Source organism: Salvia splendens, chromosome 4, assembly GCF_004379255.2.
Source record: "Salvia splendens isolate huo1 chromosome 4, SspV2, whole genome shotgun sequence".
Lineage (NCBI taxonomy): Eukaryota > Viridiplantae > Streptophyta > Magnoliopsida > Lamiales > Lamiaceae > Salvia > Salvia splendens.
This window is the reverse complement of record NC_056035.1, coordinates 29,756,839-29,901,017: the sequence shown is the minus strand read 5'-3', so window position 1 is coordinate 29,901,017 and position 144,179 is coordinate 29,756,839. Positions and strand designations below refer to the sequence as shown.

Sequence of the window (144,179 nt, the reverse complement as noted above, 5' to 3'; positions counted from 1 at the left end):
AACTAGCTAAGATTGGGGAAGAAAGTTGGTAAAGTTGAACAAGTTAGATCTTGGGGATTAAAGTCACTTTAGCCAAAAAGTACCTCACATATCCAAAGAGCCTACATTACAACCTATAGAGAAGACCTTTCGGACCTTTGATCTCCAATCACACCGTAGTAGAGGAGAGTGTAGATTTCGAGAAAGCCTATGGTAAACTATGCATGCCTTGATGATTTGAGAGTGATGTCATGAGCTTATATATACTTTGAGAGTGAGTGAAATTTCAAATGCACATTGCATTTTCTCCTTGTGAGGGCAATTTGGCAAGGTTAACTACATGATAGTAACTTGAACAAACACTTTATATGATGTTTTACTTGTCTACGAGGCCATTTATACTTGTTGATTACTTTATTTCTATTGAGGCAATGATGACACTCCAACATCCTTACATGAGTTTGTTTTCTTATTCCTTTCTTCTTGTTTGAGGACATCTAAGTGTTTAAGTTTGGGGAAGTTGACAAACTCATAGTTTAGGATGGTTTTAGAGGTGATTAACCTATGTTTTTGTTGGATTAAGGTGTTTATTATAGGTTTTCACCTATTTAGTCATCAATTAGATGAAGTAATGAGTTTGTTGGAGTTTGAAGTAAAAACAGGTTAAAACGGGCAAAATGGACAGAACGAGGCTGATTCCAGAGAGTTCGCCCGACCGAGCGTTTTAATCAGACAAAACGCCCGACCAGGGCGAAATAGAGATGAAACCAGAGAGTTCGCCCGTCCGGGCATTTTTCATCCAACAAAACGCCCGGTCGGGCGTTTGAAGCAAAGATCTCATTTTTGGCGGAACGCCCGGCCGGGCGATTGCTTCTGATGCCCATTTTCTCCTTCTTTTCACTAAGAAAAAAGGGAACTTCACACATTTGAACCCTAACTCCTACACGACGATTCTGAGCAAGAAAGCAAGGTTTTGAAGAGGATTTGAAGGCTTAGGAGCTTCCCCTCTCAAGAGATTGAAGGAGAAGACTCCACATCATCATTTCTACCATAGGGAGTTCTAGTTTCTATTTTCTATCCACGTTTTCTTCTATTTGCTTTGTTTTTCTTTTTGTTTTACCTTCGACTATGAGTAGCTAGATTTTCCTTAGGGATGTGGTGATGTTTGTATGGAATCCATGGGTTGATCCTTGATTTATGCTATCTATCTCTTGTGTTGGTTTTTGTTGGTTATTGAGCTTTTATTATTCAATTGTCTAGTTAACAATTTGATATATCTTGTTCTAATTATTGACATTGAGAGATACATGATTAGAATGGTTAGGAAATCAATAACTACGTGCGTTACATGTAATCGAGAGATGCATGAGCTAGAGAGAGGACTAGGGTCCGTTGTTCTATGGAGTTAATATTGAATTGGATGGAGGAGACTCCTACACTAGGGATTAATCCACGAGTTAGATACACTCGAGAGGGGGTCTAACCAATTTACCCGACCTTCCTAGCCACACATGAGAACTAATAGATGAGCATGATCCATAGGTGAAACCCGTGATCCATAATAACGGGTCCATATCCCTACCTTTCCAAATTAGTGTGAAAAACCATCATATGTTTGTCTTGCTTCATTAATTGTCTTTACTTGATTAATTGTTCTTTAATCTTAGTTATAGGATACCAAAAACCCCTTTTAGTAGTCTAAATAGTGTTCAAAGTTGCATCGTAATACTCAAACTGGCTTTTAGTCTTCGAGGATCGATAATTTTAGCTTGCCATATGCTACTTAGCCCGTACACTTGTGGGTGACGCTTTTTAATGCAAAATTAGCATGAGTCAGGGACGAAAGGAGTAGTTAAAGTGGATAAAGTGGATAAAGTGTAAAGTAAAAGAGACAATAAAGTAGAGAAGATCTCTCTTACTTTACTCTCTTTTGACTTAATTATTTAATACTCCCTCAATTCCATAGTAGTGGAGATATTTTTTTTCGGCACAGAGATTAAGGAAAATTGTGTTAAGTCAGTTAAGTAAAGAAAAAATAAAGTAGGAAAGGAAAAGTAGAGAGATGAAGAGAGAATAAAGTAAGAGAGTAAAATAAGTGAGTAGAATTGTCTTAACTTTTATTAAAAAGGGAAATGACTCCACTACTATGGAACGTACCAAAATGGCAAACTGATTCCACTACTATAGAACGAAGGGAGTATCATTTTATTGAAACAAGTGCAAAAAACAAGTGACTCAACTACCTTGGAACATACCAGTGCTCTAAAATTCATAACAAATGGGGGGTTGAATCCGCACATTCCCGTGTAGATGCCCTCTCTTTAACGCATCTAAGTCGCTTCCTTCTCTTTAGTTCCTGATTAATGGCGCCATGGTCGTCGCCTCACAGTATAAAATACTTAAAAAAATACTACAAAATACTATTTTCATCTGGAATTAGGAGTTTTTAGTCACTCATTTTATGAAATTTGAGTTGAAAAGGGTAGTGTATACTCTTTTGGTTACCCTAAATGTGAAGCATTTGCGTGTCGACACAAGATTTTATGTAATGTTATTTTGTGAGTCGAGTGGAATAAGAATAAAGTAAAAGTGGTAGTATTATATTCATTTTAGAAAATATAATGAGACAGTTAAAAGGAAAAATATTCCATATTTAATAAATAAAGGAAATATAATCGTTATGTAATGACATGTGAGAGGAATAACAATATTATTTTGAATAAAAGTGAAATAAAATTGATGGAGTAAAATGGTTAAGAGAATGAACGTCTGAATAAAACAGAGCTCCTCCTCCACTTCTTTATTCCATTATCCTTTCTACAGTCTACCCTTTTTGCTTCAAGGTACGATTTTTCCAGCTGAAATCCACTTCTTCGAAGCTGAATTAATTTCATAATCAGGTTCTGCTTTCAAATTTGAGCTGAAGGCTTCTTCTCATAGTTAATTTTTCAGTAAATGCAAAGAATTAATCAGGGGCCATTGTAGTCCATGGCCTCCCTGAAGCCCTTAATTTCTCCTGATAACAGCTCGTATGAGATCAGGAAGCTAAGTTCTCCTTTTAATTCCTGCAGTTTTGCTTCATATACTGTGTATTCTGGCTTTTTTATTACAAATGGGGCACTTTTTTTAAAGCCATTTTGTAAATTGAAACACAGTAGGGTTTCTAGGTTGGAAAATGAGTTTTTGGATAAATCTGAATCTAAGCTGGACGGTGATTGGACGGATAATGTGAAGAAGTATGTGGCCGGTGATGATAATCTAGTTTTAGAAGGCCAAAATTTTCATGGGGATTCTGATAGAGTGAGGGTGAATGTGTGGAAGAAGTTCAGGGGTGGAAAGGCATTGAGGAATAAGAGCAAAAATAGTTTGGGTGATCAAGGGAATGGCAAAAAGCACAAGTGTGGAGAAAAATTCGGAAATATATTCGATTCTCAAACTGCGTTTGAGTTAGATTTCAATGCTCTTGATCCCGGCTTGAGCCTAGACTGTTGCAATCAAATCTTAGAGCAGCTTGAGGGAAGCAATGATAGCAAAGCTTTGAGGTTTTTTGAGTGGATGAAAGTTAATGGGAAGTTGAAGAAGAATTTGGCTGCTTATAATTTGTTGATGAGGGTTTTGGGTAGAAAAGGGGATTGGGATGGTGCAGAGGTCATGATTAAGGAGATGGTTTCCGAGTCGGGGTGCAAGCTTACTTATCAGATATTTAATACCCTTATATATGCTTGTTATAAGAACGGGCTAGTGGAACTCGGTTCTAGGTGGTTCAGGATGATGTTCAACTATGGGGTTCAGCCGAATGCTGCTACTTTTGGGATGCTGATGGCTCTCTACCGGAAAGGTTGGGTTGTTGAGGAGGCGGAGTGTATGTTTTCACAGATGAGGAAGATGAAGATAGTGTGTCATTCTGCTTATTCAGCTATGGTTACAATTTATACGCGCATGGGATTGTATGAGAAAGCTGAAGCTGTTATTGGCTTCCTAAAAGAAGATGAAGTTGTTTTAAATCAAGATAATTGGTTAGTTCTGCTCAATGCTTACTGCCAGCAGGGAAAGTTGAGCATGGCTAAGCAAGTGTTTTATGCAATGAGAGAATCTGGTTTTTCTCCTAACGTAATAGCATATAACACGATGATCACTGGGCATGGCAAAGTTTCGAAAATGGATGGGGCAGAGCAATTGTTCCGTGATCTAAAAGATGCTGGTGTTATGCCTGATGAGACAACGTATAGGCTGATGATTGAAGGTTGGGGTCGAGCAGGTGACTATAAGCAGGTGAAGCTTTACTATATCGAGCTCAAGAGGTTAGGTTTTAAGCCTAGCACTTCAAACTTGTATACATTGATAAGATTGCAAGCCGAACATGAAGATGAGGAGGGTGCTATTGCAACTGTTGGTGACATGATCGATATTGGTTGTTCAAAGTCCTCCATTCTTGGGATTGTTCTACAGACGTATGAGAAGGCTAATAGAGTGGAAATGATGTCTTTGATTTTGCTAGGACCCATGTATGATCATGTTCTTAAAAACCAGACATCTTGCGCAATTCTTGTAACGGCTTATGTAAAAAATAGCTTGGTTGATGATGCTCTAAAAGTTCTGAGAGAGAAGCAGTGGGACGATCCCATATTTGAGGACAATTTGTACCATCTCTTAATATGTTCGTGCAAAGATTTGGGACGCCTGGAGAGCACCATCAAGATATTTACCCGCATGCCAAAATCTGCCAAGCCAAACTTGAATATCTCCAGTACAATGATAGATATTTACAGCAAAATGAGCATGTTTTCAGAAGCTGAAGGACTTTATATCGAGTTGAAAAGTTCAGATGTCAAACTGGACATGGTAGCCTTCAGCATTGTTATAAGAATGTATGTCAAATCGGGGAATCTGGAAGAGGCCTGCGTGGTTGTTGACTTGATGGCTGAAGAGGAGAATATTGTGCCTGATGTTTATCTTCTTCGTGACATACTTCGCATTTATCAGCTTTGTGGCAAGGCTGGCAAATTGGCAGATCTGTACTATAAAGTGCTGAAAAACGACGAAAGTTGGGATGAGGAAATGTACAACTGTGTGATAAACTGCTGTGCACGCGCATTGCCGGTTGACGAACTGTCAAGGCTATTCGATGAAATGCTACAGAAAGGATTTTCACCAAACACTGTTACCTTCAATGTAATGTTGAATGCTTATGGGAAATCCAAGCTGTTTGAGAAGGCAAGAAAGGTATTTTGGATAGCTAAGAGGCGAGGGTTAGTTGATGTTATATCTTACAACACGATCATAGCTGCTTATGGGAAAAATAAATACTTAAGCAATATGTCAGCTGCTGTGAAGAGAATGCACTTTGATGGCTTTTCAGTTTCTCTTGAAGCCTACAACTGCATGTTGGACGTCTATGGGAAAGAAGGAGAAATGGACAAGTTTAGAGATGTTTTGCAGAGGATGAAGGCGTCCATAGGTTGTGCTGACCTCTACACATACAACATCTTGATCAACATATATGGAGAGCGAGGATGGATTGATGAGGTCGCAGCTGTGCTAATGGAACTCAAAGAACGTGGGATTGGCCCTGATTTGTGCAGCTATAACACATTAATAAAAGCATATGGCGTTGCTGGGATGGTTGAGGAGGCCGTTGGTTTGGTTAAGGAGATGAGAGGAAACGGAATAGAACCTGACAGGATAACGTATACAAACCTTATAACCGCACTGAAAAAGAACGATATGTTTCTGGAGGCTGTGAAGTGGTCATTGTGGATGAAGCAGATGGGACTGTGATTCTTGCAGTAGTAAGTTTCTTCCATGAATTCGTTTTCCAACTCTTGATTGGCTCCCCTCAGAATGCGTTTCTGTTTTCCAGGTGTCGAATTTGGCTGTGGAAATCGAGCATTCAGCATGTGAGACAGATATGCAGATCCGTGGAGCACGAAAAACGGGTAATGTTAAGAGTATTGTGATGATTGTTTTAAATGTATTTTCTGATTAGATGTCCTATATATATATATATATATATATATATATATATATATAGTTTCATAGTAACATGTTTATAATTGTATGATTGTATAGATAGATAGGTAAGTCTCAGGATTTGACAAGAACATTTTATTACTACCACTGGTACAACATTACATCAGAAATAGAACTGAAATTTTTGTTCCAAGTCGAGGTTGCAAGTAAATGCATTATCTCAACAAAAAAAAAGTTACTACAGAATGACTACATAGGGAAATACATAACTAAAGGGAAAAATATGTGAAACTATTTAGAGCAGTGGTTTGTTCAGTTGAATCAACGACCACCAGCACCAGCACCGGCACCAGCATCACCACCAGCACCAGCACCGGCACGTCCACTAACACCACCGCTGATTCCACCCCCAATACCACCAGTCCAGCCGCCACCAGCCCGGGCCCCAGCCCCACCTCCAGCTCCAACCCCTGCCCCACCTCCTCCATTTCCACCTGCACCTGCATTTCCACCAGCACCAGCACCAGCACCAGCACCAGCACCAGCACCGCCACCAGCACCAGCACCAGCACCAGCACCGCCGGTGATTCCACCCCCAATACCACCAGTTACGCCGCCTCCAACTCCTCCACCAGCCCTAGCTCCACCTTTAGCCCCAGCTCCACCACCAGCACCAGCTCCACCACCTACATTTCCACCTCCACCAAATCCACCCTTGATACCACCACTTATGCCTCCCCCAATTCCGGCTCCAGCTCCAGCTCCACCGCCGGCTCCAGCTCCAGCTACACCATTACCTCCAGCTCCACCACCAGCTCCGGCTCCACCACCAGCCCCAGCTCCACCACCTGCACCTGCACCTGCACCTCCACTGATTCCACCACGTATGCCACCCCCGATTCCAGCCCCAGCTCCAGCTCCAGCTCCAGCTCCAGCTCCACCACCATCCCCAGCTCCACCACCATCCCCAATGTCACTGATTTTGCTGTCGAATACTGCAGGACCACCTCTACCTTTTCCCTTACGTTCGCTGCCTGATCCACCACCCATTCCACTCCCAAGATCATGAACTCCGACAGTCCTAAGGCCACCTCGTTTTCCCCCACTTCCATCTTTACTTCTGCGGTTCCCATTGCCTAATCCCTCACCAACACCCGCTCCAGCCCCAACACCACCACCCACTCCAGCTTTGGCTCTGGCTCTGGCTCCGGCTCCAGCACCGGCACCAGCACCAGCACCAACACCAGCACCAACACCAACACCAGCACCAGCACCAGCACCAATACCAGCCCCAACACCACCACCCACGCCAGCTCCAGCTTCGCCTCCCTTTTTCACACCAGCATTTTTATTTCCTCTGACGCCGCTCCCTAATCCTGTACCGGCCCCAATGCCAGCTCCACTATCACTATCTACGCCAACCTCTTCGCTATCTTTCACTTTCCCTCCCTTCTCGCCACCACCAATTTCATCACCGTTTGTTTGAGAAATATCAGGCTGGAATTCAACGGTTTGCCCGAGCTTCCTAGCCTCCACACTTCCCACCACCAAAATCACAAGCACAACCACAAGCGATCCTCTTCCTGCCATTTTGATTAACATTCAATGAAAAATCACTAAAACTAAGACACTATATATAGCCCAACTTCACCCCACATTATAACCATAGATATTGTAGCCAACCATTTTCTCTTTTAAAAGCGCACCCCTTTTTTAGCCAAATTTCCGATTTTCAAGCTTCAATACTTGCATATATGTTATAATACCATGCATGCCACACATAAGTTGGCGGTTGGAAAAATTAAAATAATTTTTAATCCTATATTAAGGCTTTTAAATACTTTTATCTTGATATGGAAAAAATGTCGTTCATCAAGGCAACTGCAAAGAATATAAGATAATCTATCATTAATTTTTGTGATATTATATATTGCATTTATAAATAAATGATAGATAGTAGGATCTTAGTGAATGTGTAATTTTTTTTAATTTAGTTTAAATTGTTTGCCGCTCGAAACATGGCTAAAATTTTTACTGTTTTATATCAATGAGACTAGAGTACTGTTTATTTTTTATTAATCACGGTTTATTATACTAATGCGGTCAAGGATAATATAATTTGGATAATTCGTTTTATTTATTTTTATAGTTATACTCCCCCTTTCCACAAAAAATAGGATACATTATGAACGACACTAGTTTTAATGTGGAATTGGTAAAATAAGAGGGAAGGGAAAAAAGTAAGAGAAAAGTAGTGTTAGTGAAATGTGTGGTCCATATTATCAGTAAGAGAGAATGGAAAAAAAAGTAGAGAGAAGTTGTAACACCCGCCCTTTTTGAACCATAGTCGATCCAATATTGCATTGCATTAGCCGTTATTCTCGTTTGTCCAGGTTTTAGAATGTGTTCGATCTCGATAATCATAACGAAGACGTTTAATAGTTTTGCTAAATGCGGCATAAAAATCTATGAGATCTTTTAACACAAGTTCAGATAGAATTTGCAAAGTCCTATGTTATTACAATTTAAATATCGAGAATATAACAAAAAGAGGAGACGCACCCCGAGTCTCGGCGGGTGTGCACATCCCGGACCTCCACCTTCATTTTGTGCTCCTATCGATCACTACATCGCACACTTCCGGAACGTACAAAAGATAGATAAATATTAGTCACATCATCATCACATCATTCAAATTAAGACGAGACGTTTGACGAAATCACATCAAAGCACGGTTCCCAAACGACAGCACACGTTTTTCAAACGACGGCACACGCTTTTGACCATATTCTTCCAAGCACCCATTTCTTCTATAAATACCACACCCACTCCACTCTTAACTTTTTTATTCCACCATAAACTACCATCAAAATGTTCGTGTGAGGATATGGAAGCTTGAAGAAGAGGAGCCAAGTCCCTACACTAACCTCATTTTCACATCATCAAGGTAACACTTCACAACCTTTTGATTTCTCAAATAGACCAAGCATGTTAAGATTTTATTCTTTAGCATGCCAAATGTAGAGACTTTATCCAACACCATCACAAATCTTTCATGCCTTCAAGAACTTAGAAATATGTACGTAACTAAGCAAATTGTTTAACTAGAAACCACAATCAAGAGCCCTTTAATTTCTATTTGTTGGAATCGTGCTTGGTCTAACGACTTTGACTAATAATAAATGTTACAAGAAATTTAATTTTGTGAAATTAAATGCAATAGCGACGATCTACGTTCCGAGTAGATAACCGTAGTATATTCATTTTCTCAAATCCGATTCCCGGTGAGTGAGAAATAATATATTAAAGTTGGTCACAATAAAACCAAAAATGAGCTATGGAAAAAACTAAGGGATTAATTAACTAAGTGTTAATTATCCCACATCGGGGATGATAAACTTCTTTGATGAAGTATTTAATAAGATGGTTATTATGTGTAATAATTATCGTGGAACGCCGCACCGTGACCCGTGCGCCGGGTGTCGGGTGCCTTGTGCCTTGTGCCTTGGCAATTGGTCTTTGGGCTGGTCGTTGAGCGTGGTTCAAGCCCCGCTTATTCTTTTTAGACCACCCCAAACTCCACGCTATCCCTGACGGGTCTGGTCCACGTCATGTTCTCGCTGGACCCCGACGCATAATGGGAGACAAAAGGTCCCCGATGGACCCCGACGGTCCATGGTGTATCCCGTCGTGTAGCATGTCCATGTGCGTCATGTCTCTTCAGCTCCCAATGGCTAGTGTACCAGTCCATGGCACACATAATGACTCCATCAATGCCCCAACGGGTGGACTTGGCATATAAATAGGCATGCATCCATTGCATTCCATACAGAACATACACAAGCATTCTTGCATACACGCTATTTCCCTCTCTGCATAATCTTTCCGTCGAAGCTCTGCCCCCGCCTTACTCCCGTTATCCGGAGCTCTGCTGCTAGCGGTGCTGCTACTTCAGAGACGAAGCCGTTTTATCTTTAGGGACGACACGCCAAACCGAGAGCACTACCGGGGCGTATCTCGTCTTGCGGAAAGAGGACTCCTTGACTCGGCTTACCGCTTTCCATAGACTTTTCCGTGTAATTTTGTTTTCAGTTGTTTCCGTGTAATTTCCTTGTTTTTATTTCCGTGTATTTTTCGCCCGGCAAGTTTGTATCTCAAATTTTCCAACAATCGCAAGACGAGATATTTTTGCCACTAACGGAGTTTACACACACCAACTGAACTTAATCAACACCTTTGCTTGGAGATGTCGACTGACCCGTCTACTGCCGCTGCCACCGTTCCATCCACTGTGTCCCCCGTTGCACCCGTCAACACGTCATCAGACATAACGATGATTCCGACTCCTGGCTTCTCAACCTCTTCCTCAACATCCCCTTGGGTGTTTGACAACCCCTTTGGGACTATCTCCGGATTCACCTCGAGTGGATCGGTCGGTTCCACTTTCAGTGGTTCCATTGGATCCTTCATTGGGTCGAGTGTCGGGGCCTTCGGGCATGGCACATGTGTTGGATCCTTCGGGGTCAACATGAGTGCTAGCTCCTTCGGGGGCAGCACGGGTGCTGGACCCTCTGGGGTTGGCACGGGTGCTAGCTTCTTCGGGGGCAGCACGGGTGCTGGACCCTCCGGGGTCGGCACGGGTGCTGGATCCTTCGGGGTAGGCACAAATGCGGAGGCCTCCATGCTCCACGCAACTATGGGGGTATTGTGTCCCACCCAATTGTTAGCTCCTACGGGGGCAACAGACTTGGGCCCTTTCATGGGACAAACTCGGCACCAATGGCACCAAGGATGATGCCACCCGCTTAGAAGCCATCGAAGTCCACGGGAACGGATTTCAAGAGATGACAACAGAAAATGTTGTTCTACCTAACAACGTTGGGCGTTGTGAACTTCCTCAAGGAGAACGAGCCAACCCCGCCAAGTGAGGACGAAGCACGTGTTGAGATGTACGTCGAGTATGATGCTGGGCGCAAATGAGACTATCTTTGTAAAACTTTATTTTAAGTGCTTTAGATGATAGTTTCTACAACGTGTATTGTACTATTCCCACATCAAAACAAGTGTGGGAAATGCTAGATAAGAAGTATCGTAGTGATGATGCGGGTACTAAGAAATTTGTAATAGCCAAGTACTTGGACTACAAAATGGTCGATTCCCGACCAATCATGGACCAAGTGCAAGAGTTCCAGCTGATCATCCACGACCTCACCGCCGAGGGAATGGCCCTGCCTGAAGCCTTCACGGTGGGCACGGTCATTGAAAAACTTCCACCCGGATGGAAGGACTTCAAGAGCTACCTTAAGCACAAGCGAAAGGAGATGAATCTTGAAGACTTGATCGTGAAGCTGCGCATCGAGTCAGACGTGCACAAACGCGATGATTTGGCTAAGGGCAATGGCCCACCTGTTGCAAAGGCCAATCTGTTGGAGCGGGGCGGTCCCTCCAACAAACGCTCCCGTCCAACTGCAAAGGACAAGGGCAAGAGGAAGCAGCCTGCGAGGAAGGTTGAAGGCAACTGCTACAACTGTGGCAAACCTGGCCACTTTTCCAAGGACTGCCGCAAGTCGAAGAAGAAACCGGCTGCCCACGTTGTTGAAAAAGAGTTCAAGGATTGGGATGAAAGTGACCTTGTTGCTGTGGTCACGGAAGAAGTCAACCTTGTTGATAACAAAGGTGGCTGGTACATCGACACTGGAGCTACTGCCCACGTCTGTGCCGATAAGAGCAAGTTCGCCTCCTACACCGCTGTTGAAGGGAGGAAAATCAATATGGGGAATCAAGCCTCGTCTCAAGTCCTCGACATTGGGGACGTGATTCTCATGATGACGTTCGGCGCCACCATCACTTTGAAGGATGTGCTGCACGTCCCGGACATCCGCAAGAACCTAGTGTCAAGATCAATACTATTGAATAAAGGGGTTTAAACTTGTATTCGAATCTGATAGGTTTTCTTTGTACAAGTTTGGAAAGTCACTCCGAAAAGGCTTTGTAACCGACGGACTTTTCAATCTTAGTGTAGCTACATGCCATGTCCCTAAGCCGTTGGCTAATAATAAGAATGCATCTACTTCTTCTTACTTGGCTGAGTGTTCTAACTTGTGGCACAATAGATTGGGACATGTAAATCCAAATGTTATTAAAAGATTAGTAAGTTTAGATTTACTAAAGGCAAATGAAGTACAAACTCAAAATAAATGTGAAACTTGTCTTGAGGCAAAAATGACTAAGTTACCGTTTCATTCGGTTGAACGGAACACAAAACCCCTTGAATTAATTCACACGGACGTATGTGACTTAAAGTTGGTGCAAACGAGAGGTGGTAAAAAATACTTTATCACATTCATAGATGATTGCACAAGATATTTTTATGTCTATATTTTAGGAAATAAAGACGAAGCAATAGAAACGTTCAAAAATTATAAGAACGAAGTCGAGAATCAATTTGGATGTAAAATCAAAATGATTCGAAGTGATAGATGAGGTGAATACGTAGCCCCGTTTGAGGAATTATGCAACGCAAGTGGTATAATTCATCAAACGACTGCACCATATTCATCACAATCTAATGGTGTTGCAGAACGCAAGAATCGAACTCTCAAAGAGATGATGAATGCATTATTGATCAGTTCGGGGATGCTCCAGAACATATGGGGGGAAGCTGTTTTGACAGCCAACTACATCCTAAACAAAATCTCACGCAAAGGTAAGGACGTTACTCCTTATGAGTTGTGGAAGGGAAGGAAGTCATCCTACAAATACCTCAAAGTGTGGGGGTGTTTGGCAAAGGTGATGGTTCCTCCGCCCAAAGAAGTTACAATCGGTCCTAAAACGGTTGATTGCATCTTCATTGGGTATGAACTTAATAGTAGTGCATATCGATTTGTTGTCCATAAGTCTGAAATATCGTCTGTGATCGTGGGAACAACAATCAAGTCAAGAAATGCTATATTTCCTCGCAAAGACAAGGAAAATATTGTACCCAATTCTGAGACGAGAATTGAGGATGAAACCACTAGTTCTAAATCAGTGGATGAAGAGCCAGAATCGCGCAAGCGAACAAGGCCTGATCCAAACGATACGGTACTAAGACGTGGTAGCAGGGTCAGAACACTAAAGAAATTTGGTCTTGACTATATTGCATTTATGTTGGATGAAGAACCAACATCGATACAAGTAGCCTTTGCTGGCCCAGACGGGTTGCATTGGAGAGAAGCTGTTCAAAGCGAAATTGATTCAATTTTGCTAAACCACACGTGGGTGTTGGTTGATCTACTTGAAGGGGCTAAACCTTTAGGATGCAAATGGGTCCTTAAAAGAAAGTTTAAGGCCGATGGAATAGTGGACAAGTATAAAGCTCGACTGGTAGTCAAAAGCTTTAAACAAAAGGAAGGGTACGATTTCTTCGATACCTACTCACCTGTAACGAGGATTACATCAATTCGAGTGCTTCTCGCGATTGCTGTTGTACACAATCTTGAGATTCATCAAATGGATATTAAGACTGCGTTTCTAAATGGTGGCCTTGAAGATGAAATCTATATGGAACAACCTGAAGGTTTTGTAGTACCTGGACAAGAGAAAAATGTATGCAAACTGGTTAAATCCCTCTATGGATTGAAACAAGCGCCGTTGCAGTGACACTTGAAATTTGATAATGTGATGTTATCAAATGGATTTAAAATTAACAAATGTGACAAATGTGTCTACATTAAGTACACTGATAATGGATACGTTATAGTGTGTCTCTATGTTGATGATATGTTAATCATGGGTAGTAACACCCAAGTGATTAACGACACGAAAGCCATGTTAAAGAGAAACTTGGACATGAAGGATATGGGTCTAGCCGATGTAATTCTTGGAATGAAAATTCTAAGAACATCCGAAGGAATCACCTTAACACAATCTCATTATGTTGAGAAAGTATTAAAGAGGTTCAAAGCCTATGATGGCATCCCGGCTAAAACGCCAATAGAGCTCAATATTCACTTGAGCAAGAATAGGGGCGAGCCCGTTGCACAAGAAGATTATGCACGGGTCATTGGATGCATTATGTATCTTACTAATTGCACTCGACCTGATATTGCTTGCGCCGTGAACAAGTTGAGCCGCTATACGAGCAATCCAAGCAAAGAGCATTGGAAAGCTCTTGTAAGAGTTTTGAGGTATCTGAAGTATACTCAAAATCATGGGCTACACTTTTTGAGATACTCCCCGGTACTTGAAGGGTATTGCGATGCAAACTGGATATCCGATAACAAAGACTCACTTTCGACAAGTGGATATGTCTTTACTATTAGGGGTGGCGCTGTCTCGTGAAAATCCACGAAACAGACATGTATAGCCCGATCCACCATGGAATCTGAATTCATAGCTTTAGATAAAGTTGCGGAAGAATCCGAATGACTTAAAAACTTCCTTGAAGATATTCCATGTTGGTCAAAGCCCGTGCCTCTAGTGTTAATTCACTGTGATAGCCAAGCCGCTATTGGAAGGGCAAACAGTGGCCTGTACAATGGTAAGTCTTGATACTTCCGTCGACGACATAATACCGTGAGACATTTTATCACAACAGGGGTGATTACAATGGACTACGTGAAGTCATTGGATAATCTAGCGGATTTGCTTACCAAAGGGTTAAATCATGATCAAATGAATAAATTGCTAGAGGGAATGGATTTGAAATCCCAAGAACTAGGTTCAATGGGAAAACTAAGCTGTGAGAATTCGTGTGAACACTCATATACATCTATTCCCTAGAGAGTAATAGAGTGTTGAAAAACTTGCCTAGTGGTGAGGTTAAGTCTATGACTTTTAATGATCCCTAAAGGATCTCGTTGAGATGAAGTTCTCAAGGAGACCGAGTATGGCAAGATACTTAACGAGGAATCACCTATGTAAGTGTGAAGTGGGGCATCTTCAAACAATACACTTATGAATTCAAAGTGGTGTCCAAGGCCTGAAATGAACACAAAACGTGAGAACGGATGAGGATGAGGTTGAGGTGTTTAAGTGTTAACATCATTGTCTCGGTGCACGCCATGGAGGAATAGTTCAAAGCATCGCGCTACTAGTCCGCTTGTGTATCCGATGGTGTTGACTATGGATGGTTCAAAGCCAAAAAGCTACCTATCCTTATGCTTACATACCTCTTGAGGTTGAGCTTGTGTCTGCATACATATGCATTTGGCAATTTCCACTCATGTGGAGGATTATTGGAATCGTGCTTGGTCAAACGACTTTGACTAATAATGAATGTTACAAGACATTTAATTTTGTGAAATTAAATATAATAGCGACGATCTACGTTCCGAGTAGATGACCGTAGTATATTCATTTTCTCAAATCCGATTCCCGGTGGGTGAGAAATAATATATTAAAGTTGGTCACAATAAAGCAAAAAATGAGCTATGGGAAAAACTAAGGGATTAATTAACTAAGTGTTAATTACCCCACATCGGGGATGATAAACTTCTTTGATGAAGTATTTAATAAGATGAATTATTATGTGTAATAATTATCGTGGAACAGGACGGGTGACAGAGCCCACACGCGCACCGCCGCCGCCTGCAAGCCGCGAGCCGTGCACCGTGACCCGTGCTCCGTGCACCGGGTGTCGGGTGCCTTGTGCCTTGTGCCTTGGCAATTGGTCTTTGGGTGGTCTTTAGGCTATTCTTTGGAGCTGGTCGTTGAACGTGGTTCAAGCGTCGCTTATTCTTTTTAGACCACCCCAAACTCCACGCTATCCCCGACGGGTCTGGTTCACGTCATGTTCCCGCTGGATCCCGACGCATAACGGGAGACAAAAGGTCCCCGCTGGACCCCGACGCATAACGGGAGACAAAAGGTCCCCGCTGACCCCGACGCATAACGGGAGACAAGGTCCCCGATGGACCCCGACGGTCCATGGTGTATCCCGTCGTGTAGCATGTCCAGGTGCGTCATGTCTCTTCAGCTCCCAATGGCTAGTGCACCAGTCAATAACCCCCGGCGGTTACAATCAAGCCGGTCTTTGGGCTGTTCTTTGGAGCTGGTCGTTGAGCGTGGTTCAAGCCCCACTTATTCTTTTTAGACCACCTCAAACTCCACGCTATCCCCGACGGGTCTGGTTCACGTCATGTTCCCGCTGGATCCCGACGCATAACGGGAGACAAAAGGTCCCCGCTGGACCCCGACGCATAACGGGAGACAAAAGGTCCCCGATGGACCCCGACGGTCCATGGTGTATCCCGTCGTGTAGCATGTCCAGGTGCGTCATGTCTCTTCAGCTCCCAATGGCTAGTGCACCAGTCAATAACCCCCGGCGGTTACAATCAAGCCGGTCTTTGGGCTGTTCTTTGGAGCTGGTCGTTGAGCGTGGTTCAAGCCCCACTTATTCTTTTTAGACCACCTCAAACTCCACGCTATCCCCGACGGGTCTGGTTCACTTCATGTTCCCGCTGGACCCCGACGCATAACGGGACACAAAAGGTCCCCGCTGGACCCCGAAGCATAACGGGAGACAAAAGGTCCCCACTGACCCCGACGCATAACGGGAGACAAAAGGTCTCCGATGGACCCCGACGGTCCATGGTGTATCCCGTCGTGTAGCATGTCCAGGTGCGTCATGTCTCTTCAGCTCCCAATGGCTAGTGCACCAGTCAATAACCCCCGGCGGTTACAGTCAAGCCATCATGGCACACATAGTGGCTGTTGACTCCATCAATGCCCCAGCGGGTGGGCTTGGCCTATAGATAGACATGCATCCATTACATTCCATACAGAACATACACAAGCATTCTTGCATACACGCTCTTTCCCTCTCTGCATAATCTTTCCGTCGAAGCTCTGCCCCCGCCTTCCTCCCGTTCGTCGGAGCTCTGCTGCTAGCGGTGCTGCTACTTCAGAGACGAAGCCGTTTTATCTTTTGGGACGACACGCCAAACCGAGAGCACTACCGGGGCGTATAGTCTTGCGGAAAGAGGACTCCTCGACTCGGCTTACCGCTTTCAACAGACTTATCCGTGTAATTTTGTTTTCAATTGTTTCCGTGTAATTTCCTTGTTTTTATTTCCGTGTATTTTTCGCCCAGCAAGTTTGTATCTCAAATTTTCCAACACTTTTCTTTTCTTTCTTCCAAGAACAAACATGAAACCATGAACTTGTGATAGCTATGAATAATATCGAGCATGAGTTAAATGAGAACTTAGCTTTTAAGGTTGCATCGATGACCACCGAGCTACCGAATGGCGCCACCGCTGCATAGTCCGGGACAGTCCACCGCTGCTGCCCAATAGCCGTCATGTCGACGGCGACTGGTCTCGCTCACGCCGGCGATGTCGTGGCCGGCCGAAGTGAAATCAGAGAAAGAGAGGGATTGATCGGTGGTTAAAATGGAGGCGCCCCTTTTTTTTTCAAAATCTGATTTGGAGATTGAGTTAGTGAATTAACTTTTGTTGGACTCCTTTATTTCTTAAGTGGATCGAAATTAACAAGAGGAAGAGAGGTTGGGGCTTTGTTAGATCCTAATTAATTTAAATACTCGGGCTCTTATTGTGGTTAAATGAACTTGGTTTTACAAGCACGGTTCCTTTTAATTGAAAAGATCGAAGGAATTATTTCTCCAAGTGATTTAACGGATGGAAGTGAGAGAATAATTGTTTCTTGATTAATTTATGAATTTAATTAATCCCCTGATTAATTAATTTCTAGTAACTAAATCTTCAATTTAATTAAGCACTTAAAGTACTAAATCAAGAAATTTAAATCCCTTGATTTAATTATCGCGAAGATTTGAAGTCGTTTGAACAAGATAAGAACGTAGGATGCACATCCCCTTTAGGATCATTTCATATCATTCTTTTTACAAATGTTCTTTAACTAATTAGCTCGTAATATTCTTTCAAAGAGGAATTTTCGAGGAGTTTAATTTATTGAAGTGGATCTTTGGTTTGAGACGACGTCCAAAGTTCACGGAATTTAATTAAACCTTCCGGAAATAATTAATTTAAAAGAAATCTATTAATTAAATTTCCTGATTTAATTAATATGCAAGTTTCCAGAATTTTCCTAAAGGTGAACGAAGGATAAAAGGATTTAATTAGCGGCATGCATTCATGTTAAAGTATAAGAATTTATTGAGTCTTATTAGTACGTTGTTTGTTTTCAAAAGACTTTTTTTCACAAGTTAATAGCGGTGTGGGAAAAACTCAAGTTAAGGAACTTTAAGCGGACGAGGTGGACTTTCTAACCTATATATTAATGTGGCTTTGTGAATTATGTTTCAAGTCTATTTTATAGTGATAATGATGTTGTGTGTGGGTTTTTCTATCTTACACTACTATGTGGGTGAAATTATTAAATGTTATGAATGATTTATGAAATGATGTTTATTTAAAATCGCACTTTCATTTCTTTCAAAGTATTGTCAATGCCACAAATATTTTTGTTTTATCGAGATGCCTATCTGTTTGCCTATGCCAAAATGAATGAATGAATGGAATGATTACGAACTCCAATAGGACTGAAAATCCTATTCGGGTAGTGTGCACAAAAAGGAATGGACAGTGTGTCATCAAGAGGGTTGGCCGATCAAGAATGAATGGAATGATTACGAACTCCAATAGGACTGAAAATCCTATTCGATTAGTGTGAAGAAAAAGGAATGTACAGATATGACAGATTGATGGAAAGAACTTAGACTGCGGTCGAACTTTAAGCTCACAAAGAACTTAGTAAGCTCGGGCCTTTTAAGATAAAACCCCGAGTGTTACTGTGATGGCATGACAATAAATCTTTTATGTATATGTGTATCTTTTGGCAAAGTGTTCACTGAGTACTTTTGTACTCAGCCTGCATGTATTTCTAAATGTGCAGGTTGAACCGTGGATGAAGTGGTGCTGAGTGAGTTTGGTGAATTTCCGTATCATTGTAGGACCCTCGAAGGCATATGTCTCCATACATATTGTCACGTTCAAACCTTTTTCCGCTGTGCATTTTATCCGTTTCTTGTGATAGACTTATTAATGAGAACTGTGATAGGGATATGAAGTACTAGTTGATAAATTCTTTTTAGAGTATATATGACCATGTAAATCCCTTGTGAATCCTAATATCTTTTGTAATGAAATGGATGTTTGGTTGACGATTCTTATTATTGTCATGATTTCCGATCTTTGCATTCCTTAGCAAAATGTGGTCGTGACAGAAGTAGTGTTAGCGGAATGTGAGGTTCATATTATTAGTAAAGGAAAAAAAAAGAGAGAAGGGAAAAAAGTAAGAGAGAAGTTGAAAACTTTCCTTTTTTAAATGTGCTCTATTTTTTCGTGGACAATAAAAAATGACAAATATGCTCTATTTTTCGTTGATGGAGGAAGCATAAAAAAGGACAAAAAACGGACCACTTTCATTTCTTGGGAATGCGAAGATTCAAAACATAATGTTCCGGATTAAAATTATAAAATGGTGATATATTTAGGTTGGATTTTAGTCCAAATCAATAAATATCAACTGATATCATCAAATAGAAAATATATTTTGTTCATGCGTATCATCTGCACGTTATTGATTCTATTCAATAATTAAACTAAATCTAACCTAGTAAATCTGACTTCCCTATTGTCAGCCAACCGATCAATTCCCGTCTCTGCGACCTTAGATTTGTGATTCCCTATTCTCGGCTGACCGATCAATTCCTGTCCCTGCCACCTTAGGCCATCTGCAACGCTGTCTCTTATCCGTCTCTTAACCATCTCTTAAATTACTATTCATGGGCCCCACTATACTTTTTTACTTCATCTCTTAACTAAGGAACGGAACCTGCAACCCTCCATCTCTTATCCGTCCCTTAACCGTCTCTTAAATTACTATTCATTCAATTTCATTTTTATTTTTATTTCCAACAAATTCAATTAATAAAAAACACACTTCATTAAATAAAATAAAAATCCAACTTAAAATCCTAAAAAAATACATAATTAAATTCGTGGCAAGATAAATAAAAAAAGACATAATTTAAAATATTAGAAATTAAAATGCAAATTATTGACCATAAAAATTCCACGGACGGAAGAAAATCTTAGTCAAACCAAATTTATAATAGATGCGTATGAGAAAAAGCAAACGTCATCGATCGCTGTTTGATGAAGTCCACGTCAGGTCATTCAACTCTGTATATTTTGATGCTCTAAATTCATTTTCATTTTTTATTTTTATTTCCAACAAATTCAATTAATAAAAACACATTTCATTAAATAAAATAAAATTACAACATTACATTCTTAAAACAATAAAACAAAACATAATTAAAAATCCTAAAAAATGAAAAATACATAATTTAATTTCTACCGGCGATGATGTGCGTCTACCGGTTGCCAAAGTTTTCCCAAATGTGCTTAATTAGATCATCTTGGAGTTGGGCGTGGGCGATAGAGTCACGTGTCCTTGCCCGAATAGACAACCGTTCTTGTATAGACGGATGCACTCCACTTCGAGGGGGACTACTTGCGGTTGAGCTTCCGGCGGCTTCAGAGTCGAACCAATTTTCCGCCTCGGGTCCTTCGTCTTGGACAATCATGTTGTGCAAGATTATGCACATATACATGATGTCGACCATGCTTTCCATGAACCACGTACGAGCCGGGGCTTTGATAATGTTGAAGCACGCTTGGAGAACCCCGAACACCCACTCCACTTCCGAGCAGCCTCCTGCTTCTGCGCAAAAAGAGCCTGCTTTGCGTTCACATGCCTGGTGCACGTCTTCACGAAGGTTGGCCACTTCGGGTAGATGCCGTCGGCAAGATAGTACCCCATTTTATAGCGCCGGTTGTTAGCGGTGAAGTTGATGACCGACGTTTTATCATCCAAAACTTCGGCGAAGAGGTCGGATTGGTGGAGCATGTTTATGTTGTTGTTCGAGCCGGGGACCCCAAAGTACGCATGCCAGATCCATAGCAAGTAGTCGGCAACGGCCTCGAGTATAACGGTGGGGTGGGTGCCTTTGTGGCCGCTAGTGTACGACCCCCTCCATGCCACCGGGCAATTCTTCCATTGCCAGTGCATGCAATCTACGCTGCCAAGCATCCCGGGGAATCCGTGCACTTCTTCGTGAAGACGGAGCAGAAACTGGCAATCTGTCGTGCTTGGCTTCCGGATAAATACGTCGGTGAAGGCTGCCCGGATGCCTTTACAGAATTGGACCAAGCACATTCTCCCAGTGCTTTCTCCAATGTGGAGGTATTCGTCGAAGACATCCGTCGTTTGTCCAGTCGCAAGCTGACGGATTGCTGCAGTACATTTCTGCAGCGTCTTGTGGCTGGGACGGCCGAAGGCGTCAAACCTTTCTTGGAAGAACTCTTCCCGGGCCGCCAATGTATTTACGATGTGGAGAAATAGCGGTCGCCGCATGCGGAAACGGCGACGGAAGTAGGTATCTCCCCATACCGGGTTATCGCAGAAGTAGTCGCGTACTAACCTTGCGGCGGCTTCCTCCCGGTTACGATGGATGTAAGTCCGGGAGCGTCTTTGGGGCGGCGCGGCTTCCTCTGCCTCCCGGCGTCGATCTTCTTCAAGTGATTCTTCCATTATTCGACACATTTCTCAAATGGATCCATTAGATCGATTAACTTTGAGAGAAGAATAAAAGAGATGATTTGAGATGAAAATTGGAGTGGAAAGAGAGATGATTTGAGAGGAATAGATGTGTGTTTGTGTGTGAAATGAGGATGAAATAGGAGTATTTATAGAGTAAAAAAATAAAAAAGGGAAAACGGTCGAAAACGGTAATATTACCGTTTTCAAATTTTATTTATTTATTTTTTTTTATTAAATTCGATTTTTAAAAAAAAAATGATTTCTTTCGTCAGCGTGACGAAACCCACTCGCGGGCCGGCGAGTGGGTGTCACGCATCGCCCCGGAGCGCGCCACGTCGCGCAAGCACGTGGCGAGACAGCTCGCGCGCTGTCTCGGTGTGACGGAGGTCTCGGCGGGATGGTGACGGGACGGGACGCTGGAACGCGTCCCGCACCCGTCTCGTCAAGGAGGGACGGGACTCGAGCCACCCTCGTAACGCGTTGCGGGTGGCCTTAGACCTGTTATCACTGCCCTCTCAATCCAACAACATGGGGTCTTGAAAAAAATAACTCTAATTAACAACATGGAGAAGCCAAACTTCGAGTAGGCTATTTTCGATATCATGGAATTGGAGCTTTCAATTCGAAATCCAATATTTGGTACTGTAAAAAAAATTGGATTTGGACTTGAATTACAATTACAATTACAATTTCAATTCCTCTTAATTTTATTCAAAAGTATATAATTGGAATTCTAAATAGTTATAATACACACACATTTAGGGCTGTCAAATCGTGCGGATTGGGTCGTTATCGGGTCAACCTGATAATGACTCAACCCAATAAGGCCTAACCTGAACCTGAATGTTAGGGAAACTGTAAATCCGAACACGAACCCGACCTGCTACCTTCAAATCCGAACACGACCTGCACCCGACACGAACCCGTTATCGACACGATATAATATGGGTTGACACGACACGATAACAACCCGAACCTGATATTACACGATTAAAACCTAATATTACATGATTAAACCTTAATTTTTAACCTAATTTACACAATTAAAATTCGTTTTATACTATTTAAACCTAATTTATAAGAAATTAAAAAATTAAAGTAATATATATATTTTTAAATAAAAATAATAATATTATTTCTTAATGGGTTACTCGTATCCGACCCGCATCCGACCCGAACTCAACCCGAAATTATCGGGTTCTTAATGGGTCAACCCAATAAGGACACGGATCCAATAAGACTTGACCCCAACCCAATAATTTCGTGCGGATTCGTGTCAGATTATCGTGTCTTGTCGAAAGTTGTCAGCCCTACACACATTGCATACACTCACAAAACACACACTACACACACTGCACACACACTACACAAAGTGCACACATACTACACAACACACACACGATACACACACGCACTTCACACACACACACTATATAATTTCTTCAAATTCAATTTCTTATCAATTATATCATTTTTACGGAAGAAAAAACTTATAATTCAATTCCTTCAAATTCTATTCCACGGAATTCTAATTGCAATTCAAATCTATAGAATTCTAATTCCAATTCAATTATGATTCTGTGTACCCAGCGGACTCTTAGTTCATTTTCCTTGAATTGGAATTTATGGATCTAAAATTTGAAATAATAATAATACTTTCCATGTCCCATTAAATATGAAACATTTGCTTTTCGGCACGAGATTTTTAATAGTGTTGTTTTGTAAGTTAATGAAAAGGGAATAAATAAGAGAGATGAAAAAGTACAAATGATATTGTTTCAATTTTAGAAAATATTTCATCTTCAATGGGACAACCTAAAAATGTTTCATTGTTAATTAGACGGAAAAAGTATGTATGTAGAATGTTTGGCCTATTGCTAAGCAGGTGGACAAAATGATTTCCCGTGCGTGAGCCAAATGATTGCTTCTTGACTTCATTTTTTTGGGTGTTGTGCTATGTCGTGCCTACGTGTGCCTTGGTTGCCCTCGGGCGGTCTTGTCTTTGCGTGGTTTGTTTTTTTTTTGAGTGAACTATGTTATGGGAAGCAGCTCATTTAAGTCAGATTTCTATATGAGCTTTTTGTGGTTCGTTATTGTTGTTTAGTCCTTCTTCAATGAACATTTTTATATCCTAAAGAAAATGGTTGAAAGTAACCCGAAAGGTGCCGACATAATCCTATTATAAAGTAGGTGTAGCATGTGATTTTAGTTATCTTCAAACCTAGAATTTCCGCTGACTTTCTCAAAGGAAAATCGTTTAGTTTTATTGGCCAATCAAGTGTGTTTTCGCACTGCACTGCCCAAAAACCGAATAATTAATCATGCCGTTATTATATCACATGAAAAGACTTCAATGAATTATGTCACAAAACCCATTTCAAGAAAATATTTTATATATAGTTACCACATTTACCGCAGTCTGAAATGTTTTTTTAGCGATGATGAACGACTAAATTTTGTACCACCAAAATAAAATTATATTTGTAATTTTGATGTATTAATTATATATTAAAATAATAAATATAGTTAGTAGATAAGTTAAAAAGACTTTATTAATCTTCGGCCTCATTTTCAATTTTTTATTTTTATATATGAATTATCTCTCTACTGTTTTTCAAATTTAAATTAAAGTATGCATTAATTACATTTTATGTTTCAAAAAAGTAAAATAAAATTATACACAAATTATTAATATATGACCATAATATTATGCACGTACCATGTAATATATATGTGTCCATATATTTTAATTAAATGCATAAATATACTAAATTTTTTTTCAAATAAACTAATTTTTGGTTGTACAAAATTTGGTAACACATCTCATATGATTGAAAATGTTTGTCCAACTCAACCGTCAGTTTAATTCATTCCAAATGGATGAATAATGTTCTCACAAATATTTACGCTTTAGAGTTCTGAGTTTAGACATGAATGTCACATTTTAATTTTAAATTTTATTTTTGGCAAAACTCATCTAAAGGTCTTTGTAATAGTTTTTCTATAATTTTTTTTTTGTTTTATTTTGGCCTTGTATGATTTTTCTATAAATCTTTTGTTTCATTAGGTCTTTATACTAATGAATTTTGATTAAAAAAGTTTTTATACTTTTATTTAATTTGGTGTGATAATTATTTAACGGAGTTGAGAATTCAATTAACTATTCTTGTCCTAGTTAAATTGATTTATTTCTATTTTTTTTCTATATACTTTGAAATGAATTCAGTTCCAATACCAACTGACCTTTGAAATTAATTCAGTTCCATCATCGATTAAAGAATTATTCGAAAAATGAAAAATATATTGATATTGTCCGTTATCAACTTATAAATTTTTATTTTTTCAATGATTCTTGAGTCAATGTTGCAACTAAATTAATTTCAAAATAAACTAAAAAAAATATTAACACAAGCAAAATTAATTAAATTCTGGAGTATGTTAAAGATCCAATCAAAGAACATCTTATATAAAAATATACATTAGTATAAGAACCTAATAAAATAATCTAATGAAACAAAATACTCCTACATAACTATAAAGACTTAATGAAACAAAAATAATAAAAAGATTCAATAAAATAAAATGTATTAATATAAGAGTTTCTACATATATTTTTCCTTTATTTTTTTATGGGGGACGTATAGCACGAAAGGGGAGATTTATCCAAAAGGACTGACACATTAAAAAAAGTAAACATTTGATTAAATTTAATTATTTTGTCATTCAGCCTCACAGAAGTTTACCCAAATTTAGTAGATTAATTGTGAGGTTTTAGGCTCGACTCCACACCCATCACATTCACATGCATTTTACTGCAAAGTGCAAAATCATAAGCTTTTTAAGTTTAATTAAAAAGTGCACCAATGTACATGGTCGTAATTCCATTTCTTAATGATTCGAACATTTGTTTAATATTGGTTTAGTAAATTTAATGCCCTTTACTTTAGCTCCACGCCGTTTAATTAATCGACAACATTATATGGAAATTACAATTAATTTATTCTGTTAATGCTTAATTAGTCCTCTAGCACTATTTGATCGATCGTGATAAGTAGGCACATTTTCCTTGTCTTTAACTATTGTTTTCAATTTTTTGCTTCAAAGTTGTCACACATGAAACATAATTATGATAAATATATCGATCAGCTTGAGATCTGATTTTCTGTTTAGATATAAAAAGTTGCACTTTACTTAAAAAGTTGGTCAATTTGTGTATTTATAATTGCAAATTGATCTTCTTTCCCAAACTCTAATTACCACTCCAATAGTGTCCCAAGGCTTTGGATTAGTTTTGCGTCGTTTGAATTAAAAATTGGATGAGTTTGAACTTTGAATTAGGACATATTTCTTGTAACACTAAATTAAGGCCGAATAATTCTTGTATTTCTATATGGTCGTATTAGAATAAGTATTACTACTAAGTTAGTAATACTAACTACAATTGCAGTCAGCGATCGGATCTCAAATTAGGCGGTAAAGATTACGCGATATCAACTTGGTTTGTAAACAATGTGAATGGAGGTATTATTGGAAACTGAATTTTACTCACTCTCTCAGTCAATAATAGTCTCACTTTGATTTGACACAAGTTTTAAGAAATGTTATGAAAAATGATTGACAAAGTATAAAATGTGGATTCTACTTTTATATAGGAGTATTAGTTTTATAATAAAATATGAGCGAAATAAAGTTTGTGAAATATGAAGTCCAATACTAAAAGTACTAAAAAACAAATGGGATAATTATTCTAGGATGCACAGACGAAAATGGCAATTTGGATTATTGGTGGAAAGAGGGAGCATTAGTTATAAGTTATAACTAACCATTATAAAATATCTCAAAATTTTGATATTTATTTAAATTTTTATATATTTCGATAATTATTGAATGTAAGTTTATCATAAAATATTAATAAAATTCATAATACAATTTTAATATAATTTTGTTGACGTATTCATAGTTTATTATTTTGTGTGTGTGAGTGGGTCTAGCGATAGAGAGTTCAATGTCTGAGGTTAAGTCTCAAGTTCGAGTACTCTGTGGCACGGCCTTTAAATTTAAATTCATTTATCCAAAAAAATAGCATTAACACACTCATATCATTAGATTAATATGTTTAATATATTATGTTGACATTGCTAAGATCACGAAAACTTGTACTCCCTCCGTCCCAACTAAGTTGACTCATTTCCTTTTTTGACTAAAAATAAAACATCCAATCACTCATACTTTTTTTTATCACCTACTTTACTCTCTCTTTATCTTTCTTACTTTATTCATCTCTCCTACTTTTCGACTAAATTTCTTAATCTCCGTGCCCAAAAGTTTTGTATAAACTTAGTTGGGACGGAGGGAGTACATATAAAGAATGACATTGTATAAAATAATATTTTCAAATTTAACTCATAACATTATTTTCAAATTATATTATGTTTAAATCATATAAAGTTATCATTTGATTTGTGTATGCATATTTGATTTCTACATTGTCAAGCAAACTCAAAACCTAAGAAAAATGTGATGAAAACGCAGCGGAGGTTAGCCGCGACTCCCTATAATTATATATACTACTCCCTCCGTCCCGTTTTAGCAGTCTCAGTTAATTTTGAGCACTCGTTTTATAAAAATGATAATAAATAGTTAAAGTGGAAAAATGGTAAAATAAGAGAGAGAATAATGTAGAGAAGACTCTTATCTACACTATTCTCTCTCTTACTTTAACATTTCTCCGCTTTAACTATTTATTATTATTTTTACAAAATGAGTGCTCAAAAGTAACTGAGACTGCTAAAGCGGGAGTGATGGAGTATTAATTATCAAAACGGGAATACTTAATTGACTTGACACAGAAATAATTAGAATAAAAATATATGCATGTTGAGGTCAAATTCTACTGCACATAACTTGGCCGAAACCCACGAGAATAAACCTAGCTAGTGCGCACACGCTGCATAATTTTGTCTTTGCAATTATCAAGTAGTCATTTTGAATAGTATTAAGGTGTCAACTTGCCTTTCTATATTACTATTCAATTTCAATTTTCAAGTCCACTACAACATTCCAACACATGCCTCAAACTTGGTTTATACACTCATCTTCAATGCTTTTGCCCATTTGTTCTTGTAAACAATTTTCAAATTTCTGTCGGCGTTGATAAATACCTTATACTATTTCGAATATACCAAACATGCGTAGTTAATTTGCATCCATACTAGCTAGTAGTTTACTTATTTTAAATTTAATTCATTAACATTTGCTGGTAGATGGAAAATTTTACGTGCGCGAAAATGATACTAGTAAATAGTTAGAGCTAGTGGAAAGAAAGAAAAGTAAGTAAGAGAATAATGCAGTTACGACCCTCTTCTATATTATTCTCTCTCTTATTTTATTTTCTCTCCACTCTAACTATTTATTTTTATCTTTGCAAAACAACTGCCGAAAAGAAATATCTCATTTATGGTGGGATTGAAAGTACTTACATATATCGGGTACTCTTTCTATATACTGGATACATGTTTCATAGTTTTATTTTATCAAGCACTTTTTTGTGTTGCGAGCATCTAAGTGGTTGCTAGATTCTGTTGTTTTGTAATAAAAGAGATCAATGTGTTTGGGTAAAAGAGATCAAATGCACGTAATAAATTATGTTATCATTTGTTCTTGCAGTTAAATATCCAGACTTATCCCGGCTAATTAATTGGTCTAGCTTAGTGATAAGTAAAATATAGGCATATAGCAAAAAAAATTATAATTAGAAGACATAATTGGTTCAACCGTTCAAGTTATGTTGTATTTTCATTTTATTTGGATATTACTGTAGTGTAGTATGTCGTTTCATTTAGTTTAGTTTGATTAATATGCTAATTAATTGTATTCATATCGAATTGAAATGATTATAAAAGGCAGAAAAAAACTTGGTGAATCTCATACATAGGGCCACCATTGGATTGTATGACTAGACCACTCATTCGAAAATATTCATCCCACGTTTTAATGAAAACTAATGTTACCACCCATGCTATGCACGGACCAAATGATTTTCAAAAAATAAGAATATATATTTAAAATGAATTAAATCAAAATAAAGAATATATAGAAAAAATGTAAAAAATTATTGCAAATCAAGAATAGAAACTATTTAAATATTGTATTTATAAAATTATAAAGATTTAAGAAACATACTTCTATTTCTACATCTATCAATCTATCAATCCACTATAACGAAAGTATATGGGGGAAAGAAACAGAAATTATATAGGATATACAAATAAAAGATTGAGAAATACTAAATACCAAAGTAAATAAATAAAATTATTTGAAAAAAATAAATAGTTCATTATAAATTCGATCAACAAAACATAGAATTCAAACATCTTCTCAACAAAATCGTTACACAAACATCTTCTCAACAAAATCGTTACAAACATCTCTTTGAGACCAGTAATTCATACATTTTGAAATACTTCTTTGTAAACAACATTAAGAATAGAATCACTTCTACTGTCATTTTCATCCCTAGAAACTAAAATCTTCAAACCTTCACGACTTGTGACTCTAGATATAGCAACATAAAGTTGTCCATGACTGAAGACCGGTTTTTTAAAAAATAATCTAACATGGGACATAGATTGACCTTGACTTTTGTTAATGGTCATTGCATATGACATAGCCAATGAAAATTGGCGCCGTTGGAATCTGAATGGAAACCTTGGATCAGATGGTATTAAGATATTTGAGGCATCAACACTTCATGGCCACCATCCAACCCAAGTACTTGCATCGATAATATAAAAAAATAAAAATTCCAAATCGAAACAAAAATTAATACAATTGTAATTTGTAAAAAGACACAAACGTTACTTAAACAACTTCCAAATAATAAATAGTTCATAAGTTTCAGAGACAAAAAATATAGTACATTTTAATAAGTATACAAACAAAACTTAGAAGCAAAACTATGAACAAAAAATTCATAAGTTTTGAAACACTTTTTTATAAATAACATTAACAATAGAATTACCGCTGCTACCATCAACTTCATCTTTACAAACTAAAATCTTAAAACCTTCACGACTTGTGACTCTTGATACAACAATATGGAGTTGTCCATAACTAAAGACAGGTTTTCTTAGAAACATTTCAACATGAGAAAGCATTTGAAATTGACTCTTATTAATCGTAACTGCATACAACACGGTCAAAGGAATCTGCCACCATTGAACATATAATATTAAATAATTTAAACATTAAAATAAAAATGAAAAAAAGGGCAAAAATACCTCACCTTGAATCAAATTCGACAAATCCAAATTACTTTCGCTCAAATTACACGAACTATGTTACTTAATAACGTCTCCATTTATAATTAGGGGACTCTCAACAAATCCACCCACATCAGCTAACAAAATAAAAACTTAATATTAATAGAATAGAAGTAAATTACAAATAATTATATTAATTATATTTAAATAATAGAAATAAATCGAAAATAGGGAAAATTAGAAATTTACAAAGCAATTATAGTGGAAAAATTGCGTCACCAAATAATATAATTTTTTAGATATAATAATAGAAATAAATCGAAAATAGGAAAAATTAAAACTTTAGAAAGCAATTATAGTGGACAAAATTATGTCACCAAAGAATATAATTTTTTAGATATAACATTAATGGGCTGCAAATAAAATGAAAATTTGGCCCAATCTACACTTATATTAATACAGGCGTCCAAATTTCTTTGCTCCATTAAAATGGCCCAAATCAAATAAATGTAAGCCAGATGAATAGATGATTTAAATTAGTTCAATACAACAATTAAATGTAATTTGATCAACTTATAACCTAGACTATTTCTCTTAATTAAATATGATAATTAAATTACATTAGGAATAATTAAATATAAAATAGACCATATAAATACCAAATTCTCTCATTTGGTACACCGCCCACCAACAAAACCCTAACCTCTCTGCTTTCACCAAATGTTCGAAACGGCGACGCGATGACTCCTCACCACTCTCAGTCGCCGCCGACGCGATATGGGACACGATGGGTAAGGTGGCGAAACGGTGGATGAGTCGGCGAGCAACACCGTTTCGATTTGGTCAAACCCTAGCTCTTTATCTGCTCCATCCTACTCCGAAACGACAACAACTAGCTGACAACTGCATCCCACTCCAAAACGGTGAGGACACTACCACCTGGATAACATAACCTCCATTCCAAATCATTAATACAACAGACGCACCTATTAAATTTCTACAAACCCTGCCAAAATCGGGAAAATAACATCCCTCGCCGGAACCGGGCGAAAAAGGTAACGCTCCAAACGGCCTCCGTGACTCTGTCGTCTCCTGCTGCGAAGGCTGATTCGCCCCTTTGGCTTTTTAATTTCCGGATTGGCTAATTCAAAACCCTCATTGAACCCGCCGCCTAGCTCCTCCTTACACCCTCTGCCTTCTTCGCCATCTCCAAGATTCCAACAACAAGAAGATGTTTTCAAAAACTTTTTGCCGCCACTGGCCAGGAAGCATCAGGTAATCGATGCTCCATCTCTATATCTTGTCCGGTCAATCCCACACTAAGTTTATGCAATCAGATTTTAGTCGGTGAATACTGATTTCACAGATTGGTGAATGAATTTTTTTGATGGTGATTTTTCCATTTACATAGTAGAATAGAACTAATGTTTCTTTGTAATTGATATTTATAATGAACCAACACTTCCTTGGAAAGTCATTTTGGACATTTTTTTGCTAATTTTTAAAACAATTCTGAACCGTTTTAGTGGCTTGACACTTCTTTTGACATTGGTTTTGCAAAATTTTAAAATCAACTCTTTTACTAAATAATTGAATTCATTTTCAAAATCTGAATCATTTCAGATACTTCTTTTGAGAAGCTGCCTATGTGCTATCTTTGTTGTTTTTTTGGGCATGTTTTGTGTTGCATTTCTTATTTCAATTTTATTTCAGTTGTGTTGCATTACATTTTTAATTCTTTATTCACTCTCTAGTATTTATATAAGTTTATATATTTTGTCATTTACACCGGCACTGTTTTATATTGTTTCAAAAAATTTAAATATTTCATGTCTAATTTACATTTTTTGGAAATATTTCAGTTTCAATAAATTATCTTCGCTTTGCTCAAAATTTACTTTTTGCTGCAGAATTTCGAGGGACTCAATCTTCACAATATTTGAAAGAGCTTTTGGCAATCTGCACAGGATTTGAAAAAGCTTTTGATATTTGGAATCAAGATTTACTTTTTGGTTGGAGGTTTCTGACACCTATAGATGGAGAACTTTATAGTAGGTTTTTAATAACACTTGTGATATGCATTGCCGAATAAAATTTTCAAATAATAGATATAAATAATAGAAACAAAAACCGAACAAAATCATATATTTCCAAAAATAAAAAGTTCATTAGTTCTGGGGACTAAAAACAATTATTTTCAAAATCAGGTGCAAAACTTAGAATTAAACACATAAAAGAAGGATCGCCAATACCCAAAATTCTGCAAACAAAAATAAATGGATAAATTTTAAAAAAAATGTATAAAACATAAAAAATCATGTAATAAAAAATAACACCCAACTAAAAATAAAAAAAAGAATAAGCAAATAATTTAATAACTAAAACATGTACAAACAAAATGTACAACCTGATTACATAAATATGAACTAGGCTAAACTAAATAAAAGCACATTAGGCCACAAAAATAACATGGCTCGAATCCTGAATTAAAACTCAGCCCAAAAGCAAATAACATAAGCCCAACTCTCAAATAAAATTAAAAACTAACATAAGCCCAATTCGTAATGAAAGCTGATTAACTAATTAACTAAATCACATAATAAAAAAATTAACTATAATTAACATCACTAATTAAAGGTACATAAACTTATCTCCTTCCCAAGCACACCGCCACTCAACCACCGTTTCCAAACCCTAACCAACCAAAACCCAATCCGAGCGCAGCCGGCGATTACGAAGACAAAGTCTCCACCGCTTGAATAAACGGCGACACCGAGTAATCATCAAGCTGCGGACTGCGGTTGTTCCAATTTGTCACGACGGCAACAACGCAGCGACAAAATACGCAACAATACAAAAAATACAGATCGAAGGAAATCCAACACCGTTTCGTCTAAAACATCCAAGCCGACATACATCTTGAAAACCCTAACTCCGATCGGCGGAAACTATGTCCGGCGAAGGAATCGGCCAAAACTGGTACAAACTTCACCCACAGAAGGTACAAATTTTACCCAAAACTATTGATTTTAATTTAATATGTTGATATGAAGAGAATTTCAAACAATGATTGACATGCATAAACTTTTACAAACCTTTTCATAAGATTTGGTCCAGTAATAGTCATTTTCTTCTTAGTTTCAGATAAGGTGACCATAAAGAAGATAAGTAAATTGATACTAAAGTTAAATAAAAATATTTGTTTTCATTTAGTGTATAACTTTATATTATGTCTAACTAATTGCCATTTTGCAGAAAAAAACTGTTACAATGGCATTTGGTTAGCCCAACAATTCACATGTGACTGAATATTAGATAAATAAGTATCAAAACATCTAGGTGTGGCTAAATATCACATGAATATTAGATAAATAACTCACCTGTAGTAGCTGGTGTATGCTGTGATTGAATACCCTTAATTATGGATATTTTTTTAACTTCTTTATACTTCAGTTTTGAATATGGAATCATAGATCATGTGCCATATTTTTATCTCTAGAAATTTTGACTCTTGAGCTCTCCAATAAAACTACATACATCACACAAACCAAGCAGAGACTTCATTTAACACAAAAACAATTTAGATTAAATAAACATTTAATACTGATTTCGGAATAGACACAATCATGATTTTTTAGCACTATAGATATAATTACTATTCTATTACATCTATGTTAGCCAATTAAAATCCTAATACATCATGCTCTGAAAAAGACCTCATAAATTAACCCTCTCAGATTAAGGATGCTTTAAAGTAAGTTACAGAATTGAAGTTATATAAAAACTCATAGTATTAAGATTTCTTTGCTAAATATGACTAAATACTACCAACTAATTCAACATATGTTGTTCTGATCTTTCTCTAACATGTGACAGGTTTAAATTCAGCATATATACTAAAGAGCAGTAATGATGCTATCTGCTTTGAGAAAGAGTTTGAATGGTATATACAGACATTTAACATTTTTTAAGTTTCTTTATAAGTAAGTTCTAAACATTATTATTAGCTTTATTTGTATCATGTATCTGTTTTGAAATTTATCTTTTCTGCAAAAGATATAAATTCAGCCAATGAACTTTAAACAAGAATAATTGGGCAAATTGGGCTAAGAAAAAAGCAGACCTATAACTTAGAAGGTAAATACTATAATTCATATTACTTTTTCAGCTATATGATTGGAAGAAATTTACTTCAACTTACTTCAACTCTTTCACAATTGATAATTCACAACATGAAATTAACTTAAATAATGGTTTGATATAAAATGCCATGAAACTGAAGGATATTCTCAAACACCAACTTCTGAGAAATTCAACTGATGTCAATCAAGGTAATGAGCTTTTTAACTTATTAGCAAAAATGTATTGCTTGTTATTGTTGATGATGCAATTATGATTAGATTGACATGTTTTATTCAAGTGTAGCAACATAATATAATTTAGAGTCTAACAAAGTTGTGTGATGATGTTAAATTCAACATAATCATAAAAAAGAAGTCTAAACTAACAACATCAAATATAAAAAAACCATATTCATAAGTACAAAACAGAAAGCTAACAATTAATAGAAATAAAAACATTGACTGAAACACAAAATATCACATTGGTTATCCACAACCTCTTTCTTCTTGTTAGACTGAACATATTGACATAATCACATGAATCAAACTCTTTAACACATTTTGACAGTTCCTTCAACTATCCATTCAGCATGAGTATCATTTGTAATTGATGTCAAATTAGGTGCAACAAAGCTTGCTCGAGACATATGTAAAAATGAAAGGAACAGCGTGATTCCATATCTTTAGGTAAATACTTGTCCACAGTTTCTGGAATGTTGCATACTTTATTAACATTGTATAGATAGATCATACAGAATTCCAAACTACCTCTTAGCTGTACTTTCAACAAATTCTTCTGTCCCTAAAGTTTTTATCAATCTCCTTGGGTATAACATCTTGTCGATTAGCCTGCCAAAAATATGACATTTACTCTAATCGACAAAACATAATTCTACAGTTTTATACATCAGTCTCAGCCACCACAACTTCTAAGACTCTCCCCAATTAGCTGGCCAATCTCTATAACAAATTTGTACCTATAAACCCAATAATTTGAAAATATCAAACTGAAATTCAAAAATGGCATAAGTAATCGACAAAATATCTTATAAAGAAATTTCAAATACCTCTTACAGACATATCGGTAGTCTTTCTTACACTAATCACACCTGTATTTCCCAGGAGCAAATTCTTTCACTTTTTATAACTAATCTTGGATGCATTATAATACCAATGACCATAATGACATTCCACAACCTCAATCCTCGCAAATACCCAATGAGAGCAATTCTGTGAATAATAATACTTCTTCACTAAAATTCACAATGTAGAGAACTCACTTCAGATTGAAAATATAGAAAAATATAATAATACATTCAAAATCTGAAATTTAAACCTCTAGGCAGTGAATATCTTCTAAATTGTATTAAGTTGTATGGAACAGTAGCCCTTGCTGTGGAGTACAACACAACAGGGGATCCAAATCCCTTTATTTAACTTGAAACTGACAAAACTGCAAAACATAAATGATTAGTATATGGAGAAAAATACAGAACATGATTCCTAAATGCAGAACATGATTCCAAAGATATAGCTAATCAGATTTGAATAAACTGCTGAACAATGATTAATACATTGAGAAAAATGCTTCACTAACAGATTACTAAATAAATCAAAACATGATTCCTAAATTAGACTAAAACCAAAATACCAAAATGGATATCAGATAAGATTAAATAAACATTTATCCTCGGTTTCTACACAGAAAAATTCTCAACAAACTGAAATGAACATAAAGTATTTCTGATAATCACAAAAGAAATTTAAACACAATAACATGTTTTCTCATTCAAAACATACTGTAGTAATTGTTATCAGATTTATCTTCAGGGTTTGACTCAAAAACCAAGACACAACGGACCTTAATGATAGGATAGAGTTGGAGAATCTGGGATGAAGGTTATCAAGCAATCTAATGAAATGTGACATCTTTGATCTTCAGAATTATGTTCAGAAGATTATAAGAACTCAAATTTCACTTGCTCAAGATGCTGATTGTGTAGAATGAGGATATCTACAAATGATGGTACAAATCTGTATGCAACTTAAGGTATTTATAGGACTAAAAATTGTGAGCATGCAGTCTAAAAAACCATCATTGCTCCAAAAATGACACAATGATGAAACAGACCTTCCAAATAACAAAGACAAAAAAATAAAATCCATTTATAAACTGTTTTACAAGTATCAGCCGCCACCCTATGCAAAAAAGAAGAACCACTTTCTACAGCAAAAAAGAGTGAAGATGATAAAAATAAAAAAGCAGGGCACACAAACGTTATAAAGAGAATACACGTAACATGGAATGCGTGGGAAGCTAGAGCGCAACTCCATCTCAACAACAAATATTGGAAGATCTCCTTAGATAAACACAAAAGGTATAATATTCTTTCATTAATAAAAAAATTAATTCAGTTTCTATTAATCACACCTGTATAGCACCGACTCAAACCTAAATTAATGTTATAGCAGATTCATGAGCCCAAAGTAAAATATTATAATCAATTCGAAAATAGGAAATAGACTGAATAATTAACATCAACTCTATAACTTTAGGTTTTTAAATTCCATTTCTGCATGGCAACTTCATAAATCTAAGTGAAATTCATTAGCTTCATCAACTTTATTAAGTATCTCATTCTATGGTTGTGATTATATTACTAACTTGTTGTAAAATATATATATATATTTTCAGATTGAAGCTGCCGAAGAAAGAGAAAAATATAAATACCAGCATTGGAAAAAGGCAACATACATATTTTCAAGACAACACCATCAACACACATATTTTCAAGACAACATCATTAATGACAGAGCAATTTTTGAAGCACAAATGTAGAATACCAAAAACAGTAACAAAAATGCATGAAAAAAGCTAAAGAAAAATAAAAAAAATAAAAATGAAACAACCTCATTTCCCCCCCAAAACCAGTGCCACATGGCAGGCCAAAAAACTGATACTTTATATTTGTATAGATTCTTAGATTGTTATAAAAATCACGGTCACATTCTGATATTTCTGATATTTTCTACTCCCTCCGTCTCATAAAAATATTGACAATAGATACGAGAATTAAGACAAAATTAGTAAAGTAAGAGAAAGAGAGGAGAATGGTATGGTAAAGTACGAGAGAGGAGGAGAATTGTAGTTAAAGTAGTGTTAGTGGATAGTGAGACCTACATTATTAAATTGATATAATATTTGTGGGATGCACATATTTTTGTGGGACGGACAGAAATGAAAAATGCACATATTTTTATGGGACAGATATAATTTGTAGTAATATTTTTTCAAGATGAAATATTTCAATTTCGTATTTGTAATAAGTCGTGGGTTTGGAGTAAACGTGTCAAATTGATTATGTGGTCGAGTTATTTGATATACGGTTGATCTCATTGCAATTTCACTCAAATTTGACCCTAGAGAGAATTGAGAAAAATATTAAATTCGCAATCAATATTTAAAATTGCAGGACGAACCTAAATTTGTCAAAAATTCATAGATTTTTGGCATTTTGCCAAAATTTTTGTTTATATAGATACTATATCAGTCCTTCAAAAATAACAACTCCTTTTATTTTGGTTCGTCGCTTAAAATTAGAAATTTTCTATTCATTTTAAGGAAGAAATTCTGTATAATGAAATGAGATTTATTCTTCACTAATAATATTCAATCATTTTTTTACATTTGTACTTTACCAATGGTGTATTAAAATCAATGTTTTAAAAACCGGACCGGCAAGCGAACCAGCGACGTTGCTGGTTCACGGTTCAACCGGTCCAACCGGTCGAACCACCGGTCTAACCGTTTTACTGTTGCAAATATATATAAAAATATATTAAATTTAGTAAATGATTTACAATTAATAATATATCACAAAACATTAAACCTTATAGATAATTAGTGATGTATAAATATAAATAATATTAAAATTTAGTAAATATATTCATATATATATATTTAATATTAGTTAGTCTAGATAAAAAAATTTATATTTCATGTATTAAAATAGATAATGTTTATATTAATTTAAGAAAATTTATTTCGTAAAATAATATATAATTAAATACGAATTAAGTACTTATTAATTAGTTTAGATAAGATTATTCATTAATGTCAATAGCTAGGTTATACAAATTAAGTATGTAATATAAAAAAATTTATTTATTGTAAATAATGAATCTTATATGGTACTAATAATAATATAGGTGGTAAGTAGAGCATCATTAAAATATAAAGGATGATAATTATATATATTATAATTAACAATTATATTAAAGAATAATAAAATTAAAATGAATTATTAGTTTTTGTAGATAAAATTAATGGTTAATGTATAAAAATATTTAATGTTCAAATTGTTCAATGAGCCCATGTGGTGGAGTGGTAGAGGTCTTCTTAACTAGAAGAGAGGTCATGAGTTCAACCACTACCAATAACAAATTTTAAAAAAAATTTAAAAAAAAATGAAAAACCGGTTTCCGATTCACGATCCGACCAGCCAGTTCCACCGGTTCACGGTGGTTCAATGCAGTGGTGGTTTAAAGCGGTGAACCGGACCGGACTACCTATCGGTTCGCGGTCCGCCCGGTCGAACCGGCCGATCCGGTCCGGTTTTTAAAACATTGATTAAAACTCACCACTTTAAACATTTTTATTTTTTAAATAATAGTAGCATAGTAAAAGATAGCGGGAACCATGAAAACTAAGAATTTGCTAATAAAATTCTAGGACCACAGGACCCCTTCCCACTTCTTTCCGAAATATTGCCAATTTCATTTAATTACCAAATTACATCTACACGAAAAAAATCAACAAATAAAAAACATAAATATAGATACCAAGAAATGAAAGTTTTCCCACATCATCCTATCCTCAAACCGTGACTAAAAGTTTTACCAAGAAGTGAAAGTCTAAAAGCTAGTTTATCTCCAAATCTAACAACTCATCCCCCACTAATCACACCTACATTAGGCCTAATGACATGTAAACCACCCAAACTCTTTTAACGCTTCACACACGTCGTCAGCCTCCATTTCCCACGTGTTCAATCCTCCATTGTCAACCAAAACATACTAACTCATTCACCCTTCAACGGCAGTTAGGCATCAATCTAATAAATAAAATATTACAAAACCCCTTTTGCTCCTTCGCATTGGACATCTCAAACATTTGTCACACCACCTTATAACACTGTGAGATGTGCATCTTTTCTTGCCACATTTTCTCACCATTCCCTCCATATCCAAACCTATCATGGATTTCTCCAAAGTGTCTATTCTCTTCTCAACCATAGTCTTGTACATGCTACACTCGGCGAACGATGCTCGAGTATTAGACGAGCGCGTCCCACTACTCTCCTTCATGTCCGGGGTCACCAGCGACCCCGGACATGCCCTAGCAAATTGGAACACCTCCGGCCTACCCTTATGCGAATGGTCGGGGGTCGGGTGCGACATGACCAAAAACAGAGTTGTGGAGCTCAACCTAAGCCACAAGTCTCTTCGGGGCACCATCTCCCCGGCCCTCTTCGCCCTCTCCCAGCTCGAGATCCTTGACCTCTCCGGAAACTTCCTCCACGGGCACATCCCGCCCGAAATAGGCTCCCTCGGCCGCCTCAAAGAGCTCAGCCTCTCATCCAATTCCCTCCAAGGAAACATCCCCTCCCAAGTGGGATCACTAAACCAACTAGTTTACCTCAACCTCGGCAGCAACAAACTAGATGGTGAAATCCCGGCATCGCTCTTCTTCAACGCCTCGTCTTCGCTACAATACCTCGACCTCTCCAACAACTCCCTCAACGGGGAACTCCCTCAGTGCGCGCTCTCTGAACTCAAATATCTTCTACTCTGGTCGAATGGCCTAGCCGGAGAAATCCCCCAATCGCTATCAAACTCAACGAAACTCGAGTGGCTCGACTTAGAGTCCAACCAATTCGAGGGAGAGCTTCCAACCACAATCCTAACCAAAATGACACATTTGAAATTCCTCTACTTATCGTACAACCATTTCTCCAGCCACAACAAAAACACCAACCTCGCCCCCTTTTTCGCCTCTCTCAACTCCTGCCCCAACTTGCAAGAGCTCGATCTGGCAGGGAACCACCTCGGAGGCGCCATGCCTCCCATCATCGGAAACCTCTCTGCTCTTGTCCAGATCAACCTCGACACGAACCTCATCCACGGTGAAATCCCCCCTCAGATATCCAACCTTGTCAACCTCACACTACTAAACCTCTCGAGCAACCTCATGAACGGGACCATCCCGGCCGAGCTAAGCCAGATGGCAAAGCTTGAGCGTCTCTACTTGTCAAACAACTCCCTCTCCGGCCCCATCCCGGCCTCCCTAGGCAACATGCCTCATTTAGGACTACTCGACCTCTCCAAAAACAAGCTGCAAGGCGCAATCCCGGGGAGCTACGCCAACCTGATACAGCTACGAAGGCTTCTCCTCTACGAAAACGAGCTGACCGGCTACATCCCTTCCAGCCTCGGAAAATGCATCAACCTGGAGATCCTTGACCTCTCCCGGAACAGAATATCCGGGACGATCCCGGCTGAGGTCGCCGGATTAAGCAGCTTGAAGCTGTATTTGAACCTCTCCAGCAACATGTTACACGGAAACATCCCTTTGGAGCTGAGCAAAATGGACATGGTGCTCGCCATTGATCTGTCCAGTAACAACTTGTCAGGCGCCCTGCCTTCGCAGCTGGAGAGCTGCATCGCCCTGGAGACTCTCAACGTGTCTCTCAACGCGCTGGAGGGGATTTTCCCCGGGGCTATTGGCAGCCTGCCTTATCTCCGGGAAATTGACGTCTCCTCCAATCAATTAACCGGGGAGATACCAGAGTCTCTGCAGGACTCTGCTTCTCTGAAGGTGCTCAACTTCTCCTACAACAGCTTCAGAGGGAACGTGTCGAGCAAGGGCTCGTTCGTGGCGCTTACTGTGGAATCCTTCCTTGGCAATCAAAAGCTTTGCGGCTCGATCCAGGGTATGAGAAGCTGCCGCAGGAAAAGAGCTCGTCATTTCCTGATGGCGATTTTGCTGTCTCTGCTCATCACTCCCATTTTCTGCGTCGTTGGATTTCCGTTGTTGATGAGAAGAAAAATGCAGTTTCGGGTGATCAGTGCCAAGGCGGCGGCGGCGGTCATGGACGAGGAGGAAGGCAGAGAAGAGATCAAGTATCCGAGAATTTCCTGCCGGAAACTCGGAGAAGCAACGGGCGGATTCAGCAGCTCGAGCCTCATCGGGTCGGGCAGGTTCGGGCAGGTCTACAAGGGCGTCCTGGACGACAACACGAGGATCGCGGTCAAGGTTCTGAACCCGAAGACGGCGGGGGAGATGAGGGGGAGCTTCAAGAGGGAGTGCCAGGTTCTGAAAAGAACCAGGCACAGGAACTTGATCAGGATCATCACGGCGTGCAGCCGCCCGGACTTCAAGGCCCTCGTGCTCCCGTTGATGCCCAACGGGAGCCTGGAGGACCATTTGTATCCTCCAGCAGATGGAATGAAGAAGGGAATGGAATTGGACCTGCCAATGCTGGTGGGCATATGCTGCGACGTGGCGCATGGTATGGCCTACCTGCACCACTACGCGCCCGTGAAGGTCGTCCACTGCGACCTCAAACCTAGCAACATACTCCTCGATCACGACATGACCGCTCTGGTAGCGGACTTCGGCATAGCCAGACTGGTCAAAGGCGTTGACGAGACTGCAGCCAACTGCGTTGATGAGTCAGCATCGTACGACTCCACTCATGGTTTATTATGTGGATCTGTTGGTTACATTGCTCCAGGTAGGTTAGTTAGTTAGTTAGTTTGTTTGTTACATTCGTTATATTCGTTAAATTTTTTAAACTTTTCTAATTATAATTGTATTGTCTCAATAGAATATGGGATGGGAAGGCATGCTTCGCCTCAGGGGGATGTGTACAGTTACGGAGTTCTGGTGCTAGAGATCGCGATGGGGAAGAGGCCGACCGATGTTCTGTTCCACGAGGGGTCGAGCATGCACGAATGGGTGAAGAGCCATTACCCTAACAAGCTCGGGCCGATGGTGGGTGAGGCCGTGGCAAGGATGGCGCGACGCGCCCTCACATCCCACGAGAGGAAGGTGTGGAGCGACGTCGTTTTGGAGCTCGTAGAGCTAGGCCTAATATGCACCCAGTATAGTCCTTCAGCTAGGCCTAGCATGCTTGATGTGGCGCATGAGATCACTCTTCTCAAGCACTATGTTACTTCTTCTCCTTCAACCTTACTTATTGAACACACGGATTGATTCTTTTTTTTTTTAAATTTTAATTACACTAACAATTTTGATACAAATGATGATCGAGACATTTTTTTCTTGATTATTATTATCATTTAGTTTGAGATGTGTAAAGATTTGAGTTGAAATTAAATCCCGAGAAAGTATATTTGGTTGTTCATATATTATGATTTATGCATCACTATCAGCAAATGAGAAGCTTAATCTTTGTTTAATCAGTGACAAGCTTTTTATAATTAATGAGCTTAATTATGATTAGTCGTGGCTGGGAAACTCATCCTTTGCATAGTGCACTAATTAATTATCTCTATATGGAATGGCACTTTGTCTCTTAATTGGCTGTTTGAGCCTACCATTAAGAGCATTAATTAATTATTAAATCTAATTTGATTTGGGTGGTGGAAGATTGGAACTACCCAACTCACTTGTACTTAAAACGACAGATTGCACAAGGCAATCTTTCATGATTAATTAAGCAAGATATAATGCAATACTACTACTGCATGCATAGTGCTCTCTGTGATTTAGTTTAGGGTTTTGAAGCTCCTACCTTCTATACAGAAACCCTAAAATACTAACTTCTTTATCTAAATGCGACCCTCTAACATGCTAACCGACATAATAAGCCCTATACCTAAACAGTCTTTTAAGGAAACTCTAACCACGACCATAAATCTGACCTGCTACCTTTGAAATCGAACACGACAACTACATGACACGAACTAGTTAATGACACGATATAATATGTTGACACGACATAATAATAAGCTAATAACGACCCAAACTAGATTTACATAATTAAAACTTGACGATATTACACGAATCTGATTTACATGATTAAAATTTAATATTACGGGAGTCAACCTGATTTTTAAATCTAATTTGCACAAGCATAAAAATTAAATATAGAAAATATATAGTACTCCATATTCGTAAAAAGAATAATTAAACATAATTAAAATTATAATATTAAGTTTTAATGAGTGACCCGACTATGACCCAACCCTAACTCAACCAAATTGTCGGGTTCCTAATGTATCAAATCAATATAAATACGAACCTAATAAGGTTTAACCTAAACCTATTAATTTTGTATGTATTCGCATCCGGTTTCGTATAGTATCGTATCGAAAATTGTTAGCGCTAGTATCAATGCATTATGCATGTGAATATTGAAGATATTTATGTTGGATATGGTAGAATTATGTTTAAACAAAATTAAACTGGCTTAGTAATATTTTTGAAGAATTGAAATTTCACACGCACTTGATTTTATATCCGTACGTGACACGCACACAAATGAATGGATAAAACTTTTGGCCTACTCAATCCACTTGTGTTTGAATTGCATCAAGTTGATAATCTAATCATCATTGCATTTGTTGATTAATGTTTAATAAAAATTGCTAAAATCAAGCAGTCAAGCCATTTTCTGCCTCAATTGCCTAACTTCTCATCCTTTTCAAATTCAGCCCCCCTGAATACCTATGACAACAGCCTCCCTCGCCCGCTTCCAAAAAAAGTTCGGTTAAAATAAATATAAAGTCCATACCTTAGAAATAGACTAATTGGTAAAATAAGAAAGAAGAAGAAAAATAGTTAAAACAGTACTATAATAGATGGTGGAACACATAAATAATAAAGTAAAAGAAAAGGGAAAAATTTGAATGGATATGGATTATTTCAATAGTAGAAATAAGAGCATCCGCAATAGCGGGCGAACGCACGCCCTAGCCACCGGCTAGCGGCTCGGGCGTCGCAGACGTCCGCTATTGGACTCGGCGTACGAGACGAACGAGAACAACATTGCTCTTCCACTATTGCGGGCCCTCGATCGGCTAGCGGCATTTTTTGTTTCTTTTTATTTTTTTTTAATTTCAACACTATATAAACGACTCATTGGACTTCATTTCATCCCCACCACTTGTGTTAACGAGTTTCTCTTCCTCCTCTCTTCATTTTTCTTCTGTGGATACAAAATGGCTCATGATGGTGATGTTGATCCGTCGAGGTGAATTGACGAAGAGTTGTGGGCTATACGTCCGAGAAGATAGATCGGTTGGTGCAAGAGCACTTGCGCCAACAGGAGCAGCTGGCGGTCCCTCGCCCCATCCATCATCGAGTTGTAGTCCCCCGAGACCACCTCGTTGCCCACCAACGGTTGTTTGACGACTACTTCGCCGAGGAGCCGCAGTAATTGGGGAGTCCTTTTTCCGGCGGTGTTTTAGGATGCATCGACCGCTATTTCTGCGTATCGTGTTGGCTTTAGAGTCTCGGTACAAGCATTTCTGATTCAGGAAGGATGCGAGTGGCAGAGTCAGTCACTCACCGATACAGAAGTGCACCTCCGCAATCAGACAGTTGGCCTACGGAGGCGCGGCCGACATGTTCGACGAGTACATTCACATAGACGAGACTACTGCCCGCAAGTGTCTGTAGCATTTCTACCGGCCCATCATTCACATACTCAGAGAGAGGTATCTTCGAAAGCCTACCCCTAACGATTTCCAAGGTCTTATGGATATGCACAAGAGAGTGCATGGTTTTCTCAGAATGTTGGGCAGTATAGATTGTATGCATTGGGAGTGGAAGAACTGCCCCACCGCTTGGAAAGGGATGTACACAACCGACTTCGAAGGAAAGAATCTCACGATGATCCTCGAGGCCGTAGCTAACTAATGACTATGGATTTGGCATGCGTATTTTGGGATAGCCGGATCGAACAATGACGTCAACGTCCTCCAATCGTCACTCATTTTCAACGAACAGTGCCTGTATACTATACTGACTGCATTGTCGATGTCATGTACGCATGTATTATCATGCACAACATCCAGAACTCACTGATTGGGCCGCGATTGGGCCGCTGAAGATATTGCCGATCCAAGCCACGTATGGCTACCGCCAATGTACGAATGGGGATACCCCGGGGGGACGCCAAAAGGGTCCAAGCATCTGCTGATATGCGCCAACAAGAAGCTCATATTCGACTCCAACAAGATATAATTGAAGAGTTATAGGCGTGTAGGATTGCACGTTGATATCCAAAATGTAATTTGTTTGAATCGTTGTTTTTTTTAAGTTTACTAGACTTTTTTTAGTTGTACTATGTAAATTTTTTATATTTAATGAAATTATTATTGCACTTTCTCCGTATTCGTGTCGAATTTTTAATTTACGTATTTGTGAATTTGTTTGCTTGGCTAGGGCGTCGGCTAGTCCTAGTGCTAGCCTATTACTAGGCTGTGGGAAGTGTTGGGGATATCGCAGTAGAAATTGCAAATTAAATAAATCCACAAAAGAATCTATTTAGGAGATTATGTGGATCGCTTTAATTTCATGCTTGAACATGTAGAGACATATTATTGCACAATTAATCACATAATTTAGAATTAAATTATGCCGTTGAATACTTACAATTATAATTCTCCAAAGAATCGAAGTGGCTTGCTACATCTTCACGTGTAGATCTTGAAGCTTGATTGTGATTGCAAGACCAATGATCTTCTAACCTATGACCCAACTCTAGATCTAAATTCCTTGTGGGAGAAATCTCTTAGAAATAATAAGGATCTTGAAGTAGAAGACAAAAATGCCAAGAACACACAAAAGACGAATTTCGAATTCCTCTATGAGAGAGAGGGCCGAACATTCCAAGGTGTGGATGCTAGGGTTTCACTTCATATGTTGTGTATATTTATCACGCCTCATTCATCCCTATTTATAGAGTTTGTGATGGGCTAGGTTAGGGATCTATGGGGCTTGGATTAGGCCTCCCCTATTGGACCTTCTTTACTAAATAAATTATAACCCATAATTCAATATAAGGCCAATGGAATATTTCTTGTGCCACTATCGAAGAAATACTGACCGCCCATCAATCCGTGATTACAAGCAATCCGGGTTAACCTCTTTAATATATTATTTCCCGTGTTTAAAACATTCTATATCCATTAATTAATTTGTAGTCTGCTACAGACTTTAAATTAATTAACATCTTTTTATTTCCAAGAGTTTGTCTAGTACGAGATGTATATTAAAATATACTTTGCTTTTCTATTATTCTCGGATTAAATCCAAACCGGCCGGGTTTCCAAATAATAGAACTTCTCTCGAACACCTCTTGGGGATATAGTCAAACCGCGAAGGCACACGATTCAGTGTAATAATAAAACTGACACCATACTAGTTATCAATTACTATTCTCAATATATCAGGAATATTGGGTTACGAAAAACCCGCACCTACTGATAAGTCAAAGTAGCGTATGATTAAATAACGTGTGTCCTATATTATTACAAAGATTAAGAAATATTAAATCTCCAAGACATCGTCTTTCAGTAGATAGCAATAAAGACATGTCTATACTTTAGATCCTTTCAATGCTCTACCACACCAGTGTCACTAGTCATTCTCAAGGTAAAGACGACTTTCAGATGGACATTGCAACCTTTCACGATAGGTAGCCAAAGCCTATCTAGGTTGTGAAAATGTTTTACTTCTACTAGGTTCCGGTTGGGTCACCTACTATGATGACCTGTTCCACGACCCATCCTTCAATGTAGAAGACTTAGACTAATTTTACATTCCGCCGTTTTAATCATATATTTAAATATAATTAAAGACGGTCAATACCCATTAAAGTAAAATACACAGCATGAAGAAAACATTTATTATTCTCATTAAATGAGGAGAGTTTACAATATACAAGTAATTTATCAAATTCATAAAAAACTCAAAAAATACTTTTTAGTATATATGTTCCAACAGGAAGTCCTGATGATGTGGCAGGCTGTGGGAAGTCCTAGTGATGTGGCAGGAGGTATTTTTTGCTGTCCTAGTGCTAGCCTATTGGCTAGGACGTGCTATTGTGGATGCTCGAAGAAGAAAAGTAGTTAAAATAGTACTCCAGTATATTGGATGGTGGAATACATAAATGATAAAATAAAAGAAAAGAGAAAATTTTAATGGATATGGACTATTTCTATAGGACGAACAAAAAAAAATTGCAGTCTATTTTATGAGATAGGGAGTATTTTATATGTGATTAGGAGGCACATTTAAATTTGGTGTAAATTAAAAAAAAAAGAAAATTGAGTAGAAAAAGATAATAGAATATATGTCCCACTTTTAAATAGTAGTTTTACAATAGAATATTAGTGGTATTAGTGGAATGTGGTACTACTTACCATATATAGTAAAAATGATTTGAACTCTAATTGGCTGACGGACCAAAATGTAAAAAAAAGGAACTCTTAATTGCGGACAGAGTGAGTATATGATTATTACACTCCACTAATTTATTTTATTAATATTGCATTATAAAACTAATACTACATCCGTCCCACATTAAATGTCACATTTTGCCATTTCGGTCCGTCCCACAATAAGAGTTACATTTCACTTTTACCATAAATGGTAAGTAGACCTCACATTCCATCAACCAATTTTATTCACATTTTATTATAAAACTAATATATATAAGTGAGATACATTGTCTACTAACTTATTCAACTCACTTTTGTTTATATTTCTTAAAATCTGCGTTCACGCTAAATACGACACTTAATGTTGGACGGAGGTAATACTATTCCACTACCATTTTCATCCATAATTTCTCAAAGTCGGGGTCATCAAAAAATTAGACATGTAATCTGGAACGAAGAGAATGTATCACTATATTACAAGAACGCATATATTTTAAAAAAATTATGTACGTATAATATGTTCATTTATAGTATTAATTTTTTAAAATAATTTAGTAATATAATACACATATATCATCATGTGTTTTGCATAAAAAATAATTATAAAAAAAATCATGATTTTATGGAGTAATGTAATGCATTTCTAAATATACAATGATGCGTGCCTGTGTTACTCAATAATACAAATGCATAATTTGCTTTATTTTATTTTATACATTAAATATTATTCTAATATCTTAATAATTGGTATGTATATGGAGTATTAATTTTGCATTTTACAAAAATAATCAATTCAAGCTTTATATTTTAACTAATTTTATAATTTATGGGTCCTAACACCCATTACACTATTTCCAATTATTTTTTCTCATTCTCTCTTATTTTATTAGTTATTCACTAAATTTCGTATTATTTTCAATTGACCTATTTAAATGGGATAAAGAGAGTAAAAGAATATATGACTCTAATGTCGAACCAATTTTAAAGACCGAACTACAGACCAAATCTCATCCACCCATTAATCGCATCTAATGGTTATTATTATCTGATTTTTTATTAACAAAAGGGTAATTTTGGAAGATCAAATATTATACATTTAATGTATATGCATCTCTTCCTATCTTCCCAAACCCAACCCACTTCTCTCTCTCTACAATTCTCACTCATCCCCCACGCCAACTACCTCCGGTGCGCGGGCTCGCCCGCCCCACCGCATCGTAGTCGAGGAAGAAGCAACACTCTGCAGTGGATCTCCGATCTAGTGGAGATGGAGAAGCTCTCCGATTACACCTGCAATGGCACAACATCATAGAACAAGCTGATGAGTAGAATGGATTCATGGAGCAGATTCGTGGCAATTTTCGGGTTGATCGCGCATCTGTATGGCGTGAACACGGATATGGTGTAGGTGTCATACGATCTGAAGATAAGGATGAAGGCGTATTGGGAGGTGGTGACACGGAGGATGGTGGATAACATGGTGATGCACTTGATGTTCAACATTGGAAAAATGGTGAATAAGGAGATGTAGAAGGAGATAATTGATGAGGTTATGGGGGCCATAGGGAAATGGGCTAGAGAGGATGCTGTAGTAGCTGCTCTCAGTGGCGGAGAAGATGAAGAAACTGCAGAGCAGTGTGGAAATCATCATTATTTATATTTCTATTTTATTTCATTCAACTAGGTTATAGCTTCATTCAATTAGATTATTAGTTCATTCAACTAGGTTATTACTTCATTATTTAATTTTTCTATATTACTTCATTTGACTAGGTCTATACTTCATGTTTATGTTCTATTATTTCATTCAAATAGTTCCATCACTTCATTCAACTAGGTTATTAGTCTAAATGATTCTGGAACAGATGAGGAAGAGTGATCACTACTTCATTCATACGTGCATTTACTTCATTTAACAAGTATATCACTTCGTCAAAATAGGTTTTTACTTCATTGAACTTCAAGTGTGTTAATACTTCAGTTCACTCTCTTATTAAGTGAGGTTATAACTTTATCAGTGGAGTTATGACTTCATCAACATTGACATATGAATAAATCATAATAAAGAAAAAAATAACTTCATTTTAAAACACTTCATACAATCAATTCGCTTTAAAGTTTGCAAAAAGTTTAAATGATTTCATATTCAAAGTGGAATGAAGTAATTAACCACTATAATGAAGTAATAAACCTACTAGAATAAATTAATAAACTATGAATATAATTTGACAAGAATGACCCTCAGTTGAAGTAATTTAGCTACCTAATGAATGCGAAAATTTTCATTACATCATGTCATCTCATGTATCAAAATCTAGATCTAAGAGCTCTAATTTGGTCTCTAGTTCTGCTAAGGGGTTGATTTGTATATAATGTGACTCTCTCTTTATATATATAAAGAATGAGTTGCGTTAGTGTGCTAACTAATTTACAGTAATAACTTTCGATTCTGTGTATTAAAATTATCAACACAAAGATATAATTATATCAATATAACATGTAAATTTGAATATCAACACAAAGACATAAGTTTATCAACACAAGAAGATTGATAAATTTATGTCTTTGTGTTGATATTTTTAATAGTTTTTAGTTATTACCGTAAAAAGTTAGTATCTGAGCACACACCTATAAAGAATTCTTCAAATCACTAATTAAGAACGGAGTTAGTGACAAAAAAGGGTAGGGCGTAGTGCTTGAGCTGATGTTAATTAAAGACATTCATAGACTATAAGATTATATAATTGCAGAAATAAGACAACAAAATAAGGATGATTGATTGCACGATCCCTTTTAATGATTACTTAGTGTTACTGTTAACCTTTTTAATAGCATCGCTATTGGCCGAGGAAGAGGTTATATAATCATGATGGCTTATAAGCCCAACTAAAGTGAGCCCCATTCTTCATGTGCGAAGCCACTCACCTCGAGTAGTCATCGTATATTCGTATTCCGTCCTTAAAAAATATGAATATTTAGTTTGGTACGAGTTTTAACACATAATTAGTAAAGTAAGAGGGATATATAAAGAAAAAATCTCACTTTATGAGAGAGAAATGCGTTTTCAAAATTAAAAAGTTCATACTTTTCAGGGACGGACTAAAAACGAAATACTCCCTCCGTCCCCAAAGAATATGCATTTTTGGTTCGGCACAAGTTTTAATGCGAGATTGGGAAAGTAAGAGAGATGTAAAGAGAAAAAGTAATTAAAATATTGTTAGTGGAGAAAGAGTCCCACCTCATTAGAATGAAAAGAGTTTCCAAAATTAGAAAGTGCATATTCTTATGGAACGGACTAAAAAGGAAAGAGTGCATATTCTTATGGGACGGAGGGAGCAGTTCATACTTTTCAGGGACATAGAGAGTAGTACATTAATAAAAGAAATGAAAAACGACCCAGTTGGTAAGAAAACCTTTTCACTTTGTAAATTTGTCACGGCCACGTCTTACTAGTGATAGTGAGCGTGACTATATCGCGACTAAATAAAACTTGAAGGTAGAAAGAGATAAGCATAAATGGTGAGTCAAGTTTAAACATTAGTTTCAAATGCGAAAGTGGTACATGGCCAATCAAAATCAGAGTATGATAACTAGGTTTATGAAGTCTTAGTACAAAATGACTAGTGCAGCGGAAGAGACCAAGACAAAGAAGTATGTGTGAAGACACACTTCTTTGGGCATCCTAGTACTACTTATTATTGCCATTGCTCAACACTTTGCCCCTCGCCCACGTTCAACCTGCGCATTAGAAAAGAAACATGCATGGTTGAGTACTTGATATACTCAGTGGGCACATTGCCAAAAATCATAAGTTTCGTTTAAATTTTGTGAGCCATAGTTGACTGAGCACGGGGTTTTAGTTAAAAAGCCCGACTCACTAAAATTTCCTTTTATTCATAAAATTGATTGTGCAATCGCATAACATAGATACCATATCTGAAACGTATGTGAACCGAGAATGTGACCACATTCCACGACAATCACTGGACCGACCAACTCAAAAGCTAGCTCATGATCCCCATATGTATACACTAGTCCGAGTAGGGTTTGCGGCCCTATTGGGACCCGAATTTGATTCAACATAATTGGCATAGCCAAGCAGATAGGTATTCATAAAACAAAGCATGGCATGACAAAATATGTATAGCAATTTTCACTAAAATCATACTAAAAGTTATATTTTGAAAAGGAAATGCCCACCTCAAAAGCTTAATTCCTTAATTGAAAGTTCCTTGACTTGGTCTTACTCGACGTGCGAAGACGTCCTGATACGGTCCCAAGTCAGCCGGCTCCAGCCTCCAGTAAAGTCGGGGAAGCGTCGCCGGGAACAGAGGAAGAAGCAGCGCTGGAAGAAGAGGCAGTCCAGGAGGATGAACGGCGGCAGCAGCCATCTATTGCAATGTCGAGGCCGAAGAGGAACGTGAAGCAGCCAGATAAGTTTGGTGACTTCGTCACCAAGTAGGAGTCGTGTTAATTATTTCCTTGCTATTTATTTTTGATATGTTTTTGAGTCATTAATATTTTATTTTAGTTATTTATGGTAATTTAGCATTTCGGGTTTTCTTTGTTGGTTCTTTCCCGAGATAAATTAGGATTAGGCGTCGAACCAACCCTAGGGTCCTTAGTCTATAAATAGGGCTATGTTCATCAAACGTTATTATGAATAAAATTTAGCATTTTGCCCACAGCACGTGAATCATTCTATAATCTAGTTCACCGCTGCCCGACGGAGGAATTCCGCGCTCAGCGAGAAGCTAGAATTTCCGACGATCCTACGACAGGACGCCGGAAGCCTTCTTGGATCGACGAGCAGCTTGCCGCCGACCACCGTTGAGGAATCAAGTCCTTAACATCTGGTGCTTTCATCCAATACTCATGAAACGTTACACCAACAATGGGAAGTCCGTTTGGGGACCGAGTCGGAATGACTCGTACCCGGTCAATAGGTTTGGCGGTCGTCCACCCTTCGGAGGCCGCCGCGATGGTAGCGGGAACTACCGTTCGTCAGGGGACGACGGTGACATGGAGGGACGCACGATGGACGAAACCCATCATGATGATCACGTGAGCAACAAGTTGGATCGGGTCCTCGAGAAACTCGATCAATTTGACGTATGGAGGGAGGAGGCCGATCGAAAACTCGAAACCCTAGCGCCCACGCGCGTTTCGGACGTGCGGATAGGCCTGGACGATGGAGATGATCCGCAGTGGGACGAGAACAGAAGAAGAAGACCGAACGACAGAGGGTTTCAACCGGGAAACCCTAATCTTGGTTTCCAAGAAAGGCCACGGCGAGAGGACAGGAACCGCATGGGCCATGGGGGAGAGTTTCAAGGGGAGCGACAGAACAATTTCGCACGCCCCGCGACATGTTGGGATCCACCGCAACGTTACAAGTCACACGTTACGGGCTATGAAAAACCTCAGCGGGTTAAGATGCACCCCCCACGATTTGACGGGACGGACGCTACTAATTGGGTGTCGAGGGTTCAGTACTACTTCGACCACGTTATGATGCCCGATGCGGAGCGCCTGCACTACGCCGTAATGTTGTTCGATCCACCGGCGGCAGAGTGGGTTTTCAATTACTCCGCAAACAACGAGTTTGTCACGTGGCATGAGTTCTTGGAAGACGTCCGTCATCGTTTTGACAGACAGAGTTTTAAAAACTATTACGGCCTTCTAGCCAAACTTACTCAGACGGGAACCATCCTGGAATATCATGATACATTCGAAAAATACCTCAATCGGGTGCAAGGGGTCCCGGAATCAGACTTATTTACCCTATTTGTAGCTGGCCTCAAACCGGATATGCAAGAGCGCCTTCGGTTGCACCGCCCATCGTCGCTTGCGGCCGCGATGGCCCTGACATTGGAGTTGGCAGACATCCAGGCGGATCGTGGCCATCAGTCGGGCACAACCACAGGTTCGCGCAGACCATGGCAGAATCGGGAGCCCCGAGGACAGCCAGGGTTCCCCTCGGCGCAACCCACGCCTCAGGCTCCCTCGGCACCCCCCACACGTCGAGCCAGCCCAATCGGGGCCAGAAGATTCCACGCTTACCTTTAGTACGGGTATCTCAAGCAGAGAAGTCGGAACGATCCAGATTGGGTCTATGTTGGCACTGTCCCGAGAAGTGGGTAATCGGTCATGTATGCAGACAACGCATTCTCTGTTATGCGGACGAGGAGGAGGAGACTGAGGAGTCCCCGTTGGAGGAACCGGTCGGGGCGGATGTTTCACACATACACGCTATGAATGGGGGTCGCCGATCTCGACCGCTACGAGTGGTGGGGTTAGTACAGGACCAGGAAGTTAGCATCCTCATTGACACGGGGAGCGACAGGGATTTTATGCATCCGAGGATCGCGGAGAAACTGCACCTACCTTTGTCCACAATTCGGCCCTTCCGAGTCTATGTGGGGAATGACGAGGCATTGTTGTGTTCCCACATTTCACGGCAAACAAGGCTGGAGGTCCAAGGCACGGTTTTCACGGTCGACTTACACATCCTACCGGTGCACGGACCAGATATAATATTGGGTATGGACTGGCTCGAGTCATTGGGGAAGGTTACTGCAGACTTTGCGGGCAAGACCCTAGAATTTTTTCAGGGGGAAACACCAGTCACGTGGAAGGGAATTGCGCCCCCTCCGCAACGTATCAGCTTGAAATCTTTGGTAGCAATGTTACCTGCAAACGAGCTACTTGATTGTTATGAAATCATGCTGTTGGAGCAGGAATCACCGGAAATTGACACGTTTCCCCCGGGTCTTCCGCCAGAGTTGTTGGAGGTCTTAGAGAGGTTTCGCCCGATCTTTGGCTTACCCAACGAGATGCCGCCGACACGAGCTTATGATCATCGGGTTCACCTATTGCCGGGTACCAAGCCTGTAAATGTCAGACCTTACCGTTACCCTTATTTCCAAAAGAATGAGATTGAGCGACAGGTGAAGGACATGTTGGATCAGGGCATTATCCGACGGAGCAGCAGCCCGTTCTCATCCCCGGTTCTCCTAATCCGAAAGAAAGATGGCTCTTTTCGTTTCTGCATTGATTATCGCGCCTTGAACAACGCAACTGTTCCAGATCACTTTCCTATCCCGACAGCGGATGAGCTTTTCGATGAGCTAGGCAAGGCTCGCGTTTTCACCAAATTAGACTTGCGTTCGGGATACCATCAAATCCGAATGCACGAGGCAGATGTTTTTAAAACGGCCTTTCGTACTCATGACGGCCATTTCGAGTTTTTGGTGATGCCTTTCGGCCTCACGAATGCGCCATCCACATTTCAGGCCGCGATGAATGCGATCTTTCAACCGTTGCTAAGAAAGTTTGTGATCGTGTTCTTTGATGACATCTTGGTTTACAGCCCTTCGGCCGGGGACCATACTCGTCACTTGGCAGCGGTCCTGGGTGTTCTACAGGAGCACAGTTTCTTCGTCAAGCTCTCTAAATGTTCGTTTTGTAGCTCGACGGTTGAGTACCTCGGTCACCTGGTCAGCGACGGTTCCCTCAAGGCGGACCCATCTAAAATTGACGCAATGACAGCGTGGCCCCAACCAAAGAATGTGAAGCAACTTCGGGGTTTTCTCGGCTTAACGGGCTACTACCGCCGCTTTGTCGCTCAGTATGCCTTAATTGCAGCCCCACTCACTGATTTGCTAAAAAAAAGACGCATTTGAATGGTCCTCCGCAGCGTCGACGAGTTTTGACGACTTGAAGTTGGCCATGACACGTGCGCCAGTTCTCCGACTGCCCGATTTCACTCGACCTTTTTGCGTAGAAACCGACGCCTCGGACTTGGGCATCGGGGCGGTTTTGTTGCAGGACAATCATCCCATTGCCTATTTCAGCAAAAAATTGGGCCCTCGCCGGCGGGTGGCCTCGACCTATCACAAAGAATTATACGCTATCGTGGAGGCTGTTCAGAAATGGCGCCAATATCTACTGGGCCGAGAGTTTGTCATACGAAGTGATCAAAAGAGCTTGAAAGAGTTACTTCAACAAATAGTTCAAACCCCGGACCAGCAGTTGTATGTTCGCAAGCTGATGGGATACAAGTTTGTGATTGAATATAAAAAAGACAGCACGAATAAAGCTGCAGATGCTCTGTCTCGCCGAGAGGAGTCGTTGACGGCAGACATCACGGTCAACGATGAGGAGGGGGCTGCCGCGGACAGGGAGGCAGACCGCTGCTGCGATCTTCTAGCGGCTGCAGCTCAGCCGGTTCCCCAACTTATTGAATTGTTGAGAAACGAGATGAGATCGTCACCCGAGATGCGCGAGATCGTGACGGATATTGCGGAGGGGCGTGCGCCACCTCACTTATCGCTTGTGGATGGTCTGGTTTACTACAACCGTAGGATTTATGTGGGGTCACGCTCGTCGGGCAGGACGCCCATTCTAACAGAGTACCATTGTTCTCCGTCGGCGGGGCACCCGGGTTTCGAACGAACTTTGAGGCGTGTGGCAGCAGGGTTTTACTGGCGGAATATGAAGAAAGATGTGAAAAAATTTGTTGAGGCTTGTGTCGTTTGTCAAACTACAAAATACTCAACGCAAAAGCCTGCAGGGTTGCTGCAACCTTTGCCGGTCCCGTCTCAGGTTTGGGAAGACGTCTCGATGGATTTCATCACGGGTCTACCGCAATCTCTAGGATACACAACGATCATGGTAGTGGTGGATCGCTTGTCTAAGTACGCCCACTTCGCGCCCCTGCCGACCCGTTTTGAGGCCTTGAAGGTGGCACATCTATTCATTAATACGGTCGTCCGACACCATGGATTTCCAAAAACCTTGGTGTCAGATCGTGATTCCGTCTTCTTGAACCAAGTCTGGAAGGATCTAATGCGCCTAAGTGGCACAAAGCTGAATTTCTCCACGGCATATCATCCGCAGTCTGACGGGCAGACGGAGGTCCGCAATCGGGGGTTAGAACAGTATTTGAGGGCCTTCACGGCGGATCGCCCGTCCAAGTGGGCTAATTTCTTACCTTGGGCGGAGTTAGCGTTAAATTGCTTCCATCACGCAGGATTGGGGATGTCCCCATTCAAAGCCCTTTATGGGCGCGACCCGCCGAGCCTCATCTTCGCCAGACCGTCGGCGGGAACCCCACCTTCTGTTGCTGATCTAATTACTCAGAGGGGGGAGCTTTTGGTGGCGTTACGCAGGAATTTGGAGAGGGCGCAGCAAAGGATGCGTGAGTCGGCTAATAAGCATCGTCGTCATGTGGAGTTTAACACCGGTGATATGGTCATTCTCCGTTTGCAGCCGTACCGCCAGCATTCGGTGGCGCGCCCTCTGTCGGCCAAGTTGGCGCGTCGTTACTATGGACCATTTAAAATTTTGGAACGTATAGGCCAGGTGGCGTACCGTCTGGCCCTTCCGGAGGGGAGCAGGATCCACAATGTGTTTCATGTGAGCCTTTTAATGGCCTTTGTAGAGGGGGAGGGCGTCAGCGAGCCGATAGCGTTGCCGACGGAATTTTGTGGAAATAAACCGGTGGTGTATCCAACTAGAGCATTGGCCAGGCGAGTGCTTTGGCATGAGGGAGAGCCTAAGGAGCATGTGCTGGTTCGTTGGTCGGATGGTACGGAGTCACCTACGTGGGAGCCATTGGAGTTGATCCGGCGTACATTTCCTAACGTTCTCCTTGAGGACAAGGATTTTGCTATCGGAGGGGGGGTTGATACGGTCCCAAGTCAGCCGGCTCCAGCCTCCAGTAAAGTCGGGGAAGCGTCGCCGGGAACAGAGGAAGAAGCAGCGCTGGAAGAAGAGGCAGTCCAGGAGGATGAACGGCGGCAGCAGCCATCTATTGCAATGTCGAGGCCGAAGAGGAACGTGAAGCAGCCAGATAAGTTTGGTGACTTCGTCACCAAGTAGGAGTCGTGTTAATTATTTCCTTGCTATTTATTTTTGATATGTTTTTGAGTCATTAATATTTTATTTTAGTTATTTATGGTAATTTAGCATTTCGGGTTTTCTTTGTTGGTTCTTTCCCGGGATAAATTAGGATTAGGCGTCGAACCAACCCTAGGGTCCTTAGTCTATAAATAGGGCTATGTTCATCAAACGTTATTATGAATAAAATTTAGCATTTTGCCCACAGCACGTGAATCATTCTATAATCTAGTTCACCGCTGCCCGACGGAGGAATTCCGCGCTCAGCGAGAAGCTAGAATTTCCGACGATCCTACGACAGGACGCCGGAAGCCTTCTTGGATCGACGAGCAGCTTGCCGCCGACCACCGTTGAGGAATCAAGTCCTTAACACGTCCCTTTAGAAAAATAAAGTATACTTAAATTAGGCTTTAAGAAGTTGAATAAACCTAACGTGAATGCATCCTAAGTGCATGTTCTCTTATTTTTCTAGAAAAAAGGTTCTAGGATCCTCAAACATTAATTAAATCAGGAGATTTAATTAATAGTGGAGGTTTAAGAAATTATTTGTTTAACCTTGGAAGTAGTAACTTGTTGAAGCACTGAAATAAATCCGAGATTATTCACCATCGCGGAGATAATTAGTAATCCCTCTCATTGAACGTTTAACTTTGACGGTCCAAGATTTAATCGAAACCAATCTCCAGTTCCAACTTAATCAATAATACCATCCCATTTTCATTAGTCTAGGCCCAAGCTTAACTTAGATCATTAAAAGAATTAGCCCACTTCTCTATTTAAATCCTTAGGTAGGCCCAGTAAAACAATAAATCAGGCCCAACCACTATACTACCACCTCAAATCATGATTTTCCCCAATTGAAGAAAAAGGCCCTCCTTTCTCTCGGCTACATCGCCGCTCCACCCGAGTCGCCGGTTGCAGCTCCACGGCGTCACAGGGTCGCCGGTACCCTCCATCGAGCTGCAGTTCTGCCTGCGGCTATCTCCGCCGGCGTTCTGTACTCTGCATTCTCGCCGTTGCAGTCAGAGTTCTACCGGCAGCCAATCTGTCGGCATCGCCGTGGTTGGGTTCGACGACAGTAGCTTTACGGACATTTCCCCCTAAGCTAAGTTCTTTATTCCATTCTTCCCTAGTGTAGTTATTTAAAAAAAAAACTGAGCTAAGTCCGTGACAATCTGTAATTTGAGCATTGGAGACTTCTTTGGACTTGCTGTTATAGATTTATTTCTTATTGGAGGAGGTGATTTATTTCAATTGTTCATTGTAGTTTATTGCAAAAGCTATGTTTAAAAAAAAATATAATGTGAGTTGATGAGGAACAATGTTGCTACTGTTATGTGAAATCTTAGCATGCTGCAAGGTTTCCTCTAAGATGGTTCATGCTTTCCTATTCTAAGTGTGAAATGTATGGAGATATAAGGATGGGAGTGTGGTTACCTGTTGTGGTGATAAATTGGGAAAAGAAACTGATGGGTTCTTGCTAGCTTAGCTCCACTCACTGCCCCTTTCACAAAACTCACTCTCTCTTGATTTCTGACTGAAGTGGTAAAGGAGAGATATAGGGTGGAGACTCTCATATTTATAGGCTGTTTGTTGTTGAATCTTTGTATAACAGATTGTGGTGGGATTAGCAGGCATCAAACCTGATAACTCTTGGCTCTTTATTCAGAATGGTTGGCTGTTTGTAAGGCAGTACATAAGATGTACTCGTGAATCAAATGGACTGAGCTCCTCCTTTGATTTCTTATTGCAGCAAAATCCCTTTTGATGATCTTCATCCTACTTTGTTTAGTTCGATTTGTTTCTATCTTTGGAGTACATGTACTCTTGCATTTAAACACTTTGTTGGATTGTTGCAGGTAGTATTTGGAGAGAAGGCAGAAGCTGTTGGGAGTAGGAGCTGTGTTGCATGCAAGCATTGACTTACCTTCTTGGGTATGTCCTTGGTCCTTCCATTGTTGAAGAAGGGTTGTCTCTTTTCCTCTAATAAGAGCTCTTTAATTTCTTATGTATTTATTCATTGTAGGTGGTAGTCATAGGAGGAAAAATTATTGGGCTGCTCTTCGGGCCGACAGCCCACTGCCTACGGGCCGGACTAACGGGTCTTGGGTGTGGTTCGTGCTTGAAAAGAAAAGGCCCGCTGTTTATGTTCTTGCATTTTTAGTCATAATTTCTTTTCTTAACTTCATAAACTCATGCACTTAATTATGTAAATTAGCGCGTAGCTTGAGGTGTATGCGAACACTTTAGTTTGGGAAAGTAATCTTCATATTCTTTCTCGACGTTTGTTATGCTCAAAGTAGATATATAAATGTTTTAGTTCGTCGACACCCTCTTTACTTTTGCTTCGTGAACTATCCTCACTTAAGTATATCAACAAAAGAGTAACGAGATCTATTTATTAGAGTGACACATTTTCACTTAAGTATATCAACAAAAGAGTAACGAGATCTATTTATTAGAGTGACACATTTTTCAAAGTTAGGTGGAACTCCTAAAACTAGAGCAATTAAAGTAGCGGGTATTACAAAATTTTATAAAACCATCCATAATGGTATTTTTGTTTTTTTGAAATAGTAAAATGAAATACGGAGTATTATTTTATGAACAGAGGAAATAGAAATTAAATTTGGGTCAATATTAGAAAAATACTCCCTTCGTTTCAAGGAAGATGACCCCTCCCTTGGGCGGTACGGGATGTTATGCAAATTAATTTTGTGTATTGAGTGGAGAGAATAAAGTAAGAGAGAGCATAAAAATAGAAATAAATGTGTTTCTATTTTTATTAATGAGTCATCTTAGTTGGGATAAATTAAAAAGGAAAGTGAGTCAGTTATAATATTGAATATTCACCGGCATATGCAGCATGCAGTCATGAAAGTAGGTGATCTAGCTAAGCATACTTTTTGTCTGGTAAGATCCCAAATGAACATTAACAAATCTCCGCACGACAATGTAAACTGCTTTTTCAAATCAACTGGTTTTTATTGTGAATGAAAACAAACCAACTTGCATGTTCTAGCTACTTGCTTGATCACTTTTGGAAATAACTAGATACAGGCAGCCAGAGTGGAAAATAGAGTTCATAAGAACTACTCCCTCCGTCCCGACTAAGATTACACATTTCTTGGCCGGCACGGGATTTTAGGAGTTATTGGTTAAAGTGTTTAATTAGAGAGAGAAAAGGTGGATGTAAGTATTAAAATAGAGAGAGAAAGAAAGATGAGTATTTTAATAGGAGTGAGAATGCTATCAAACTAGTAAATCTACGTCTTTGCGTCGGAAGCGGAAATCAGGATATCCCAACTGATCCATTCTAACAAGCACCTTTCAGAAACCGAGACGCATAAATCGAATCATATAAGGACAGGACATAGGTCTGACCCAACTCCCTGCAAGGAAGTCGGCAGCAAGGTTTCTCTCTCTGTAGTGAGTATCGAACCTGCCGCTATGCAATCATGCTGCGAATTTGAACCATAGAATGTTTGAAATCCGCAGAACCAAACTGTCCAGATGAGTCGATCCATATGTGTGATGAGTCCCCTCCATAGCTAGCGAGAAGGCTTGAATAAGAGTCAGAAGCTTCGACTCGAAGCTCAACGCCGCAACAAGTGGAGTACTGAAGGCCCTCAGAAGACCTCCATCAAAACCACGAACAATGCCTCCACCACCAACTTCTAGAATCGATGTAGAAAAGGTTTCTTTTGTGTTTAGCTTCACCCAAGAGGCATCGGGTGGATGCCGGAACTATGGAGCAAATGCAGAACACGTTGTGTCTCGTCTAAGAATGTGTATTGCAACATAATGGGGAAACACAGATATTGAACGATAACCAACAGAATTCAACCAGACATGAATTATATTTTCAAACAGAAATATCAATATTTGAAACCTGACATAACCAACAGAAACAAAGCAGCAAGAATAGTGAATAACCAATTCGGAAACTGGAAAACTATTATCAGTAGTATAAAACAAGCATCTTGTGTAACGCAACGGGTGTTACACAATTACATCGTATGACAGCAACCCAAATATCGTGGCTGAAAACAACGAAAACGCTTTCCAGATACAGGCGTATACATCAGAAAGTGTTAAAAAATAGAAATAAACTCTCTTCTGTAAGTAGAAAAAAAAAATAAGAAGGGTGGATACAACTGAATCTGTACAAAGTGAGCATCTTGCAGCTGGCAATACGCTTCTTCAGCTGGGCAGATCGTATCAACCGCGCCTTGGACTACAGTATCGTAAGTGAAGATTCTTTTACAAACAAATCAGATGTTGGTGAGGTAGAATATACACATGTGAACCAGAGAAAGACAGAGAAAGACATGACATTCTCACATACAAATGTCAGATTTCTGTGATTCACTTCTTCATCAAAGCCAAAAGGAGACCATCATCTGCATTATCAGTGGACCAGAAAACAAGTATTCAGAAACGGGGAATGTGCAATGAAGAAAGGATAGAAATGAGTACCTCAGCTAGAGGTTGCAAGGATGGTTCGTCGTTTGCAGGGAAAGATTTCTTCGCTTTCACTTTCTGAATGGCAATCTGATCCTGTAACAAACTCAGTTTCTTCCAGATCTCTTTCAACAGAATCAGCTCTTCCTCTCTTTCCGAAGATTGTGGCTGCATCTCTGGATGCCTCTCAAGTTGATCTAAATTGGATTCAGATACATTAATACGTATTCTTGGTTGGACAGAAGCAACATCAGCACTTGCTGTAGATTGGACAATCCCTCGATCAATAGCAGCAATATCACTTGGTTTACATAAATTTTTGTCGTGGTCAGTTGAGTCCAGTAGCTTCTTCAGCCAGTCAGGTTCATTTTTGGCAATCTTTTTGACAGATTCAGGATGAGTCGGATCTTGGCTAGCTTGACAAACTTTGCTTGATGGTTGAGCTTGATCTCGGATCTCAAGGATCTCACTGGCTTCATAAGACACGGGTAACTGGTCAACCTGCGGAACCTCAAAGACATCATGTACCGTTGGAGGACAAGGGGAATGAACAGCTTTCGTGTCTTGTGATGAATCTCCTGAATACGAAGATAGATTTGATAGACTTGGCTTTTTAGAAATGGCTGGATTCAGGGCTTCACTAACAGAGCCTGTTATGTTAGCTCCTGTCATATCTTTTACCAAAAGATCTAGCTCCTTTATCTGCTCGGCATAAGAAAACATGCCTTCATGAGTTGAGCCATCAAGCTTCCTCTCTGAACCTGAGACAAACGACTCGTTTGTTTCCTGGCCTGACTGTTCCTCCTCTATCGGCTTAGAAATTACATCTACATCTACATTAGTGGAACCTTCTAAATCGAGCAGAGCCTTCTTGCATTTCAAGTGAAGGCATGTTTCTCCCGATACACATTCGTTTCTATGCAAAAGGTTTTCAGGAATGTTCATATCATCACCAGAAGGAACATCGAAACCCATGCTCATCAACTGATACCTATAGGTTTGAACTTGATAATCTAACTCAGCCACCTCCATTTCTTTCTCAGTGATCATATCTTCAATCAAGGCAAAAGATTCCTCGGCATGACACATCCTCTCCTCCGCCAGTCTCTTATACTGCTCCGCCTCCATTTTGACCGCAGCCTTCTCTCCTTGTAGACGCAATATCACAGATAAAGCTTCACTAGCTGCAGTGGCAGAAGCTTCTCTTTCTGCATCCAACTCAATGTACAGTTTCTGCAGAAGCTTCTGCTGAGCACAAAGTGCATTCTTTAGTGAAGCAATCTCTGATTCGGACATCACTGTGCTGTAGTTAGCCATCCCCAGGTGTATAAACAACTAGCCTTGTATCTGGAGATACAAACAGAAATCCAAATTAATACTAGTTACTTACTCCATTCAATTTAACTAAATAATGACGATACTCATGTTTGTTCAAATCCCCTGTCCTTCCTAACGCCCCTACGTTAACGATTCAAATGCATGCACACGTGCAAACATATGCATGTACTATTATACATGTAGCGGAAAATGTTCAAATAAGAATCTTATATATACATATTTGTAATGTTATCCATAGGAATAACGTACAACGATGAAGAAACTATTCTCACCTAGTTCTCCAGGAAAAGATCAGAAATGGGGTAGACCTTGAAGAACAAAGTGTAGATGTTTTTAAATAAAGAAAAAAAGATCACGTGGAAGAAGAATCAAAGCAAGGATCTTGGTTCAAGAGCAAATATTTTCTTGAACCATATAACAAAAGCTAAAAGATAAACTCTAGGATTCAAAGAAAGAAAAAAAAATCAACAAGAGGGATGCATGAGGATGGAAATGGCAACAAGATTTACAAGTATGTAAGTTGAAAATCTTGAGGAATAGCTTAGAATGAAATTCCCCAAACTGAAATTGAAAGAAAAAGATCAAGTGGTTGATGAGCACTCTTTTGAAACGAGATTCTTGTATTTCCTTTCACAAAAAAAAACAGGCTTGGATTTCATCAGATCTTAACCAAAACCAGCCACCCATACATGCCTTTTTCTTTGTTATAAAGAGAAGTTCTTTTTTTTAGCTCAAATGTCAAAGGCATGCGGCAGATTTTGGCAGGGGAATTTAAGCTCTTGAAAATTGGAAGTGACATAAAAAAAATATATTTCATAAGCTTAACTCCATTCTGCCAAAATCAGCATGGACCTATTCTAAACCAGACTCTTTTTCCTTCACTAGTTTTTAACAGCACTTTCCCTCCCTTTGAGAAGAGATTTGTTGATATTGCATGGTGATTACCACCACTAATTTCCTTTTGAGGTGATAACTCTAAATAAATATGTGATGGTTGAGACCTTTGCGGAAAATCAAATAACAGAATGGATATGAAATATAATTACAAAGACAGCCTTGTAATTACTAGCATAGTTTATGTTGATCTATATTGCCGCAAAATGTAAATCAAACATATAAATTAAACAAATACTATAATATGAAATGTAAATATGTAATAGAGAATCCAGATTGTGTCTATTCAATCAATTACAAAACTTGACCCATCACAAACTATAAGGCCACATTCTAATATTTCTGAATTTAAATACGCTAAGGCCATGTTCGGTTTGAAAGATCATATCTCATGATTGAATTGTATTATGTTTGGTTCATGAGATAGAATCACGCAACTTAGTCCTAGATGGATAATCATATGATAATAAGTCATTGTCACCTACCCCAACTAAAATAATGCCACAACTTAATCCTAGGTAGACAGGGACGGATCCAGAAAATAATCATTGAAGGGACAAAAATACACGTGATGATATTTGAAGTATTTGAGGAGGGACATTTAAAGAAGAAACTAATATTAATTTTTTTTCTATAATAGATTTTATACATAGATATGAAATTTCGAGGGAGGGCATTTGCCCCTCCTGCTTGCACATTAGATCTGTCCCTGTAGGTAGATAATTATATGATAATGAGTCATGCCAACCGAATGACACCTAAACGTCCTATGCAGTATAAATAAATATAGTTATGCAAACACCATCAACCGTTATGGATTATCATACAAACATGAGAACAAGAAATCATATTGTATATTAAGCTATTTTTAAGTAACGTTTTAGTAGTATGATTTATGTTATTTATAAAAAAATATTTTTAGTAAACTACTTATACTGTATTATTTGAATTTGTTAAGAATATTAGTATTCTGTCCCACATAGGTAATGTGATATAGCCTAGCTTAGTCTCTTGTACTATATATATGTGGCCTCTGTTGAGTAATAATATACACAAAATACACTACTACTGTTGTGATTTGCGCACACAAGGCTTTCACACACTAAAGAAGATCACACACACACTCACTGTTGTATGAGATCACACAATGCAGAAACACACACACTCACACTTTGAGTATTGAAGATGATAATCTTGGAGAGAAACTGGAAAACTCTTTATTGATAAAACTCCTAAACTACATACACGGTTTGTGAGCTATTTAAAGCTCTACAATCAAGTAGCAACTGCTACTAACTAACTACAAGAAGAATCAAGAAAACAAGAAGAATAACCGTTACATCTCAGCTAACTAACTGCTGCTCCAACGGCTAGTTCGGCTAGGTTGCTTCTTCCTTCTCGGCTTAAGGCCGAACTCCCTTCTCGGCTCAAGACCGAACTTCCTTCTCGGCTCAAGACCGAACTTCCTTCTCGGCTCAAGACCGAACTTCCTTCTCGGCTAGTTCCAGCTCAAAGCCGAGCTTACCGAACTCCCTTCTAGCCGAGCTTACCTTCTTCTGCCTTCTTCTTCCAACTGAAATGAGCACTCCATTATTACAATTCTCCACCTGAGGGCTCATCTCAGTTCTTGCACAAACATTGATCAACTTCTTGCAATGATCAAACTTGTCTCTACCTAGAGACTTTGTTAGCATGTCAGCCGGATTGTGCAAGGTGTTAATCTTAATCACCTTCACTCTCCCCTTCTCAATCTCGTCTCTAATAAAATGCAACTTTATGTCTATGTGCTTGCTCCTTTCATGAAAACCCGGATGTTTAGCCAAGCACATAGCTGAGCTGCTGTCACAATGAATCACCATTGTCTTTTGGTTAAAACCAAAGTCAGAAATCACTCCCTGAATCCAAAAGCTCTCCTGTACAGCTGCAGTGAGAGCTATATACTCTGATTCTGTTGTTGAGAGAGCAACAACACTTTGCAACCCTGATTTCCAGCTGATTACTGTTCCAAACATGGTGAAAAGATAACCTGTTTGGGACTTTCTGTTGTCCAGGTTTGCAGCATAGTCTGCATCACAATAGCCCTGCACAACCTCCTCAGATTCACCTTCCCAGCCATTGAAGACAATTCCCCAGCCACTGGTTGACTTCATGTACCTCAATATCCACTTAAGAGCATTCCAATGCTCCTTCCCCGGGTCAGCCATGTATCTGCTAGTCACTGAGATAGCATGTGCCAGATCTGGTCTGGTACAGATCATAGTATACATAACACTTCCAACCACACTAGCATAAGGAATAGACTCCATCTCCTCAGCCTCTTGCTTAGATTTAGGGGCCTGCTCCTTTGAAAGCTTAAAACTCTGGGACAGAGGAGTTGATGCAGCTTTTGCATTTTCCATTTTGAATCTCTGCAAAACTTTCTCAATATAGTCAGTTTGCAGCATCCACAGCTTCTTGCAGCCTCTATCTCTCTGAATATGTATGCCTAGGATCTTCCTTGACTCTCCTAGATCCTTCATTTCAAAGCTTGACTTCAGATCTTGTTTAACTTTCTGAATTTCTGTCATAGAAGGCCCTGCAAGTAGCATATCATCCACATAGAGTAATAGGTAGGCAATGGGAGTCCTGCCTGCCTTCTTGATGTAAATACAATCATCATATTCTGACTTGGAGAAGCCAATCTTCTTCATCTGTGCATCAAACTTCTTATTCCACTGTCTAGGACTTTGCTTAAGTCCATAAAGACTTTTCTGTAACAGGCACACCTTGCCTTCTTCTCCAATCTTCACATAGCCCTCTGGCTGTTCCATGAAGATAGTTTCCTCTAGATCTCCATTGAGGAAGGCTGTCTTCACATCAAGCTGTTGTAGCTCCCAGTCAAGCTGATTCACCACAGCCAATAGGATCCTAATTGAAGTGTGCTTCACAACAGGTGCAAACACTTCATTGAAATCGATTCCCTCCTGCTGTGTAAAGCCTCTAGCCACCAGCCTTGCCTTGAACCTGACTCTATCCTTATCAGTGGTCTCAATCTTTCTTTTAAACAACCACTTACAGCTTACCAGCCTCCTTTCCTTACCATCTGTACTCAGCTTGGATTTGTCCACCAAAATCCATGTTTTGTTCTTGAGTAAAGACTCTATTTCCTCATTCATGGCTTCAATCCATCTTTCTCTATCTTTACTCTGCATAGCTTCTTTATATGTGAGTGGATCTGCACCATCAATACTTTCAGCTGCACACAGAGCATAATACACAACATCAGAGAACTTTGTTGGTGGCCTTGTTTCTCTTCTAACTCTGTCCCTTGCAAGCTGATAATCTCTGATAGAGTCTGATGTAGACTCACCAGCCTGGTTGCCCTGAGTTGGAGCCTCTTCTTTATCTGAATCAGACTCACTCCCTGAGTCAGTAACTCCACCTGCTCCTAGGCCAACCCCCACAGGCTCCACCTTGAAGAAATCACCCTCATCTTCACTGGAGTCCAGCTTATCTTTCAGGTATGGCATCTGATCCTCCAAGAACACCACATCCCTACTCACCAAGACCTTCTGCTTACCGGGCTCAATACACCAGAGCCTATACCCCTTAACACCCCTCTGATACCCCAGCAAGATACATTTCAGAGCCCTCGCTTCAAGCTTACTTTGCCTAGCATGAGCATAGGCTGCACACCCAAACACCTTGTATTTTGAGTAGTCACTATGAGCTCCATACCACATGTAATCAGGAGTTTCAGATTTCAGGGCAGTAGATGGGCATTTATTGATAAGATAGGCTGCTGTATACACAGCCTCACCCCAGAACCTGCTGCTCAAACCAGAACCAAGAAGTAGGCACCTCACCCTCTCTAGGATTGTCCTATTCATCCTCTCCACAACACCATTTTGCTGGGGATTACCAGGAACAGTACGGTGCCTCTTCATACCCTTCTCTTTCAAGCTTCCTTCAGCTGGGTGGCCCAATCTCTTGTGCCATAGCATTATGGAATCATCTGACACTGCATTGCTTTCTCCATCAACAGCCTTAGCCTTCAGATAATAGAGAATATGCTCTCTGTCAGCCTCCATCATCACTGCATCTCCAGATTTAACAAACAATTTTCCTTGACTCATCAATATGGTGAACCCTCTCTGCTCCAGCATTCCCAATGAGATGAGATTCCTCTTCACTTCTGGAATATACCTCACCCCAGTTAGGATCTTTATAGAGCCATCTTGTAGGCTTAGCTTTACCTTCCCTATTCCTCTGATCTGACAAATGTGATTATTACCCAGCACCACAGTGCCGGCTGCTTCTTGAAGGTAATGAAACCAGCTCCTATTTGGGCACATATGGAAGCTGCACCCTGAGTCCATAATCCACCTATGACTGACCCCACTGTCACTAATATTCATGAGTTGAGCCGGGGGATCAGCACTCTCCACACAATCAGATTGGTTGTGTCCCTCAGAGGCCATCTTTCTCTTCCATGCATGACAATCTTTCTTCAAATGTCCAGGTTTCTTGCACCAATAGCAAGCTCTGGTTTCCTTCTGAGCATCAGAACTTGAGGGTTTAGGGCCCTCAAACTTCTTCTTGAAGTTCTGCTTCTTGAACTTCTTCACATTCAAGGCCTCTGCAGCTTGAACATTGGAGCTTGCAGAGCCTCTGTTGGCTGTCTTCTGGAGTTCTTTGGCCACCAAGGCTGAATAGACTTCTGCATAGGTGATAGGTTTATCTCTTCCATAGATAATTGCATCACTTAACTGGTCATACGAGCTAGGCAAGGCATTCAATGTGAGAATGGCCTTATCCTCATCTGAAATCTTGACATCAACAGATCTCAGGTCATCAATGATCTTGTTGAACTCCTCTAGCTGCTCAATGATGGACCTATCTCCAGAAAAACTATAGGCATACAGCCTCTTCTTGAGATACAGCCGGTTAGCCAAGGATTTGGCCAAGTAAGCTTCATCCAACTTGTCCAAGATCTCCACCGCAGTCTTGGCTTCTTGAACATCCCTCAAGACCTTATCTCCAAGGCACAGAATCACAGCAGAATGTGCCTTGAGCTGCATCTCCTCCATCTTTGCCTGAGCTTTATCATCAAGCACTGGAGCCTTTCCTTTCTCCTCTGGTTTTGCAAGAACTGCGGCCAAGCCTTGTTGAATCAAAACCGCCTTCATCTTCATCTTCCACAGGCTATAATCATTCTTGCCTGTGAACTTTTCTGCATCAAGCCTTGCTGCCATCTCTGAAACCGTTTGATCCTCTGCAAATCAGCTTCAATATCCCTTCCCACAGACGGCGCCACTTGTTGTGATTTGCGCACACAAGGCTTTCACACACTAAAGAAGATCACACACACACTCACTGTTGTATGAGATCACACAATGCAGAAACACACACACTCACACTTTGAGTATTGAAGATGATAATCTTGGAGAGAAACTGGAAAACTCTTTATTGATAAAACTCCTAAACTACATACACGGTTTGTGAGCTATTTAAAGCTCTACAATCAAGTAGCAACTGCTACTAACTAACTACAAGAAGAATCAAGAAAACAAGAAGAATAACCGTTACATCTCAGCTAACTAACTGCTGCTCCAACGGCTAGTTCGGCTAGGTTGCTTCTTCCTTCTCGGCTTAAGGCCGAACTCCCTTCTCAGCTCAAGACCGAACTTCCTTCTCGGCTCAAGACCGAACTTCCTTCTCGGCTAGTTCCAGCTCAAAGCCGAGCTTACCGAACTCCCTTCTAGCCGAGCTTACCGAACTCCCTTCTAGCCGAGCTTACCTTCTTCTGCCTTCTTCTTCCAACTGAAATGAGCACTCCATTATTACAACTACTTTCTCTAGTATGTCTATTTACTTTTCCGCTTATATCTATATTTTACTGTTCTACATGGTATCAGAGCGGATTCGAATCCGTCTCTAGAAAATTAGGGTTTCCAAAAAAAAAGAACTAAATTAAGGTTTCTGCTCCCTCCCGCTTTACTGTCCCCACTCTGCTCTTCCGTCACTACTCTACTCTACTCTACCAGAAATTATGTTTTGTTCTGCTCTACTGCGCTATTATGCCCAAATTTGGGTTTCTACCACTACTATATTGCACAACTGCTCTTCTTTGCCCAAACTAGGGTTTCTGACGTTGCTGCATTCTGCACTATTATGGTTCTGCTATACCACTCTTTCTGAAATTACAGTTATGCTATGCTCTACTCCGCTACTCTGCCCAAACTAGGGTTTTTACGTTGCTGTATTCTGCGCTATTATTTGCATGCTGTTCAACTCCTGCTCCGTTGCTCTGCGCGGTATTATCTACCTGCGCTCTTACTTGCTTTTTATCTACCTGCGTTCTTGTCAGCAGTTATTATTCTACTCTTACAGTTGTCCTCATGCTACAGTTGCTACTACGCTACAACTGTCACTACTACGTTGCATCTACTACTTCTGCTCATCAGTTGCTACTCTGCTGCAACTGTAAATGCCTGCATCTACTATTTCTGCTACAGTTGCAACAACTGCCCTACAGCTGCTACTCTGCTACAGATACTATTACCTGCATCTGCTACAGTTGCAACTACTGTCCAGCTGCTACTCTGCTACAACTGACACTAACTACCATGCCACTAACTACCATGCATCTTCTACTCTGCTATAGTTGCTACTACTACTCTGCATCTGCTACTACTGCCCTATAGCTGCTACTCTGCAACAGCTACTACTACTCTGCCTTGCAGCTCTACTTATGCAACAGCTGCAACTACTACTACCCTATAGTTTCGGCTACTACTATTGCTGCCGATGTTTGAGGAAAAACATTTTTGAGAACTTTGTACCAAGCTGGCCAATATAGATGTTCCAGCTTGAGGGGGAGTGTTAAGAATATTAGTATTCTGTCTCACCTCGGTGATGTGACATAGCCTAGCTTAGTCTCTTGTACTATATATATGTGGCCTGTGTTGAGTAATAATATACACAAAATACAGTACTACTTTCTCTACTATGTCTATTTACTTTTCCGCTTATATCTATATTTTACTGTTCTACAGAATTAAAATCCATTAAAAAATAATTCATAGTAATTAAATATCTTTTTAATAAAAAAAAACTTAAACACTCGCATGTGTCTTCTTGCAAGTCGTAACAATTACACACAAGCTACCACATATAAATAAAGAAAAATCTTAGGACAATACCCCTCTTAGAATAATTTCTACAAGAGAAAAGGAAAAAAAAATGGATTAGAGAAAAGAAGAGCAACACAAGGTGCTGAAATCCAAGAAAAAAAAATGAATTACATCAAGTTAAGAATTGATCTACCTCGCAGTGACGGCCAGGTATATACCAAGATGCCAAATCCTGCAGTGTGTCCTGATAATAACGTCCAGACAATCGGCGAAGTCATAAACAATAATGCCAGCTGCATAAACAAAATTCCATACATCATCCACTGATGAGGGAAATTGGCTCACAAATCAAAGAAAGCTTCATACTACTTCATAAGCTTTACATCCCACTTCATACTCAACCTTGCTCAAAAACTCAAAATTATTTTTGGAAATCTAGTCCATCAGTATATTAGGTAAAATTGCACAACCAGCATGGGTAGCACATTGACTTTAACCATACAAGCAGGGGATAAGTGAATAACAAATAAATCCATCACAACAAGAAGGTTTTCTTGTATATTGTGGAGAGAAGATCCACTCCAAGTAGTAGTGCCTGACATGACTTCTCTATGTAAACAAATAACCAGTCTCATTTTCAAAGATTTGATTTAAGCTAGGCAAACTTAAGAAAGTAGAAAAAGTGATGGATACTTGTAGCTCAATTAAACAAGTAACCATACTATGGAGAGCATATTTAATTGCCCGAAGGAATACAGGGAATATACTTATGATGAATAGTGATTATCAAAATGTAAAACAGCAGGGTTTTTTAAAAATGAAACGATTATACAATTGACGACATTGCAGCCATTAGGATCCAATTGACGAAATTTCGGGTGTGATGGAAGAGGTTCCTGCTACCGAGTTACAATTTTACACCCAAATCACAGAATCAAGCACAATCTTGGTTTGCATTTTATCATTCACATTCAGGAAGAAAAGCACAGACATTCACACATATAGGCAAAGTTAATCAGACTAAAAAACACATAGATGAGATTAAGAAGAAGTAGAAATATGAAGGCTGCGTACATTTGCAGTTCTCTTTGAGTTGTTGCGCCTTCGCTTTTCCTTCTTCTTGGACGCCGGGAACAGTTTTTTTCTTATTAAACAGCTGAGGAATATGTAGATTAGTAAATTCAAATTTTAAATCAGGAAATCTTATGTTCGACTTGAAATAGATTATAGTGATTATTGTATAATTATATACTCCCGTTCCACAATAATTATCACTATTTTCCATTTCGGTCCGTCCCAAAATAATTGTCATACTTCAAATGATAACTAGATCTCACATTCTACTAATTCTCACTTTAATCACATTTTATTATATAACTAATATAAAAAAGTGTGTTTCACGTTCCACTAGATATTCAATGATGAGATCATTTAAGCCGGGCGGGTTCTATAAGAGCATGAATAACGCTTGGGGCCGGGCCGCAAATCGCGAGTCCTTGCCCGTCCCGCGCGTTGGAGGAGGAGGCGGCACGGCCTGGGCCGGTCCCCGTACCGCGATCCCGGCCTGGTGCCCGTCCCGCGGCCAGGCCTGGGACGGCGTTATTTGGGGGACAGGCTGCCTCCGCGAGTCCCGGCCCAGTGTTACACGCTCTCGGGCTGGGCCGCAAGTCCAATTTATTTATTTATTTTTTTTATTTTGTGTATATAAATACGAGCATTCCATTTGTGCATCAATCTTACGTGCATTCCATTTCAATCTATATTATACCCTTTATTTCGACGTCAATGGATTGGTTCAACAGCGATGAACGTCAGATGGAGGAGTTCGTTAACTCGAACAATTGGTACATACCGGGGTCGCAACGATCGCAGCCACAGCCTAGTCCGGGAGTCGGTAGCAACGTTGATGTAACATCGCCGGTCAACACCGATGAATTCGAGATCAGCGAGATGGAGCCCACTCAAGAGCCTGGCAAGGAGAAGGTCGGCGAGGAGGATGGGCCGAAGAAGAACGGTCCGCAAGAGACAATGTGGCTTGCGAGGAACTACATCGACGTCGCCGAGGATCCTATCATCGGCAACCAGCAGACCAGCAAGGCTTTCTGGGAGCGGATTGCTCAGAAGTATAACGCTGGCCGTCCTAAAGGGTCGATCGAGCGTAGCTACGTGAAGCTGTGCAAGCATTGGGGCCGGGTCCAGGCGGATATGAGCAAGTGGAACGGAAAGTGGGCCAACGTAGTCCGGATGTGGCCGAGCGTGTACAGCGAGGCGGACCTCATCGAGAAGGCGAAGGAGGCGTTCTTCGCTGACGGGAGGAAGGCTATCAAGTACTTCGACGTTTGGAAGCTCGTCGAGAAGAGCCCAAAGTACACTAGCAGTGCCGAGTAGACGGCAACTGGGGCGGCGAAGAGAACCAAAGTTTCCCCCTCCGAAAACTACTCTTCGAGCGATGGAGGTCCGACGATCGACCTCAACGTGACGGACGACGACGTCTTCGGCTCCTCTCGTAGCATTCAGAGCCGCCCGATAGGAACAAAGGCGGCAAAGAGGAAAGCAAAGGGGAAGGCAACTGCGAGCAACTTCGTCATGGTGCCACCGCCGATCAATCCGTCTCTAGATAAGATGTCTGACACTTTGTCGGAGATGAATATTACATGGCGGATGAGCCAGGTGACGGAGTTGACAGCGAGGGATACGTCGAAGATGTCAGACGACGAGCTCGAGTTGCACCGTGAGATGATCGCCTACCTTCGCGCCCAAATGAAGAAGTAGTAGTCATGGCCCGGGTTTGTAGTATTTTAAATTTGCTTCGTCTAGTAATGTAATGTTAATTTTTCCGGTTTCAATTATTGAACGAATTGCGTTTACGAGTTAAATATGTTGGAGTTGTGAATAGTGTCATTTATTAGTTGTGGCCCGAGTTGTGGCCTACAGGGTTAGAGGAGTTGGGGTCTGGGCCGCAACTGTAGAGGAATAATGACGTGGAGGGGACTTGTGGCTGGAAATAGGGACGGGGTTATTCATGCCCTAAAGATGTTGATTATTGTGGATGTAATTGTAACGTGTCAATTGTAATTTTAGAGTTAGCATCTCTGTCAATGCCCAAAAGATGTGCCTAGTGGCCACAATATTGCCAACATTGTGTCGAAGGCGAATGACCTTTTCTACTAGGAGGAGGAGAGTAGGGTTTTCAAGTTTCTGGACATATGGAACTTCTTCAATAAAATCCGAAATTGAGTTGTGGGCAGTGGGGCCAAAGAGAACAAAAATCTTGGCTTCCGCTGCTACTCCACGAGCAGGGAAGCTGCATCCATCAACCTCAACACGACGGGAGATAAACCCGTCTCATCTCTAAATAGTTAGAGTTGTCTGATTGGGACTAAGGCGCCAAAAATAAAGCGAACGGGAAGACTTCGAAGAGTCTGAGCACTGAACCATCCCAATCCCACTAAACCCTTCTCTGAATTCTCTAGTTGTATGGGAAAAATGAGTTGTGTGACCTTAGTTCATCATCTAAGGAAACTGGTGAAGGAGGATAAGTCGACGATGTTGAATAGGGAACACCAGATGCACGAACTGATGATTGACACACTTTGAAAAAAAATTAAGAGATAGTACTTTGCAGTTTTATACTACTCCCTTCATCCTACAGAGCATCCACAATGGCGGCGAGCGGACCGGCTAGCCGATCCCCGACGCTAGCCGGTCCGCTCGCCGAACCATTGTAACCGGCTAGCCGAATTTTGGCGAAAATATCGGCGAGCGCACGCCGATTTCCGAGCGCTGGCCGATCCGCTGGCGGCCATTGCAGGCTCCGGATCAGCGAGCGATCGGCGTGCGGATTTTTTTTACTTAATTTTTGAAACACTATATATACGCGCTTTGCACGTCATTTTCATTTGCACCGCTTGTTTTAACGAGTATTCTCTCTATCTTAATTTCTGTACAAGAGCAACAATGCGAAATGGATAACAACAACGAAGGTACTCCAGTGATGAGCGGGTCTCAAACTCCCTCGGTACCCGTGGGAGGTGGATGGGGTCCAATGCCCGGGTACTACAACATGTACCCGTGGCAGCAGATGATGCCCGGGATGGCAGGCGGGGGTAGTATGCCCGGGATGGCAGGTGGGGTTAGTATGCCGGGATGGCAGGGAGTACCGGGAATGCATCCCGGTATGCAGATGATGTCGGGGTGGGCACCGGGGATGCAGATGATGCCGGGGGGTATCGGCGATGCAGCCCGTGACGCAGGGGACGTTGGGGGGGACAACGTCTATCGCCCCAGTTTTGATTTTTCGACTGCTTCTTTGCACACATCGACCCCATCGGAGACGCAGTTAACGCAATTTGAGACTTTCTCCTTAGAGGAGTTGGGGTTTGATCTTCTCGGGGTTCTGGAAACTCTCGTTCAAATAGGGGGAGTAGGGCCGGCCCAAAGAAGAAGGGCAAGGGGAAGGGAAAAAGGGTCGGCGAGTCATCGCAGCCAGTTGATGACGACAGCCAGGTACGGAGGAAGTGGACGGATGCGGAGAACGTCGCGCTGTCCAAGGCTTTGGTGAGTGTTTGCAATGATCCCCTCACTTCGAACAATCAGAGGATCGTCAACTTGTGGGCCAAAATAGCAGCAGCCTACAAGGCATTTTGCCCGGAGGGGAGGCCACGCAACGGGGAGGAGTGCCGGAAGGCGTGGGATCGAATCAGGGCTGGGGTCTCTCGATTTTCGGGCTTGTACGCCAACGCCCTCCGCATGCAGAGCAGTGGCCAAACTGACGAGGACTGCAGGAGGATAGCGGAGAAAGCCTTCCCTGTGCCCGGGCTCTATAAGGAGTTCACCTACTGGAACTGCTATGAGGTGTCGACGCTGGCTGGCCGAAGAAGCAGCGACTGAACTATACCGGTGATTAGAACGGCAGCAGCGGCGGTTCCCACGACCTCCCCGAGGGTGCTCAGGAGCTCCCGTCTCCTCCATCGTTCGCTCGCCGAACTCGCCCGGCTGGTCAAAGGCGGGCGCAACGGGAATCGAGGGGGGTCACCGGGGGTCCCAGGAGGTCCAGTCGGCATCCCCCTATTGGCTAGTCGACAGCCGATCTCGCCTTCTTCGCGCGACAACAAACGCGGGCTCAGATGGCCAAGACCTTAGCCGATTGGAAGACGACAACTGACCCCGAGGAGAAGAGTTTTCTTCACGCAATGCTCGTGAGCATGCGAGCCGATTTGAATGCCGTCGCGGCACGGTTGGGGGGCGACGGCGACGGAGGCGGCGACGACGAGGAGTGAGACGAAGGCTAGTTTTTTTTAATTAATGTAATTTTTTTAAATTAATGTAATTTTTTTAATTAATGTACTTTTTAAATTTTAATAATATAATTGAATTTTCCCGTATCTGTGTTGTAAATTTAATTCCGTATTTTGTGTGATTGTTAATTATTTGTTTTATATAATTTTGAGTAATGTGGCTAGGCTATTTGTTTGTTTTGATGATGTGGCAGGAGGATTTTTAGTGCTGATAATGTGGCAGAAGGAGTTTGTGGCTAGGCTATGTCTGGGCTATTCTTACTGTGGATGCTCTAAAAATAAAACTTTTAGGACTGCACGAATTTTAATGCACAATAGAAAGAAAAAGTAATTGAGATATTGTTAGTGAAGAATGAAGTCTATCTCAGTAGGAAAAAAGAAGTTACCGAAAATAGAAGTGGACTATTTTTATGAGAAGGAGGGAGAATATTTTTTATGATATTTAATTTTTAACTATTTTCAAGGTTTTTAGCTTTTAAATATTTTATGTGTATTTTCTCCTCTTTTTTGGTGAAGTAATTTTGTGATATACTCCCTCCGTCCCAACTAAGTTGAGTTGTATTACTCTTTGGGATGTCCTAACTAAGTTGAGTCATTTCCTTTTTTAACAAAAAATTAAACATCTAATCACTCTTACTTTATTCCACCATCTACTTTACTCTCTATTTTATCTTTCCAACTTCATTCCTCTGTCCTACTTTTCAATACAATTTATTAATCTCCGTGCCAAAAAGTTTTGTCTCAACATAGTTGGGACCAGCGTTTTAAAAACTGCTTTGGACCGGCCGGTCGGACCGGTCCGGCCGCGAACCGGTGCTCATGCCGGTCCAGTTCACCATATAAAGCCGTCAGGAGGTTGGGTCGTTTTGAACCGGATGAACTGGCCTGTTCGACCGGCTTTAATCCTTTGTCCTACTTTTCAACACAATTTCTTAATTTTTGTGCCCAAAAATTTTATCTCAACTTAGCTGGGACCATTGTTTTAAGAACAGGTTTGGACCGGCCGGTCGGATCGGTTCGACGGCGAACCGGTGCTCATGTTGGTCTGGTTTACCATATAAAGCCGTCAGGAGGTTAGGCTGTTTTGAACCGAATGAACCAGCTGGTTCGACCGAGAACCGCCAACCGGTTGAACCGATTATTTAAACTCTTAGTAATTTTTTCAAAAATTTGAGTCAAATGGGATTCGAACCATAGACCTCATGTACGTAAGTCCATACTCCATTACCACTCCACCACTTCAATTGTTATGATATTACAATAACTTTATTTATTTTTATAATCAATGAATAAATTTTCATTCATTCTATGATTAGTTATTATTTTTATAAATTGATAAATTGTAAATAAAGTATGTTAATTATATTTGTTATTTAATAAACTTTAATGTAAAATTGGTAAAGTAAGAGAGAGGTAGAGAGAAAAAGTAAATAAAGTATTGTTAGTGGAGAATAAGTCTCACCTCATTAGAGAGAAAAGACTTTCTAAAATTAGAAACTGCATATTCTTATGCGAATGACTAAAAAGGAAAGAGTGCATATTATTGAGAGATGGAGGGAGTAGCAATTTATCCCAGTAAATTTGAATATTATCATGTATATATTTAATTAAATATAAGTTTTAATATATTATACATACACTATACTTTTATAATTATATTTATATTTCACTAAAATTTAATTATACTTATCCTCAATTAAGTTTAATAATATTTTAATTTTCACTAAATTATATAGAAATATATGTGAATTTGATCTAAACTATATTTTATTATATAATAAATTTGATATTTATATAATATATATTTAATTATATATGCTACAGTAAAACGGTCCGACCATTGGTTGGACCGATCCGACCAGTTGAACCATAAACCAATAACTTCGCTGGTTTGCTTGTCGGTCCGGTTTTTAAAACATTGGTTGGGACCGAGGGAGTACGTATTTTCAATTTATAATATTTGTAGTCAAAATGGTGAATATTACAAATTAATTATAGAGGTGTAGCTAGAAAGTATTAACATTACATGGATAGTAATTATTAGGAATTCTTTTGGTATTACACAGCATACTGAGTTGGCTAGACTTAGAAGGAACAAGCCAGATGTTGATTTTGAGATACAAACTTGCCGGGCGAAAATTACACGGAAAAAAAACAAGGAGAAAATTACACGGAAACAACTAAAAAAATTACACGGAAAAACTTGTGGAAAACGGTAAGCCGAGTCGAGGAGTCTTCTTTTCGCAAGACGAGATATGCCCTGGTAGTGCTCTCGGTTTGGCGTGTCGTCCCCAAAGATAAAACGTCTTCGTCTCTGAAGTAGCAGCACCGCTAGCAGCACAGCTCCGGCGAACGAGAGTAAGGCGGAGGCAGAGCTTCGACGGGAAGATTATGCAGAGAGGGAGAGAGCGTGTATGCTAGAATGCTTGAGTTTGTTGTGTAGAGAATGCAATGGATGCATGCCTATTTATAGGCCAAGTCTACCCGCAGGGGTTGCTGGAGTCAACAAATATAATGTCTGTTATCAAGGCCATTGACCGTAACCGCCGGGGGTTACTGACTGTTGCACTAGTTGTTGGGAGTTGAAGAGACACGATGCATCTGGACACACTACACGACAGAATACATCGTGGACCGTCGGGGTCCATCGGGGACCTTTTGTCTCTCATTATGCGTCGGGGTCTAGCGAGGATCTTTTGTTTCCCGTTATGCGTTGGGGTCCGTCAGGGACATGACGTGGACCAGGACCACCATGAGTCGGGGTCTGTCGGGCATAGCGTGGAGTTTGAGGTGGTCTAAAAAGAATAAGTGGGGCTTGAACCATGCTCAACGACTAGCTCCAAAGAACAACCCAAGACCAATTGGCAAGATCCAAGTCCAAGGCACAAGGCCCACGGCGCCCGGCGCCCAGTGTACGGGGCATGGTTCACGGTGCGCGTGTGGGCTCTGTCACCCGTCTTATTCCACGATAATTATTACACATAATAATTCATCTTATTAAATACTTCATCAAAGAAGTTTATCATCCCCGGTGGGATAATTACTACTCAGTTAATTAATCCCTTAGTTTTTCTCATAGCTCATTTCTTGCTTTATTGTAACCAACTTTAACATATTATTTCTCACTCACCGGGAATCGAATTTGAGAAAATGAATATACTACAGTCATCTACTCGGAGCGTAGATCGACGCTATTGCATTTAATTTCACAAAATTAAATGTCTTGTCACATTTATTATTAGTCAAAGTCAATTGACTAAGCACGATTCCAACACCAGATACAAAAGAGAAACAAGATTACAGAATACACTAAGTACAAGAAACCCTAATCAGAACCCTAGCTATGTTCAAGTCTTCCACCAGACTTGAACCTTGAGATTCACCGATTGATTCCTACACACTAAGTAAACAAGTCAGTAATCAAAAGTAAGGATCCCGAAGGATCTAAACAGAACAGACAAAACAAAGATTAAAAGTAACAGGAGATGACTCAAGTCACAACTGCGACTCACCAGGCCAAGAACCTTCCCATACGCTTCAACCAGTAAGTCACAAGGTAAGAAACCGTCGAACACAGGCGCCAGAAACCTCAGTCTCACCGACTACCACCAGTTCACAACCACGGTCCTCAAATGTCACCAAACTCACAGATCTTCCATGATCTACACAAGTTCTCTCACACCGAACACCCGAACCAGTAAGATCTGAAACCCTAGGTCAGATCCAACACCAAACTCTAAAGGAAACCGAGAGAGTAACCTAACTCCAACACTTCACCGATGGAATCAACAAAAACACCGATTCATCAGAGGAAACTGAAGATCGGAGGAGAAGACCGGCGGTAACCGCCATGGATGTAGTGAGAGAAAGTAGAGAGAAGGAAGAGAGAAATCGCACGGTAAAGTGAGAGAGAGAGTAGTGAATAGAATGAATGAGAGAAATCAAGCGGCGTATCATTTAACACACATCACAAGCACACTTGATCCAACGGTTGCGCTTGGTGATCCGGGCGAGCGAGCACGTGGCGGCCATCGGTGAGGCAGGTTAACAACGGGTTGGACATAAAATGGGCTGCCCTCACAAAAGAGTTGGGCTCCAACATTTAATACAACTGGATCAACCCAATTAATTAAATATATCGGCCCAAAACAATTAGTCCATAACTATTCAACAAAAGTGATTGCTAAAATTCGCTAAATAATGGGAGCGATGAAAGAGATCTTTGGGATGTATCTGAGGCTTTGCTTAAGAGATAGCTAAAATTCTTGAATATCCAGAGATTGGAATTACTAGTTTTATGTCCTAATTTTGGGGATTTCTTCTGGATGATCATACCGTGCACTACTATTTAATAAAATTCTAAAACAAAGCCATGTTTATAAGACTCTATCAAAGGCTCCAATTTGAATAAAATTCTAAAAGATAGTACTACTAGACTCTGAAGGACTTAAACCACATCAAACTCTAAGATATAAGTTTATCTCTAACAAATTAATAGCAACTACATAAATAATTATAAACTAATAAAACTCTAAGATATATAACCTTTTGTGGTTACTAGGTCCACTATGCATTGAAGATGAATATATGCATTACTTGGCCCTTCACAAATATATTATTCCCAAGTATGCAGAAGTTGAGAACTAGAGACTTTTATTAATGGAAATCTGATAGAATTGATTAAAACTGGAAACAACATCATGAAATAGGAGCAACATAATTAAAGCTTTAATGATAAATCAAGGCCATCTTCTGGATGCTGAATGCGCCCGTGACGGCGTTACTTGCAATGGCTGTGGAACTATCGTTAGACGTACTCGCGCCTCGTCCCATAAAGGGACCAGACATTCGGAACATGGAGCCAGGGGCATGCATTTGGGGCATAAAGAGCTGTTTTGGAATAGTGCAAAATCCACCAAATCTTACTTGATTCTCCATATATGGAATGTAGTGTGCCCTCTTATTCATTTTCGGAACTTGGTGGAACGAATTTGGACTAATGGCGTTACCGGGGCATCCTTGGCGGGGTCTCTTTTGCCCGGCCTTGTCAAGTTTGTGGGCGTTTTGATGCCCGCCCAGCGCTTGCTTGTTAGAGAACTTCTTCGGGTTCCTCCTCTGTTGCATTTGGATGCATAACTGTTTCTTCTAAGGATTGCTTCAAATCTAGCAATGGACAACCTTCATCACTGATTTCTTTCTCATATCTTCATTTGTAGTTTTTTGTGACAACATGTTTGAACTAGGAAAAGGAGATGTGGAAATTCTTGCTAGGCTAATTTGACCTTTTGTAGAGATGAATTTTTAAAGGTGGATAATAAAGATGGTGAATTAGCGTTAAGATTTTCCTTATAATGCATTGCTTTACAGGTTTATGCCATTCTGTAATATTTTCAAGTAGTTTCCTAATAAAGCAGGGTGATGAATTTTGGTTGGATTTTCAGTTACCAAATTTTGATGAGAATTTGAAGAGTCTTGTGTCTATATATCAACACATGCCATTGGTGTTTTGCTTTCTTTCTTAAGTACTATCTTTAACTTCCTCGTGTTGAGACCACCTTCACCATTAGTTGGCAAATTCAAATTAAAGCATAATTGTAATTAGAAATAACTATTTGAATAGGATTATGTTGACAATTAATCATTTTAACTAAACCATTAATGATTACCTATAAATGAAGATAAACCAGAAACATTGGATCCTTGATTGTTTAATGTATGTCCTTATAAATAAATAAATAAAAATTCACTTGATTGTGTTTGTTATTTTAAAATTAATATGTACTTATAAATTAAGTAAAAATGTTAGTGTCAGCTGAATTTCTGGCATACTTAGTGGCTGTGGCTTCATATCTCTTGCCCATCTCCAAACCATTGGATTTAATTATCAATTAACATAATTTACGCATAAATTTAAGTAATGGTTAATGTTCCCAACGAATTCCATATTATTCTGTTTTGTTCAGCTATTTTATAAATGTTCTCATTATTTTTTTGGTAATTGAATTCAAAGGATGGATGATTCGTATATGGTTATTATAGTAATATTTGAATCTATTCAAATATTCCTATTAGAAATTCTTACCTATTCTTGCAACCATGTTTGGTTCTTTAATTTTTTCCATAAAATCAGCTTTGATATTGCGGCATTAAATAAATCTAAATACTAACTATTTAAGTCATTTTCCAATAAAAACCAATTAAACTTAATTTTTCTTATTTTATTCTCTCTAGATTTATCTATTTCATTCTCTTTCTAATTGACTAATTCAATACAACTTTCTTAAATTTCATATTAAAAAAAATGTTTTAAATAAAATGTGATAAAAGGTGTAATTAAATGCACTTATTAGGGCTGACAATTTTTGGCACAATACGAACCCGCACGAAAATAATGGGTATGCGTCCTTATCGTGTCGACACGATAACGACATGAAAATTTCGTATCGTGTTCGTGTTACACGTTAAGAAATAATATTAATACATTATAATATTATTATTTTATTTATTTATTTTAAATTTTAAATTAGGTTTTTGTCTGTGTTCGTGTCGTGTTCGTGGAATGATGGATTTTTTCTTGCCCGTGGACGTAGCCAACACAACGTTGGTGAACCACGTAAATTCTGTGTCTCTTTACGTTCTTTCATTTGTCGATTACACAATTACCCTATTTGTCACAACACTACTACAAATTACTCCTCAAACAAGAAAATGTAGGTAGATAACAAAACCAGCATTCTTCCGATCTTTGGGCAAGCCAGCCTTCACAAGGACTTCAAGATCGACCTTGCTGTGTGATAAGAGCCCGAGACTAAGCCCAGATGTTAGGCCCGCAAATACAACCAGGCCCGAGGAGACCACAACATCCATCCAGAACTGTCTGTCACAGCATCGTATGATTTCTTCTCCCATTTTGCTTTGTGAAAGATATAGAGTGAATCGTGCATGAAGCAAAGAAGAGAAGGATGCGTGTGCATTGAATAAAATAGAATTGCATGAGGCGTGAAGTCGGCTGACTTAGCATCCAGCTGTCAATGATCGAGCATCCAGTCAGCATGGAGTTAGTTAGGAAGTTAGTTGGTTGTTTCTCGAAAATATCTTGCTCCTTGTATAAATAGCTAGCTCGTGTATTGCTTGTATTCATTGATTGGAGTTTGTGAATAAAATTCTCCCTTTCATCTCAATCTTTGTTTCTACTTCCGAGTTTATCATTCTACACATATGAGTTTATCATTCTACACATATGAGTTTATCATTTTTCACATGGTATCAGTAGACAATCGATCATAATTGATCGTTTCTCTTCGCTTCCGCTCTCCTTCAACATCTCTCGTTCTTCTTCATCAATGGCGGCTCGCAATCCACGCGGTGGAAATCCACCTGCAGTTTCTCCAATGGAGGATACTTCAAGTCCTTATTACCTCCATCCGAGTGATAATCCTAGCTTCCAGCTGGTCCCTCACGTTCTCACTGGATCAAACTACATCAACTGGAGCAGATCGGTCACCACGGCTTTGTTAGCGAAGAATAAAATTGCATTTTTTAATGGAGTTCTTCTTTGACCGGCCGATGATGATCTATTGTTCCCGGCGTGGCTCCGATGCAATAGTATGGTTGTATCATGGCTTCGCAACTCCATCTCACCTCAGATCTGTTCGAGCATCATGTATATTGATAATGCGCATGAAATCTGGTCAGATTTGCGCGATCGGTTTTCACAGCTTGATACAGCTCGTGCATATCAGTTGAGGCAGAAGATTATGTCTCTTGTGCAAGGAAATGATGATGTCAACACTTATTTCACAAATTTGAGGATAATTTGGGATGAGTACAGGCATTCACAGCCTATTGCTTGGTGTGTTTGTGGCACATGTCGATGCAATAGTGCATCAAAGTGGCACACATACCAGGAAGAAGAGTGTAGCATGTAGTTTTTGATCGGGCTTAACCCCAGCTTCTCTCAGATTCGGTCAAGTATCTTGTCTATGATTCCTACACCTCCTTTATCCAAGGTGTTCTCTCTTGTTTTGCATGAAGAGAGGCAACGCACAATTGATGGAAATTCATCTCCTATTTCTGCTGTCAATCCTTCGATGAGTGAGCAGTTATATTCTGCCAATGCTGCTCAATCATTCAATAGAAACAATAGGATGTGCTCTCACTGTGGGAAGACCAATCACACGGTTGATAGATGCTTTGTGCTTTATGGATTTCCTCCTACTTTTGGCAAAGGAAGAGGGAAACCGATTGTTAAGGAGAACAATTTCTCCAAATTAGTGAATTTTGTGGAGAATGGTTTTGAAGATTCGTATGAAATATCCAATGGAGCTGCCATACCATCTTCGGAACAATGTTAGCAGCTGATTCATCTTTTGCAGACTCAGCTTGCTTCTGCCACTCTATCCTCACCAACACCTCCTCCTTCAGCCGCACTAAACAATCATTCACCATCCACAAATTGTACTTCATTCACAGGTACTATCTCCTTCATACCTTTTGTTGCTTCAGTTATTACACAAAATCCACAGTGGCTATTAGACACAGGGGCTACACATCATGTATGTTGTGATTTGTCCATGTTTGATAGCTATACTGCCATTAAAAGTGCTTCTGTTCATCTTCCAAATGGTGCCACCTCATCAGTTACACACATTGGTTCCATAACTCTCAGCTCATCCATAACTCTTGCCTCGGTTCTTTGTGTCCCTAGCTTTACCTTCAATCTCATTTCTATAAGCTCCTTAACCTCTTCACTCAAGTGTAATGTTGTTTTTAATCACAATTCCTTTGAAATTCAGGGAGTTTCTCCGGCAATTGTGATTGGGAGGGGTAGCAGAATAGGCAACCTCTACACTTTGGATATTTCTGACTCTACAGAAAACAAAGGCTCTGCCATTTCTTCTCCACCAACTGCTTCAGATTCTTCTTCTTTTTCAGCTTCTTTTGTTGCTCCTTGTGCCAATTTTGTTGTTAGTATTGATACATGGCACAAGAGATTGGGGCATTTATCATATAGCAAACTAAAATCTATGTCTGATGTACTTCCTTTCATCAATAAAACTGCTCCCTCTTTATGTGAAATTTGTCCCCTTGCAAAACAGAAGCACCTCTCTTTCATAAGGTCAGATAACATAGCAGAAAATTGTTTTGACTTGATCCATTGTGATACTTGGGGTCCCTTCAATCCCCCTACCAACCAAGCTTTCAAATATTTCCTCACATTGGTTGATGATTGCTCTAGATTCGTTTGGACTTTTCTGATGCAAAACAAGTCAGATGCTGCAGCCATATTGCCTCAGTTTTTTAACACTGTGTCCACCCAATTTGGAAAGAAAATCAAGTCCATTCGTTGTGATAATGCGCCTGAATTCAACATCCCCTCTCTCTACTCTTCCTTTGGGACTGTAGTGTTGCATTCATGTGTTGAGAGTTCTCAACAAAACGCCCGGGTAGAAAGAAAACACCAGCATCTTCTTAATGTTGCTAGGAGTCTCCTATTCCAATCTCACTTGCCTATCCATTTCTGGGGGGACTGTATTCTTAGTGCCTCCTATCTAATAAAAAGAATTCCATCCAAAGTTCTACCACACAATCTGACTCCTTTCCAAATTCTTTTCCAGAAACCACCCTCATATTCCCATCTTAAAGTGATTGGATGCTTATGTTATGCCTCCACTTTACAAAGGGGCAGAGATAAGTTTTCACCTAGAGCAATCAAGTGCATTCTTCTGGGATATCCCTCAGATTTCAGAGGATATAAGGTTTTAGATTTGATAAATATGCAAGAATTCATCACAAGGGATGTTATTTTCCATGAGGATATTTTTCCTCTGTCTCACTTACCTTCAGCCATCTTTCCAATTTCTATCTCATCTGATGCAGCAGATCCCTCACCTACATCTGCTGATATCCCAACAAACTCTACTGACTCTCCTTCAACCTCAGATCATTCTACTCCACATATACCTTGCCCAAACACTAATGTTTCAGTTCCAACTACCTCCAGAACTGGAAGAAACATAAAACCTCCATCCCACTTGACTGACTTCATCTGCAATTCTGTCAGTTCAAGCACTCCTTATCCCATCTCTTCATACTTCAGCCTATCTAAACTTTCTCCAGAATATCTCAAGTATATAATCCTCATGTCTGCTGTCTATGAACCTCCCACATATAGTCCCAATATCCTGAGTGGCAGCAAGCAATGCAAGAGGAATTGGTTGCTTTCTTGAGAACTGAGACATGGTTTGTTACAGTATTGCCATCCGGGAAGATACCCATTGACTGTAAATGGGTCTACAAAGTGAAGTATAACCCTGATGCATCTGTAGAAAGGTTTAAAGCAAGACTCGTAGCCAAAGGCTTCACTCAATTGGAAGGTGTGGACTTCTTAGACACTTTCTCTCATGTTGCAAAGTTGACAACAATGAAGCTTCTATTGGCTTTGGCAGCAAGCAAAGGATGGTCATTGACACATCTAGATATAAATAATGCCTTTCTCTATGGAGACTTAGAAGAGGATATATACATGACTCTTCCACCGGGGTATGTTGTGGACTGGCAGACTGTTGAAGGGGCAACATCTCAATCCACACTGGTTTGCAAGCTAAAGAAGTCTCTATATGGCTTGAAACAAGCATCTAGGCAATGGTACTTGAAATTCTCCGAAGTCTTGAAGGGTTTTGGTCTGCAATAGTCTGCATCAGACCACTCTTTCTTCTTCAAACATGACAACAATGGTTTCTTTGGCATTGTGGTGTATGTTGATGATATATTGGTAGCCACCACTGATCCTGAGATGACAGAAAGCTTCAAGAATTTTCTCTCCCAACACTTCAAGTTCAAGGATCTAGGAGTCCCTAAATATTTCCTTGGAGTTGAAATCGCCAGAAACAAGAAAGGCATTCTAATATCTCAAAGAAAATACATAATGGACTTGTTGAGAGACACGGGAATGATGGGATGCAAACCTTCTGCAGTGCCTATGGATCCTTTGAAGAAATTGAGAGTGGATTCAGGAAAGCCTATGGAAGATGCATCAAAATATAGAAGGTTGATTGGCAGATTACTATATTTGTGCATCACTAGACCTGATGTGACTTTTGCTGTGCACAAGCTAAGTCAATATGTAGCAAATCCTACTGATGAACACTGGGAAGCTGCAGAGAAGATCCTAAAATACTTGAAAGGATCTCCAGGCCACGACTTGTTTTACTCCAGCAGCTGCAAGATGAATCTGAGCATCTTTTCTGATGCAGATTGGGCATCATGCCAAGACACAAGGAAATCGATGACAGGCTATTGTTTGTATCTAGGAAGCTCCTTGATATCTTGGAAGTCCAAAAAGCAGAATACCATTTCAAGATCTTCAGCAGAGGCTGAGTATAGAGCCATGGCTCAAGCTACTTGTGAAGTGGTATGGGCAGTAGCTCTCCTTGCTGATTTTGGAGTGAAGGTTGATAAAGCCGTGCCTCTATATTGTGACAACCAATCAGCCATATACATTTGTTCTAACCCAGTGTTTCATGAAAGAACAAAACATATTGAGATAGATTGCCACACCGTGAGAGAAAGGTTTTTGGAAGGAGTTATTAAGCCTTTGCATATCAGAAATAATCTGCAGGTGGCTGATATATTTACCAAGCCATTAGGGCCTATGGCTTTTCATTCTATACTTAGCAAGATGAATTTTGAAAGCCTCTACAATCCATCTTGAAGGGGCATGTGAAAGATATAGAGTGAATCGTGCATGAAGCAAAGACAGGCCCGGTCCTGAGTTTTTATTGGCCCGGGGCGGAACTAAAAGAGGGGCCCCATAATAATACTATAAACTAATAGTAACAATAACAACAGTAGTAATAAAACACTTCAATACATCCAAGACAATATTTATAGCATACAATTTATATTATTACCTTAAAAGTTTCTTCTAGCATGTATATACTCATGTATGTATTTGGATTTTGGAGGCCCCAACGTTTTGGGGGCCCGGGGCGGGGGCACTGCTCGACCCCCCCAGGGCCGGGCCTGAGCAAAGAAGAGAAGAATGCGTGTGCATGGAATAAAAGAGAATTGCATGAGGCGTGAAGTCGGCTGACTTAGCATCCAGCTGTCAATGACCGAGCATCCAGTCAGCATGGAGTTAGTTAGGAAGTTAGTTGGTTGTTTCTCGAAAATATCTTGCTCCTTGTATAAATAGCTAGCTCGTGTATTGCTTGTATTCATTGATTGGAGTTTGTGAATAAAATTCTCCCTTTCATCTCAATCTTTGTTTCTACTTCGGAGTTTATCATGCTACACATATGAGTTTATCATTTTTCACATGCTTTACCCTAACTCCAATATTACAAATTCAATCATAGTTGAGAATCAACAAAACTAGCATAAACATATTCAAAAAATAATCAAGGGACTGCCAAAAGGGTGACATTTACAATAGACTTGGACTGATTACTACAAAATCTAGTGAAGGAACATACAACATGAATAATAAACATTCAATTAACATGTTAATAGGCGGCCATATTGCCCCAATAAAATGACAGAGAAATTATCTTTTTGGAAACTATGCAAAACTGGACTGTAATTACGCATATTCAATATGAAGTTTTTGGAATTGACGAGATTAATGGGACAAAAACTATTTCCTCCGTCCCACAAAGTTTGTCTCTATTTGACTAGGTACAGGTTTTAAGAAATTATTTGACTTTGTATTAAATGGAGATGTGTAGGAGAATAAAACTCTCATATTGAGGAGATTGGGGGGTGTATTTATCTATTTTTAGAAAGATTCCAAGTGGAACAAACTTTGTGGGACAGATGAAAATTGGTAAAATGGGACAAACTTGGTTGGACGGATAGAGTACATAATACTCCCTTCGTCCCGCTTTAGCAGTCCCAATCACTTTTGAGTACTCGTTTTGTAAAAATGATAAAAATAGTTAAAGTTGATAAATGGTAAAATACGAGAGAGAATAACGTAGATAAGACTCTTCTCTACATTATTCTCTCTTTTACTTTATCATTTCTCCACTTTAACTATTTATTACTCCCTTCGTCCATCTTTATGAGTCCCGGTTGAGTCGGGCACATGTTTTAAGAAAGTGTTTGAGTGTGTAACAAATAAATGTTGTAGTGGATATAAGAGATTCACTTTTGGCACATGTTTTAAGAAAGTGTTTGAGTGTGTAATAAATAAATGTTGTAGTGGATATTGGGATCCATTTTTAACACTTTTTAAATTGAATTATAAGCATTTTTTATTAGTTTACCTCAACCAGGACTCCTAAAGCGGGACGCACGAAATTGATTAATTGGGACTCCTAAAGCGGGATGGAGGGAGTATATATTAGTTTTAAATGACATGCGAGTGAATGAATTGGTGGAATATAAGACCTAGATTACTATTTGCGGATGGATCGAAATGTAAAAACTAAACTTCTATTCGCAAACATAGGGAGTAGACACAAAAAGGACAGATTTTTTTAAGGATATCCTTGCACCATCAACCACAAAATAATTAACAATCACTTCGACCAAAAAAAGGAAAAGAAAATGTCTATTGCCCAATTTATTAATTAAATCAAGCCTTAGTCGGCCCAATTCAAAAAGCCCGAAGGTGGGTTTATCGCAGTCCAATAACTTGATGATTGTTAACCTAGCTAGGATTTATATTTATGTACAAAGTTATGTCACAAAATTAATAAAGGCAATGAGTCTATGTAGATTGAGAATATCAGTTACATTATTCTGTACGGTACTAACTAAAAGATCTTCTTTAATCATGAGTCTATCAATCAGTCTATAATATAGAAGAATGAGTGTTTGTTCCATTATTTATTAATATTTTCTATTAATTTAATCAACAAATATTAATATTAAAAAATCCAAACTTAATTTTGGGTTTTCAATACATCAGATATTTGAGATACTTTGATGTTAAATCAGATTAAGATCAGTGGGGCTGCATTAACATTTTTGGGTGCAGCGAAAATTTTGGATCAAGTATCCATAGATACCCGATTCGCCAACTCTACTTGTAGTCGACATGACATGTAAGTCATCCCCGATAAAACATAGTCAGTATAATAGCATTAGTTATTATAGTAGTACTACATCTTAATATTTATCGTAATAGACTATATTTTTTACATTAAGTGCAACTATATGAAAGTTTTCAATTTAATAATTTCTTATCTTCTCAGTTAAAAAAATATAATAAAAATATTTTAATTTAATATTATCTCTTTTATGTGAGTACTCTTTCTTTTTCTATTCTGAAAATGGAAGCTGAAATGAAACTGATTAGTATTATTATATAAAGTAATAAAGGAACAATGGAGTTTGCTTAAATCATAAATTTAACAGGTAATGATTCTAATATCACATTATCAAACTTATGATTCTTTTAAAGACGACAGAAATGAAGTAAATTTAGGTGCAAATGAAAGCAAATTAAGTGCACAAATAAAAGCAATTTATGTTGGGTGTGTATTTAAAGACAGTAACGGTTAACTTTGTTTACTTTGCTGTCTTTGTGTTGTTTCTCATTTATTGAACTTTACCGTAACTTTGCATTCAATGTATAGTGAAACAAAATTCGTAGTGATTATTAAGTCTAAACTAAGGGATCCAATTCACAGAAAATTTAAGTGTTTCGAGAGTTTTCGTATATAGAGTTTAATAAAGGAATATTAGTCATTAAAATTATAAACTTTGCCTAAAATTTGGTATTTCCTATGAACTTTGAAATTGGTCTATAATATCACAAATTTTGCATTTTGTTTCTTCTTTCTCAAACTCACTCAAATAAGATATATTCATCAAAATCTTATTTTTTGTAGGCAACCGTGATACGTTTTATGATATTTTAAATCACTTTTTAAGTTCATAACATGTAGGACAAAAAGTCACGTTGAAAACCACGTTGATTTAATTGTGTCAAATACGATATAAAAAAAACTCGTAAGTTAGTCAAATATAGTAATAGACATGCCGTGGGAAGTACCAAACAAAGTGCAAAGTTTGTGATATTATGAAGTGCAAAGTTTGTGATATTATATACAAATTTCAAAATTTATGGGAAATACCAAATTTTAGGCAAAGTTTATGGTTTTAGGGACCAATTTCCCTTTAATAAACCACTTTTTTTGTTTACTTGCCCGGTTAAAAATTATTCCATATTAAATTGGATAACGTTGAAAATTAGTGAGATTCTTCTATAATAAAATCTAGAAAGGACTACTCCCTCTACCTGGCTAAGAAAGATACATTTCTTAGACGGAACGAGATTTTAGGAGTTATTGATTAATGTATTTAAATAAAGAGCGAAAATATAGATATAAGTATTAAAGGTAGAGCAAAGAAAAATACAATAAATATTTAATTGCAAAGAAAAAAAATGGTAGAAAATATTAATTGATGAGGGAAAATTTCCAAAAACATATATGTGTCATTATTTGGACAAACTAAAAAGGAAAAATGTAATCTTAATTAGAACGGAGAGAGTAAAATTATGCAATAATAGTGTAAATAGCGGCTGAAGGTAAATAGTACTCTCTCCATCTTACAAAAATAATACATCTTGAAACGACATAAATTTTAAATTTTTAATGCATGATTGGTGAAATAAAAGAATGAAAGAAAAAAATAATTAAAGTATTGTTAGTGGAAAAAATGGACCACCTCATTAGAGTGAGAGAGAAATTAAGTGTCTATTTTCACCCCTCATCACACTAGAGCATTTTCTGTCATTTACACTAAACTCAAAAGAATATCATCTATCTACTACTCTTTTCGTCCCACTAAAGATGTCCACATTCTCGAATGACACGATATTTTAGGAGGAGTCTGTAGATCGAGAAAGTGGAGAAAAAAGATAGTGTATATTTTAATGAAGAGCAAGGAGAGAGCGAAAGTAAACCTCTTGAGCGACAAGCTTAAAAGAAAAGATGAACATCTTAACTGGGACAGAGAGAGTACCTTTTTTACTTATAAAATTTGAAAAAGTGACTTGAATTTGGTTTAGTGGAAACCTAAAAATGAATATATTTTATTTAAAATCCTAAAATGAGATTGATTTTAGAGTACTATTAGAATTAGTGTTACCTGTTAGGTTTGATATACTGAAAAGCGTGTTTTGAGTACGAATAGAATCTTTCTTGTATAAGAAGAACTCTACAATCCACTTTTAACCCGATTCAGTATAATTCGAGCAATTTCGCATGAATAGAATCACTAATATTATTACATTGTATTTGCTTGTGCATTTATAAGATGTTTTCCAAACATTTAAATGTATAAGAAGCAAACAAAGTCTAAGTCTTTGTTTTAGTTGACCAGTTGTGGGCGTCGTCCACTTTAAGGTAACACGGTCAGTTCTGAACAAAGAAAAACAAGAATTTCACAACCCAGATAGGTTTAGACTACCTATTGTGAAAGGTTGCAATGTTAGTCCGCATATTTCTAAGCCTTACTGAAATAAGATGACATTGGTGTGGTATAGCACTGAATGGATCTAACAGCAAGACATGTCTTCATGCTATCTACTGGAAGACTAGGTCTTGATAAACAACTATTTCTTAATCAACATACGTTAGCATTGAGCATACAGTATTGATTATGCACTACTTTGACTTATCAAATGGTGCGGATTTTTTGTAACCCAATAAACTTAAAATATATTGAGTAGTGGTGATAAATATCTAGAGGTGCTAGGATTGCAATTATGTTGAATCACGCGCCTGGTGAGTCTGGCTTGATAATGTCCTCAAGAGGAGCTCGAACAAGGTTTTATTATTCAGAAAACTGGCCAGTTGGAATTTAATTATTCCATGAATAATAAATAAGTGTTTCTTCCTAAGTCCACTCTTGGAATTAAAAGATGTTAATTAATTAAGTCTATAGCAGGCACTAATTAATTAATGGACATTTCTATCTTAAGATGCGGGAAATGAACGATAAACAAAATGAAAACCTGGATTACTTGTAATTTCGGATTTGGATGGGCAGTGCAATATTATTTCTGTAGTGGTTGCTAATAATATTCCAATATAAGCTAGCATTAAATTGTGGGTTCAATTTAATTAGTAAAAAGCTAATTGGGGGAGACCATATCCAAAACCTTCCATAGATCCCTGACTGTGCCAAATATGTAACTATTATAAATAGGAGAATAAAGGAGACAGAAAAGAATTAATTTTTATGAAAAATTTCATCCACTCCTAAATAGAGTAGGGGACGATTTTTTTCATTATCTTTCTCCTCCGTGAGAAAGTTCTTATTTATTCAAGTGCTAGGATTTTGATAAGATCAGTCCACCCTGATATCGGAATACAGTTCGGGAACCAGTCAGAAGATCCGTGGTCTAGGATTGAAGATCATCGTTGTGAAGGCACCAAACCCCAACATTACCACCCGTACTATGCACGGGACAAAATATTTTCAAATAATGAAGACATATTAACAAATATATATATTAAGATAGAGAATATAGAGTAAATATATAAAAATATATTTACATATAAGTATATAATTTAATTATAAAAAGTATTCATAACATTATAAATAATTAAAAATATTATAAACAACAACAAAAATAAATTTTTACTTCTCTCAACATACTCTAAATGAAACATTTCATATTCATTATACTCCCTCTGTTCCATAGTAGTGGAGTCATTTTGCCATTTTGGTACGTTCCATAGTAGTGGAGTCATTTCTCATTTTAGTAAGAGTCAACATATTTTTTCACACTTACTTTACTATCCCTTACTTTATTCTCTCTTCATCCCTCTACTTTCTTAATCTCCGTACCGAAAAGAACTGCCCCCACTACTATGGAACAAAGGGAGTACCATTTTATACAATTTTAATATATAATATAAGTGCAGTAATATTAAATAAAGAAATAACAAAATAGAAGATGTGCGGATGAAATAGAATAAGATATATAAATAGCGGAAAATGTTCTACTAAATCCAAAAGAAAAAAAAGCAAATAATTGGAACGAATAAATAGTTCATGATTTCGGTCGATCAACAAAACATAGGTATTCATAATTGCAAACAAAAAAACTTATAAAAACAACAAACTAGTAGTTCATAAATTTCGAAAACTTCTTTGTAAACAACAGTAACAATACAATCACTTCTACTATCATCTTCATCTCTACAAACTAAAATCTTCAGACCTTCATGACTCGTGACTCTAGATATGGATTGTATTCAATGTCGAACTAATTTTAAAGACCGAACTAAAGAGCAAATCTTGTCCACCTATTTTTATAATCTTGTGGTCATAATTAATTCAATCAAATATTATTAAATATTGCCTAATTATATTATAATATTTCAAAATATATAGCTGGGGGATTCTTTTGTAATTTTAACTTGAGCGGTTATCACCTTTTCCATAATTCAAGCCATGTGAATATGGCAAAGATTATATTGTTATTCCATTCCATCATGATTATTCTGCAATTCCATTCCATCGTGATATTCAACAAGCTCTCCTTCAAATTGCAATCTCTGTCTCAATGAAAAAAATAGAGCAATCCTTCTCCCGCATCTTAATTTCGCCGGATGCAGCAAATGTCTGATCGAACAATCCTTCTCCGACATTCGAATTTTTACCAGACGCAACAAATGCACGTGGAACTAATTCTAAAAAAATCACAAAAATCAGGGAACAATATTTGATGAGTTACAATTGACGGATCGCTTTTTGATTCTGAATCATCGGAGGACGATGAATGCGATCCAGGTTAGTTATATCAAACAGATGAGTCACTTGGAATGAACTATTGCATGGTTGTAATGAACTAAATTCTGTGTTTTAGTTTGAATGGTGTCAATGGTTATTTGTTTGGGTGTATGACTATGGATATGAACTTTTTGTCATTTGGGATGAACTATTGTATGGTTGTAATGAACCTTTTATAATTTCTGAAATCAGTTTTTGTTAGTAATAATATGAATATCGTTTGTTTAGTCTTATGGAACGTTTTAGTTAATAATATTAATATTCTGTCACGACCGCATTTTCTAAGGATAGAAAACACGGTTGATCGCGACTAGGGGAGGACTAAAGAAGCGGGGAAGAAAGGGGAAAAGCAACACAACTCGACCATAGCACCAAACAAATGGGAAAAGCTCGAAATAAAATCAGAGTTTTGAATAAAATAGACTTGAGTCTTTTAAGATGCACAATGGAAGCAAATGAACGCGATTCCATGTATGAAGACATGAACCTCCAAGAGTCAAAATCTGACTGAATTAAATGTCTTGTCTCAACAGCACTTCCTCCACCACTTCGCTGCTCAACCTGCACATTTAGAAATATATGCAGGGCTGAGTACAAAAAGTACTCAGTGAACACATTGCCGAAAATTACACATATACATTTGAACATATTGTCAAGCCATCATCACAGTAACACTCGGGGCGTTGTTGAAAAGTCCCGAGCTTACTAAAAATATCACATTGGGTTGCAACCCCTTTTTCCAGTACTTAGCCATATCTGATCACATTGTGCCGTCGAGATGGTGTTCTCGCACGGTCACCTTCTCTGCCCATCATGTCAGAGGTATCCTTGTGCCGGGAAGGTGGCCACCTTCCACGGTCACCTGCTCTGCCCAACATGTCAGAGGTAGCTTGTGTACACTAGTCCGAGCGGGGACGCCACCCTCACTGGGACCCGAATTCGACTTATATCATCATTCATAATTCACTTGGCCTTAGCCAAACAGATAGGCATCATACAAAAACATTTATGGCAAGACAACATCATTAAAAATCACGAACATGTGTTCGTGTTTTCATATAATACGATTTGTTTTTTTAGTATAAGAAAGCTCACCTTGATCGCTTAGTTTCCTTAACTTGAATATCTTACTCCGACCTTACTTGCGGAGATAACCTTTTGAAACAACACAATACGAAAGTACTATTTTAGTTTTAAGGAAAGAAGCAAAGTCTAATTTATTTAGAGAGAAAGTCTCAAGCCTAGTCCCGATGATGATTATTATTGTTGTTGTTATTAGGCTCATACTAATTGAAATTCAAATTTGGGTTATTCTCAAATTATTTTCAGCCTATTATAATTTCCACAACTTAGCCCACTCCTCCTTCATCAAAATAAATAAAAGAACCCAACTCTAGTTAATTTAAAGGCCCAACATGAGTATGGCGTATTATGTTTCCGAGGGAGTGATGGTTAACTAAAGGTGCCACTTAATTACCCAACTAAATTAGCCCACTCTAATTAAATAAGTGGCCCAACAAACAAATAATTTAGGAAAGAGAACAGCCCCCAATTCTAGGATTTATTAATCTAAATACTCCACCCACCTACCGTCAGTTTCTCTCTCTAACAATATTCAATCTCCTTCCCTAATTTCACAAATTAGGAAACATCTCTCTTCCCATTTCAGAGTTTCCGTCGACCAGCCACCCTAACAGCGCCGCCTCCGCATCCTTTTTCGTCTCCGGCGGTGTTCCCTTCCTCCTCATCATCTCTCTCTTTTCTCTCTCTCTCTCTCTCTATCTCTCTCTCTCTCTCTCTCTCTCTCTCTTCTCTCTCTCCTCTCCCTCTTCACTGTACGCCGCCGCCCTCTCTCTCACGGACTACTCCACCACCGCCGCCGCAGCGAGCACGACGACGCACCGCTACCGCCGAGTGCAGCACAGAAGCCGCCGAGTGCAGCACAGACGCCGCCGTCATCTCCAGATCTTCCTCCGTTCAAGTCAGCCGCCGCCACTGTGCATGTACATGCGGCGGCTTCGGCCTTCTCCGCGCCTCCGACGCCGATTCCCGACAGGTAAGGTGGTCGGAATTTTGTTCGTCTATCTCATCTCTTTTCTTTTGTTTAAACCTCAAAGAATTCATTTTTTTTATATCAAACTTTGTTAGTTCAATTTTTTTTTCAGATTTTTAAAGGAATAAAAGCAGTGACTTTCGGAGCGTTGGTTGTCGGCGACAGAGTGCCGAGCTTGCTGTCGGAATCCGGCAGATTCATAGGGATAAGTTTTTCTCATTCTTTCTAGTTATTATAGTTATTAAGGCAGTAGGATTCTACTTGGTTTCTATTTACTGTATTTGGTGAATTATGAGTATATGCCTTGCTATATGGATGATTTAATGGTAAAATACACTATATTGTTAACTTGGGGGTGGGTAGATTCTATTTCCAAATATATGCAGGCTTACATATATAAATGAAAGGAAATGTTTGTTGTTTACCTTGTTGATGCAGAAAGTAAAGTGTTGGGTTGTCGTTTTTGAGTTGTGCAATCTCCCTCGGACTTCTCTATCTTTTGTGAGTTGGTGTGTGCAGAGAAAATAGACTGTGTGGTGATGATGTGGGGGTGAATAAAAGAAATTGATTGTATCTCTAGATGCGTACTCACCAAGGCAGTGAAAGTGATATGCATACTCAGCACGTTGCCTACCGATTCTTATCTCAAATTATTCTCCTTCGTCAGGAAGGGATATGATTTGCATGCACTAATTAAATGCAGCATTTAATGTTGTGTTTGAAAAAAAAATCGATCCTCTCCCTCTTTTTTTTATTTTATTTTTTTATTAAAGTAATTGTTTTAGTATTTGTTCACTTGTTCATTTAATTTGGTGTAGGTATGATCCGTTCAAGCTTGTGGCTGTCCGCGTTGAAGATTCCGATTTTTCTTAGAACGCAGGATGTATAGATTAAATTTTGTTTGACTTTTGTTGGATGTATCGGACATTAAAATTTTGATTATGGAACCTGATTCTTTTATTTTATATATATATATATATATATATATATATATTTTATATACTTGGCTAATGTCGGAAACAACTATAACGACAATCTATCGTAGTTCGAATTTAATCACATAAAAAGTCACTTATATAGATAATCAAGCTAATAATATAGTTTATAATAATATCGGCTTAGCGGGTCGTTACATTCTACCCCTCTTAAAAGAAATTTCGTCCCGAAATTTAGGATGTATTTAGACAAAAAGCTCGGGATATTTCTCCTTCATTTTCTCTTCTAGCTCCCAGGTTGCTTCTTCATGTCCGTGGTTTTTCCAAAAAACCTTCACTGTAGTAATCGACTTGTTCCGAAGCTGCTGCACCTTTCGATCTAGTATTTCTATCGGCTTTTCTTCGTAACTCAGGTTATGCTCTAGAGAGATTTCTTCGTGGCGAATCACATGTTTTGGGTCGAACTAGTACTTTCGAAGTTGGGAGGCGTGGAATACGTTGTGTACGTTCCCAAAGTTGGGTGGTAATGCCAAGCGATATGCTACTGGGCCCACTTCTTCCAGAATTTCATAGAGTCTAAATAAATCGTGGTTTCAGCTTTCCCTTGAGTCCAAATCTGGTTATTGTTAGGGTTTTGTATACTAGAAATCACCTTTCGAGTGATTGGATACTGTAAAACTCTAATGGTTATTTTCCAATAAATGTAACATATTATTTTTGTCATAATGTTGTTATGTTTTACATTTAATGGTTGTTTATTGCATATTTAAATGTATGAGCAAACGTAACAAAGTCTAAGTCTTTGTTTTAGTAGACCGGTTGTGGGCGTCGTCCAATTTAAGGTAACACGGTCAGTTCTAAACAAAGAAAAATGAGAATTTCACAACCTAGATAGGCCTAGACTACCTATCGCGAAAGGTTGCAATGTCAGTCCGATTATTTCTAAACCTTATTGAAATAAGATGACGTTGGTGTGGTATAGCACTGAATGGATCTAACAGCAAGACGAGTCTTTATGCTATCTACTGAAAGACGAGGTCTTGAGAATTAATTTCTTAATCAATGTACGTTAGCATTGAGCATACGATATTGAGTATCCACTACTTTGACTTACCAAAGGTGCGGGTTTTTCGTAACCCAGCGATCCAGGTATATTGGGTAGTGGTGATCATTATCTAGAGGTGCTAGGATTGCTATTATGTTGAAACGTGCGCGAGGAGAGTCTCGTTTGATAACATCCACAAGAGGAGCTCGAAACGAGGTTTTATTATTCGGAACCTAGCTAGTTGGAGTTTGATTACTCTATGAATAATAAATAAGAGTTTCTTGCTAAGTCCACTCTTGGAATTCGAAATATGTTAATTAATTAAGTCTATAGCAGACATTAATTAATTAATGGATGTTTCCATCTTAAGCGCGGGAAATAAATCAAATACAATTAAAGGAAACCCGGAATACTTGTAATTTCGGATTTGGAAGGCAGTGCAATATTACTTCTGTAGTGGCTGCTCGTAAAATTCCAATATAAGCTTATATTAAATTGTGGGTTCAATTTAATTAGTAAAAAGCTAATTGGGTGAGGCCTGTTCCAGATTCTTCCTTAGATCCCTGACTGGGCCCAATATGTGACTTATATTAATAGGAGAATAAAGGAGACAGAAAACACAACAATTATTTTACAAAATTTTCGTCCCCCCCCTCTTGAGAGAGTTTTTGAAAATTGTGCTCCCTCCGTGAGCTGAGTTCTGTCTTCCATTATTCAAGTCCTAGTACGTTGGTGAGATTTGCCCACACAAATATCAGCGTATAGTCCGAGACACCAGTCAGAAGATCCGAGGTCTTGTATTGAAGATCTTCACGTGGAGACGGAGCAAGCCATCATCGATTCTTGATTGAATCAACGAGGTAAATTGGCTAATTCCGTAGTAAGCATGTTTTAGGAATTTTATGTGCTAAAGCATGTTTTAATTCAAGTTATGAGCATGATACATGTGATAATTACGCGAATAGATTTTGTCTAAATAATTTGCTAAATAGATCAAATTCATGTGATCCGTTTTGAACGCACGCTTCCACTGCCAGCCCCTTCAGTTATTCCTTTGGAAGGGGATACTTTCAAGAAGACCTTCTCCCCGGTGTTAAATTTCAATTTCGTTCGACGCTCATCGGCGTAGGATTTTTGCCGGTCTTGCGCTTCCTTGAGGGTCTCATGCGAGGAAATTTAGAGGTGGTCTAACAGTTTTAACTTTGATAGGAACTGAATTTGGGATCCCAAGAGAAATATTCGAATCGTTCTTGCTTTGTGTAGGCTCGAAGGTAACCATGAAAACAAAACAATTATAATTATTTCAATTACGTGAGTGTTTGGTTCACCACAAACTCTCACCAGTAGCTTGCAACAAAGGTTTTCATGAAGTGCAAAGACTAGGCTCAATTGGGCTCATTATGCTTACTCACAGAAAAGAAAAATACAACTTCAAAGGGTTTTAGCTATACCCATAGAGCTTGGGAAATTTTATTGTGGGAAGAGCTTGTCAGATGGAATAAATTGTGAAAGTGAGGGTATGATGAATAGAATGTAGATGTCAATAATAGGTGGCCAATAATATAATCAAAATGAACAGTGAAGTAGAAAAGTTTCAAGTATCCCCAGATGATAACAGGAAGACCTGAGATGGTTGGTTACAAATGGATTTGAAAAGAATATGAAAAACAAACAATTGCAATTTGCTCGACAACACTGTGATACAAGATCATATCAACGAAATTTTTAGAGTTTATAAGCAATTTAGGAAAATTAACTAATAAAGAGGGCTACAAGAGGAAACTAGCCAAGGGAGAAGCAATGTGTCAGCTTTAACATGGAGCTTGCAGAAAAGCTCAAATCAAGAGACAACAGTCATATTTGAATTCCGAATATGAGAGTACTCATGTAAAACAAAGAGCTTGTCAATAAGTATGTCTGAAAACACAAAGGGTCAAATTAAAAGGTTTAAGGTCTCACCAGATGGCTGCTCCAATATAGTAAGATTGAAAATGATTGGTCTCAAGTGGATTTGAGAAGAGGAATGACAAGGAACTACCCTTTTGGGTCAACAACATCGTGATACTATATCACGTTAAAGAATTCACAAAGTTTATAACCAAATCACGGAAGTTAACTAGTAGAGAAGACAACCAGAGCAAACTAGTTCGGGAAGAGAGCAAATTACTTTAGACTTGGAGTTGCTAAAGAGCTTAAAGCATGATGGAATAATTATAGTGGGATTAAGAAGAGGTGAATATTTTTTATAAATTAATGAGTGTCAACAAACACATTTGAAAACACTAAAGGTCTACTAATGATCTTTGAAGAATATTATCATTGAAGAGGCAATAGTTTAGGGAAACATGTTCATTCTGAAGGCTATAAATAAAGCAACTCCTAGTATAGGAGTTTGGTGGCAAGAATTCAGAGAGTCAAAGTATTGCTTTTATACAGAACGAGTAAAGAAGGACCGTAGTCACTGGAGGTTATCAGAAAACATGAGGGAGCAAGCTCAAAACTGAAAGTGATTCACGACCTTGTCATAGAAGAGGGAAAATAATGGCACATTACCTTGCAAAAGAAGTCATTTAATATCTTAATTCAACAAAAGTATTATGATTAAGGGGGATGCGAGAAAATGGAATTCATGGGAATCCAAGTAAGCGTGGCTGATGAATCTTCTTGGTTAACTACAATGGTGATACTCCGTTGTTTAACTCTTTATAGAGGATGGTAAATCAGTTATGGGAAACTTTGGTCACAAGCTACTTTCACCTTACGATCACGTTAGATGGCCGTATGTGGCGATTACGACTCTCTGGTACTCTCGGTTCGTCAGAACGCTCATCCTCGTAACACGTCGTTTCTGTTTACTTATATTGTAGAGCTAGGTTCTTTGTTTACATTGTAATCATATTCTCTTGCTATGTATGTGTACATCGCTTAGTTGGATCAAAGGCATGATCCTTTGGAGTGATTGGATTGTCAAGAAAGACAATGGCTAACCCAGATTATTCATGTCATTGGGACGTAGAAAATGGCATATACCCTACCATCTTTCAAGAATCATCGTTTTGTTCTATGTTGGATTTCTTTTCTCGTGACGAAGTTTCTTTCTTATCGCGTCCTTTTCTTTTCGTCGCTCTGGAAAGCGAGAAATGTTTATACTGTATTTTTAAGTTCGAGTTCATATTGTGTTCTAGAAGGAATGCATAACTAAGTATTCTAAGTTCTTGGAAATTTCGATTTCCCCATACTAGCAACATGATTCAATGACTACTCAAAAAGAAATATCATTTCACCAATTGTTACCAGGCTCGTATACTTTATACTTTCATATTTCAGTACCTTTTTCCATTCAGGAAAGTCACTTCTTTTATTTATACATTCACAGTCTTTAGCCAAGAAAAGACATACTAACTCTTTCTTTAAGCACGCTACCAAATCAAGAAACATCAACTCTTTCTTTAAACTTGGTATTTTCATATGTTCACGCAAATTAACTGCATGAGTTATTCCTCCATTTCAAACTTTTAAACATCTTGACTTTCTTTTAAAAAGAACAAGTTACCTTTTTCCTTGTTGAGTGCGATTGGTGGGAGTGCTAAGGGCATTTTCATCGATTAGACAGTCTAGTGGAACAAGGCTAGACCAAAGATTTTCAAAGAAAACTCTCGGGTTCAGAGCGAGAAAGAATGCTCGGATACCACTCTGTCACGACCGCATTTTCTAAGGATAGAAAACACGGTTGATCGCGACTAGGGGAGGACTAAAGAAGCGGGGAAGAAAGGGGAAAAGTAACACAACTCGACCATAGCACCAAACAAATGGGAAAAGCTCGAAATAAAATCAGAGTTTTGAACAAAATAGACTTGAGTCTTTTAAGATGCACAATGGAAGCAAATGAACGCGATTCCAAGTATGAAGACATGAACCTCCAAGAGTCAAAATCTGACTGAATTAAATGTCTTGTCTCAATAGCACTTCCTCCACCACTTCGCTGCTCAACCTGCACATTTAGAAATATATGCAGGGCTGAGTACAAAAAGTACTCAGTGAACTCATTGCCGAAAATTACACATATACATTTGAAAATATTGTCAAGCCATCATCACAGTAACACTCGGGGCGTTGTTGAAAAGTCCCGAGCTTACTAAAAATATCACATTGGGTTGCAACCCCTTTTTCCGGTACTTAGCCATATCTGATCACATTGTGCCGTCAAGATGGTGTTCTTGCACGGTCACCTTCTCTGCCCATCATGTCAGAGGTATCCTTGTGCCGGGAAGGTGGCCACCTTCCACGGTCACCTGCTCTGCCCAACATGTCAGAGGTAGCTTGTGTACACTAGTCCGAGCGGGGACACCACCCTCACTGGGACCCAAATTCGACTTATATCATCATTCATAATTCACTTGGCCTTAGCCAAACAGATAGGCATCATACAAAAACATTTATGGCAAAACAACATCATTAAAAATCACGAACATGTGTTCGTGTTTTCATATAATACGATTTGTTTTTTTAGTATAAGAAAGCTCACCTTGATCGCTTAGTTTCCTTAACTTGAATTTCTTACTCCGACCTTACTGGCGGAGATAACCTTTTGAAACAACACAATAGGAAAGTACTATTTTAGTTTTAAGAAAAGAAGCAAAGTCTAATTTATTTAGAGAGAAAGTCTCAAGCCTAGTCTCGATGATGATTATTATTATTGTTGTTGTTATTAGGCTCATACTAATTGAAATTCAAATTTGGGCTATTCTCAAATTATTTTCAGCCTATTATAATTTCCACAACTTAGCCCACTCCTCCTTCATCAAAATAAATAAAAGAACCCAACTCTAGTTAATTTAAAGGCCCAACATGAGTATGGCGTATTATGTTTCCGAGGGAGTGATGGTTAACTAAAGGTTCCACTTAATTATCTACAATATTAAAGAGTCAGCCCATTTCCCCAACTAAATTAGCCCACTCTAATTAAATAAGTGGCCCAACAAACAAATAATTTAGGAAAGAGAACAACCCCCAATTCTAGGATTTATTAATCTAAATACTCCACCCACCTACCGTCAGTTTCTCTCTCTAACAATATTCAATCTCCTTCCCCAATTTCAAAAATTAGGAAACATCTCTCTTCCCATTTCAGAGTTTCCGTCGACCAGCCACCCTAACAGCGCCGCCTCTGCATCCTTTTTCGTCTCCGGCGGTGTTCCCTTCCTCCTCCTCATCTCTCTCTTTTCTCTCTCTCTCTCTCTCTCTCCTCTCCCTCTCCTCTCCCTCTTCACCGTACGCTGCCGCCCTCTCTCTCTCACGGACTACTCCACCATCGCCGCCGCAGCGAGCACGACGACGCACCGCCACCGCCGAGCGCAGCACAGACGCCGCCGTCATCTCCAGATCTTCCTCCGTTCAAGTCAGCCGCCGCCACTGTGCATGTACATGCGGCGGCTTCGGCCTTCTCCGCGCCTCCGACGCCGATTCCCGATAGGTAAGGTGGTCGGAATTTTGTTCGTCTCTCTCATCTCTTTTCTTTTGTTTAAACCTCAAAGAATTCATTTTTTTTATATCAAACTTTGTTAGTTCAATTTTTTTTTCAGATTTTTAAAGGAATAAAAGCAGTGACTTTCGGAGCGTTGATTGTCGGCGACAGAGTGCCGAGCTTGCTGTCGGAATCCGGCAGATTCATAGGGATAAGTTTTTCTCATTCTTTCTAGTTATTATAGTTATTAAGGCAGTAGGATTCTACTTGGTTTCTATTTACTGTATTTGGTGAATTATGAGTATATGCCTTGCTATATGGATGATTTAATGGTAAAATACACTATATTGTTAACTTGGGGGTGGGCAGATTCTATTTCCAAATATATGCAGGCTTACATATATAAATGAAAGGAAATGTTTGTTGTTTACCTTGTTGATGCAGAAAGTAAAGTGTTGGGTTGTCGTTTTTGAGTTGTGCAATCTCCCTCGGACTTCTCTATCTTTTGTGAGTTGGTGTGTGCAGAGAAAATAGACTGTGTGGTGATGATGTGGGGGTGAATAAAAGAAATTGATTGTATCTCTAGATGCGTACTCACCAAGGCAGTGAAAGTGATATGCATACTCAGCAAGTTGCCTACCTATTCTTATCTCAAATTATTCTCCTTCGTCAGGAAGGGATATGATTTGCATGCACTAATTAAATGCAGCATTTAATGTTGTGTTTGAAAAAAAAATCGATCCTCTCCCTCTTTTTTTATTTTATTTTTTTATTAAAGTAATTGTTTTAGTATTTGTTCACTTGTTCATTTAATTTGGTGTAGGTATGATCGGTTCAAGTTTGTGGCTGTCCGCGTTGAAGTTTCCGATTTTTCTTAGAACGCAGGATGTATAGATTAAATTTTGTTTGACTTTTGTTGGATGTATCGGACATTAAAATTTTGATTATGGAACCTGATTCTTTTATTATATATATATATATTTTTTATATACTTGGCTAATGTCGGAAACAACTATAACGACAATCTATCGTAGTCCGAATTTAATCACATAAAAAGTCACTTATATAGATAATCAAGCTAATAATATAGTTTATAATAATATCTGCTTAGCGGGTCGTTACATATTCATTCTGTATTTTTATATCGTGATTATCTGTTTTTATCTAATTATTATTTATATATCTCAATGTCATACACTAATGATAAGAACAGATTGAGAATTTCTACGGGTCTCAAGTGCCACAAGTGCCAAGTGAAATAGATCTCTATCCTCCTGACATTGTCAAAATCAAGAGTTCTGGAAAATGACTTGTTTCATGCCTTGAGAAAGCTATGAAGATGAGTGGGAAACCTGGTCGTAAATGTGCCAGATGTGGTGAGGTTGGGAGTCCTGATTCAAGGAATTGCTACGAGATAAAGAACAAGCAGAAAAAAAAGTGATTCAAGATCCCTTATGTTATTATGTCTCTATGTAATTTCAAAGTTGTAGAACTGTTTTATTTTTTACATAGTTGAATTTATTTATGGTTGAAATGAATCGTTTTACATACGTAATGAAGTATTTATGCAATTTAGTGTGTCTGTTATATTAATTAGCACTTTATAAAAAATTTGAAGTCCTTATTTTTTCGGTTTAATTTGATATGTACTGGAGTTCAATATAGAATATTTTTCCAATTACTATTCTGAGCCAAATTATATCATAAAGTTTCTGGGTGTTTATTATGAACTAAAGTTTTCCATCCTTATTGTCATTATAACAAGAATTTAATTTGAATTGCTATGAATGTGCTTATTGTTGCAGTTGTTCTTCAATGATAAAATATGTCATTTTAATTTTATATAGTTCGTTATACTATAAAATTCTTTTATTTGAAACAAAATCTTACTGCAATGAAGTAAATACGTGCACTTGATGCAATATTTTAGATATTTAATTGACAATGGCGATTGAATGTGTCGGTAATTTATTTCCATAAAGCATTACTACAAGAAACCAATATTTAGATTTGGTGAAATAGGTGTACACAAATTCTGAACATAATTCAAATCGGTAGCATAAATTTCAAGAGTATGGTTCTATCTAAACTCTAAAACATTAACCAACAATTACATTACTTCTTCTTTAGGCAATATGCAATATTTTGCAACATCAATATCATTGTATATGCATGCTTCTTCGTAATATCTTGTAGTGATGCGCTTGTTGTTGAGGTATTCATGACTGTTTACTGCAGTCATCAAGGTTGAACAATATTTGGCTCTCAATCTCTGCAGTACTCCTTCCCTTAATCACAATCATGGTAAAAAACACAATGTTCAGTAAAAGCAAACCGAATTACATGAATTAAATATATAACTTTGTTCATCTTATAACGACCCAAAAAGTATATACAAAATAACATTTAATTAATCAAACCTGTGAAATTTTTGGAGGAATCCTATTTAAAGAACTTCATCAAACAGAAAAATTAATTCATATTGTCCAGAAATCCCTTCATGTTATACAACAATCAATTCACATTTCAAAGTCATCAAATGAAAAAAATTAATTCATATTGTCAAGGAATCCCTTCATGCTATACAACAAACAATTCACGTTACATTCAATCATGTTATACAACAATCAATTAACATTAAAAATGTAATCTAAAGCAAATTTACCAACTCAAATTTACCAACAGAAATTATACAAATTAACAATTAATGAAACACACCTGTTAAATATTTTGGAGAAATCCTATTGACAAAACTTCATCAAACGGATAAATTAATTCATATTGTCTAGAAATCCCTTCATGTTATACAACAATCAATTCACATTACGAACTCATCAAACGGAAAAATTAATTCATACTATCTAGAAATCCCTTCATATTATGCAGGAATCAATTCACATTACAAACTTAGGATGAAACATATTTACCAACTCATAGTTTCGAAGCAAAAAAGTTGCAGAACATTCAGAAAATCGAAAATTGAGAACTTAAACAGTACAGCTTTTTTATAAAATGAAATTTTAACCATCTTAAATCACAAAAAAAGAACACAGAATTATACCGTCAGCTAGGGTTAGCTCACCGGGATTTTTGGGTTCAGTCGCCTGAGAGTTTATTGTCCGTTTTCTTTTCGCAGTACGCCTATTTTAAGGGTTATCATTCACCTGTTGAAGCACTGATTCAACAAATCAATTGGATTAAAACCTTCTAAATTAGAACTAAATAGAGTTTAGGTAGTTGATAAACTCGTGGTTTAGCAAGTATTTTAGATGTTTAACGTGAATAATTCAGTGTTTTGTAGCATATTACTTGAGTTTGCATCCATTATCCACCACTTAAGTGTTTTGATTAGTTTGTCGAGTGTTTGGAGCTAAAACAGGTGAAAATGACTTGCAAACGAGCTCGAAGCTGGATTACAGAGATATTGCCTGGCCGGGCGTTCTTGCTTAAGAGAAACGCCCGGCCCTGGCGTTTGTGCAAAGGAGGGACCGAGTCCAGAGAGTTCGCCCGACCGGGCGCTATCCCTCAGAAGAATCGCCCGACCGGGCGATGTGAAGGAATCGTGATTCTCGAAAGTTCGCCCGACCGGGCGTTTTGGCGACTTAAAATCGCCCGGCCGGGCGATGTGTGCGGCAAGGTTTAATTGCTATTATTTCTGCCCCGGGTATAAAAGGAGACCTATGTTTGCGACTCCAGAGATCATCATACACGCCCCAGGAGCAGTTTCCACATTTGAGACCAGATTGAAGCGACAAAGAGTCCGATTCATCAACAAGGTTGAAGACGAAGACGATTTGCCCACTCAATCTACCTTTGGGAGTATCTTTATTAGTTTTCCTATGTTCAGTTCACTTTCCATGGATTTATCTTGTGAATTTGCGTTGAATATGAGTAGCTAAATCTCTTGTAGAGTTTTGGTGAAGACTACAATGAACGCGTTTGATTATGGCTGGCAAATCGTGCGGATTGGGTCGTTATCGGGTCAACCTGATAATGACCCAACCCAATAAGGCCTAACCTGAACCCGACCTGTTAAGGAAACTGTAAATCCGAACACGAACCCGACGTGCTACCTTCAAATCTAAACACGACCCGCACCCGACACGAACCCGTTATCGACACGATATAATATGGGTTGACACGGCACGATAACAACCCGAACTTGATATTACACGATTAAAACTTAATATTACACGATTAAACCTTAATTTTTAACCTAATTTACACAATTAAAATTCGTTTTATACTATTTAAACCTAATTTATAAGAAATTAAAAAATTAAAGTAATATATATTTTTATAAATAATAATAAAAAAAATAATATTATTTCTTAATGGGTTACCCATATCCGACCCGCATCCGACCCGAACCCAACCCGAAATTATTGAGTTCTTAATGGGTCAACCCGATAAGGACACAGATCCAATAAGACTTGACCCCAACCCAATAATTTCGTGCGGATTCGTGTCAGATTATCGTGTCGTGTCGAAAATTGTCAGCCCTACGTTTGATTAATTCAAGGACTTTTGATTACCTATGCTCTTGTGATTCCTTTGTTTCATTCTTGAGCTTTTTCAATTCAATTGCTTAGCTACCTATTGGGTTTGTTGACCTAGTTTTGAGTAATCGAGAGATACCTAATTAGGATTGATAAAAGAATGAACAACACCTAGATAATTTACATTCGAGAGAAGGAATTCTAGAGTGAGGGCTTGAGCCTTTTGTTTTAAGGAGTTAATTGTGAAGTATTAGAAGGAGACTTCAATATCAATGGTTAATCAATGGGTTGAGTGCACTCGAGAGAGGGCTTAGCCTAGACTAGCGACTTTCCTAGTAATCCTAGAGACTTCAATTGGGTAATCGAAGTTGTTGAATTGTTCACATAGTGTTCGTTGTAGTTGGATCCAAAACTCTACCTCTTTCTCTTATTTGAAACCTATCCTTTGTTGCGTGCTTTTAACTTGTTTATGTTTAATTGTTTTTCTAAGAATCAAACCCAACCTTTGATTTGTCTAGATAGTACTTAACATCGGTCCGTGGTAATTGGGTTTATACATTTTGTCTCTGTGGGATACGATACTCTTGCTTGCTTTGTGCTACACTAGCCCCGTACACTTGTTAAAATAAGTTGAGTCAAGTAGATCTTACTGATACCAGATGTTGTGTTCGAACGGAAATGCCGCTCATCTACAATCATAAAGATTAAAAATTATATTGTATGCTTTCGAGAAATGACTAAAAGTGTAGAAATAAACAAATACCTTTGGTTTTCGTCTTCCTTATGTGAACCATGGTTAGAACTTGATGATAGCGAGACTTGGAGGGAAGAAGAACTTGTTGAATCGGATGGTAAAGACGATTGAATTCGCCGCTCCCTGAATCATTGAGAGAGAGAAGAAAGTGGGGGCTGTGAAAATTGAAAGAAGGAAAGTGAATTTGGTGAAAATTAGTCCTCTTTTTCCGTCTTTCCATTTTCACAATTTGACCTAAGCAGTAGAAAGACCAAATTATCCCTTGGCTGAAGTAATTAATTTACTGCATGAATGACAGAAATGAAATATAGTTATTCTCATCTAATCCATCAATTTTTGAATCTATGGTCAATATTTAGTCTCTAGTTCTACACTAAGGGTGCGATTGATTGTAGAGAAAGGAAAATCTCAGATAAGTTAGTAATATGCTTTTCCATATTTTTGGGCAGAGTTAGTAATCCCATATCAGTGTTTGATTATCTACATTACTAACTTAAGTTTGACAAACTGGTGCTTGATAGGTGATATAGCAGTCTAGATGTTTAACTGAGCGGGAATTTCAAATTTTCCAAATTTTCTTCCCTCAAACTTCAGCAATGCCTTTTAGAAATCATATACATACCTCAATTAAGATAGACTCTCGGTGGCTTGTGGATGGGGGAAGAGGCGTAGATTGACGCTCGACGCTACACTACGTATAACCAGGCATGGTTTCGACAAGCATATTTACTCGCTCTAACGTTATGAAAACTCCCAAAACTTAGTTTGTGTTGAAGGGTGTCTGATTTTAGAACAACATATTTTTGTTTCGTAAATCGTCGATGGCGGTTTGTATTGTGCTCACCATATGTTTGTTAATTTGCTATGCTTCATATGTGCCTATTTTTTCCCAAATTTGGGGCAGTTGATTTATGTTGGCTCTCAATCGGGGAATTACTCACCATGTTTCTATTCATGACATTGTGTGGCAAGCTTGATTGATTTCATATGTCTGTTGTTTCTTCATCCAAAATATTTATACATAGTTGGTAGTTTATGTCATGGCATAAAATAAAATGTAGGATTTTGGTGAGGACCTATGGCAGACTCGCAGCTACATTCCAATACTTTCGAAAGGAATACAAGTTTTCAAGGTTGGTGTATGCATTACAAATTGGGTATTTAACTGCTTTCTCTCGGTGCTTCTTACGAACGAAGAATTGTCAATGAGTATGCTGTACAGATAGCAGTGAGTGTGGTCAAAGTAAGGCAATGAAAGGAGATAGGTCTAGGCGTTGTTGGTCAGACTGAGAGGAGGCTACGCTAATAGCTGGATTGAAGGAATTGGTTGCAGTTAGGTGGAAATCCGATAATGGTTTTAGAGGTGGATATTTACAACGTCTTCATGAAGCAATGAAAAAGGAATTTCCAAGAACCGATATAAAGCCCCATCCCCATATTTACTCGAAGGTCAGTATTTGGAAGAAGAACTACTCCTCAATGTGTTCCATCCTCGATCGGAGCGGGGTAGGTTTCAATGCACACGATGATTACAAAATAGAGTGCGACGGTGAGCAATGGTCTCAGATTGTGTAGGTACGAGCTGGGTATTGAATCATGAATAAGTTTATAACACGTTGCTTGCAATATTTTATCCAATGCTATAATTCATGTGTTTCAATTGAGGTCGTAGTCCATCTTTATTTCAATATGCATAATGACTTTGTATTCGATCTTTGATATTAATTAGAAGGAAAACAACGCAAGGTACATGCGCAACAAATCTTGGCCTCTTTGGGAAGAATGGAAAGAGATCTTTGGCAAAGATCGTGCTGTTGGTGCTCGGTCGAGAGGTGTACCGGAGTCCACTGCTATGATGAAGGCGGCACAGGAGCAGACCAATGGATATGTGGATGGCGATTACCATCCAATCTTGGATGAACTATTTCCTGATGAAGTAGTAGCTAATGAAGTAGTTGGTGAACATGTCATCCCAGAGCCTGGGAATTCAAGCAACACTCATGGGGAGAGGTCTACTCAAAAACCTGTCAAAATAGGAGGTAAAAAACGGAAATCTATAGACCAGCTGGAGTGTGTCCTTGACATCATGAACAAGATGAATGAAAATACAACCTCACGGCTAGATACCTTATCAAAAAGGATAGGATACGAGTTCAAACAAAGTGCTAAGCGGGAAGAGGTCTACAAGCTGCTAGGACAAATCTCCGGGTTAACAATGAAGCAAAAATTCTACACATCTGCAAAACTTGTCAAAGAGCCGGAGCTGTTGGATCTCTTCAGGAGTATGCCGGAGGATGACCGCCCTGAATTTGTGGTGTTCATGCTGGAAAGTGATGGCATGATATAGCAGTCAGATCGACTGGTTAGACTGTTTTCCATCTTTTTTTTGAACTTTGCTAGTGCAAATGGTGGAATGGTTATCAGGTTTTTTTATGAAGGCTCCATGATGTGCCAAACATTTAACAATATGCTACCGTGTTTTGTAGTTATGGAACTAAATGACTATGTAGTTTTTGTAAAGAAGCTTTGTTTATTTCCTCATTCTAATAGAAGTGATCAGTGTTGCCTTTGTTTACCGAAAGTTTGCATAATATGTTTGAGAATTTGCTTGTTTGAGAAAGTTACATTTGTTTTCCATAAGTTATCTTAATATGTTTGAGAATTTGCGTAATCTGTGGGAGCAAAAAAAATTCATCAATTTGACTAAAATTTTGCTTACCTTGTTTGCTTTTTGGGAGCAAAAAAATCCCTCAAAATGACTAAAATTTTGCTTACCTTGTTTGCTTTTTGGGAGCAAAAAAATCCATCAATTTGACTAATATTTTGCTATTGCAAACTCTGCAATTCATTTGTACATAATATAATGGTTACTTAGTAAAATGTGAGTAACGTAGTGAAGAAAGAAACAAAAACAGATTGAAACTAATGACAATGGTAGTCCACAATGACCAAGAAAATTAGAATTGGTAGCAATTTCTAATGGATCAGTAGCTTCCATAAAATCAACTAGTGCATTTAAAATTCTGTCTATTTCAAAGTACCATCAGGAATATATCGAAAATCATAAAATCAAAATGAAAACAAGTTCTAAAGTAGAACAGTTTCATCAACAAATTATGAAATGAAATCAAGCCACATTTCAGCTGCTAAATCGTCTCTCTTCTTAGCCCATGCGGTGGTAGGTTTGATGTTCTGTATGAAATCCACTCGATTATCATCAGGATCAGATCGACTGCCATCATCCCCTTGGCTATCCATTTGCACTTCAAGAAGATCAATCTCTATTTGACCGCGAATGAAATTGTGGAGAAAAAACAAGCATTAATAAGATTTGTTTGCACATCAATCGGATAAAAGCTTGCACTGTGAAGAATACCCCAACGCATTTTCATCACAGCAAAGGCTCGCTTTATGATGTTCTGAGCCTTGGTATGGCACATGTTGAACAATTCTGCCGGTGTCTGAGGGGCATGACAAGAGGGTCCCCATTCTTTCAAATGGTATCTAACTCCTTTGTATGGAGTGATAAAGCCTTCACTATTCGCATACCCGTTGTCGCACAAATAGTATTGTCCTGCGTAAGACAATACTAAGCTATAGGAACATATAAAACAAACGTGGAACTACTGAGCCAAAAATTACAATAAATTATATAGTACCTCTTTGTACTTTGAAGCCAAGTGGTCTACTGAGCGCGTCTCGCAATATCCTCGAGTCCCCGGCAGATCCCTCCCACCCAGGTAACACATAGACAAATCTTAGACGGCGGTCACATACAACCAATGTGTTGGTGGCTATTTGTCATTTCCTATTGCGATATCTGGGAAGATCTGTGGCAGGAACACGAACGTTGATATATGTTCCGTCCAATGCTCCTAGACAACCCTTTTGAAGGAGTAACAACACGTGAGATGGATTAGTTCAATTGGAGATAAGTATATAAGATTCAATCAAGTATTAATTTACAGAAATAACCAAACCTTAAACCACTTCCACCTAGCGTCGGTGCAATTTTCATCAACAGGTTCAGGTTTCACTAGCAAAATCTCATGAAGCTTTAGCACTCCATATAAGATAACGTGCAGTTAGCGAGAAACGGTCTGCGATGAGCGGAGGAAATGGAAACCAACCACACGAGTTTTATTGTGGTGAGCTAGTATACCCAAGAACATTGCTACCATTTCTTCAACGGTGATAAACTTCTTATCCACAAGACCACTGACATCCGTCAATAAATGACATAGTCGACCGAATATGTTTCTATCCATGAGTAGATTATCCTTGCAGGACCGATCAGTTACACCAACCAATCTGTTGATATGGTGTACATTCGCCGGAATGCGCTCGAGCAATGAAAACCTATTTGTCCAAAACCTTCTAGTTTTTTTGGTCTTCTTGGATATGATAATGGAGATTAACATCCAAATAACCAACATATTCAAGCGATGGCTCGTAATTATCTCCTCTAGCACTAGCATGAAGTATGATAGCTCTTTCTGCCGACGAGTAACCTAAAGAACGATGCAAAACACAGAATTATTGATTTCAATAGCTAAAAATGATTGCCACAAAAATCATAAATTTGTTTTGTCTACCAACTGGAAACCATAACAAGATACTAGTATCAACATAGTTTCTAAGATGCTTAGTCCAAACTGCAGGAATATTAGAATATCAATTTATTCAAATTACAGAAATCTTTCTACATTTTGAGTATACTTCAGCACAACACACATAATAAATTCTACATCTCATTCATTGAATCTAGACTTCAATGCAAATTCACTTACACCTTCAACATAGTAACCAATTCAGAATTGAATGAACTGATCCCTTACTGCAAATTCGTGGAACAAGTGGTCAATAAAAAACATTATATCTAACTTTCGATGCAATATCAGAACCTCTAATTGCGAAATCCATTTGTGAAATTCGACAAAAAATGGTTACAAAGGGAACCCTCTCCCTTCAGCGCAATAACAGAACTGTAAATGCAAAATCGATTGGTGAATTCGACCAAAAATGGTAACAGAGGGGAACCCAAACCCTTCGACGCAATATAAGACCAGAAATGCAAAATCGGTTTCTGAATTCGACAAAAAATGGTAACAAAAGGAACCCTAACCCTTCGACGCCATATCAGAAACATATCAGCAAAATCGATTTGTGAATTCAATCAAAATGGGTAACAGAGGGAAGCCAATTGAGGGGAAATAGACACACCTTAGTCTGAGTTAGTTCGTTTGTCATTTCTACGCTAATACCTTCGCCTCTAAATCGATCGTCCTCTTATGGCCACAGCTGGAGAAACTCAAGTGTTGGAGCTATCACTTCAATTTGGGGTGATGCCACAACGAAGAAGAAGAGGAATTGAAGGGTAAAATGGTATGCAAAGTGCCCTAAATTTTATCGGGAAATTTGGGTTTCACACTATCGGTCATCGGAGGGGTGTTGGTGATATTGCCTATTCTGTGAATGGGAGATAATAAACAAAATTTTAGCGGGTCAAGAAAACAAACCCGGGTCAAGTGGGTAGACTAACATTCCAATCAAGCAGCTAGAAAAGCCTATATAACTATCTCTATCGGACGTATTACTACCAATCAATCAAGCCCTAAGAAGGTGTTGTGCATATAAGGGAACCCCCTCTAGATTTAGCAACATAGAGTAGTCATGACTCAAGACTGATTTCTAAAAAAATATTTACACGTTGTGTCAATTTTAATTCACTAATTTTTTTTATCATCGATAAAATTTTATATTCTTAATTAAAATAATTCACAATAGTTCGGAATATGAAATATTATTATCATCGATACAATTTTAAATTCTTAATTACTACTCCATCCGTTTCAAGTAGTGGAGACATTTCTTATCGGCCCGAATATTAAGAAAAAGATGTGTAATTATTAAATAAAAACATAGTAAAGTAGGAGAGAGGAAAAAGTAGAGAGAAAAATGTGGAGGGAGAGTAAGAGTGAGAAAATGCATTCTAAGATGGAAAAATGACTCTACTACTATGGAACGAGGGAAGTACAGTTTCATGAATTCAACCTTTTGAATTTAAATTTGAAATATGTAGGAATATTTTTGGATCCAAATTATTTTGGATCCAAATTATCTAGTACAATTTATTTGGAAGGACTCACCTACAACATATGCAAAATGAATTTTACCATCCAAAATACATCTTTGACAGAAATTGTCTACAATGAAAAAGTTATCATATGCCTCATTATATGCAAAACCTCATGCAACACAATGAAAAAGTTATCATATGCCTCATTATATGCAAAACCTCATGCATTGCATGGCTCAAATGATTTCCTCACACTAATTTGAGATTATCAACAAATAAGATAAATAGATTATTAATAAAATTAAACGGTTTCATAAATAAATAATTCTTTAAAAAATAGATTAAAGTACTAATTCAACCATACTTCAATTATACTATAATTAAATAATATAAAACTAATTACTAAAAAGTTAAATTATAAATAATGACAATCAGTAAGTAATGTTCAAAATATTACATCCATCAAGATAGAATAATAATATCATAAATCAATAAATTATAATAGTTCTAGAATAATAATATCATAATTCAATAAATTATAATAGTTCTTAAATTGTAGAAAACTTCTTAGTAAATATAATAAGATAATCAAAAGCAAGCGTCAACCTCGTCAATGTAGACTAAATTCTTGTGACTTATGAAAATACAACATACAATTGACCATGTCAAAAAATATGTCTTTTTATAAATAGACCAATATGAGCAAGCGAGCACCGAAATAAAATTCACACAAATCACTATATTCACTTTAGCCAAATTTAAAAATATATATATATATATATATATATATATATATATATATATATATATATATATATATATATATATATGACAATTTATACAAATATAACAATATTTTGAGAAGCCTTAAAATCGAAATATGAGTATAAATATTGAACAACAATATATTATCAAATGAATAAATCAAAGTCAACTCAATTTTTAATTGTGTGCACTACCTTTAGTAATTTAAATATAGATATATCAATAAATTATATAAATTCTACTACCTCCGACTCACATTAAGTGTCACATTTAGTTTGGGTGCGTGTTTTAAAAAATATAAATAAAAGTGAGTTGAATAAGTTAGTGGACTATGTGTCCCATATATATATATATAGGATTGTGATCAATACCGAACCACTCTTAAACCTTAAACGCCGAACAACATCATTATATGATAACATGGAGTTCATTATAATGAACTAATAACAAATATATAATGAACTTCAGATTTCTAAATTATGCATGATGATGTCATTGTTTTTAAATCTCAGAATTCTCTATAATGAACTACAAATAAAGTTGTAATGAACTCCGCATTATTATATAATGATGTGTTTGGCGTTTAGTGTTTAAAACTAGTTTGGTATATAATACAACCCTAAACCCTATATATATATATATATATATATATAACCGTCGGATCACAAAATCGTGGGGCTGTGATTAAAAAGAACAAAGAACAAAAGATACAAAAATGAAATGAATACATCCCTATATATATATATATATATATATATATATTAGTTTTATAATAAAATGTGAGTAGAATCGGTTGGTGGAATGTGAGGTCTACTTACCATTTATGATAAAAGTGAAATGTGACTCTTAATGTGAGACAGACTGATATGACAAAATTTGACATTTAATGTGGGACGGAGGTAGTATTAAATATAAATGAAAATTTATTTGTAACTATAAATCTTAAACAATATACCAAATACTAATAAAAATAATAAATGAACGTATAAATTTAATTACTTAACTCAATAGAATTTGATTTCAAAAATATATTCGAAGTCCAAAAATATTTGGACCGATCAATTATAATTCCTAACTCCAGAAACTTTTTAGTAAATAACATAATAACATATCAAAATTAACATCAACTTTGTCAATATAGACTAAAATCTCATGACTCTTGAAAATATAATTTGCAACTGATCATGACTAAAAACATGTCTTTTTAAAAATAGACCAACATAAATAAGTAATTACCAAAATAAAATTTTAATATATTCACTTAAATCAATAAAAAAAATCAACCATACTTAATTTACTAAACAATATTCAAAATATTTCATTTATCAATATAGAATAATAATGTCATGAATCAGTACAGTATACCTCATAATTATAACTTTTAAGATATAATTTTAGAATAGAACACACAACTTAAAATATATTTTTTAAAAAGGATAATAATTACTAAAATTCCAAACTAAAGCCCAATAGGAACATAAACATAGACTAATAGCCCAATGGTGTTTAGGATTAAAATAATATTTCCTCCATTCCATATTAATATAATAATTTTTTTATCTTGAAAAGTTTTAAATTAATGGAATCATTTCTACCTTTGATAAAAAAAAATCCCACTTTATTCTCAGTTCTTCTCTTTTAATTTATTCTCTTTTACTTTTTTACCAACAATTAAACATACCATTATTAAATTCCATGCAAAAAAAATACATACATTAACAAGGGACAAAAGGGGAGTATTACTACAGTCTAACCCTACGGCCGCTTTGTCTCCATCTTCCTCCTCACTTCTCTCTCTCAAACCAGAGAAACCCCAAATTCAATAACACTTTGCCTCTTCTCTCTTTTCTTTCTCTCCATCTTCCTTCTCCGGCCACCGTCGTAACTCCGATGGGATCTCCGCGCCTGCTGTTCCCTCTCTTATGGGTTTCCGATTTGCGGCGACCGAGCCTCTGAATTCGACAGCCGTGGTTGCAGTTGCTAGGCGTCACACCGTCTTCGCCCAGCCTCTGAATGCGTTCTCCGGTGGCCGTCGGTGCTGAGTGCCGCTGACATTGGCATGTGATGGGGTGCGTACTAAACAAGCCCAACAGCAATGACGGCCCATCAGCCCAAAGCCCAAGGAAGAGTATGAGTTCGGCATTACCAAAGAGTTCGGCCTCAGCCTACAGCTCGGTAAAAGCCAACCAATCAAGCTCTGCTCTCAGGTCGGCATCAAGCTCTACTCTCAGATCGGCAACCAAAGCAGTTCGGTCTCAGTATTCGACCGAACAAGGAGTTAGTGGACCCATGCAGGATTTCCACAACTTCCAACACACCCACTACCACGTGGTGTCAACTCAGGCCACGATCGTAGGCCATGACCTACGCTACATCCACGATCTTAGGCCACGATCTCCACGACATCCACTACCTAGTAAATGGTGCTGCATGCCACGATCTTGGTCCTTTGGATAAATAGAACCTAGATCAGATAGATAGGGTTGGACTCTCTCGCTCTCTAGAGATAAAATATCAAATAGCAAGTCTGTATTGTAAGCTGTAGAAAACAGATCAAGCAATACAACTCTGCCCTCTTTTCTTCCCGTGGACGTAGATTTACCTCAGTAAATCGAACCACGTAAATTCTCTGTGTCGTGATCTGTATTTTCCTGCATTCATCAACATCAGAAATTCGCGGATCCATCACTGGCGCCGTCTGTGGGAAACAGAGAACCAAATTTGTGATAAAGCGAATTTTTGACCCTTTTTCCACCCCAAAAAAAATGCATACCAGATCACATACTACCCGTAATACCGTTCGTGAAAACCATGAGGAAGCTAGTCCAGCCCGCAGGTCCGAAAAACAGCCTCGGGAGACAGCTACTTCCAGTTTTCACGATGAAGGAACAAGCCGCTCCAAAAGCCGTCACACCGAGTCTTCCCAGCAGCCCGATTTGAACGAGGCTGTCAAGCTGTTTTTGGCTGAAAAGCAGGAGGAATTCTTAACCTTCCTGCAAAAAAGCCAAAAGCAGCCGGAGACGAAAACGGCGGATTCTCCCTCTCCCTCCATACGAGACAGTCACTACCCGCAGTAGTGTCATGTCTTCCAGGAGAAAGAATCCTCGGTACCGGAATCACAGGAGAACTCCATCTCCTCCATACCGAAGAAATGTCGGGTTCGCCATATACGGAGCATTGAGGACTCCGTTCTCGGGCGATATTACCCGAACTCCCCTACCACAGAACTACCGAACTCCGTCGATAACCTATGACGGACTCGTGGATCCTCATGATTTCTTGGGACGCTATCAATATAACATGGCGAACCAGGGTCTCAACGAGGTCCACATGTGCAAGCTGTTCCCCGAGCTGCTTATCGGGAACGCGCGAAGGTGGTTCGATAGCCTCCCCCAAGGCAGCATTAGATCTTACCGAGATCTAATGGATGCTTTCCACAGGAGGTTCTTTCAGAAAGCGGAAGCCCGGATCACTTCGGCTCAGCTGCTTTCTATACGTCAAGGTCGCGACGAAAAGATCAGCGACTTCATGACGAGATTCCACAAGGAATGCCTACAAGTAGATGATCTCAACGATCTACTTGTCATTTCGGCATTCCAAAATGGAATCCTGCCCGGAGCTCTCTACAGAAAGCTCGTGGAATGCAGTCCGCAAACAGCTCAAGAGATGTGGGACATTGCGGACCAGTTCTCCCGAGCCGATGAGGCAGACCGTCGAAAACGGTCTTTAGACAGCTCATCTAGAGGAGACGAAAAGAAGCCCGATCATAGCGATCAGAGGCTTCCTCGCCGAACACCTTCCCCACCAAAGGAGGGATAGCGGTCATCCGAGGTGATCGAAAAAGAGCAAGTGTGTTCGCAGATTGCGCTTAAAAGTGCCGAGCAATCAGTTCGGCACCATCAAGCATAGCAATCACAGCAGCCGGAGTCAGAGGCAGGCGAAATGACCGAAGTCACACCGGAGCCGAACTCAATGGTGTACGGCACTGAAGCCGTGATTCCGGTTTAGATCGGCATACCCAGTCCCCGAACTCAATTTCTCCTCAGAAATGAATGGTGACGGACTGAGAGCCGAACTAGATCTTGCCGAAGAAAGAAGAGAATTGGCCTGCATAAAAGCAGCCAAGTACAAGGAGCAAGTAGCCCGGTATTACAACCAAAGGGTGAAGAAGCTGCAATTTCAAGTGGGAGATCTCGTCTTGAGAAACAACGAAGTAAGCCGAGCAGAAAAGCTGGGCGAACTCGAACCCACATGGGAAGGTCCATATCGGGTGTCAGAAGTCCTCGGCAAAGGGTCTTACAAATTGACTCACGTGTCAGGAGCACAAGTACCCCGAACATGGTACGTTTCCAACCTCAAAAAGTTTCATTTGTAAGAGACAGTCCGGTCAGTCAGTCTTGAGTTCTGTTCGGTCAATGTGCTTTCTTTGGTTTGCTTGGTCTTTGTTTGTCTCTGTGCGTTTTATCTGTGCGTTTTGTCTGTCTATGTGCGTGTCGTCTCTTACAAATGTTACTGAGGTATCTTGTTCTTCGAAGGCTGATCCCCTTCTTAGAACATATACGAGCCAACGATTGTGAGTCAAAGCTTCTAAAGAGGATACAAGACCACAATTCAGCTTAAACAAGCAGTTCGTCTGAAACGAACTGCAATAAGCCAACGATTGTGAGTCCAAGCTTCTCAGGAAGATACAAGACCACAATTCGGCTTAAGAAATAAGCACTTCGTCTGAAACGAACTGCAATAAGCCAACGATTGTGAGTCCAAGCTTCTCAGGAAGATACAAGACCACAATTCGGCTTAAGAAATAAGCACTTCGTCTGAAACGAACTGCAATAAGCCAACGATTGTGAGTCCAAGCTTCTCAGGAAGATACAAGACCACAATTCGGCTTAAGAAATAAGCACTTCGTCTGAAACGAACTGCAATAAGGGAAAGTCCGATCCACGCGATAAACCTCGCCGAATTAGGACGACCAAGTTCGGTCAAAGAAGTTTACCTCATAAGACCGATGACGACCATGTCTAGTCAAAGAGGTTTACTGCATAAGACCACTTCGGTTAACTGGGAAAGTCCGATCCACGCGATAAAACTCGCCGAATTAGGACAAGGGAAAGTTCGATCCCGGCGACAAAAATCGCCAAATTAGAACACAAAGACGAGTCCGGTCAAAGATGTTTATTTCATCAGACCAAAGACGAGTCCGGTCAAAGATGTTTATTTCATCAGACCAAAGACGAGTCCGGTCAAAGATGTTTATTTCATCAGACCCAAGACGAGTCCGGTCAAAGATGTTTATTTCATCAGACCAAAGACGAGTCCGGTCAAAGATGTTTATTTCATCAGACCAAAGACGAGTCCGGTCAAAGATGTTTATTTCATCAGACCAAAGACGAGTCCGGTCAAAGATGTTTATTTCATCAGACCAAGGACCAAGTCCGGTCAAAGAAGTTTACTTCATAAGACCAAGGACCAAGTCCGGTCAAAGAAGTTTACTTCATAAGACCGAGGACAAGTACGATGAAATTTTTCGCTAAGCTGTAAATGCAGAGTGTTAGAAGCGAAAACAAAATTTCATTTTTCAAATCTTGTTCGGCACACAACTCCGCTACCCTACGAGATGGCGTTACGCTATTACAAAGGACTATTCTACTGTCCAGGGTTGCTAAAGTTGAGCCATCTATTCACAAAATCCTCGTGAAGCTGAGTTCGGGCGTTCCAGGCAGCCGCAGAATAAGCAGGTCGACGAGATGCTCTAATCGACCTGCCACCTCTTCTCTGAGCCCGGGAAGCCCTAGCACCTCGGCGGCGAAGAGTCTCTTCACGAAGCATTTGCCAATCTTGCTCGCTCATAACCACAGCTCCTCTGCGAACTTCAGTCCGTCCTCGACTTGACGTCTCCGGTTGTCCCTGAGTTCGTTGCTGACTTGGAGTAGGGTTTTGAGCAAGTGAATCAGAGGTTTGAGCTGGAGTACTAGCATCTGTTGGCGGGAAATGCCTGAGGAATCTCTCAATTGAGGGACGCCGGGCAAGAACTATGTCGTACCGAGAAGCCCAGCGCCGCAATGATTTCACGACTTGTTGGCAAGCCGAGCTCTCCAGCGCATTGTTCCTCCGGAGTACATTATATTCCTCCCACAGTTCGTCAACTCGTTCCTGAACTTCAGAGATGGTCATTCCCCCACGCCTGCAGATAAAATCCTCATACGCAGTCCTCTCAGCGACGGCAGTGTTCAGCTCGGCCTCCAGATCCTTCTTATCGGACTCCAAGTCCTTATTATCGGCCTCCAGCTTCACTAAACGAGCCAGAAGCTCGTCATTCTTCGTCTGATCGGCTATAGCTCTTTTCTCAGCTTCGTCTAAAGCCGAAGAGTACAGCCGTTTCCAGTGAAGTATCTCCATCTTCTTTGAGTACAAAGCAGCTATATTAGTTCGGCAGCTGTACCGAGCGGATAGTAAAATACAACAGGAATAAAGGCGAGTACGAAAAGCTATACGAAGACAAGTGTAGAGAATTTTTCATTCACAAGGAAAATTTTTTACACTAGGAGGGCTTCAAGGCCATTTCACAAGGAAGAAACTAGACTAAGAGAAGGGAGACGAAATCATACTCCGCCAGCTTCGTCTCCGGATCCTCGGTCTGGTTCAGCTTCTTTCTCCTGAGCTACCTCAGCCTCGGCCTCGCATCCTGCCGGCCTCGCCTCCGCCTCCTGATCGGCTTCCTTCTCCGGATACCCGGCCCGCTCGACTTCGGCCTCCAGCTCCAGCGGCTCGGCCTCACCCTCTCCGTTGTAAGTCGAAGCGGGTGAAACGGGTCCCACGGAGGCAAAGATAGCCTCCAGGTTCTCGTCCCGATCAGCTCGACAACCCCGGACTCGGTCTGCAGAAAGCAGGACCGAGGATGAAGCGAGCTCCTCAAGGAGCGGCAGATTCTGAAGCCGAGCTGCTATCTCTCGGCTGTACAGAGGCAGCACGACGTCGGCCCCCTGCTCGCCCTTATCGGTAATTAGCCTTACCAGACTACCGACAAAGGCCGAGAACTGGCTGCTCAAAAAGAGTTTCTCCGTGTAAACACGGAGAGCCTCCCCTTGGGCAACCACAGCAGCGGCATCCCTCCGTTTCATCTGCTCCCGCTGGATGACGAGCTGGTTTTTGGCAAACTGAGCTTCATCCTGGGCCGAAATCCTAGCAGCTCTGGCCTTCTCAAAGTTAGCCTCAGCCTGTTCGGCCCGATGACAGGCAGCCGCCAACTTCCTCTGCATCTCAGCATAGTCATTGGACGCTTTGGAGAGTTCGACGGCGACGAGCTTGGAGAGCATATCGTTCCTCTGAAAATGAATAAAGAAAAAAGTCAACAAAGGGGCCACAAAAAATACAGGAAAAAAGCAAGGCCAGAAAATCAAGAAGAGAATTCACCTCGGCGAAGTCCGTGGGCCATAAAAACGGCTCACAGATATGTTCCGAAGGAGGCGCCAAGACCACGTCTTTCTCTGGCGCTCTCGGGGGCTTCTGGGCCTTCCCCTTCCCCTTTGCCGAAGTCGACTCCGGCTTCTTCGGATCCGAAGAGGTTTTTTGCCTTTTCGGAGTCCTCTCGGCATCAGACGCCGAGCTGGTGGTTTTCGGCCTCTCCGGCTCCTTGGACTCCGAAGATTTGCGGCTAGCCTTGTTCAGCATGTACACTGCCAAAAAGCAAGGAAACAAGGTTAGTTTTCGCTGCTAAAGCAGTAAAGCATAAAAAAGAAATCCTCACCCTCAGTTTCTTCGTCCGAAGACGAGATATTGAACACGAGGTCGCCCTTGACGAGCTCAGTTTCCGAGTATTGTTTCCTAATCATAGGAATCTTATTGAGCTCGCCCTCGAGCTCGGCCAACGGTTCTAACCGAGGATGAGGAATCACGGACTTCGGCCCTCTCCAGGGAAAGCCCGGAGCCGCTATCCTATTATAAAAAAAGAAGCGGTTTTGCCATTTCGGCCACTTGGTTTTGCAGAATGCCCTAAAAGGCTGTAAGGGGATCAAGTAAAACCAAGATCCCTTCCTTTTAAATTGGAAAAAATTAAGGATTGCCCGCAGAGACAGATCCTTATCTAGCCTACGGAGTTCGGCAGCAAAAGCCGACAAGTGCCTCCAAGAATTCGGAGTCACCTGACCTAAAGGGAGTTGAAAAAAATCAAGAAGCTCTACAAAAGGTGGGGGAAGAGGGAAACGAAGCCCGCATTCTAAGCAGGCTTCGTAAACGGTGGCATAACCCTCCGGCGGGTCGTTAGCCCTATGATCATCGTCGGGAACCACCGCCTTCCCCCCGGGAAGAAGATATTTTTCGTGTAGAGATATCACGGTGTCCTTACTCAAGACGCTGTGAAAGTATTCTACAGTCTTCTCTCCGGACTCTTTCCGGCTAGAAGACCCCTTGCCCCCTTTCCTACCGCTACCTAACTCGGAAGAAGAAGAAGAAGAAGACATGGTTCTTACTCTTTGCAAAATCTGAAGAAATTCTGAAGAAATTCTTGAAAGCGGAAGGAAATTTTTACGCAAAGGAGATAGAGTGCAGAAGAAGCAGTCGCAAAAGTGCTTCAATGATGAAGAAGGGAGGTATTATCAGATTCGGCGAAGATTTCAAAATCGTCGCACCGTTTCGAATCCCACCTTTTCAGGATTCAACGGCCGGATTTTACTGTCGCATTTAATGCAGTCACATGCAAGGCACGTCCCCTGACGTCAGCCTCCCCCGTACCTTTATCCAGAATGCCGAAGTGACTCGCTTCGCCGAAGTGATTCACTTCGTCTTTCGGGGGGGGGGTAGTGATGGGGTGCGTACTAAACAAGCCCAACAGCAATGACGGCCCATCAGCCCAAAGCCCAAGGAAGAGTATGAGTTCGGCATTACCAAAGAGTTCGGCCTCAGCCTACAGCTCGGTAAAAGCCAACCAATCAAGCTCTGCTCTCAGGTCGGCATCAAGCTCTACTCTCAGATCGGCAACCAACGGCCCATCAGCCCAAAGCCCAAGGAAGAGTATGAGTTCGGCATTACCAAAGAGTTCGGCCTCAGCCTACAGCTCGGTAAAAGCCAACCAATCAAGCTCTGCTCTCAGGTCGGCATCAAGCTCTACTCTCAGATCGGCAACCAAAGCAGTTCGGTCTCAGTATTCGACCGAACAAGGAGTTAGTGGACCCATGCAGGATTTCCACAACTTCCAACACACCCACTACCACGTGGTGTCAACTCAGGCCACGATCGTAGGCCATGACCTACGCTACATCCACGATCTTAGGCCACGATCTCCACGACATCCACTACCTAGTAAATGGTGCTGCATGCCACGATCTTGGTCCTTTGGATAAATAGAACCTAGATCAGATAGATAGGGTTGGACTCTCTCGCTCTCTAGAGATAAAATATCAAATAGCAAGTCTGTATTGTAAGCTGTAGAAAACAGATCAAGCAATACAACTCTGCCCTCTTTTCTTCCCGTGGACGTAGATTTACCTCAGTAAATCGAACCACGTAAATTCTCTGTGTCGTGATCTGTATTTTCCTGCATTCATCAACATCAGAAATTCGCGGATCCATCAGCATGCTTCTCAACCCTAGCCGCGGGGATCTTTCTCAACATCTGCACAACCCCACCAGCCATCTTTCTCCTCCCTCTTTGTTCTTCTCACCCTTCTCTGTCTATGTTTCATTTTGCACACTCAATGCTGCTTTATAATTGTTCCAAATCTTACTTTGAAACCTATTATTTCTTTGGACCAATATTCCTCCGGTCAGCTTTATTTGTGCTCTGTAAAAAATGCACATGCCTCTACACAGTCAGATTTCTTTCACATCATATATCTCATTTTCCCTCAATAAGGACTTTATGGTAATATCCCTGGCAGTTAGATATGTATAGATTATCTCCTCATTTTGAGTTTTTAAGTACCATTTAATAAGATGGTTCTCAAGTGTATGTGGTAACGACCAAGACTAAAAGTATTGACTTCAAATCCACTCTAACATCATATTTAAACTAAAATTTATTTACCTATAAAAAATAAAGAGCTTATTATCCAATCATACTAATTTAATTGCTTTTAGGAGTATGAAACGTAGGGTCTATTTATCAAATATCTCTGACATTAAATTTATTTATTTTTCTTAATTTCTAATGTTCCAAAAGTGTATACCTACTTTCCGAAAACTACTTGTCCCAAAATACTAAATAAAAATAAAGAAAGAACAGTCGTCGTCCACTTTTACCCTTTTTGTTAACCCACTCCCAATTCCCAAACCAGTGAAGTGGCCGCCACCTCTAGCAATTCCCAAGGGCAAAAGCGTCAACATATTGCTTAGGAAAATGAAAATTGAAAAGTATGTTAATCACATTAATAAATGTTAATTATCTCTATTAAATAATTAGGTGGAGCGAAAATAACCGGCGCCGGCGCCATTCCTCCGCTAACTGAATCTCCCCCCACGTTTGTTGATTTTATTTTAATTATTATCCCCAAATCAGTTATTTAATACTACATTTATACTTTAATTTATCTCTTCATCACTCTTATCTAATTAACGATCTAGATATCATCTTAATCCCTCAGATTTTTCATAGAATCCAAATGCCCCTTCTGTTTCCCGGCAAAATATACAGGTATTTAATATTTTGCTGTTACTTTGTTTCTTTTTCGATGAAAGTTGTGTTTATCTGTTTTTTTTGGTGTTTTAATTCTTCAATCAATTCGCTGAATTATACTCCCGAGGGTTTTAAGGTATGAAATTCAGAAGACTTAAACAACTTTGATCAGTATTCTGGAGCAGAATTTTTTACTGATTCAAGTGATTTTTTTTCTATCCCCATTTTCAATAGCCTTGTAATTTAGGAACAAAATCTGACAAAGCGCAGAGCTTTTATTTCTTCAACATATATATTCATGTGAAATTAGGAAAAAGGTCAAAACTAGAATTATTTCTTTAGTCATTTATGAGCATAGCGATGTTTTTTTAAAAGTGGAATTAACTGTTTGGTTTTTGTTGATTTGTGTATTGCTTGTCGTTTTGAGTTCATGAGGTAGGACAATGATCTCTACCTGCACATGGTGTCCCATTACTGTTGCCATCACCCTACATTTTTTTTGTTTTTTGTTTTCTTATTTTTCATCTTTTTTATAGTGATGTTTTTCGTCGTTACCTGATGTAGTTTACTTCGAGAAGCCCTGTTTGTATCAAGAAAAAGTTGAGAGTTTTGCACTTAATCCGAAAATGAGACTGTAATTTCTGTTTATTTACTGGTTTTTCCCCTTGTATTAAGTTCTTGGGTGACAGCGATTGCGTGTGGGAGCATTCAATCACAATTAATCACTCTGTGGATGTGTTTCTGTGGGAGGGCTGGTGAACATATAAATTTCATTGAATTCCCTTTCATGAAAGGGAGTTGGTGGGGGAAAGAAGGGGCAGGACAGAATGGCTAATGTGAGTCTACCTTAATGTGTGTGTGAATTGCATATGCAGCTCCAACCATGAAATTCTCGTGAGAGCGACAATGGCTGGGGGACCGGCGCTGAGATCAAGAAAGTGAGATAAAATAATATCCATGGGATGCCATTCTTGGCCTAGACAGCTTTACCAGTGTTTGTTCTACTTCCCTTTTCCACCATTTCCAATTTCCTTGGATCCAAACTTAACCCACTAGCTTTTGTCTCTTACTTGTAATAGTGACTGTAACTTGTTTTTACTCTTCTGCAACTGTCTTTCTCATTTAGGCCTAGTTGCTATGTGATCTGGGCTGGGGCAGATGGTTGGAGTAAATCCCATTTGTATTTCTTTGCTGGATTTTGTGGAATTGAATGGTTTGAGATCTGATTGCCTGTAAAGATGTATTCTTTTGAGAATCTTTTCCTTTTTCTTCATGCCTATTCTTCTTTTCTTGCTTTATCGTAGTATATGATATCTTACTTTTGCCTTCACGTTTATCTGGCAGATTTTCAGAGTGGAAAGGAACTCCTTTAGGAAGCATTTGTTGAATTGTCAATAAATTTATTGGGTTCGGTGATAGTGTGTCTCTTTGCAGTGAGATGATCACAGACATTAATGAGGTTTAGTTTGCTCTATTTGGATGGATGTATGTGAGTCAGAGAAAGCAGTGTGTAAGCAATCTACAACAGTGACTTTGAGGCCACCACTTGTTTCAGCTGACAACAAAAATGGAGCCGCCACTCGAAGGTCCCGAACCAGAGAGGTTAGCTCGAAGTATATGTCGCCAACGCGATCTGTCGCGGCTGCTCCGAAGCGCTGCCCCTCACCAAATGCCTGGAGGGCATCCACTGCTTCAACCGTGCCCTTGCCAAAGAGAGCTGTATCAGCTGACAGAAGGCGCCCGACTACACCAACATCACCACGTAGTCCTTTTCCATCGACACCAGTGCAGGATACAGCTGCCGCAACGCTAGTGACACCAAGAAAGACATTGGTTAATAAATCATCGCCAGAGTCTTTATGGCCATCTACAATGAGAAGTCTCAAGGTTTCTTTGCAATTTGATGGTAAGAAAGACAGCACGATTTCTCGTATGCCTTCTGATCGAACTCTGAAGCCACCATCAAATGTAGCTCGCAAGGGCGAAACACCAACTGCAAGGAAGCCCACACCAGAGAAGAAGAGAAGCCCTCTCAAAGGAAAGAACTCTACTGATCTGTTGGAGAATTCTAAACCTCTTGATGGTTTGCCATCTTCTCTACTAGATCAACATCGATGGCCGAGCAGAATGAGTGGGAGAGCTTCCTCTATCGCTAGCAGAAGTGGTGCTACTGAAAAGGTGAACCAAACTCCTTTATCTCAATCTAGGATGGCTACTACGCCTTCCTTCAGGAGATTATCTCTGGATGGGACAAGCAGACCTGTAAGGAAAAGTGCGAGTGATCTTATTATACCTACGTCACATGTTGAGAGCGAAAAGCTGGTGTTTTGTGGAATTGCATTTTATGATGATTCGCAAAAGGTGCAGAGGCCTTCCTCTTCAAGTTCATCAGAAAGATCATCAATGATGAGTACAGTGGCTAGGACTCAGTCATTGCCAATCCCCAGATCACGCCCCTCTTCACCCTCGGTGTCCAGAGTGGTCAGTCCATCACGAGTCAGGATTGTTCACCCGTCTTCTAGAGGCTCTAGTCCTGCTAGGATGAGGCCATCGAGCCCATCCAGACAACCTCATGATACTTCTGTACTTAGTTTCATCGCAGATATTAAGAAAGGCAAGAAAGCTGCTATTGACATTCAAGATGTCCATCAGCTAAGGCTGTTGTACAATAGACATTTGCAATGGCGATATACAAATGCTCTAGTCGATGCTGCAATGCATTCTCATAAAGCGAAAGCAGAGGTTCGTGTCAATATGTTTGGAACTTAAGCTGTTATATGTTCCTTTAACACACCATCACACTACCTTTCCTTGATTGTTTTATGGAGGTTCATAATTAGCTAGTTTTTAAATTCAACTCATGGAGAAATTTCAACCCTTCACACTAACTATGAAGAAGGAACTACATTTATTTAAACTAATTTGTCTCATTTCTTGTTTTTTAGCAAGTTATGTTTCTGATCATCGAACTTTATTGATTGTGTAGAAAATATTATACAACACGTGGAGGACAATCTTAGATCTGTTGGATTCAGTCAGAAAAAAAAGATCTAACCTCCAGCAGCTGAAGCTTAAGTTGAAGCTTTATTCAGTTTGGGTCAATCAAGTAAGACTTAAGTTGCAACTATAGTGACACTTGTATGTGAAGGCTAACCTCTTGCAACTATTGATACTATTGGAAGGGTTATCTTTAAAGTACTTCATCTTCACAAAGGCTATCCTAGCTATTGTTAAAGAAAAAGTTAAAATGTTTCACGGTTTTGTCAGGAAGAGGTCTGAATGTTGTATGTTTAAGTCATCAGATAGGTTTTGATATGCATCATAATGATTATTTGTGCTTAGTCAAATAATCTTTTCAAGTGTTTCTGAATATATTTCTATTTTGTATTTTATTTTCATTTTAGCTCGATTGATCTAAACTTCTATGATTGCTTTCGCATGAAGTAAAACAATGCACATTTCCTGTAGCATATTTCAAAACCATCGGTGTTTCTGTTTGTTATCCTTGTCTGTTTTCCTTGAAATGGTATCATCATGTCTTACTGGCCACATATTCAACATTTGCATCACCTCCATATTTAGTTTTTCAGTTTTCTATATCTATTTAGTCTTGAAGTACTCTGGATGTACACCTTTATATCTTAGTGCTTTACCATATGCCAGCCGGTGTTTGGTTGAGAGACTCCTTGTATAATTTCTAATTGAATTCTACTTGATCAGGCGAGCTGTCTTGTTGAGTGGGCTTCAATTGAGAGGGACCATACCAACTCAATGACCTGGGCCATCCGCGATTTGCAGGCTAGTACTCTCCGGATTCCAGTTGCTGAAGGAACGAGGGTATGCTAGTTGACTAAATTTTGTAAAGATTGTACATATTTCATTTGACCATTCTTTATGTTTCAGGTAGATATTAGATCTGTCAAGGGAGCTGTATGCTCTGCTGATAACGTGATGAAGGCTATGGCATCCTCTTTACGCCCCATTCTCCATCAGGTGAGATCTTTCGTATTATACAATCTCGTGTCATGAATATGTTGCACTCCAGTCAAAAAGTCTAGATACATAAATTTCACCCTCTGGCATTCTCCTTGTGTATGACATTGCTTAAAGAATGACCGTATAAACTTCTTGTACAGGTAGGGAGTATGAACTCCTTGGTAGCGGAACTTGCTGATCTTGCAGCACGTGAAAGAGCCGTGCTTAATGAGTGCGAATCACTTTTTTGTTCCATAGTTGCTTTGCAGGTAAGGGTTCCTTTCATATGATTACTGGATGTAGTTTGAATAGATTTCGCAGAGTTAATATCATCCTATTCTTCATCATCTTGTTCCATGCCAAAGTTCAGTGGTGGCTTGAATACATTCATTCATGTTGTAGAAAGCATCGTATACTACCTCCGTTCCACAATAGGGGTCATATTTGGTGTGGACACGTGTTTTAAGAAATATAAAGAATAGTGAGTTGGAAAAGTTAGTGGAATATGAGGCCAACTTTTTTATAGTGGTTTTATAATAAAATGAGAGTGAAGTGAGATAGTGGAATGTTGGACCTACTTATCATTTAGGTAAAAAATGAAATATGACTCTTATTATGTGACAGACCTAAATGACAAAATGTGACTCTTATAGTGACCAGAAAAATCGAGATTTTGATAAAGATAGTAATGAAATGACAATTTCTTTGCCTTTTATATACATTTTCATACTATTCCCTCCTTCGTTCCATCTTATCAAGCAAATGAACAGAATGAAAGTAGGAGTCACGTTCCATTTTATCAATCCAGAAGTGCCTAGTGATCAGACATGGTTTGTTTGTGCAGGCAGAAGAAGGCAGCTTGAGAACTCATCTTTTGCAAATGAAGCAATCTTGGAGAGGTGACCAACTTTCCCTATTTGGGAACTAAGATGATTTCAAGTACGATGATGCATTCTAACACACCTCGATTTTTGTATATGAAATACAACATCATCTCTTTCCGTAGTGAATGTATATCAATGTTTCTACCTTAATATTTCTTTTATTATTTTTAGTTTAGTCTACTTTTCTAATTTTATTAATTTGAATAGGTGGAGTATTTTGTAAAAAGGAGAATGTGAAATACATTGAAATATAACGAAAATATCTTCCGCGCTGTGGGCCTCACTTGATGGTTCTAACCACCTTACTAGGTATATTTCATTATTGTACTTCCTTTATTTAAAGAACTATTTTGACTCGGCACAAATTTTAAGAAACTAATTGATTTTGTAAAGAAAAGTAAACGGAGAAAGCAAATGTAATGTGAGAACCACACCAAAAATGGAAAAAAGTAAATGATTATTTAAATCCTGGACAATACAAAATGATAAAATGACTCTTTAAATGGTTTACGTTTATTCCCTCCGTCCGCGAATAGGAGTCATATTTTTTTTTCCTGACACATGTTTTAAGAAATGTTAAAAAAAGCTAGTGGAAAAAAAGTTAGTGTAATATGAGTCTCACTTGTATATGTTAGTTTTAAATGATATGTGAGTGTAATGAATTGATGGATTGTGGAGCTTTTTTACCATTTATGGTAATTACGAACCGAGACTCCTATTCGCGGACGGACCAAAAAGAAAAAACGAGACCCATATTCGCGGACAGAGGGAGTATCATTTTATATGAATGGCATCCAGGAATTTTAATAAACACTCTTTAATACTACTCCCTCCGTCTCTGAAAATTTGTCACTTATTTCCTTTTTCGTCCGTCCCTAAAAATTTGGCACCTTTCACTTTTACCATTTTTGGTAGTGGACTCTACATTCCACTAACTCATTCACACTCACATTTTATTATAAAACTAATATATAAAAGTAGGACTCACATGCCACCAACTTTTTCAACTCACTTTCTATTACATTTATTAAAACCCGTCCCGGGTCAAATGGTGATGAATTTTGGGGGACGGAGGGAGTACTAATTTTCATTTATTTTTGAAGACTCTACACTACATTATTTCAATTTTTGGCTGCAGTTTTTATGTAATCCGCTTCTCCTCCTGTCGATTAGTATATCAAATGAAATAATAATAAATTCTACTAACATTTATACATTTTACAGAGTACCCTCAGTACTAATAAAGCAGTACCATAGTAATAGTTTAGCTTGAAAAAAGGTGAGGCATAAAGTTGGAATCCTAGCTAATTAATATGGTGATTCCCTAGCTAAATAAAATTAAAAGTTAATGAATCATTGTAAGTAATCATCAATAGAAAAGCAGTCAAATTAATAAACATAAAATTGAAGAATTAATGGAGGAAATAAAAAAAGGATGTATATAGATGGAGATGGAGTATCAGAGTATGGTATGTTTTGGTGTGTAATTTGGTGTGTATAAGTTTGGTGGAAGATGAAAGAGAAAGGTGGTTGAAACAAAAGAAGCTTAAGTTGGAGGCAATGGAGACTCTGCAACCAACAGCAAGCAACCCTCCACGCACACACATACACTTTCGTAGCTTGTAAAGTTAAATATATTCGATCGATTGGAAACTTGAGATCTATCTACACACACAATTACAATGGAAGCCAGCGCAGGGCTGGTGGCCGGTTCCCACAACCGGAACGAGCTCGTCGTCATCCACGGCCATGAAGAGGTAAGTAAACTTAGTAGTAGTAGTAGTATTTATATTTATTAAAATGAGAGATTATATTATTTGTGCAGCCTAAGCCTTTGAAGAAGTTGAGCGGGCAAGTATGCGAGATATGCGGGGACGAGATGGGGCTAACGGTGGAGGGAGAGCTGTTTGTTGCGTGCAACGAATGCGGGTTCCCAGTGTGCCGGCCTTGCTACGAGTACGAGAGGAGAGAGGGCAGCCAGCTTTGCCCACAGTGCAAAACCAGATACAAGCGCCTCAAAGGCAAGTAATAGAGTACTAAATTAATTATATGTAGGCCTAATTATTAATTTGCAGGGAGCCCTCGGGTTGAGGGAGACGACGACGAGGAGGACACTGACGACATCGAGCATGAATTCAACATTGATGAGCAGAAAAAGAACACTGATATTGCTGAAGCGATGCTTCATGGTAAGATGAGCTATGGGAGAGGCCATGAAGATCATGACGATATAAACATAAACGCCCAGTATCCACCGGTTATCTCTGGCGGCCGCTCCCGTCCGGTCAGCGGAGAGTTCCCCATTTCAACCTATGGAGATCAAATGGGGACCACTTTGCATAAGCGGGTGCATCCCGTCACCGATGATCATGGTATAACTAATATATATATATATATATATATATATGTTTTGTTACTACTTCATATACATAAATACTCCTACATGAATTTTGCAGCAAGTGGAAGATGGGATGATAGGAAAGATTTGGTATTGAAGGAGAGAATGGATGAATATGATGATTTAGCAGATCCTGACATGGCCATGTCAGTCCTCCTACAATTTAATTACTCTTGTACAAATTTAATTACTTCATACTAATTTGTATACTACTACTAATATTTACTTACAGTATAGACGAGGCGCGGCAGCCACTGTCACGGAAAGTGCCAATTGCTTCGAGCAAGATCAACCCTTACCGCATGGTAATCGTTACCCGCCTTGTGGTGCTGGCCCTGTTCCTCCGCTATCGGATCTTGAACCCGGTGCATGACGCCATCGGCCTCTGGCTCACCTCCATCGTCTGCGAGATCTGGTTCGCCCTCTCCTGGATCCTCGACCAGTTCCCCAAATGGTTCCCCATCGATCGCGAGACCTACCTCGACCGCCTCTCCCTCAGGTATGAGAGAGAGGGTGAGCCTAACATGCTAGCCCCTGTCGACATATTCGTCAGTACGGTGGACCCGTTGAAGGAGCCGCCTCTCGTTACCGCAAACACTGTGCTTTCCATACTGGCTGTGGATTATCCTGTTGACAAAATATCTTGCTACATCTCTGATGATGGTGCTTCCATGTGCACCTTCGAGGCCCTCTCTGAGACCGCCGAGTTCGCCAGGAAATGGGTGCCCTTTTGCAAGAAATTCACCATCGAGCCTCGAGCGCCCGAATGGTACTTTTCTGAGAAGGTGGACTATCTCAAGGACAAAGTGCAGCCAACTTTTGTCAAGGAGAGAAGAGCTATGAAGGTAAAGAAAGCACTACTATTACTAATAGTGTTAATTAATTTAATTTGTTGTGTTACTGATCACACAATCACACAGAGAGAGTACGAGGAGTTCAAGGTGAGGATAAACGCAATGGTGGCTAAGGCGACCAAGGTGCCCCCGGGAGGATGGATCATGCAGGATGGGACGCCCTGGCCGGGCAACAACACCAAAGATCATCCTGGTATGATTCAAGTGTTTCTAGGCCAGAATGGGGGGCTTGATGTCGAAGGCCACGAGCTTCCTCGCCTCGTCTACGTCTCCCGTGAGAAGAGGCCGGGCTTCCAGCATCACAAGAAAGCTGGCGCCATGAATTCTCTGGTAAAGATATCACACACACATTCTACTTTGTTACTCCATATATATTGTATATACTCTAATTATTGTGTTTGTAGATTCGTGTTGCCGGTGTTCTGACCAATGCCCCCTTCATGCTCAACTTGGATTGCGATCACTACATCAACAACAGCAAGGCTGTGAGAGAAGCCATGTGCTTCTTGATGGATCCACAGGTTGGGAAGAAGGTCTGTTATGTGCAATTCCCTCAGAGATTTGATGGCATTGACAGACACGACCGATATGCCAATAGAAACACCGTGTTTTTCGATGTAAGTTAGTAGTAAATTCATTTTCCCCACAACATACATACTGTTAGTAAATTCATTTTTGTTTTGTTTTTACAGATCAACATGAAAGGTCTTGATGGGATTCAAGGCCCAGTGTATGTGGGAACAGGATGCGTGTTTAGGAGACAAGCATTGTACGGCTACGATCCTCCAAAGGGGCGTAAGAGGCCGAAGATGGTGAGCTGCGACTGCTGCTTCGGACGCCGCCACAAGAAGATCCCACACGGAGAAGCAGATGTTCAAGGTGTGTTTGTTTCTCTATTTATTGACCATTCAAGTCATCATGATATTTCTTAACCAACAGAAACAAGTGCAGGATTTGAAGACGACAAGGAGGTCCTCAAGTCGCAGATGAACTTTGAGAAGAAATTCGGACAGTCGCCCATATTTGTGACCTCGACTCTGATGGTGGAAGGCGGCGTACCACCTTCTTCCAGCCCTGCAGCTCTGCTCAAGGAAGCCATCCATGTGATAAGCTGCGGATATGAAGACAAAACAGAATGGGGCTTAGAGGTAACGTAACACAGATAAATACTACTCCACTTCACAGAATAAATACTAACTTGAACTTATTTGTTGATCAATCGATCATGACTACTTTAGTTAGGGTGGATCTACGGGTCAATCACAGAGGATATCCTGACAGGATTCAAGATGCACTGCCGCGGGTGGAGGTCAATCTACTGTATGCCTAAGAGGCCTGCATTCAAGGGATCAGCTCCAATAAATCTGTCGGACCGTCTGAACCAGGTGCTGCGGTGGGCCCTGGGATCAGTGGAGATCTTCTTCAGTCACCACAGCCCCCTCTTGTACGGTCACAAGGAGGGCAAGCTCAAGTGGCTGGAGCGGTTTGCATACGTCAACACCACCGTCTATCCCTTCACTGCTCTGCCCCTTCTGGCCTACTGCACACTCCCAGCCATCTGCTTACTCACAGGAAAATTCATAATGCCAGAGGTATGGTATGGTATGGTATAAATAAATAAATATTGTACTCGTATATATATATATATATATAACAATGAAATTGATTGTGATCCAGATAAGCACTTTCGCGAGCCTCTTCTTCATCGCACTGTTCCTGTCCATCTTCATCACAGGGATCCTGGAGCTGAGGTGGAGCGGGGTGAGCATCGAGGAGTGGTGGAGGAACGAGCAGTTCTGGGTGATTGGAGGCATATCGGCACATCTATTTGCGGTGATCCAGGGGGTGTTGAAGGTGCTGGCGGGGATAGACACCAACTTCACGGTCACGTCTAAGGCGTCAGACGATGAGGACTTCAGCGAGCTGTACGCCTTCAAGTGGACCACGTTGCTCATCCCTCCAACCACCATCCTCATCATAAACTTGGTGGGGGTGGTGGCTGGGATATCTGATGCCATCAACAACGGCTACCAATCGTGGGGCCCTCTCTTTGGAAAGCTCTTCTTCGCCTTCTGGGTCATCGTGCATCTTTATCCATTCCTCAAGGGTTTGATGGGAAAGCAGAACAGGACTCCCACCATTGTTGTCATATGGTCTATCCTTCTTGCCTCCATTTTCTCATTGCTTTGGGTCAGGATTGATCCATTCATACTCAGGACTAAGGGTCCTGATACAAACAAATGTGGGATCAATTGCTGATTTCTTTTCCCACACTCATGAATTTTGTACGCAGTTGGAACACCGATTTCCCATCTTTTTTTGTACTTTAATCGGTATTTTCTTTAGTCACATACATATAGATCGAGTGAAAAAAGGTTTTGAATTGATGGTTGAAACGTATGTGTATGCGTGCGTGTGTTGTGTTGTGTTGTGTGTGTGCGAACGTATATGCATGATTATGATGAAAGTATGCTCATAGACTAAGCTTTGAAGTATTTATATGTTTGTGCAATTGCATGTTCAACTGATTGGGATCGGATTCCTATGTACGTTTTTCGAAGTTGACAAATGTTCTTTAATTAAGGAAACATTAATTAATTCTCATTCTAATTTTTATTAATTTAAAATCACACATTTTTGCAATCCATGTCTTTGGCCAATAACAACAAAACATGTTGATATTTTGCTACCATGTTAACAACAACGCAAATATTGGGCCTAGTAGAAGTACATACGAATTCCTACTGCCACCGAGACAAAAGGAACTTGTCTCATTGTTTCAACCCACTTTTCTTTATATTTTCTTAAAGTTCAAGTAAATGTGGACATTTAGTTAGGGATGAAGGGAGTATTAAAATATTCAATATGTAATATCTTTAAAATTTTTGCTGAGCCGCCAAAAGATAACTATTTTCGATGCATCTCCATGTGTTGAAATCGTCAAAGAATAATCTCATGACTCCCATTTCAATTTTGTTGGATTTTCCCTCTCACTTGCAACAATGATTCTTTCTTGGTTCACAATAGACCTAGTTATTTGGATTTTGGAGCACTTGAAGTTAACAATTCAACATCATTCTTTTTTGAAAAATATCAATATATACATAATCGTATTGTGGAACAACAAGATTACATAGATATTCCTTCCTGTATCTGCAACAATATTTTACAAATCAACTAAAACTGCTACTATATTTACAAAATTATTTTACAAGTCATCATATTGTTATCTAAGGGGCAGATTTTATTTTATATTCCATCAAAATAACATATATATCTGCAATACATTATATAGGGTATTCTTATAATGCTTATAGCACATAATCCAAAATTAAGACTAAATCTACACCCTTAAATTTTGAGATGAGTGGATGAGATTAAAACTCACGAATTTCAATAAATATTAGATAAAATATCAATAAAAGAGTAAGATCGTCATTCTGTTATCATATGATAATTTTCGTGGTTTTTTTATATCAACACAGTGTATTACAAATATCAATGACATGAGTATTTCAACACAAGTACACAAAAATATCAACACAGTTTTACTAATATTTTTCATGCATTATATTGAAATATTTTGATGCATTTGTTGATATACGAAACTGAAATAAAAATTATCAAATTTAATCATCTGAACGTCGCATAACATATACAATTGATATCTCATTAGAATTCTTATAAAATTACCTTTAATTCGATATATTTTTTGCGAAAATATAATTGCAATCGAGAGAGTTAAGTAAATTTAAAGTTTTGAGATGATTTTGAAGAGGGGGAAAGAAGTTAGTTTTAACTAACTGACATTAATACCCTTTAATTTTATTTACTGATTATTTAAATTTAAAATATAATTCACATGATACTATTTCAACCACTAGATAGCAATTGATCACAACCCACATTATATATATTGAATAGATAATACTCCCTACGTCCCTAAAAAGTATGAACATCTGGTTTGCCATGTATTTTAATATATAATTGATAAAGTAAGAGAAAGAGATAAAATGTAGTCTTAGTAGAGGGTGGACTCCACAAATTAGTAGTGTAGTGTAATGAAGTTGTAAACAAAATGAGGAATGTAATAAAACGCAAACTCTATATATTGTACGAACTCCAAACTATGATCTGAACCATTAAAAAATGTCAAACAGATGACAAAATAACATCAACAGAAAATATCAACACAGTGTCAACGGTTGGCGTCGTGTTGACATTGTATTGACATCAAAATCTTAAAATTTTACGCACTGTGTTGACATTGTGTTGATGTTGTGTTGACACCGTGTTGAAGAGTTTGGAGTTTGTAAAATATATAGACTTTGCATTTTATCACTAGCCAACAAAATGATGTGTATGAGTAATGTGTTGTTTAACTATTTCAAAAGGGTTTACATTTAAACTTAAAATATAATTTAACTATTTTTAAATTTAAAATATAATTCCAGCAAATCAAAGCTAGTGGGGAATAAACTTGGCACATTACCACATCGTGGCGAAATGTGTTAAATCAATATGACATGTTATTAGCTTGCAAATACACGAACATTCGATATTTTCTTATTTTTTTCAAAAAGTTTACTTTTTTTCTAATTGAGTGAACTTAAAAAATGGTCTCTGGACTATGTGTTTATCTCGCCCATAGTCCCTGGACTTTAAAAATATCGTCAGACATCCCTGGACTAAGGGTTTATCTCGAAATTGGTCATTTTGCCATTTTTTGATACGAAAAATACCCTTTTGAGGGTTTGGGTAATTTGGTATTTTTACACTTTTAACATTTATATCTGATATTATTTCAGTGATGTATTAAATTTGATACTTTTAAGTTCAAGGATGTCTGGCGATACTTTTAAGGACAAATTTCGAGATAAACCCTTAATTCAGGGATGTCTGGCGATACTTTTAAAGTCCAGGGACTATGGGCGAGATAAACCCATAGTCCAGGGACCATTTTTTAAGTTCACTCTTTCTAATTTAAATTCATAAACTATGACTTTTTTTTTTGCAATAAACAATTTCAATCATAGTAAAATTATTTTGTGAATTCCTCTAGTTTAATCTTTTTCTAAATTGTAATTTTTAGTTGTTTTAGACGATAAATATTTTTAAATCAACTTTCTTGTAGAATCCCACCTGATGATATTGGCAACTGCAACAGCCTAATCAGGCTACGCCTCAAATCAAACATGCTGGAAGGAGACATTCGCTCGGAGATAAGGATGCTTGAGAGTTTTAGGCTCCTTGAGCTGTCTTAAAACAGGTTTTCTGGGAAAATCCCTCCTGATTTAGGCAGCTGAAAAGAGCTGGATCTGGTTGATCTCTATGGGAACAAGCTTCAAGAGAAGATCCCTCTGTCTTTTGTATCTCTTCGTGAGCTGAACGTCTTGGATCTCTCCATAAATGACATAACAGCAAACATCCATATAAGCATAGGCAACCTCACATCATTGAACAAACTTGTGCTGAGTGGAAACCAAATCTCATGCTCTATTCCTCGTTTCCTACGCCTATGTAAGGGCTTGCAGTTACTTGATCTTAGCAGGAACAGACTTAGTAGCTTCATCACAGATGAGATTGGTCATCTCTAGGAAATGGACATACTCTTGAATTTGAGTATAAACTCACTAAGAGTAGTCATCTCGGAAAGCTTTTCGAACTTCACAAAGCTTGCCAACATGGACATATCTCATAACATGTTATAAGGATTCTAACGAGATCTGACTTGCATATGTTCCGATGTCAAAATTTGAAGAAAAAAAAATACTTTTATATATTAGTTTTATAATGAAATTTGAGTGAATTTTAAGGTCCATTACCAAAAGTAGTAAAAAAACAAATAGAATATTTATTGGTGGACGGAGGGAGTATAATTTTTGGCTAATTGTAAAAATCTCACTCCATATTAATTATCTACATTAATATAAATTAAAATACATTGTGGTTGTTTGATTGGCAAGATTATATCTCGATATTATATATGTATTGTGTTTTGTTCATAAGATTAAATCTCACAACCTAATCCTAGATTGATAGTCATGTGATAATTAGTGATAGTCTCCAATCAAAATAATCTAACAACTTAATTTTAGATGCATTATTATATGATAATTAGTGTTGTCATGACAGGGGTGTGTTATTGCTAACTCATTCCTAAATTGCTAACTACAACTAAATGATAGTCATTGGATTATAAAATCAAGGCAAAAAATCATTCATCAATGAATATCAATACATTGCATAAAAAATGTCAATTAGGGGTATAATGTCAATTGACCAAAAGTAAGTTTAACAAACTTTGAAAAAATATCTCAGAACTTTAAATGATTATACTATCTCAATTTAAATTATTTTTTCACACAACAAATATCAAATTAAAGATAATTTTATAAGGATTCTAACGAGATCTGACTTGCATATGTTCCGATGTCAAAATTTGAAGAAAAAAAAATTGATTTTCATATTTTTGTTGTAGCATGTTAATGTCAACATACCAATGATAATATGTCAATACAATATATATATACAATGTCAATGTTAAATTGTGTTGACATATTCAATGAATTGTATTGATATGTTTAATACGCTATATTTGATATTTCGACCCAAAATTCTAATTTTTGTAGTTTTTTATCTTTTTAAATTTAAATAATAATAAAATGAAATTACACATGGCAATTTATAGATCACTGAATATTTATAAATCTTATGGTTTTAAATTAGTTATAGTTAGCAATTAAAAATTGAGATAGCAATTGATTATACCAAGTGATATCATTATTGTATAGTAGCATGTACTGCAATATTTAAATCATTGAATACATAACGATCCTTCAAACTATATCTTTAAAGTCATCGAGTTAATAAAAAAATAAATATAACATAATAAAAAAATAAAATAGAATATTTAATTAATAAACCATTGTTAAGGGTGTACCTATCCGTGAGAGAGCGTATGAGCACACCACAACAAAATGGAGAATTCACCTATAAGAAGATTGCACATGTAGATGTAAGTTATATTATAATTATGTATGTATATTATATACTTCCTCTGTCCCATAATAAAAGTCTTATTTTACCATTTTAGTTAATCTCACAATAAGTGTCATATTTCACTTTTATCATAAATAGTAAGTAGGTCCCACGTTCCACCAATTTATTCAACTCACATTTTATTATAAAACTAATATATACAAGTGAAACCCTTATACCACTAACTTATTCAACCTCATTTTCTTTACATTTCTTAAAATCTGTGTCATAATCAAATACGACTCCTATTGCGGGACGAAGGAGTATTTCACTTATTATGCGTATAACATTTATTATCATTCATATTACTAGGAGAGAGTGAAAGAAATTGATGGCACTCAAGGTGAAGATGCCAATATGAAAGAAATATTTATCAATGAAGTTATAAGAGTCCGTCTCAAAAAGAAGAGATTGATGGGTTGGAAGGGGAGACCTTGGACCAAACCTCGTGGAGAGTTTGTCGGCTCACACTACAACAGGGACGAGCCAGCAAGTAGACTGTCAGTGACAATCTGAGATGAAACAGAATTTCAATGCAGAGCACGAGATGCGAATGAAACTAGAAGACGAAGTGAAAATGATAAAAGAAAGGATGGACCAGTGCATGCCCCAGCAGTCCCAGCACTCAAGTCACTCTATGGCTCAATCTAGTCATGATGATTCTGCAGAATTAGGAGATTGACATCTACTTTTTAATTTACAGTCTATTACAATTTAAACTCATAACGGTAACAGACTTCATGTTTTTTTTAAAATACATTATTAGTTTATCAATTACTCCCTCTGTCCCATTAGAAATGAAACGTTTTCCTTTTTGGTCTGTCTAATTAAAAATGAAACGTTTCTAAAAATGGAAACAATACTCTCTCTACTTTTTCTTCTCTCTTACTTTACTCTCTCTTCATTAACTCACAAAACAACACTACATAAAATCCCGTGCCGAAAAGCAAATGTTGCATATTTAATGGGACGGAGGGAGTATTATTTTTTCTACGAATTGATGTTATTTATTTAATAATTTGTTGGTTTGTTGTAAGCTGTTTTTTGAACTGGATAAGCAAAAGGATATTTGAAACAATAATGTGTAACTTGAACTTAGTAGCGGAATACCAATTGGTGATTTAAAAAAAATTATCACTATTAGGGGCGAGCTTGTTGCTAATTCGTTGGTAATAAATAGTAGCCAACTGAGTATGTTACTAAAGTTTTCGATGCTTATTTAGTGCCAACAATTTTAGAGCGGATTGAGTGTGTTGCTAATCCGTTGCTAACAATTTGTAACAAACTAAGTTTATTGCTAATTTTTTCGATCTCTTTTTGATGCCAACAATTTAGGAGCGGATTTGGTCCATGAATTCTAGAAATACATACGAATTCCTACTGCCAAGTTGAAAGGAACTAATCTAATTGTTTTAACTCACTTTCCTTTACATTTTCTTAAAACTCATACTGAGTAAATGTGGATATTTAAATGGGAATGGAGGGAGTATTAAAATATTCAATATGTAATTACTTTACAATTTTTGCGAGACGCCAAAGATAACTATTTTCGTTGCATCTCCATGTCTTGAAATCATGAAAGAATAGTCTCATGACTCTCATTTCAATTTTTTTGGATTTTCCCACTCACTTGCCACATTGATTCTTTCTTGGTTTACAGCAGACCTCGAAATA

At 38.9% G+C, this 144,179-nt stretch overlaps 6 protein-coding genes and 3 long non-coding RNA genes across 22 annotated transcripts; 7 read left to right on the top strand and 2 right to left on the bottom strand.

Moving 5' to 3' along the window:
• The first annotated feature begins 2,741 nt into the window (after window positions 1-2,741).
• On the top strand, window positions 2,742-6,142 carry LOC121799387 (pentatricopeptide repeat-containing protein At4g30825, chloroplastic-like). Its single transcript, XM_042198748.1, has 2 exons — window positions 2,742-5,768; window positions 5,840-6,142. The coding sequence occupies exon 1, from the start codon at window positions 2,968-2,970 to the stop codon at window positions 5,755-5,757; it is 2,790 nt and encodes a 929-aa protein (XP_042054682.1). The 5' UTR covers window positions 2,742-2,967; the 3' UTR covers window positions 5,758-5,768; window positions 5,840-6,142.
• Window positions 6,143-6,270: 128 nt separating this feature from the next.
• Window positions 6,271-7,539, bottom strand: LOC121800938 (glycine-rich cell wall structural protein-like). The gene has a single exon (XM_042200427.1). It carries the CDS (start codon window positions 7,537-7,539, stop codon window positions 6,271-6,273), a length of 1,269 nt encoding a protein of 422 aa, XP_042056361.1.
• Window positions 7,540-30,469: 22,930 nt separating this feature from the next.
• On the top strand, window positions 30,470-33,789 carry LOC121799644. Its single transcript, XR_006050347.1, has 3 exons — window positions 30,470-31,058; window positions 31,694-32,784; window positions 33,660-33,789. It is a non-coding gene; the product is annotated as an uncharacterized LOC121799644 (long non-coding RNA).
• Window positions 33,790-38,799: 5,010 nt separating this feature from the next.
• On the top strand, window positions 38,800-42,335 carry LOC121798872 (putative leucine-rich repeat receptor-like serine/threonine-protein kinase At2g24130). Its single transcript, XM_042198106.1, has 2 exons — window positions 38,800-41,700; window positions 41,794-42,335. Exons 1-2 carry the CDS (start codon window positions 39,162-39,164, stop codon window positions 42,180-42,182), a joined length of 2,928 nt encoding a protein of 975 aa, XP_042054040.1. The 5' UTR covers window positions 38,800-39,161; the 3' UTR covers window positions 42,183-42,335.
• Window positions 42,336-58,152: 15,817 nt separating this feature from the next.
• LOC121799187 lies at window positions 58,153-59,611 on the top strand. Its single transcript, XR_006050166.1, has 2 exons — window positions 58,153-59,218; window positions 59,310-59,611. It is a non-coding gene; the product is annotated as an uncharacterized LOC121799187 (long non-coding RNA).
• A 1,597-nt stretch (window positions 59,612-61,208) lies between these two features.
• On the bottom strand, window positions 61,209-72,292 carry LOC121801562 (myosin-binding protein 7-like). 4 transcript variants are annotated; one of them, XM_042201080.1, is made up of 5 exons: window positions 72,169-72,292; window positions 71,288-71,387; window positions 61,763-63,094; window positions 61,632-61,686; window positions 61,209-61,543 (listed from the first exon to the last, which is right to left on the bottom strand). In XM_042201080.1, exons 3-4 carry the CDS (start codon window positions 63,062-63,064, stop codon window positions 61,663-61,665), a joined length of 1,326 nt encoding a protein of 441 aa, XP_042057014.1. In that variant the 5' UTR covers window positions 63,065-63,094; window positions 71,288-71,387; window positions 72,169-72,292; the 3' UTR covers window positions 61,209-61,543; window positions 61,632-61,662. The 4 variants fall into 4 exon arrangements, with proteins under 4 accessions (XP_042057014.1, XP_042057015.1, XP_042057012.1 ...); XM_042201081.1 differs by having other exon boundaries at window positions 61,209-61,686; XM_042201078.1 differs by lacking the exon at window positions 72,169-72,292 and having other exon boundaries at window positions 61,209-61,686; window positions 71,288-72,117.
• A 24,196-nt stretch (window positions 72,293-96,488) lies between these two features.
• LOC121799380 lies at window positions 96,489-105,615 on the top strand. The gene is made up of 3 exons (XR_006050264.1): window positions 96,489-96,612; window positions 104,079-104,656; window positions 104,766-105,615. It is a non-coding gene; the product is annotated as an uncharacterized LOC121799380 (long non-coding RNA).
• Window positions 105,616-127,151: 21,536 nt separating this feature from the next.
• On the top strand, window positions 127,152-132,495 carry LOC121799378 (AUGMIN subunit 8-like). Of its 11 annotated transcripts, none has more exons than XM_042198737.1 (8): window positions 127,152-127,371; window positions 128,229-128,347; window positions 128,698-130,095; window positions 130,340-130,459; window positions 131,074-131,190; window positions 131,257-131,346; window positions 131,490-131,597; window positions 132,173-132,495. In XM_042198737.1, exons 3-8 carry the CDS (start codon window positions 128,833-128,835, stop codon window positions 132,254-132,256), a joined length of 1,782 nt encoding a protein of 593 aa, XP_042054671.1. In that variant the 5' UTR covers window positions 127,152-127,371; window positions 128,229-128,347; window positions 128,698-128,832; the 3' UTR covers window positions 132,257-132,495. The 11 variants fall into 11 exon arrangements, with proteins under 11 accessions (XP_042054671.1, XP_042054672.1, XP_042054663.1 ...); XM_042198736.1 differs by lacking the exon at window positions 127,152-127,371 and adding an exon at window positions 128,480-128,585 and having other exon boundaries at window positions 127,408-128,345; XM_042198732.1 differs by lacking the exon at window positions 127,152-127,371 and adding an exon at window positions 128,480-128,593 and having other exon boundaries at window positions 127,408-128,347.
• A 1,091-nt stretch (window positions 132,496-133,586) lies between these two features.
• LOC121799376 (cellulose synthase A catalytic subunit 7 [UDP-forming]-like) lies at window positions 133,587-138,062 on the top strand. The gene is made up of 11 exons (XM_042198725.1): window positions 133,587-133,969; window positions 134,038-134,233; window positions 134,288-134,584; window positions 134,669-134,756; window positions 134,843-135,455; window positions 135,531-135,794; window positions 135,869-136,081; window positions 136,157-136,343; window positions 136,416-136,612; window positions 136,703-137,056; window positions 137,142-138,062. The coding sequence occupies exons 1-11, from the start codon at window positions 133,895-133,897 to the stop codon at window positions 137,721-137,723; spliced, it is 3,066 nt and encodes a 1,021-aa protein (XP_042054659.1). The 5' UTR covers window positions 133,587-133,894; the 3' UTR covers window positions 137,724-138,062.
• The last annotated feature ends 6,117 nt before the right edge of the window (window positions 138,063-144,179 follow it).

Bases quoted from the DNA above. Each gene is read 5' to 3' on its own strand.
- LOC121799387 (XM_042198748.1), top strand. From the start codon at position 2,968: ATGGCCTCCCTGAAGCCCTTAATTTCTCCTGATAACAGCTCGTATGAG.
- LOC121800938 (XM_042200427.1), bottom strand. From the start codon at position 7,539: ATGGCAGGAAGAGGATCGCTTGTGGTTGTGCTTGTGATTTTGGTGGTG.
- LOC121798872 (XM_042198106.1), top strand. From the start codon at position 39,162: ATGGATTTCTCCAAAGTGTCTATTCTCTTCTCAACCATAGTCTTGTAC. The intron at 41,701-41,793 runs GTAGGTTAGTTA...TTGTCTCAATAG, and splicing joins TGTTGGTTACATTGCTCCAG to AATATGGGATGGGAAGGCAT.
- LOC121801562 (XM_042201081.1), bottom strand. From the start codon at position 63,064: ATGGCTAACTACAGCACAGTGATGTCCGAATCAGAGATTGCTTCACTA. The intron at 61,687-61,762 runs GTACTCATTTCT...CTGATAATGCAG, and splicing joins CCTTGCAACCTCTAGCTGAG to ATGATGGTCTCCTTTTGGCT.
- LOC121799378 (XM_042198738.1), top strand. From the start codon at position 128,833: ATGGATGTATGTGAGTCAGAGAAAGCAGTGTGTAAGCAATCTACAACA. The intron at 130,096-130,339 runs GTTCGTGTCAAT...TTGATTGTGTAG, and splicing joins CTCATAAAGCGAAAGCAGAG to AAAATATTATACAACACGTG. The intron at 130,460-131,073 runs GTAAGACTTAAG...CTACTTGATCAG, and splicing joins ATTCAGTTTGGGTCAATCAA to GCGAGCTGTCTTGTTGAGTG.
- LOC121799376 (XM_042198725.1), top strand. From the start codon at position 133,895: ATGGAAGCCAGCGCAGGGCTGGTGGCCGGTTCCCACAACCGGAACGAG. The intron at 136,082-136,156 runs GTAAGTTAGTAG...TTGTTTTTACAG, and splicing joins GAAACACCGTGTTTTTCGAT to ATCAACATGAAAGGTCTTGA. The intron at 136,344-136,415 runs GTGTGTTTGTTT...AAACAAGTGCAG, and splicing joins CGGAGAAGCAGATGTTCAAG to GATTTGAAGACGACAAGGAG.